At 39.4% G+C, this 144,179-nt stretch overlaps 4 protein-coding genes across 13 annotated transcripts; all 4 read right to left on the bottom strand.

The window, feature by feature from the left end:
• Nucleotides 1-742: 742 nt before the first annotated feature.
• cep350 (centrosomal protein 350) lies at nt 743-69,181 on the bottom strand. Of its 4 annotated transcripts, none has more exons than XM_069194300.1 (39): nt 68,936-69,181; nt 56,565-56,650; nt 55,154-55,197; nt 54,151-54,265; nt 53,734-53,905; nt 51,840-52,435; nt 50,603-50,716; nt 49,438-49,551; nt 45,726-45,848; nt 43,438-44,045; nt 41,818-41,942; nt 38,413-39,326; nt 36,252-36,402; nt 34,614-34,762; nt 34,053-34,224; nt 31,790-32,034; nt 30,105-30,268; nt 29,879-29,989; nt 29,327-29,467; nt 28,781-28,917; nt 28,145-28,240; nt 27,742-27,908; nt 25,398-25,588; nt 22,628-22,812; nt 22,074-22,161; nt 21,530-21,676; nt 20,913-21,070; nt 18,450-18,572; nt 16,245-16,444; nt 15,209-15,420; nt 13,845-13,989; nt 13,131-13,291; nt 12,308-12,444; nt 11,210-11,286; nt 8,440-10,502; nt 6,628-7,053; nt 5,903-6,049; nt 4,902-5,024; nt 743-4,335 (listed from the first exon to the last, which is right to left on the bottom strand). In XM_069194300.1, exons 2-39 carry the CDS (start codon nt 56,635-56,637, stop codon nt 4,171-4,173), a joined length of 9,279 nt encoding a protein of 3,092 aa, XP_069050401.1. In that variant the 5' UTR covers nt 56,638-56,650; nt 68,936-69,181; the 3' UTR covers nt 743-4,170. The 4 variants fall into 4 exon arrangements, with proteins under 4 accessions (XP_069050401.1, XP_015211809.2, XP_015211808.2 ...); XM_015356323.2 differs by having other exon boundaries at nt 28,145-28,237; nt 68,346-69,181; XM_015356322.2 differs by having other exon boundaries at nt 68,346-69,181.
• Nucleotides 69,182-73,726: 4,545 nt separating this feature from the next.
• Nucleotides 73,727-92,512, bottom strand: LOC107078448 (legumain-like). 4 transcript variants are annotated; one of them, XM_015355960.2, is made up of 14 exons: nt 92,133-92,499; nt 88,714-88,836; nt 87,755-87,852; nt 86,054-86,135; nt 83,515-83,600; nt 83,175-83,250; nt 83,023-83,085; nt 82,873-82,939; nt 81,893-82,011; nt 78,398-78,487; nt 77,407-77,607; nt 76,451-76,615; nt 75,671-75,738; nt 73,727-74,318 (listed from the first exon to the last, which is right to left on the bottom strand). In XM_015355960.2, exons 2-14 carry the CDS (start codon nt 88,786-88,788, stop codon nt 74,270-74,272), a joined length of 1,239 nt encoding a protein of 412 aa, XP_015211446.2. In that variant the 5' UTR covers nt 88,789-88,836; nt 92,133-92,499; the 3' UTR covers nt 73,727-74,269. The 4 variants fall into 4 exon arrangements, with proteins under 4 accessions (XP_015211446.2, XP_069050402.1, XP_069050403.1 ...); XM_069194301.1 differs by lacking the exon at nt 92,133-92,499 and adding an exon at nt 91,838-92,081; XM_069194302.1 differs by lacking the exon at nt 77,407-77,607 and having other exon boundaries at nt 92,133-92,512.
• A 1,757-nt stretch (nt 92,513-94,269) lies between these two features.
• On the bottom strand, nt 94,270-100,356 carry LOC107078449 (legumain-like). The gene is made up of 5 exons (XM_015355965.2): nt 100,236-100,356; nt 99,064-99,204; nt 98,186-98,359; nt 96,683-96,750; nt 94,270-95,666 (listed from the first exon to the last, which is right to left on the bottom strand). Exons 2-5 carry the CDS (start codon nt 99,196-99,198, stop codon nt 95,603-95,605), a joined length of 441 nt encoding a protein of 146 aa, XP_015211451.1. The 5' UTR covers nt 99,199-99,204; nt 100,236-100,356; the 3' UTR covers nt 94,270-95,602.
• Nucleotides 100,357-103,928: 3,572 nt separating this feature from the next.
• On the bottom strand, nt 103,929-143,610 carry spata6 (spermatogenesis associated 6). 4 transcript variants are annotated; one of them, XM_069194303.1, is made up of 14 exons: nt 143,479-143,610; nt 139,525-139,662; nt 138,343-138,391; nt 138,212-138,253; nt 137,583-137,707; nt 136,468-136,548; nt 132,114-132,374; nt 125,884-125,983; nt 125,375-125,415; nt 124,110-124,294; nt 114,651-114,750; nt 110,151-110,239; nt 106,866-107,047; nt 105,385-105,475 (listed from the first exon to the last, which is right to left on the bottom strand). In XM_069194303.1, the coding sequence occupies exons 1-13, from the start codon at nt 143,569-143,571 to the stop codon at nt 106,888-106,890; spliced, it is 1,464 nt and encodes a 487-aa protein (XP_069050404.1). In that variant the 5' UTR covers nt 143,572-143,610; the 3' UTR covers nt 105,385-105,475; nt 106,866-106,887. The 4 variants fall into 4 exon arrangements, with proteins under 4 accessions (XP_015211425.1, XP_069050407.1, XP_015211423.1 ...); XM_015355939.2 differs by having other exon boundaries at nt 103,929-107,047; nt 132,123-132,374; XM_069194306.1 differs by lacking the exon at nt 106,866-107,047 and having other exon boundaries at nt 103,929-105,475.
• Between the last annotated feature and the right edge of the window lie 569 nt (nt 143,611-144,179).

Genomic DNA, 144,179 nt, shown 5'->3' on the forward strand with positions numbered 1-144,179 from the left:
CCTTCAGACTTCCTGTACACAGATGAGCAAAGGGAACAGCAGTTCCTGTAAATTCCATCGCACTTAATTTTACCCGACACTTAAAACACTTTGTCTTCTGTTGCTAGGGAATAGGACAGATAGAAAATGGGTTGTTCAAAGGAACCAAATGCAGATTGGCTCTTAGAACCACAGCTGATACCTATGTCCTGAACATAAATGTTCTGAATAAACGTGATCAGTGATATGTACATTGTTTTGGAGGCATAAGGCTACTTCAGGTCTGTACCTGTTCTTTGTTAGATCTATTAATGGGACGAATATTAAATATCCTAAGATATAGCTATTTTCAGACAAGGGACCTTAAATATGCTATTTTTCACATGTTCAGTAAGTGAAAGCCCCCCGTTTATATTTAGTAGGGTTTTCGCACTGATCTAAAATCATTCATACGTGTAAAGTGTAAAGTTTGTTGTACAAGTACATACTGTAGACTAGAGGTAATTTCCCACTTGTTTTTCTGAAACAAATATGTATGAGACAAACACGAACACTGGCAAAAAAAAAAACAACTTACAAAAAATACACTTATAAACAGATAAAGACTATTCAAATCATTTAAAAAAACCTGTAGTCAATTAGACAACCAAAAACGCTACAATAATTGTTAGAAGTTGCATAGTGAATTTCAGATAAATGCCTTTTGTAGATGGACAAGAAACACACCACATCTTCCTTGGAATAGTAAAATAATGAAAACGAATTCTTTTTAAATTTAGAAATCATTAAACCTTTATTTACAATTTTAAAGTTCAATTTAGTTAACAAATATATATATGTATAATATATACATATTCGTATACACATAAGGGAACCAGGTTATTTTACAACAATCTTACACAAATTCATTAGTAACCGAGTCATATCAAACAGCAGATGAGAGCCTACATATTTACACCCTGTAGACAGATCATTAAGTCTTCATTTCATTTGTTTCACTCACAGTACATTATTGTCATTTAAATAGTCACAAACTCTGAATTGCAATTGCCCTACATTAAGAATTAAAAAAATGAACTGATTAGCAAATCATTTGTGCCTAGCACCACATTCTTTTGTAAAACCAGCCTTTGACTGCAGTTTATCCTAGGATGCCCTGTCTTACTAGGTGCCTCTAGTAGTCTCACACCGTTTATGGCTTCAGTTTAACCCTTATGCAAAAACACTAGCATCACTCTTCTTTGACCTAGCAGTTGTGGTCAGTATCAGATACTGACCACCGAACTTGCATAATAAGGTGTTGCAAACGGCACAGAATGAATTATTCACGTCAGCTCTCAAAGGTATCACCCTATTCGTGTTTACATGGGGACTGTACCATCAATACAAAACAGGATAGCTCCGCAAAACTGGGGTGACCCAGATGAGTCTTCAGCCACACTGCATTCACAAAACACCAATGAAGGGATGAGGGTGGGTCAAGATGCAGCTTTTAGTGACCATTTAAAAATACTTTAACCGTGGTGCAACGGAGCAGGTATAAATCACTCCCATGACATTTCAAAGAGGGAAGACGTACTTCCTCATGTCACACAGCATGAACACCGGGGACAGATTCAGAGACTGGTATCCAGGAACACCTTTGTATCAATAAACATATGGTTTTAGAACTCAGCTTCATTTACCATGGATGCTCTTGTTTTCTCTGATAGTGTGGATTACCAACACAGAACCTAAAACAATGCCAAGATGCCAAACAATGGAGATGGTTTTTGTCTCCCTTCACCGTTAAGGACACTTTAAAAAAATGCATTGACAAGCCACGGCTAGCAATCGGTGCAGTGATCAGTTATATTTAACTGGTTAGAATGTAATTAGATACTGAATCACTGATACAAACAGCCAGACAGTTGCTAAACTGCAATAAGAAACTCCTGTGGCAAGATGGAAATTGCTACACACAGCTGTCACAGTCATATACAACAATATAACCTGGACTGACATAAGACTATGATAGCCCTTGAGCTATCATTGCACCATCATTGGCAACATTTCAAAGTAAACAGCTACATATTTTCTTTCCACTACATAACTGTGGATCTAATCAATAGCCAGATGAACTGTCCCAGATTCAGAGCTTTTGAAGTACAACCTAGCCACTGAAAGTATGTGTATTTCCATTTATCTAACTATTTCTTTAAAGATGGAGGACCTAGGAATTCGAAAGTACCGTACCATTGTTGAGAAATCAGCTATGAGAACAAACAAATGATAAAAGGCAGGAGGCAAAAGGTAAAAGATAAAAACAAAAGACTGGATCCAAACAGTGACCTGTCATTTTAACATCTTAGGATTGCTACTGTGCAGAGTACTGATAACAGAATGCACCACAGGATCTTGTAACCTGAGTTTACTCATGTTTCATTTTTAAGCATTACACCTCTGTTTCTTTGCAAGGAAACCCAAGCAGTAACCTTGCTGCATCGCCTTCGGTAAAGTATTCTGTTTGGTGGGAGTTAAATAAGGCTGAATTTAGAATAATCTGAATGGAAATGAAACATGATGCCTGGATGGTAAATGTTAATGTAGCCCATTAGAATAAAACTGAGGACTTCTACAAAAGCATCAACGCCTACATAACCTATGAGGCACTTAAAACAGAATCAAGTAACAGAAAAGGCAACTCTCGCTAATGAAAATCCAGCTTTGCAGTGCTTATCTTGGTTGGAAAGCCCTCATTTTATACATTGAAAAAAAAGATCATGTTTGTTGCACAAGCAAGACTGGTCTGCAGCACAGTGTCAAGTATCCAGGATGGGATTGGTACAGATCTGTATTTTCAGTCCAGTGCTTATTTAAAGATAGGTCACCAGAAACAAAATCGCATTGCATCTTACTGCGTTTTAGAAATGTTGCTGGATTTGTGACTGTATTTTCGTGTTTTTTGGGTACAAAGGAATAATGTTTTGTCCTGAAATATAACCATTCCACCTTGTAGAATTGACCTTGATGTATTACTACGTCATTCTTCTGTGCTTGAACTTTAAATTCAGTTCTGCATTAGTGTACTAACCATTTAAATCTAAATCTTCCTAATACTCGCATTTAAAAACTCTTTTATGATGCAAGTGAACATCTTGCTCATTTCTGGGTTTAAAAAAGAAATCCCCAAGGAATTTTAAAACGTGTCAATTTATTTTAGCCTTGCACATTACTCTAAAAAGACTTATCTCCTAACATTGAATTATGTGTTCTACTTAATAAATTAGGACAATGATAAGGATACAACATTACAAAAAACTTCTCTTTTCTACTATAAATGTTTATTAATATTTCTTATAGTTTTTTTTTCCCCCCTGTGCAGAATCCACTGGCTCCTGTGCAAAACCTTAACTACCAGTGTCTGGGGACTATCTTCGTTGTCCAGCTGAAGATCCAAATCTCAGATGCAACCGAAACAATCCACAGGTGCGTGACCATTTTTCGGCTTTACTCCCACAGACTGCATGTCTCATGAGTGCCTTGTACAAATCAGAGAGTCAAGAGACCATAGATGGGAAAGTGAGCTGATGGTAAGAGCTTTGCCCCCTCTCCTCCTTATCTGGGTCTGAAAACCACCTGACACTTTCTGAATGCCAACATTGCCAATTGCTACATTTTGTGACACGCTTAAGGCAGATGAAATCTTGTGGGTACAACAGGAAAAATGAGACGGCAGATGGGTTTCCGAGATCTTTCATTAATGAGGAAAGTTCTGCATCAAGGATGCACATAAAGTGAGTCCACGTATTCAAGTGATGCAGACTGAACTGCCTTACCAGTAAATGGTGGAAAGCTGGCAAAAAGAAGAATTCACAAGCACAAATTTGCACAGATCCAAGGGGAAGAGAAGATATACAGAATTGTCTTTTTATAATAATCTTTAAGAACACGAATAAATATTGCTGAAGATAAATTCCATCATTTTTGATGATGTGAAGAGTAAAGTCTATGACCGGTCTGAGGTTCCACTGGTTGGCAAAGGTGGCATCATATGTCCAGGAAAAGGAACTAGATCTGAACAGCTGAGCTCAAAAAGGATGGCTAAAGGCATGAGGCTTTAATTGGCACGTTGGGTTCAGGTAAGGAGGCGACACAAGTTGAAAAGTGAAGGGTAACAGGCAACTTGGACCTGTAAGGCAGAAGAGGAGTTCATGATAGGACTTCCTCGGCCTTCCTGTCCTGTAACTGGTTCAGGACATCAATTGTGTCTTTAAGTAAGGCATCAAAGATCCCATCAGCAAGCTGCATCTTCACAAAGAGCTCATCTTCATCATAATTAACCCACTGTGATTCCTCCTCATGCAGCTCCTGGACCTGTTGGCAAACAGAAAGATACAGAATGAATATCATTTGAGAGCAAGACTCAATTCAGCTACATACAGACTTCAAGGTGCTGAAGAATTGCAAGAACTAACCATAGGGGACTAGCAACAAAACAACAGCATTTTTATCATCATAGTGATGTACTATTTCTGTTGACTACTAATGAAGTTTGAAGATGCAACATTATTTCAAGTAGGTAGCTCCATCAGCATATGCAGACTCTAAGGGACAAGTAAAGGTTAATTCCATGCTGAAAAAAGAAAAGAAACACAACGTGTCGGCCATAGAGCCTTCCTCTCGAGCTGAAACGTTGTGTTTCTTTTCTTCTCTTTTCAGCATGGAACACACAGATTATTTGGTTACTGCAGATATAATGAGATGTATCTTTAGATTAATTTTGAACAAATGGCTCACTCAAAGCTCCTATAAATGCAGGTGATTTCCCCTCTAATAAAGGATTTGATTGCCATTGATGTTACAAGCATAAAGATGCCTGACTATTTCTAATTTCCTCTCACAAAAACAAGGAATGAACAGAATCTGGGCGCAATACTTACCAAGATGTGATCCACTCTGTCACGCTTTTTCCTTCCAAATTTTAACATTTTTTGCCAGTCTGTTTTTTGATTCTGGTCTTTCTTTAGGCCAAACAACTTCAATACCTCTGCAGTAATAAAAGCCTAAGAGTGGAATAAAACAAATACAGTTAAGAACTGAGTCTTCAAATAATGCATACAGTCTACAGCACAAAAAAACAATCACCACTCAAAACCAATCACCAGCATAGCAAGGAAGAGGAAGGTACAATCCATTATTTTGTTGGTCCATGCATTTTTCCCCCAACTACTGCTAAGATCACAAAAGTGAATTTGAATAAAAAATGTAGACATGGGTCACTTTTGAAGAGAAGCCTGTATATAAAATATCTTATGACTGCTGAAAGAGAAACATTCCAACATTGATGTCAGTAGGTATTTTATAAAAAAAACTGGCTCCTTAATTTTTTTCTTGTAATTCAAATATTGCTGACATTTTCTGAAGTTCTATACAGTCCACAAGTAAGGTACGACTACTGCAAAAGTAATGAATGTAATAATCTGATATTAACAGATATGAAATGGATAAGTTTAAAATGTTTAAATAGGCAGCGTTCAATGAACGGCAGAGCGTGTCAATAGTTCTACTAGGCTGGGTTGTGTTTGTGAAGCAAGCAACTTGCACTGTTTACTTTTTGGTTTGTCCTGCACAGCCCAGCTTAATCAAGTCTTTGCCCACTGGCCTGATGTTAAACACACAATGAGGCTTAAAGTACACATTGATCCCTTGTTGATGACTATGTAAACATTAGAGTTCAACATTTTTCCAGGATGGTGTGGTTCAAAGGCTGCAAGGTTTTGCCATCCATGTGGCAAAGGAGATAAGGATTAACAATCACATTGCTTAAAAAACTCAGGTCCATTATTTGTCTAGCATTGTGGCCGCAGCAAAGGGTTTCGAAAATCTTACATTAAGGTCTGAGCTAGGACAGTCAAGCAGAAAATAGAAACATCTGCCTCACCTTCACTTCCGAGATGTTATTAGGATTTTTCACTCTCCTGTAGTAAGAAGAGTTCAAGCGGCGAGGTTTCCTCCATTGGGGCTGGTTGGCGTTGGGGTCTTCAGCAAAGATCTCCTGGAAGATCTCCTTCGTCAAGTCGAACACAGACTGATAAAAATAACGACAGAAACAATCAAGAGCACATCCACTATAATGTAGATAGGACTGGATAGACTTACTCTGCATTATCATAAAAGGCTGTGTTGTAGATATAAACTGTATGCAACGAAGTACAGAGGACAAAATGTCTGTACCCTGCCTAGTACTCCACTTGCAGTTGCTTGTACGAAAAGCATACATGGGGTGAGATCTGTGGAAAAACTATTTTAAAATCTGTACATCATATAACACGTGGGCCAGAACTGAAAGAGCTCCCTCTTTAGACGGCACAAAAAGTTGATTTAAATGGTCTCTGATTTTTTTAAAAACCCATTATGTTAGCTAGCACTTTGCAACATTCCTACCAAATGTAGCACTTTAACTTTCCACTCCTGAGAGCACTGCAAATTAGTGGAACTCACCCCCCATTTGGAAAATAAACGGGGAATCGTTGGGGAAACTGTTAGAGAGGAGTCAGGGTGAATAAAGAAAGGAAAGGCAAACAAATCTGTTGAACCTTAAGAGTTTAATGAAGCTGGAGGAAGCCTAACATCTCTCATATTTCAGGGGGGAAGGGTCAGACATACCTGTTTGTAGCTGTGCCTGCTGATGCTTTCGATGTCCTGTCCCTTGGTGTCGTTACCCAGATAGTGGGCGGGGGCAGAGACATTGTGGACGCTATGCCCGAGCTCCTGGAACTTCCACAGCTCATCAGTCGCCATGTGCACCAGCCTCTCAACCTGTGGCGCGACGTGCGGCACCACCATGAGGGGCTCCTCCCGGGGCTTGGCCGGAGACGGGGGCTCCGGGCGCGAGGCGGCCGCGGCCTGCTCCGCGGGGCCGCCCTGCTGCTGCTGTCTCTGCTGCTCCTTGCGGGAGCTCAGGCCGAAGTCCTCGTCGAACCAGTCCTGCTCGTCTCCTCCCAGCACGTCCAGCAGCTCGCGGCTCAGCTCCAGCTCTGCCAGTCGTTTGGCCAACTCTTCCTGGCCACTGGCTCCAAACACCGGACTCTCCTGGCCGGCAACAGCACGGAAAACAAGTTTCAGGGATCGTCAACAAACAACTGTGATGCACTTATACTGATACAACTTATTGAAACAAAGATATTTATTTTTAGCAATATGGGAAAAGAAAACATCTATCCATAAAGATATATTAGGAAATATTTGTTATTTTTTGTGACTACAAACAAGTAATAATGAATTACTTTAAGTGCTTAAAGCTAGCTATGATATCTGGTGCATTGACACATGCAAAATATGAGGTGATTCACTTTTCTTTGGAATTAAAACCCCTTTCTGAAGTCCATTTTAGCTAAACATTTTGGAACTAATACTACAAAAACCATTTTGCAGCTTACCAAATGTTCACCAAAAGAGAATATGTTCCCCAGAGAGTGGAAACCAGCTTTCATTTTGTAGTGAAGCTTATTTGAAGCATCCTCATTAAATTTAGATTTGACAAAATAAAGACCTACTGCTGGAGGATTTGCACATTCAACATTTACTATCTGGTCCAAAGTTAAACAATCTCCTGCTTTCTGCTACAAAGTGAAGGTATTCTGCTTTTCAAATTGAATTTGTGTAACTGTTCTTTAAAGCGTGAAATGTTGTAATATTCTAAAAACTTTGAATGATTACATTTTTTGAGTTTGATAGAACTGGGATTAACTATCTATTAATTATCTATAATCAACTTATACAGAAAGGGTATCTGCCAGCTGAGACAGCAACAACAGACTGCACTGAAAGCTTCACCTATTTTTATGTCTATATTTACATAAACCTGTAGGGAAAAGAATCAATACTGAATAAACAAGTCTTTGGACTCTGTTAAAATGCTTTTCGTTTTAGACAGATATCAGTATTGACAAACACTTTCAGAATATGGATGATATAAAACTACCAAGCAGGTTTATCAGTTCCAATGTATAATCATTTACCGGATTGGTATTTAGTTTGTACAGGGAAAAATACACAGCTGTTTACAGTTGGCAGATTTTATCAGATTTTATCTCTTCAACCTTTACCGGCAAGAATAGAAAAAAAAAACATTATCTTCCTCTGGACTGAGTCTGAAGAACAGCACGAGCAACTATATTCATTTTAATTGAAATGACAGTAAAACCAGTCTCTTCACATTAAAGCCTGTATTTAAGCTCTATTTCTGATCTTAGCAAATATGCTCTGACAAATACCCTAACTTTCAAATGTTCAAATTTGGTAAAGTAATAGATAAAATTGATGTATAGGGGTTCTTAAAGCTCTTAAAGAGACTGCCGTGAAGAATATTAGGGATTGACACAATCTATAAAGGAAGGAGAGAGATTTGCGTCTTGCCCACGACAAGACACATACTGGTTTGCAGATACGATACATGTAGAATGGGCATCAACTCACCGGTCTAGCACAGAGCTCTGGGGAGGAAGCTCCATCCCCCTCCTCATCCAGAAATTCAGAGGCACTGTCTTTCAGCACTTCGGAAGGTGATGTTTGCTGTGGAGGATCTCTTGGGGAAGGTTCCTCTTCAAAGTCATCCAACACTTTCTGATTTGCCAAAGCAATCTTTTCATTTCGAGCTTTCTTAATTTGTTGTATCTGCTTAACAGCATCTCTCATAAAATTGTTGAGAACCCTATCGGCAAATGTGCTAGCTTGCTGCTCTCTTTTCTTGGGCGTCTCTTCTTCCTGAACCTCAGGGGTCACATCAGGCTCGAGGGGCTTCAGCTGAACCTCCAAATGGTCCTTCTCCCGAGCCAGAAGGTCAAGCAGAGGAGTAGATGACTTCTCCTGCTCCTGTTGGTTTGAAGCTTCCTTACTAAATCTGTTAACCTCTGAATTCAAGAGATTGCACTCCTCCACCGATGAAGTTTTCATGTCCAAATCAAATTTGTGTCTTCCATTCAGAATTAGATGCTTGCCTTCATTTAATTCCTTATCAGATTCTAATTCAAGGTCATTCAGTTCAACATCCTTTTCAGCTGAATTCTGGAGAGCAGGGGGTTCTTCTGGATCATCAATGGTAGGTGTGCTGTCTCTCAAATTACCTTTAGGCTCAGTTTGCTCTCGCTTGTGGTCACGTCTGTTTTGCTCATTCCCTGCATCTTTCTTCCCGTCTTTTCCTTTATAATCACCATCACACTGGTCATCAAGAAATGAATCTTCATCTTCTGTGGTGTCCACGTACATCTCATATGTATCTGGTAGCCGGGTTATTTTGTCAGGCGGGGCAAAGATGCCATGCCCTTCTTTGCATTTGAAGTAAACAACCCCATCATATGTTCCGTTGTTACTTCCCTCGGACTTGTCCAGCTCCACTCCAGCCCAAAAGCCATTGGCAAAGATGGTTTTCCCTTTGAAACGAAGCGTGCCGGGTTGCACACTGCTTACCAAAACCCTGTCCCCAAGGTTGAAATCAGACATCAGATCCAAGTCTGAGGTAGTTGGGGAATGAGGTCTTGAATTAGGTGATGATGGTACTGGGCTAAGGACCTCATTTTGTTCCCTGTTGCTACTCTCCTTGCCTTTTAAATCATCAGCCTGAGATGTCAGCTCCAGGAGTCTTCCTGAGTGGAAGCTGCCACTAGTGGAACTGGATTTTTCACTCAGCTCTTCGCTGACTTCTTCACTGATTGAAGCAGGAGACTTGCACTGAGACCTTTCCTCCCCTTCCTTTTCAATGGAGGCTGCCTTGGATTCAAGCGAATCTTTCAGTGATGAGGATTCTGACGAAGACTCAAAATCATCCCAGTAGCATTCTACAGGGGGGTATTCTTCATTTTCTGGTGGTATCATTTCTTTTTCTGGTGACAACGCATCAATGTCAGGAGAGTAGGAACTCTGTCTTACTGCAGAAAGCATCTCTGTTAAGGGGAGGTCAATACCTTCATGCTCCTCAGCAAGAATGATGGTAGGCTTTTCTGATTTTTTAGGTTCTGATGAGATGCTAGACTTATTGCCCTCATCTTCTTCACCACCATCTACAGCAGATTCCTGCTGTTCCATTTTCTCTCCAATGGAAGCATCCTTTTCAAGATCCATTCCTTTTGCTGTTGTTAGCTCATTATGATCATGTAGTTCCTCCTTCTGAGCAGACTGATCCTGGGATTTAGTAAGCAAACCCAGATGTTTTAAGTGCAAATCTTCAGACTGGGAGTGCAAATTTTCAGAATCCGACTCTTCATCGTTCAGCTGCTCCAGTTCTTCAACAATTTCAGATCTCTGGCTCGAAACAGCACTTTCATCTCCAGAAATCTCTTCCTGTGTGTTGGCTGCTTCATTGTGAATCTGAGCGTCTGTAGAAAGGTTTCTGAAAACAGGCTCAGGTGAAGTTAGGCTCTCAGGAACATTGACAGTTTCTGGACTAGCCTGGATGGGAGATGCAGTAATAGTAGGTTCTTCATTGGAAGGTCTCTCCTTGTTTGTAGGTACAAGCTTCTCCTTGCTTGATAGGGTGTCATCATCTACAAATTAGATTACAATAATTTCAATTACATGATATGAAGCATCCTAAAAGTACTATATTGTTTAAGTAATACATACCCAAGTCAATTTAGACACAGTATGAAGGTAGAACCATTTATTTCAAACTCATGCATAAACTTGGTGAAACATGACCGGAGTTAATAATGATTTCACCTTTTACAAGAAAGAAGCATATAAACACAATTGCATACTATTGCATACTATTCCTGGTACACAATCTGTATCAAGGAGTCCTTAGAAGGAGGTATATTATAGTTCAGATGTCTGGTATGGTACCTGAGACTGACTATGCTAGTGTAGTCTGATGCACTGATTCTCTCAGTGACGGTGTTATCTTAATACTGATTAGAGGAGAGGAGTATCCATTACCAAGAACATTGCAAGTGCCAGTCATGAGCTAACCGAGCAGCTTTACTAGGAAATCTTTGTCATAGTCAGCTAGTAACGGAGACCTATGTTGAATTTCCAACATTAAATTACAGAGCTCAACCTACACTATGACTGACCGCTTTTACAGGTTGAGACACCCAGGATGCCCTACAACAACTGATCTTGTCCACACAAAATCAGATTAAGTATGGGTTGATCCATTGATCAAGCCATACATTATATAATTTGAAATATATATTTGTACCCGGCATAAAGGTTTTTTAGTACTATGTGCGCAATAAATACTAATACTTACCATGTTTTGCAGGAGAATCTGGCAAAGGAGACTTTTCCGATTCACTACCAATCTTCCAAGTCTTGTTTGTTTCACACCTAAAATATAGGGCTGGATTATAACCTTGTTGTTCCTTAACGCTATTATGTGATTTTGTAACTTAATTCTGAAACTGAATAGAAGAGTCTAATCATTTAATCTGGACCTGTGAGATGGAAGCTGTTTTCTTCCCCTTTAAGAACAGCCTGCAGCTCAGCTTTAAACTGCCTATACCTGATTTCACATGTAAACATCGAAAAATACAGAACACCTTCCTATGTATATAAAACACATATTGCTTATGTATATAAACAACCTATGTATATTAAGGTTGAAGAATAGAATAATTTGGAAACAGGGAAAGCTGAAAACAGGGAATCCAAAGTCAATTAGCAAATTCAAACTTACTAGTTTTACTCTTACAAGCCCAGCCAATAAAGTACACCTACTGTAGGTGTTTTCTATAAACCCTAGTTATAATATGATGAAGGGACCAGGACCTACAGCAAGAAGCAGTCCCTGACAGATGCACTGACTTCTAGCAGTGGAGATGGGCTTTTCTGCACCATATATACTGCACTGACAAATCTCTCTGAATTGAATGATACTTGAATTGACAAATGCCTGCTGGCGGCAATAAGATGCCAGTTTAGTATTCTGCACCACAGGCCGGCAACAGAACAATGAAAAAGTGAACAAAGTGTTACAAGGCCATGAGAATGTAAACTCTTGTACTTTAGGGGGGTCCAAACCCACCCCTGTGGACCACCTCATCTGTTTATTTCACCCCATTGATCTGGATACTTAAATAAAACCTTAATTAAATTAACACATTGCTTAATCTGAACATTTGTAAGTGTGAAAGTTTAAAGTCTCCAAACATCTGAATTTACTTAAGAAACACAACAGTTAAAAAGCTCTCAGCAGATTTAAGAACGGAAATCAGATTTCAAATTAAACCTATTGTTCAGTTTATCGAGGATTAAATTATTTACTAAGTGCTTAGGAGATCAAAAACCAGCAGGTCTGTGAGTTTCGGGGACCACAATTGGGAAACCCTGTTGTGTTTGTCTCACATACCTTTGCAGTGGTGGGGGTTTGATCTTGGGTTTCCCAGAGACAGAGGATGGTGTTTTGATCTGAGGTTTGGTTGTGGGTGAAGTGTCGGGTTCTTTATCCAGCTCAGCCTTGGTCTTGTTGATAAAGTCATTATAAGACTAGAAAGAGAAAGTTGAGAAAAAGTTTAAGGTACAAAACAAATCACCAGTTACACTAATAATACATTATAAAATGTTTTTTTTTTTTTTACTTCTTACAGGTTCCAATTACAGCATCACATTTTCTAAAAAACAATATCAAATAGTTCCCAACTTCATAGTAGCTCAAGGATATAAAAAATGTAGCTCTACGGACTGAAAATATTAAACCATTTTCTGACATTTGAGGTCTGTTATCTATGCTTGGATGGCATAAAATCCATCCTAAAAAAAGATCTTGCCCAGACATTCCTACCAGAAAACTTAATCCTTGTCGGCCACAAACCTGACAATCAGTAGTAAACTCCTTTACCTCAACAACACATCAAATGTTCTCTTTTGGGGATTTTGTTATATTACCTAAGGTGGTGCAAGTAAAGATCTTCAAACTTTTCATTTGTGTTTTTTTCCGCTGGTTAGGAAACAGACCCTTTGCCATTAAGCTCGCCTATTCACTTACAAGGGCTTACATTATTGCGAGTGGTTAATTCTGAAACTGAGCAAGAAACCGCAAGGTTCTGCAGCAGCCAAAGCGCTGTGGTTAGTGGTACAGCAATGTAAATCTCATGATTACAGCCATAGATCTGAAGAGGGCCTCCCCACATCCAAACAATGCAGGGAGGCCTTGCGATGGAGTAAACACTGACCTCCAGCTGTTTGAGCAGGCTGGCCTCCTGTGCCTTCAAACGCTCCTTGTGCCGTTTCTTCTGCTCCTTCTTCAGCTGGTACACAATGGATTTGCGTCTCCGCAGCTCTTCCTTCAGAGCACGAATCCGGCTCTCAATGTCACTCTGGTCAGATGTCGTTTCTATAAAAACCGGACACAGAGGTATGTAGGCATGAAAAGGGTTTCTGTACGTAAGTGCCAATATTATTGATTTACTAGCTCTGGGCTTACTGGATTTTCACTAACTAGAAGGCAATGCTTCATTACTGAAAGCAATAATCAAAAAGGGTGAGGAAACCTTTTTTAACAATTACACCAAACCTCTCCCCAGAATTGCTTTTTCCCCTATTTTATAATAGTAGTTATCTAATGCCTTTGGCAAATGCACATTCATGACAGTACAACATGCATCAAATATTTCATGAACGCACAGCATGAATAAATGCAGTAAGAACAGAAGATGTGGACAGGGGATCCTTAAAAAATGTACATATGAATTTGTCAAAATACATTTTTCACGTGATAAGCTAGAAAGTGTTTTCTTAGTTTTAGTGTATATCCATTACACTTAATTCCGATAGTGCCATGAAATTGTTGCACTGCAACTTTCTATGAACCCCATTTTAAATGTAGAAACTGTTAATTAGGAGTCAGAAGGTGACCTCACAAACCTTAAAATGCCATTTAAACCTACCAGTGATGGATGGAGATTCATCAGACAAAATCTCAGGAGCTTTGCAAGGCTTGGGTACTGATCTCACTTGCATCCTGCTAGTCCCGCTGCTGGATTTGGTCATGTCCTGCTTTGATTTGCTGATATTGGCTTTTGAAGACGCTGTCTGTAAAACAAGAGGACGACGGGCTCAGGAGGATTCAGGGTTTAAAAGTACATTCTTAGGTTTACAAACCCAGCCAGCGAGACACTTAAATTAAAAACGGCAAGATGCACTTCTATACCACCTCCCTAATTACACAAACAATTCCCCACTCACACTTGCGTTAATGTGAAATAAACAAATGAGAAAGGCAAAAATGTAAAAAAAAAATCCTGGTCAAATTTTAACTCTTGAAAAATATTTGCTTTCCTTGGAAAACCAAACAAGTGGATAAAAATTGCACATCACAGTCAGACAGGCACAAATATTTGAGGATTTGCTTTTGATGACTCACTCAACTCATTTTTGAGATATATATCTTCTTTAAAAGGACTGTTTTGTTTTTCCTTAATTGAATGTGTGATGATGGTTTTAAACTTGTTAAATATCTACTGCAAGAGGTCGCCATGCACTTAGTTTCACATTTTTAACTGAAATGACTGTGGCAGAAAGATTGAAGAATACTGCAATGGGCAAATGGTGAATGATTGTGGTGACAGAGCCTTGTGAGAGCTGTGCAAAGCACACCAATCAGGACCATCAACAGCCTGTCATTTACGTATGTACAAACAACAGATACAATGCAGGCAAAAAGCTTAGGTATTCTGCAGTGTTCTACTCTTTTCAGTCATTAGTTTTCCTACCTTATGTAAACAGTACTAAACAAACATTTCTATAGTAATTTTTAAGCCATTTTGGCATTTAAGCCATTTTGTTCTAAACCAACAATAATCTGGACAGCACAGGCCTTTTAGAGCTTTAATGATGTGTAGAGAAAAGGAAACAATCTTAATGACCAGGGACAGCGGACCAACTGTCAATTAGATCTGGTAATTGTGACTGATTAGCTACCACAACACTAGGGTAATAAACTAGGTTTATTCTCACCCAAACTAAGCAGTTTTAATAGCAGCTAATGTTGCTATAATAGCAGAAAACACTACCGGAGGAATATAGTAAACTGTTGATGTTCATAACATACACATATTGTAATTCGTGGTTGTCTTAAGTACAGCAGTATAGCACGCAGATATAAAAAGCTATTTATGTACAATTTTCAGAATTTTTCAATGGCAATTAAAATCTTACATGTTACAGTAAGTACTCAAACAGAAGTTTCATAATCAGGCCTGTTATAGAGTCAGAATGATGAGGAGTTCACCAGGCGGAATGATGGCCTTACTGTCTTGTCATGGGAAGAGGGACTCTCAAAGTCCTGTGAATAGGCAGAGCTGTCTTGGAGACTGGTTTCCTTATCTGGAGTGGGCAGCTCAGAAACAGGAGTCTCTGCAGGGGGGCTGCCCACCTCCTCAGGGATAGAAAGATCCGTGCGAGGACTGAAGTGGGTCTCCACAGCAGTACCCTCCTCCTCACTCCCGGGCTCTGTGATACAAACTACACACATGCACACATTAACTCATAGGAAAAGAATAACTGTGCAGAAATATTTTGCAGTAACAGTGCAAACTATTTTGTATGTTTGTTGTTTGACCACTTTACATTTACATGACCATACAGTGTTTCTAATTCTAGTTTATTGAGCAACTTCAGCCTTTTATGTAAATTGAAATAAAGATTTGTATTGAATAAATAATATTGACATATATCATGCCAAAATGCTTTGACTAATTAGAGCATACACTTAAATGTGAATCCACTAAACGTTAGAAAGATCATACGACCTTTGCACGTTATACAGTACAAATACATATTCTTGACAGGGACAAGATTAATATATTATATACAGAACATAAAAACCAGAATGGAAACAAAGCAGCAGTATATGACAGCTTGATCTGGTGCACAGTACAGAGCTTAAGCCCAGAAATTCCTGTAAAAGCATGATATTTTATGACATGGCATACAATTTAACAAGACATGCTAGTTGCATACATCTTTCCCGGAGAATCAATATATCTGCACGAGACTTATTTAGATCATTTGCAAGAGAAGATTAAATGGCCAAAAGGAGCAGTCCCTCATCATGATGCGCTGATAAAAAAGACCAGCAGTTGGGCTTTGCAATATGTTAAACAGCATTTCCTTTTCAAAATGGACAAAAAGTGCAACGTTTTAAAACGATCCCATGCTTGTTCCTATATTGTTTGCACAATTTGCGGGAGCTACTACCTACTCCCTCGCCTTCTTCTTGCTCACAAGCCTCAGGCTTCAGACCCCCCCGGTCCCACGAAGATCCGAGCTACGTCCTCGGCTCTCACCTCGGCCGCTGGGGCTGCTGTGGCCCGGCTCTCTCCGGGCCGCGCTGTCCCTCAGCAGCTGTCTGTCCCACACGGCCAGGGCCTCCTTCTCCATGCGCCTCACCTCGGCCTCCTCCTCATCCAGCCGCCGCTTCCACTCCAGCAGCTCCTCCGCGTGGCGCCGCCGCTGCACGAGCTGCTGCTCTCGCTTGGTCAGGAACCTGCCCAGGACGACACCTGTGAGGGGCCCCGCTGCTGCCGAGCTGGGCCCCACCAAAGAGAGACACCCACCACAGGGGCTCCCGGCTAGCGGAACACAGAGCCCCTCCCTCTGAACCACTGCAATCACTTAAGAAACTTCTAGCGTCCCTTGATGTCACATTCATGCACCTCTTTTGGGATGGGAAAAAAAGCACAAGGCTCCTGAACCGAAGTTGTATACACAGCATTTGGGCAACAGAAATGCCGCTGTGGATATAACTTTTGATCAAAAGGGGCTGACCAAGGTTGCGGAAACAGAGGACAATAAATTTTAATAGAATGAAATGAGAGTTTATATTTAGGTACACAGTGAAAAGGTCCAATTAGCGCAAACTAAAAGCCCTCTGATGTTCTGGATCTTTCTGCCAAATTAATATTCCAGAACGTAAATCCCCCTACAGGTCATCCCTGCTCAAGAGATGTTCTCAACATTTGTATTCCTTTTTTTTAAATTAGGACCTCTAATTAAAAAAAAAAACTTGAACAATCACGAATGTGGTATTTCAGGAAAAACAGGGAGCCTTCTTCATGTAAAACCAACCCATTTTAGAACTCCATCAAGCCCCAGCAATACATTCTTATTTTGGTGCCCTATCCTACCGATTTTCTCCTTAGTAACAATAATTAGTTAATCAGCGACATTAGCTAAGAGATTTAGTTTGATCAATGGGTATATAACGGACAAGAAAATGGCATATATTTTATCACTGGTAAATAATTCAGCAATTAGCAGAATTACCTCACTGAACAGGCACAGTACTTTCTTTTTTCTTTATATTAAAGGCCTGAAGATAGATTTTTAATGTAACCGACCATAATAAATTATCTGAGTCATTATTCAGATCATTTATTACCCTTACATTTAATATACAGAGTCCTGAAACTCTGGGGAAAAGTAAGTCAGAATCTTAAAGAATCCACTTTAGAAGACTTTAAAATCAACTAGACATAATATTCCTCAACAACCATTTTTCATAATCATAGAAGAGCCTCCTATATTTATCATCAGCTTTACATTCATAAGTTGTTGATGGTACTTTACTTTTCCAGAATGGACCACAGAGATATCTCAGAGGGTATTCTGAGACACGAGGAAAAAAGTTTCATTTTAAACTTTTAACATTAAAATAGCTCTTGTTGCATCTTACTGTATTATTACTAAAACGTATTGAGAAATCCTATTTAGGATAGTGCACCAACTCTAAAATAACAGGCTTAGGATGCTTCTCCAGTGCTTCAAACCTCACAGGGTTCTGTCCTTGTATCAGTGGTGTTTTGTTAGAGTTGGGATGAAGGTGAGGTCGGTGGCATCACTATAGTGGAGGGAGGGTGCTCTTCTGCGTTTTTCAACAGGAAAATATCCTTACAGTAAAGCCGACTGACGATGCCTCCACTGTATTGCATAATCCAGTGCTCACAGAACAACAAAACTAACCTGGACAAATTAACTCTGAATCACACTCACAAATATCAATTTATAAAACAACAAAATAAAAGTACTGTAAGATGAAAGGAGTAAAAAAATAAACCACTACTTTTGAGACCAGCACCTTTAGAGCATGAACGAATTATAACGGGACAATCATACCATTAAATTAAAAACGCATCTACCATGTTCTCGCTCTGAGTAACGACATGGTACACAGACAGGAATTCCCGAAAATTCACTCCCAGTGTGTATATCCGACTCCAAAATTCCCACCAACTCTTTTCGCTTATAGCAAAATTAACCTGTGCAAATCCGAGGGATCCCCCTCAAAAGCTTGCCCCTAAAACAACAGAGGTGTGAGAAGCCTGCCCTTAAACCCTGTGCCCAGAGCCCGTTTTCCCAGCGGCACCCCAGCTCTCCAGAAACCTTGTTCCCCAATCCCGACACCACCTCCCACCCGGCGCCCGGTGGCCGCAGCTGAACAGAGCATGCTCTATTGGAGGAGAGGAAGCAGTGAGAAAGGCTGTACACTGTACCTGACCAACTGGTTGTAGATAAACAGCTGGAATTTGGGATGGAGGTTGGGGAAACAGACACTGAGAGAGGCCCAGTGGTGAGACGTAAAGACAGAGAAGAAGTAGTGGACAGGAGAGCAGTGTCTACAAAAAATAAGGAGGAAGATTTGGTTGTTTTTTTTACAGAGGAGTTTCATTTTGAAATTCAGAAAAGAAATAGAGAGGTGGGGGGGGGGAGAGAGAGAGAGACAGAGAGTGAGTGAATAAGCATGTGTTTATTGCATTTAATGTTAATGATTAAAATAGAGATTTCTGTGCGGCTTCTTCATAATGACCCGGGTCCTGCTTCAGACAACTCTTTAAACCAGGCTCTCCTCCCTTCAAAAATGAGGTTTGATAAAGGAACCTTCAGAAGAGGTATCCACTTGTTTAAAGAACAGCGTACTAATATTGACAAATGTTTTGCAATACATCATGGAAGGCTTTTAATTCCAGATGGAAGTGGCACGTGTGCACACTCATGTGACTGATAACCACTAATCCCAAAAGGGAAAGCAGGATTTTTTCCAATTTTATGCCCCGATGGACTTCACTATTCCTAAATTAAATTTACTAGAATAAAGAATTAGGGATTTAAGAGCTAAAGGCAAATATTTTAATTTGTTAATTTTGTTAATGTATTGACTTATCACTAAAAACAGCTTAAGTCTAGCCCACATTCAAGTAACTAATGGCTTAACTGAAAGTGGACCTGAATCATCATGTAATAAAAATAGTTGTAACAATTAAAATAAAAAATGTTAGGAAAACAAAAAAAACATTTCAGAAATATTGTTCATGCTCCATTTAGAGTGTTAGTTGAAGAAAAATCTATAAGGAAAAATATGAGCAGAAGTTAATAGATGAGTTACATACTTATGTATTGAAATGTTAGGTTTAAAAAATACTTTCCCTTGAGGTTAGGATAGCGACAGTTTGGTTACAATAGCAACAGGACAGTAAACTGGCATAGAGCATGCTCATATTCACAGGCACACCACAGACAGAAAGGGAACAGGAGGGTTAAGCAGGTGTCCTGCACTATAATCTGTATCCTATCATTTATAAGTCCCCACAATACATGCGCTACCACAAAACTAGGGTCAGGAGAACATAATTGTCTCGCCAATACTGCAATCACATACTGTAGGAAGAACAATCATTTTAAAAGTCAATGGTGAGAGTTAAAAGTACAACATGAGCACTTTGTAGCTAATGAAATGTTTTTACTTAAAAGGAAAACAAAACAACCTTCCTCTTAAGTCATTCCTTTCGCAGTCATGTATTCATGCTATGCATTGCAATTCATCTCTAAAGCACGTCTGCGTTAGAGTATAAGAATAAAACTGTAAAATGCATGCCTGTGTAATGACAGGCAAAACTCTCCATTAATAACTATACAATTAATTTAAGCCTCCAAATATCTATTCTTTTCATAAGTAGAGTTTTTTTTATCAGGAAATCATATTTCCCTACAACCTCTGCAGTGGTCCTGCAACACACATCACCTTCAGCTTCTTATCAACCTTTTCACATTGGTCACAGACCCGACGAGGACTTTACTGACAGGGTTGAGCGTCGGTCGTGGTCACAGTGTTAACCAGTGGTACGCGAGCCATGGATCCTCAAGTCACCTCAACTGCCCACAGGGGGTTAGTCCCAGATAAGGTATAGCTAGAGCTTTGACATTCATTAATATATTTGCTGTACTTTTATCATGTGTTGAGCAAAAAAAATACTTAGCAATGACTACTACCCCTGCACCTGAGAGGGAACCACACTTGCCATTTTGAGTGTCTATCCACCCAATGGTCCTTTCTCCGAAGGCCAATCCAAAGCAGAACACTATCAATAACAAGTTCTTCCAAATTATACTTAGTAGGGAGAATGATAAAAAAGCAGCTACAAGACAATGCCATATGAACCAGTAGGCTCACGGCCTGAGAAGTACACATGGGTGTAGCTCCAGAAAGCATCAACAACATAAACACTCTTCTCAAATACAGGAAGTGCTTTTTTCAGTACGTCTGAAATTCAGTTTTGGTTTTAAAATTCACAATAACCCAAATGTTCAACTTAGAAATGTACTTTCAACAGTGCCTTTGTTGCACAAGGTACAGTATGTAGTTCACTAATGATTCAGCACAGAACTGCAAATCGGTAACCTCTGAAAACCATCTGAGGTAAATAGGTACAAATCTACCACAAAAGGAGGAAAAACGTCCAAATGAAAGATTCCTTTAAATACAGCATGAATAATGTTGGCAGAATAGCTTAAATGAGAAAGTTGTGGAGGAAAGATTTCAAGTGTAAAGGGTGAAGTACAGGAGTACACCCAGGATGAAAGTACTAAACAGAGGTTTAATAGCTCAACAGTGTAATTTCAATTTTCAATGTAAACGTATGAAGTGAAGTTCAAGAGAACTGTTAGAAAAAAGTCATTACTTTTCATCCATGTGGCTGCGCATCTTCTTGAGCTTCTGCATGATGCTGCTGGTCTCGCTGCCGGAGACGGAGAGAGGTGAGGGGCTGCGCGTTTCTAGGTCCGTCTGGGCAGGGCTGGGCTTCAGCTCTTCTTCCAGAGTGTCCGAATTGGCCGCCTCCTGGACAAGCAGTACTAGTTAAAGGCATGGTTCAAAACCGCAGCAAAACGGACACAATGAACAAGGCAGCGTTTCTCTCAGGCAGCACCGCTAGCAAGTACCTGTTCTTAAAAATACTGCAACTGTGCAACTCCTGTTACACAAATGGCCTATAGGAATCATATTTATGTATGCCAAATTTGTCTAAAAATACAAGCTGATTTAATTAGATAGGTAGCTGCACTGGATAACAGAAAGGCATATATACAGATATTAAAAACAGAATAACAGAATTGTCCAAAGAAGTAGTTACCACTTCACTCTGACTTAATTAATTTCACGCAGTAGTTTATTTAATAAAATTGTCATAATATTGTCTCCCGTGTAGACCGATATAAAAATATATCCACCTTGTAGAAGGATTTATGTATTGGTAGCAGGACAAGAAGAGCAAGTGAGTGGGAGTTGCTATGCACTGACCACATTTATGTCCCCTGCTGACTTCAGCTTCTCCTGCAGTTTCATGGTGGTGTGACGCATTCTTGCGATCTCCTCCTGCTGCTTGAGGAGCAGCTGCCTCTCCCTCCGGGCAGCCTTGTTGGCCTCCTGAAGTCGCTTGATCTCCGCCTGTACCAGAGAGATGCCAGAGCTGCTGTAACTGAGCAGAAACCATGCTACCACTCCAGAACAATAGGGCGGGTTTCACCATAGGCACTGGAATAAAACCATAACTGTCCATCTGGCTGATCATCCGTTCTTAAAAACAATTCACAGTTAAACACTGCCAGCTTTATCATTAGTAACTGAAGTGAACTGCACTTCTGGATCTACACAAAGGTCTTGAGTTCATAAAGGTTCAAGGAACAGCTTTGGTGCTTAAATCACCTGCTTAATAACTCTCAGGTTATATCAGATTGCCTCTTAAGACACACTATCTTTCTGAATCAGTACAGCACGTGCTGATAAAAAGACATTTCCATACATGCTCCAGAGCTCTCTTGATGGCACTGTGGTCTGCTTTTACCTGCTCTTGCTGGAGTTTCAGCAGCAGCCCTCGCTGCCTCTTACGTATGGGTGGCATTTTGTCATCCTCCCCTTTGTCCCTCAGCCGCCTGGGAGTCAAATCAAAGAGCCCTGTTACAAATGTGCTTCGAGAGCATTTCAAAGAAACCACAAGCTTTAAAACGCACGAAAATCCTTCTCCTTCTAAAGAGGCCTATGCGTTTCAAACAAGGGCTTCAAAAGTTTTAACTTCCCACAGAAGGAAATAAAGGAAAATGTCCAAAAACAAACAGTGGAAAACTGGAAGTTTTTGCCATCGTTATAATGTGCATGTATGTGTGTGAGGGCGGAGGGAAAAACATGAGGCTGAGTAAATCATTTTGCTTACAAATCCTTTCAATTTTGTAACTGGTTTAATTTAATTCATTTATGCATGCAAACAGTCCTTTCATTTTTGTCTGTCCTTATATTCCTTCTAATTTACCACTTGTCATTAGCCTGATGAGCTTGGCGAGTGTGTTTTATTACTATGAAATGAAACATCGTTTCTTTGGGGAGACTTGGGGCACTTCTTGCCTCTTCTGGTGCTCCAGCCAGGCCAGCTCGGCCTTGGTCTTCTCTTTGAGGGCCTTCTCGCGGAGCCGCAGCAGAGAGGACTGGTGCTGGGCCCGGACCTCCTCCTCCTTCATGTACTGACGCACCATGTCCATGGTAAACTTGGAGAAGCTATCCTGACCGCTGGAGAATGGCATTCGTCCCTCCTGCGGCGGGGAAAAATACACCAAAAATAAAACCTGCAGTATTCCGCCATAACGAATTGCAGCTATGAGTGAAATAAAGACTCTAAAGTGTTAAAGGCCTTGCCTCACACGTTTTAGTTTTTTACTTTTATAATGGGGATTAATTAGAACACAATGATGTTAGCTCAAGACTGCCAGAACTATTAATAACTGAAAAATTCAGACCAAGCAGTGGAAGATCTCATGGATTCAGTCAGTCACAGGGATCGTTCCAATGTTTCCAGTGTTTTAAGCAATCATAACAATACCGAGGTTTTATTAGTGACAGGGAGGGACAAGTAGTAATTGGAGGAGGTCCAAATCCCCACAGATCTAAACACTCCGTAAAAAAATAACCAGACTTATGATGTTTCCTAAATTACAGTGGCAGTACTGCATACAGCTCTTTTCTAATTAGTCTGAGCCAGATACATAAACGATTTTATAAAACACATGACCAATGTTACAAACATAAGACAGATACTGCTATCATTATTAACTGCAATCTCGTCATGCTTCTATATAAATAATGCATATTAAAGATAATACTGCAACTATGTACTGGAATAAAATTTAGAAATATCAAAACTGCAAATCCATTAACCATAATCCAAAAAAGAGAGATAAAAGTGAAGCAAATATCACTCTACAAATTACAAGAAACCTCATTACATATTTCAAAGAAAAAAAAAATGTCATTTCAGCTGAATGCCTCTGGTTTTAAAGATAAATTCAAGGGTAATTGAATTTATAAAGGGAGTGTTGCACCATATTTCTTTTCTATAATTTTTTAACGGCACATCAGTGGAATACAATCTTGTATTTCACTCTTAATAAGGATATATTACAGGAACCATTTAAATACAAAATGCACAACTGTCAAAGGACTCATCAGATGTTGCACAGGTTTAAATTAAAAACAATGTCACTCTAAACGTGAAATCTATCAGTTGGTTAACTGCTGTTACAAAACAACACTGACTGAACTGAGAACTATAGATTTCACCTCTAGATTAAACATGAACAGAAATTTATCTATAGAAAAATATTATTAAAATAAACGGATTCAATAAAAACTATTCAGTTGCTTTCTTAGAACAATAGTGGGATGGATGACATTATTAAAAATATATTGCTATATATTGTAACCCATATAAACTAGTAAATTAAAAACATAAGAATGGTAACAAACAGAGTATTATCATTCGGTCCTTATGTCTCCTTTTTAGCAGCAATTTGAGAAAAGGACCTAATCAAGCTGTTTGATGATGGAAGGCAGGGCATCAGCTTTAATAAGATAGCCAGGCATCTTCTTTAACCAAAGAAAATGTCAATGTGATGCAGTGGTTAAGGCAAAAAATTTTACCCAAGGGTTCCCAGGTTAAGCCAAAAGTCACCAAGTCACAGTGTTAAGCTGGGCAAATAATGTGTGTCATACCTAACTGAGACATAATGATGGGTTTCTACTTTAGTGACTCAGTATTAACAATTAGTTAACGAGGGAAAATCTAAGCATCAAATCATCTTAAAGATGTTTCATTAAGAATTTGTTGTGTAAAAAGCAGTTTATTTAAGCCAGAAATGTAATCTACCTTAATAACCCTCAACTTCATAGGCCACTAAAGCAGGGCCACAATTACATTTAACTGTACATTTAATGTTAAGGTCTCTGCATTTCTAATGGGTTTTCCCCTCTCTTGGCAAAAGCTGTTTTTTGTTAGATGTGCTGCAATGGTTTCAGGCTTCTCTAAGGAGCCATTAAATCTGAGCACACAGCACTTTTATTATAGAAAAGGATTTAGTATGTTCAGCAGAACTTTGCACTTCGCTTGCCAACACCAACTCCACAATCACAAGGGATAAAGCATTGTTTATATGTTAGGGGAAGTGATGAAGTATGTGTGAATTTTTTCCATATTTCCTCTAAAGGGTTTTATTTAAAACAGGCATTCAAGAATCCTATTTCTCAAAAGCCTAATAGTTGATCAATTATCTGTATCCCGCAACTAGGGAAGGACTACATACAGTATAGACATCAGGAGCTGCAGTACGAAGATAGTGACTGGCTTAGAACTGCAAATTCAGGTTTCACAGGTTTTAGCAAGTTAACAATCAGTAACACAATACAGCAAAGCCAAATAGTAGTACAGAACAAAGTCAATGCATAGAAGATAAAGATCAAAATAATCGTAAGATAAAATGATTAAGCTAAAACCACTCAATACAGCCTAGCCATCCATCTTCTAACCCCATACAGGTCACAGGAGTGCCAGAGTCTATCTTTGCAAGCAACAGGTGCAAAACATGATCCTAGACAGGATTCCAGCCCATCACAGGGCACTGCAGCCTATCATATCGAAAGATGATTTTAACAACTGTAGCCGATCACCATTTAGAATTTCTAAAACATTGAACGCATAACTTCGGTTCCTTTGCCAACACAGTAGTGAAAGGGGATAAAAATAACAAAAGCATAACTTGGCACTGAACTAGGACAGGGTGAGCTGCAGCTAGTATTGTTCTTGCAAACAAGGACACACTGAGATCTCCAAAAAGGAGTTACTGACTGCGTAAAGTGTGGCTTTGTCCTGGGAGGGCTCGTCATCCGAGTCTTCATGAGGGTCACGCTTCTTCTCAAGGGTGAACCGGCGGTGGGACTCGGACGGCAGGAGGGATCGGAAGGATTTCTCCTCGATCTCATCTTCCGTCATTGACTCGTCGAACTTCAGAGAGTACTCGGTGGCAACAGAGATGGTATCTGCAAAAAAAAAAGATTCCCATAGGAACCTACTGAGAAAGTCCTGGACTGATAGTTGACCGTTACCAACACACAGAAGAGTATTTCAAAGTCCTGTTGTCCCCCAACGGAACTGCCTGGCCAAAATAAAAATTCAAAGTAGCCTAGTACTGCATTTGATCATGATAAACGAGCACTTCAGCGCCTCGGATTTCACCCAACATTTTTTCTTCTCATCAAAAATTGAGCTCATACATACAGTGCCTTGCGAAAGTATTCGGCCCCCTTGAACTTTTCAACCTTTTGCCACATTTCAGGCTTCAAACATAAAGATATACATTTTTTATTTTATGTGAAGAATCACCAACAAGTGGGACACAATTGTGAAGTGGAACGAAATCTATTGGATTTTTGAAACTTTTTTAACTAATAAAAAAATGAAAAGTGGGGCGTGCAAAATTATTCGGCCCCTTTACTTTCAGTGCAGCAAACTCACTCCAGAAGTTCAGCGAGGATCTCTGAATGATCCAATGTTGTCCTAAATGACTGATGGTGATAAATAGAATCCACCTGTGTGTAATCAAGTCTCTGTATAAATGCACCTGCTCTGTGATAGTCTCAAGGTTCTGTTGAAAGCGCAGAGAGCATCATGAAGACCAAGGAACACACCAGGCAGGTCCGTAATACTGTTGTGGAGAAGTTTAAAGCCGGATTTGGATACAAAAAGATTTCCCAAGCTTCAAACATCCCAAGGAGCACTGTGCAAGCGATCATCTTGAAATGGAAGGAGTATCAGACCACTGCAAATCTACCAAGACCTGGCCGTCCCTCTAAACTTTCAGCTCAGACAAGGAGAAGACTGATCAGAGATGCAGCCAAGAGGCCCATGATCACTCTGGATGAACTGCAGAGAACTACAGCTGAGGTGGGAGAGTCTGTCCATAGGACAACAATCAGTCTTACACTGCACAAATCTGGCCTTTATGGAAGAGTGGCAAGAAGAAAGCCATTTCTCAAAGATATCCATAAAAAGTCTCGTCTAAAGTTTGCCACAAGCCACCTGGGAGACACCCCAAACATGTGGAAGAAGGTGCTCTGGTCAGATGAAACCAAAATCGAACTTTTTGGCCACAATGCAAAACGATATGTTTGGCGTAAAAGCAACACAGCTCATCACCCTCAACACACCATCCCCACTGTCAAACATGGTGGTGGCAGCATCATGGTTTGGGCCTGCTTTTCTTCAGCAGGGACAGGGAAGATGGTTAAAATTGAGGGGAAGATGGATGCAGCCAAATACAGGACCATTCTGGATGAAAACCTGTTGGAGTCTGCAAAAGACCTGAAACTGGGACGGAGATTTATCTTCCAACAAGACAATGATCCCAAACATACAGCAAAATCTACAAAGGAATGGTTCACAAATAAACGTATCCAGGTGTTTGAATGGCCAAGTCAAAGTCCAGACCTGAATCCAATCGAGAATCTGTGGAAAGAGCTGAAAACTGCTGTTCACAAACGCTCTCCATCCAACCTCACTAAGCTCGAGCTGTTTTGCAAGGAAGAATGGACAAGAATTTCAGTCTCTCGATGTGCAAAACTGATAGAGACATACCCCAAGCGACTTGCAGCTGTAATCGCAGCAAAAGGTGGCTCTACAAAGTATTAACGCAAGGGGGCCGAATAATTTTGCACGCCCCACTTTTCATTTTTTTATTAGTTAAAAAAGTTTCAAAAATCCAATAGATTTCGTTCCACTTCACAATGGCGTCCCACTTGTTGGTGATTCTTCACATAAAATAAAAAATTTATATCTTTATGTTTGAAGCCTGAAATGTGGCAAAAGGTTGAAAAGTTCAAGGGGGCCGAATACTTTCGCAAGGCACTGTACATAATATACTTGTGTATCACAATTACAACTGAGAAACATGTTAATCCAGGTTTGATTCCCTGCTTACAAAGGTCTAGGCTGTTTGATGATTTTACCAAGCAGTTTTAATTACGAAGAGAAATCCTAATTTCACAATCATTCTCCGAAGTAGCTGAAGTAAATGAGCAACGGTGGAGGGGCCTGAAAATCCGGAGCTCTAAACACAAACCACATCATTATACATATTGGCAAGATCCCACCAGGAAGAGCCCACGGAGACTAAAAGCGAAGGCAAAGCTCTCACCTTTCTCATCAGGCAAGGAGGGAACACTATCACTGTGAACTGAATCATCAGCTGCTGCTTGGATCTCCTCTTCCACAGAGCTGCCCCTCTCATCCTTTACAGGTGATGCCTTCTCTTTCCTCTCCATAGAAGGCACAGACAAGCTCGCTGGTTGACTGCTGCTGTTACTGTAAAGGGACAACCAAAAACCACCTGTGAGTTCCATAAACCGCACACTGGATGCCACCACTGCTGCAGGAAGTGAATGCAGGGCATGGCTTTAAGATACATTTTGAAAGCAGTAGATGCCAGCTAACAATAAAAAGAGAACAAAGGGCATCAAATCACACAAAAATATCCTGTAGCTTCCAGGTGCATTTTATGATTTAAGGTGAAAAGTAATCCCTTAAGGAAAAGACCTCACCTGGGGGTCTTAGAGTGAGAGGACTCTGAATAGCTGTCCAATGATGAATGATTCTCCTCTGTCTTCATTCTCAAAGGAGACCCATCACTGTTGCTGCTAGAGGAGGTGAAAGGGGGAAGGGATGGGTACACAACGCCAATTAATGCCTTACACAAGTACTAATTAATAGACGTTCAAAGCACGGCACTAATTAACCCACCCAGGCCAGTCTGAAGACTCAGACCTCCTCCCCCACAGAGAAGTAAGAAGTAGCCATTCACCTCTTTACTAATGAGAAGCTGCCATTATGTATTTGTTAAGCCATATCCCCCTAAGAAGCAAACCATTTGAAATCGTCCCGGAAAGGTACATTTTAGAGAAGCCTTAATATTCACGTCTGGGAGCTGGGAGGAAACAGGAACATGCAAACGCTGGCAGCAAAAGCCAACTCCACACACAGCCAGCACCAGATATAATTCAATGCAGGACCTGGAGGTGTGAGGCTGTGGTGTTAAGTATAATGCCACCAAAAACCTGGGAAAACTGTCATTTGAACCAGTTGTGTAATTAGAAAAGGCCTATAATTAATCCCATAAGTGACTACTGCCACACTAAGTGCATAACCCAAAGTCACTAGATGTTCTGTTTTCATGTTACCTGTCCAGGTCACTGAGGGAGCGAAGCTGCTTCATGAAGCTCGAGTGGTGTTGACGCTGCTGGTCGTACAGGGCTGTGATGGGGGCAGCGGGCACACTCATTGCACTGGCAATCTGAGAGCGTGCCAGCTCTGTCATCTGGGGAGGAACGACCAACAAGAGAATCCTCAGTCCTGACTCAATCGTTAAACTTATCTACAGGAATACATGGACTAAGCTCTCAACACTTTGGGCTCACAAACTGGATTCACGGAAATGCTATAATTTATAAAGCCCATATTTGGGGAAAAACAGCTACAGTTGAAGGGCTTTGAAAACACCTTACAAATAACAGCTTACACCCAACAACAGGACTATCTATGTAACATATACTACAGACCTAACGATGTATAAAACAAACTGTGAAGTGTTACTAAATTAATTAAAGATTAAATAAAACTTTCTATGGAAGTACATTTATGTATAGAACCCCCATTCTATCTTTGAATTTTTCTATCTTTGAACCCATTTTTCTACCATTTTAGAAAAGCAAAGGCAGTGTTTGTACCTCCTTGATGTGCCAAGCAGCATCTGCAGTGTAACGCACAGCCTCAGCCTGCTGGGCGATCATCCTGCTGGTGGCATCCTGAAGGCCTCCCAGTGCCTCCTGCTGAGACTGAGCCAGCATCTGCTGGGACTCCGCGTGAGCCTGGCAAATTCCAAATACAGGAGCAATATCTTGAGGACGCAAATCAATACACAGCTCCGCCTTTCCAAGATAGCTCACGGCAGTGGCCACAAACATGAAGGTGACCACAGGGCCTCAGTCATGGCCTGCCTCGTCTTTGAAATGCTGCAGCGCGTGCTTTTAAAGAGCCACTCAACAATATAGTGAGTGCAGAAAAATGTAAATACACAGCAATAGAAGTATCACTCAAACTAATCACTAAAGCAGAAAATGCATAACGTTACATGTCAACGCGTTTTATAGACTTGGAACACACCGGCCCTGCTTATCTGAAGCAAAGAGAACACGCACCTTCAGACCCAGGTTTGGATCCAGGGAAATTTATTATTATAATTATTATGGCCGCCTGCAGCCTATGCCCCCTCCGTATACCTGTGCGGCCTTCTGCCTGGTCTCCTCCAGCTGCCGCTGACTGTCAAGAGCTTCCTGCTCGGCTTTCAGCTTCAGCAGATACAGGTCGCGCTCGTGCCTCTGCTGCTGGGCCTGGGAGTTCACAAGGTCAAGGCATTAGCTACTGCTCTGGCGGGTCAAGATGAGCCTTCTCAGTAACCAGCCCAAGCGCTGGGACAGTCGATAGGGTTATTCGCCTGCTGCTCACCTTGAGGATCTGGGCCAGAGAGACGCTCTCCTGCTGTGCCAGGGAGATTCCCCGCACGCGTTCCACGTCCGAGAGCTGCCGTACAGACTCTTCCATGGCATCGAGGTAGCTCAGCTCTGCTGTCATGCGCTGCTGGAGCGCACTGGGCGAGAACTGCAGAGAGCCTGTAAAGAGAGAGCCCAGAGAGTTGAACGACGCACACCATAATCAAACAAAATTCAGAACAAAAATTCTCAACATAAACCCCAACTTGAACATAATATTCTTTCTTTCGAAAGGTTTTATCCTGCTATTATAACATATATACGCAGTAATAAAGGAACAGCTTAATAATTGTATTAATCGACTGCTTTTCATTTGTATCTCTAGATGGTATGTGCTAAATGGATGGAGAAAGACAACAATTATAAAGAACCAATGGCTTATTTTCAAGTCACAAACAAAGTTAGTGGAAATCAGTCAGGTGATCCTGGCAGGTCCTAGGGAGGCTATGATATGCCACCTTCTATGATCTCTACCTATCACCTAAATACTTCTATATTATTTAAGCTTAAATACACATTTTGTATTAACTACATATTATTATAAACTATTAATGAATATGGACAATAAATGCAGAAAAACAGATGCCCCGAAATCGTTTTTACTGTTTTTTATATTTTGTATAACAATGTAAAATAGGTAACTTTCACGCACTGTTTCTTTTTACACGACTGAAATTGTTCTGACTTGGATAAAGAAGCCACCTAAGAGATCTAACTAATTACACAATGTTTATTAACTTACCACACTTTCCGCACGTTGACATACCAGATCTTTCCTACTATATTCAAACTTTTCTTCTATAACTTTAAGGAGTATGTAACACTACCATACAGTTTCAAAATAGATCAAATAATAACAGTAAAAGCTATGTTTCTCAAAACATTGCCATATCCATGGTAACAACATACACAGAATATCAAGAGGTGATGTCACAATGCAACATTCCACGTGATGTCATAAAGCTACAACCTTATATGGAAACTATTAGGAGAATGTGGTCAAATCCAACTTCTAGTGTAATAGGTCTAAAAACCCAAAATATATTTAAATGGGTGACTGAAAACCACTTTCAAGTTCAGAAACTTTTTGTAACATCTTAAGCAATATTATCTGTGAGAACACATGTAATTTTTTAAAAAGTCTGCCAAGGATTCAGGATTACTCCAGCGTTAGCACATATTCAAAACTGATATATTCATATTCAAAACATATAAATCAGCATAGAAAGACACAAGAAATACACAATATAAAAGAAATGCTACACTAATTACACACATGAACAAGTGCAATTTTACAGATACTAGAAGAACTCATCTAAAAATATAAGCAGGCCTTGATTTTGGGGCATATTTAATTTACTAGGTCATTCTTCCTGGTTTTACAATTTTAATGCCTAGTTAACACGACTGAAAAATACTAGTCATTGTGTAAAAAAAACCCAAAACGAGTGTTTAGATGAATTCTAGTACACATTTTGCACTGCAACTTTCTTCCAAATGCTCCAAGTCAAACTTTTCAATCTTTCTTTTCCATCCATCCAGCTGGATCTTTTGAATCCAGACATTTGTCTGGCACAAGCCTGCGGTCACAGCATGGAGACGCTCTCGAAACGGACACACCCACAAGCTCTTGCTTTGTACCTGCAGCACTGGGCTCCGCGTCAGTGCCAACACTGATCTCTGTGAAAGCGCTGGCAGCAGCAGTGGGCTTGAATCTCACGGACGATGAAGGCAGAGAATTCGGGACAGGAGGGGCAGTCTTCATCCGGTCAGCCCCGACTGAGGATGCTTCAGCTGGTGGGGTCTTCTGAGCAGCAGAAATTGTGGGAGAACCCGAGGGAGATGAGGCAGGATATCTAGGGGATCTCTTACCATCGGCTCCCAGGCTGAAAAACAGCGAGAAGAAATTCAGGAAGAGTGGACCGGGAAAAACACAGTAAACACTGGTGGTTTATAATCCAGAGGCCCGAAAAATTGATCTACCACTCTGCTGATCAAAATTCTTCATTAAGAACTTCTATAAAAACGTCCAGTATTTGCAGTGTGCTACACGACCACAGGAAGGAGGTCATAGGAAGCCACTCTTTTAATTTATTAGTTCCCTTCTCTCACCAATAGAAAAAGTCGACGTATTTTTTTTGGAGAAGTTGAAAAATAACATGACAAAAAGGGTAGATCTGCAACTGGATTAAAGAGATTTTTGATCACGCTGAACAGTTTTAGCGTATACAAAAATCAGAAAAACTTACAGTATACAAAAATCTCATTGTCAGATGCAAAATCAGTTCTAAAAATAACCTGTTACTGTTATTTTATTTACTTTTGGTAAATGACATTGTGTTCGATCCTTGTTACAATATAACAAATATTGTAACTGTAAATTGATTTTACAGTTTACTGGTAGAAAAAAAACGTTTTGAAAGGTCCAGCTGAAGTGCATGCGAGAGGATTCCACTGAGGAATTCCACTGTCATACAACTACTGTAGCATCCCCCTCTGGTAATACTTCAGATTTACACATTTTTCAGTTTCATTTCATCCCTTTGAAGTGTACTCTCATTTTAAAGCAGGAAAAGGCAGCTGTGAAAACACTACTTGGCAAGAACATAACGGATGCCCAGCATGTTTCTTATGAAGTGACTGAAGTTAATCCAAAACCAGCCGATTACTGAAAAATGATCAAAACTCCATAATTTATTAATCAGAATTAATACAGAAACTTAAAACACTCTAGACGACTACAGAAGACTTCACGCAAGGAAAATACATTCACATATCAGAAATATGGAGAAACACATAGAAAGATGATAATGTTTGATAGAATCTTTGAAAAAAATGTCTCGATATATTTAGTTCACTCATTACACATTGACTTTTGCAGATCTGCTTTCCAGAAGTAATGGTTGCGTTTAAAACAACCTTGGTTGAATGGTGTTGGAAAGACAGAGAAAAATCTACACACAAGCTTTAGTTTTCTCCTGGAACCGAAAGCAAAAGGTTCGATTGTGACAAAAATCTCCAACTGGCTGAGCGCCAAGGTTGTGCCAGTAGGGATCAGACCACCACCCTTCTGAACAAAGGGCCCAGTGTCTGCCCACAGCCACCCCCGCTATGCCGGACACAGACCCTCTGACCAGACAGATCTGTGGTTACAGTAATATTTTAACTGGCAGCTTTTGAAACGGCTCAAGTTGACTTTAATTACTTGTATTATGTTTTGTGTGTTTTGTTTTTATCCAGATACCACTCTTGCAATGTAAGCAGCTCTTGATTTATTTATGTCTGCTTTTGTTTTGAGAGAGCAGATTCATAACGACCAGTTGCAATTTCACAAACGCATACTAAAGAGCATAGCTCTTTGAAACCATAAATGAAAAATACTTGGTACACTAACTTTTAATAAGTAGTTGTAAAACATGCAATCATATGACAAAAAAGTCGCTACTGGCATATGAAGTCTATGGTATTCTATTTAAAATTCACTAATGGAACAGCCCTTTAACTCAAATTAAAGCCGCAATTTGGCAGTTTTAGTGTATTCCAGTACTGTGACTTTCATCACTCTGTTATTATTGACGTCTGTTGGCAAGACATGCAGGGCTGCTCTAAATGTGTTATGGGATATAAATGGGAAAAGGATCTTTAACCAATGAAATTTAAGGTTAAATGACTGATGAAACTGAAAGATTACATATTTCTAAGATTCATATATCAGCATGTAAGTTTTAATTTAAAATGATCAATCCACAGAAAAGACCATCAACTACAATAGATATCAAGAAAGAGGGCTATCTTTTCTGACCCATAACTGATTTTTTCGGACAGAACTCCATGTAGTAAGCTCAGGTGATCTGTTGCTACTAAACCCAGAGAGGCCAAGTGTGCGAGCCCAGCCGTGTGTCACCTGTCCTCTGCACATCCGTTTGTTTCGGGGCTCAGCTCTGTGTTCCGAGGAGACATCTTTCCTGGGGATGCCCTCCTGTCCTGGCACACTGGCTCTGAGCCCTGCGAGGAAGGACTGTTATCTTCATCCAACAGGGTTTGTCGAGGAGTGCTCTCCTCCGTCACGTCGCCACCTGCCAGAACAGATTTAGTTAATCCAGTGATTTTGCAGTGCAACTCCTTTCATCTTTCTACTCTGAAACAGCACAAACATGACATTCTTCCCTCTAAGCAAGCAATACAAAGCTTGTAACTTAGTAGACAAACAAGTTTATTAATAAATTCATGCCATTTGAATTTACACAAAATGCAGAAATATAACATTCTAAGCCCAAAAGAAAGAAAGAATTCGACACATTCTAACTACATTTTAATTCTTCCCTTAAATAAACTGACAAAACTTAATGCAATAGATAATTCCGGATTTTAAGTAGGGGTAGTCTATCAACCACATATATGCACAATTTGAGACAACTGAGATTAGATGACATGTTATTAGTTAATTTGTTTTAATATTTCTCACCTCTCTTGCGACTGGAACTTGATGACTGTGGGGATGATGTCAGAGTGGACACGGATGAATGATGGGATATGTGTTCAGGTGCCTGAGAGTCACAGGGTGACTGATGACTGGGAAATTCCTCCTGAGGACTGCTAGCACTGCTTCCATTGCTGTTGATACAAAGCATGCATTTTATTATCAACAGTAAGCAGGGAATAAACAAGGTTTATATGATCTCAGTATTAAGTCCCATTACTAGATGGCCTGACTTTCATAGGCTGCTGCTACCCCATTATTTAACTGGCAGGTCTATCCAAAGTGACTTAAAGGATTACATACAATGATATACAGTACATTGCAATAAGATACAATTCCTAAAACAAATGTCACCTATTAATACCATGTTATTCAATAACATATTCAACAGATTAAGATATAAATTCAAATATAAGTGATTACAGCCTATTGACATTACTTAACTGCAACAGTTAGTCGTAACGATTCTAGTTGAAATGAAAAGTTCATAAAACAGTTCCCATTGCTCTTGTCTGGACAGGACACAAGAACCTACACTGTGGATAGCTAAAATATATAATTTGATGTGATAAAAAGTCAGAATTCCATTTTAATGGAGAACCAGATATTTAAAGCCTAAAATCGACTTTTAAATGAGACAGGTGGGTAGCTGCGTCAGCATGCGTAGGCTGCAAAGGAACAAGTAATAGGTTTACTGTTCTTTTAAATTTTCTTCATTCATTGGAAGTTTCATTTCACACCTCTCTGCACCCACTCTGACTTCACACCTCTTGATTGGCCTCTCTTTCTGTCCCCTGCTCCCGCCTCTCACTCCTTCTCCCTCCCAACCTTTGTTCTCCCGCTACTTTACCTTTGCCTACTGCCCTGTCTCTCTCACACCGGAAGAAGGCTCCACGGCCGAAACGTTGTTTCTTCTCTCTTTTTTTTCAGCATGGAATAAACCTATTACTTGTTCTTTTAAATGAGACGTCAGGGAACAGATTGTGAAAAAAAGAACGTGATGTGCAGCACGAGCTCCCCCTGGTGGGCACAACGTACATATTTCAATTTATATCCAGCTTGATGAGAACTTAGATTCTAAGACACTACTTTATTATTGTTAAATCAATATAAAAATGCATAACTAAATGTACTAAACTGATTCAAAATAATGTAAAAGGATCAGGTTTAGAAAGTGGTTGTTTTTTCATCTTGTCATGAATAACCAACTTTTCACTGGTGTGTAAGGAGAATTATTTATAAAGTCATGGCACAGATAAAACTGTAGTCTGGTGCTTGATGGAAGGAGAATTTGGGGGATGGTGGGGTTCTACTAAAAATTAAATGCAGTGTCACCCCAGTTTGTGGCTGTGACAAAGCCACCTTAGATATTTCTAACATCGACACTCCACAATTTACTGCGGTGTGCAGTGTGGCTTATAGTCTTTACTGACACCATCGTGGAGCTTGTTTTCCTGTCAGATTAACGCAAAGTAACCACCTTAGAAGAAACCCACTTTTTAAAATCCTTGTTTTCAATTTCCCCAGTGTTTCAGAACCTCTGAGCTCTTAATTCTTTCGAACCTTGAAAACACCCAGGCTTTCATCTTGTATGCCATGGCAGAACACTCTCCCGACACGCACCTGAGCCTGGCAAGGCCTCGCCTGCGGGAGTGGCTGCCGCTGCTCTGAGACGAGACGAAGTCGTCCTCGTACGAGGCCGATTCCGGAGAACTGGTGACCCGCGGGAGGGGCTGCAGGGCTGGAGAGCTCCTCTCCAGCTTCTCTTCCAGCACTGGGGGAAGAAACAACCATCAGCCAATACATCCCACACAGGGCTGCAAAGGTGTGATGCATGCACCTCTGCTTCCTTCGTTCATCACCGATGAATGAAATTGATTAACTCAGTAGTTCTCAAACGTTTAGGGTCCAAGCCCTAAACCCTAAACCCCTGATCAAACCAAAGCATCCAACTACCACCTACAAGTCATCTTCTGTTAGAAACCACAGAAAACCTCAATGACCAACATGAGCATGCGCACACACATTTTACTGAGCACTTATTTAATTTGGATCGTACCACCTTGTTCTGACGCTTGCTAACACCAGCAGTGCGGTCCGTGTCAGGTTCCGCAACAGAGCTAGTGTCGGTGGCCGATAGGGTTACCATACGTCCGGATTTTCCCTGACACGTCCTCTATTTTGATCCTTATATCTCCGTCCGGAAGGAATTTCAAATATCCAAAAATGTCCGGGATTTCGACCGCATTCTTTTCACCATGAAGAATAATGAACAAAAGTTTTAAAGATATCAGATGAGGAGGTTAGAAAGATAGCAAGAGAATTTATTGACTTCTCTAGTTCGCTCCGCGACCCACAGTACGTTGTTGTTCAGTTTTCCTCCCGTACGTGTATGATTATGTCACAAAAGAGCAAAATCGGGTGCCGATATCAGTGTCTTTACTCAGTCTGTGCAGTGCAGAAGCATTCCCTCGAAAGGCTCCCTATTCTGTTTCTCATTTTCCTACCCTCAAGCAATGCCAAAGCGAAAGTGTCAATTCACAGCAGAACTAAAAAATACACTTCCGTGTTTTCGAAGTGGCAGAAAAGACAGGGAAGCTGAATGTTTGGTGTGTAAGCCTGGTACTTTTGTCTCCGTGGCAAATAAGGGTGTACTTGACTTGCAAGCTCATGTTGACTCAAACACAAAAAGGCAATTTGAGGAGAGAGTTCGCCAACCAAATTAACAGATTTAGTAAAATCTGGCATTAAAACAGAGGATACTGTTATTCCAGATGAGGGGACTTATGCATTTCACACAGTTAAACATCACAGTTACATTACCAATGAAAATAAAAGTGGGATATTTTGAAAACCCTCTCCATCCCGACCCCCTTCCCAGACAAGGCAATAGGAAAGTTCCTCAGGGTGTCCTCTTTTTTTGATGTTCAAATATGGTAACCCTAGTGGCCGCTGTATAATCCTCCTCGTTCTCAACGGGTGTGCGTGCTCTATCAGAGCTGACGCCAGTACTCTCGGTGTCTATTTCTTTCAGCCAAGACATAATACTTGATTTTTGCGAGGAATTCACACTTGTTCTGTTGGCGAATGTGTCGCTAAGCTGTGTCTCGGAAAGTTCGAGAGGAGTATGAGCACTCAAGTATTTGCGCGCGCTGTATCAACGTACCTAAGTATGTAGGCTGTGTATTTCACAAATTAATTAAGTAAATCACAGATGAAAAATGTACATCATTTTTAATTATTCAATTCCCAAATTTTCAGTGCACACAACAAATTTCCAGGGTCACCTGGCATACCACCTAGGGGCGCTCCAGGTACCATATCACAGTTTGAGAGCCACTGGTCTAAAGAACGGACAAGATTTTTTGTGTGAGTAACATCTACAAAAATCTCATCCATATTTATTTACATAAGTATTTAAAATCAATATTTTAAACTACACAAAAAACTGAAAAGAAAGAAGTGTTTCTGATTCTTCTTAAAAAGAAATGAGCAATAAATAAGGAATAAACAAACGACTTGCTTTTGAACCCAACTTTCAGTAGGAAAGCTATGATTCCTTGATTAAACTCATTTGGAAAATTTTGTGCAAAAATGTTGTGCTCTGTTTTTTAAAAAAAACACACCAGCTTGCAGTCATATAAACAATTTCACATATTCACTGGTTAAATTAAACTCAGTTGGAGACTATAACAATGTTTTCTACAATGTCTTTTCTAGTAAAAGGCCACTAATGGCCTACAATACGCAAATACTTCATTTTACTTCTCTGGCAAATACTGACCCTTTCCATAGGTCTGGAGGCTCTTGGTGAAGATGTTGATGACACTGTGGGGGCTGCCCTTTGCAAGCTCCTCCCAGGGGCCACGATCCACGGTTTCAGAGACAGAGCTGAAAGCAGGATAGTTCTCTGCCTCTTTCTGGAAGTGAGAGATGGGCCGGAAGGTGTTCTTCTCTGCCACACAGAACTCTCTGCTCTTCAGATGGTCAGCTGGTCTGGGGACACCTTTCAGATGGGAAGTCTCCATGTCCGAGAGGCTGCCCTCGCTCAGGAGAGGCCCCTCACTGATGGAGTCAGCACTGGAGTCCTGAATGCTGCCCTTCTCCTCCTCCTCCTCTGAGGCTCTGGCCACCTGGCCAGTGGAGACGGACTGAGGCCTAGCTGGGTCTCGGAGCCTTTTGAAGTCATGGAGGTTACCTACTCCTGGCAAGGCACCATCAAAGGCAGTGTGGCCAGCACTCAGAAGTCTCTGGATTCTGACGGACAAGTCACCTGGATCACTGCTCTCCCGGACTGGGGGACTCACTGACTTTGCCCAGCGCCCGTTGTCGTGCTGACCGGCAGGCAGCACATCCGTGTCCAAGTCTCTCACTGAGCCGTAATTAATGCCCGCTCCAGCCAGTTTCCGTGCCTCGCTCTCTATCCGAGTGGAGAGGGATGCGGCAGTGGCTTTCAGGGCTTCTATGCGGTTTATTTTGCTCTTGTTTTGAACACTGACTTTAGATAGATGGCCGGGAACTGAAAAGGGGGCGGCCTGGCCTCTGGTTTGGCCTTCCTTCTGCATCGACGACAAACCAGACTCCAGGCCCAGCAGCTGTGTGAAAAGACCTCCTGCAGAGGAACCCAGAGGGACAGGTCCCCTGCCTGCTGGGCTCAGGCGGTCTGGCTGCATCCAAGACGCTCCTGCCAGATCACTCCTGGAGAGACAAGAGATATTAAAACTAAAGATGGGCATTAAATTTAAACATGGTACTGTTTTACCCTAGACAATCTTAAAATAAACCCCCATCACTCTCGAAAAAAAGTGTTTTATGTCTATTTCCTAAACCAAACAAATTATTTGCTTAAACCAATGACCTAAGCAGTTAAGTCCTAAAACATTTGTCATTTTACAAACACTCCTGAAAACATTCAATCTAGTATGTAGTTGTACGTAACAAAATGACTTGAATTGGTTTAGCTACAGAATGTATTAGGGATGTATCATTTCAGAAACGCTATTGCAAGATACATTCCATAGACAATTTTTACATGTACACTTTCTAATCACTGAAATACAAACCTGATTAGGGAGCAGACCTTTCTCCTCCCAGTGATAATCACAGAACAGAAAAAAACACCACGAAGAAGCTCTCTGAATATCAGAATTCCAGTACCTATGGTTCAGCGCACAACACCCAAATTGGGGTGACAAACACCTAAAGATATTTTACATACCTATTCATGTTAATCTTCATCTTTTCATGGAAAACAAATACCGTTTATCAATCAGACACTGTTCTTCAATAAAATGGGTTTAAAATTACACAGTATTTTCAATGCCTTATGTGTAGCTCACTGTACCGTACCCTATTGCTATGTGTTTAGTGTCCATGGAAAAACTGTAAACACAGAGCATAGATACAACCTGCATTTGCCTTGTAGATACCTCAACACATTCAATCTGCTAATGCAGCAATGCACATTTTAGAAGAAGGCTCATTTATTTTAAAACCTATGAGTGACCATGTTAGTTACTTGATATAAAAGCATGTTGAAAACATAAAAGCATAGATTTCAACAGTGCAACTTTTCACATCTGCTGTAATTAAGGAGTGATTTCAGTCACTAATACTTTTAGCTGCTTACAGTCACAGCACCAGAAAGATAGTCATGAAAAGAACCTGATCAGATGACTGAAACGGATCTATATCATAGGAGAGTCATGAGTCAGCACATGAAGAGGCAGAATGATGAGGAGAGAGAACATGACACAAATAAAAAAGTTTCCTCATTAACACTATTGATGTTTGGTTTCCTGGTATATTCTTTTTACTGACCCAACAGCAAGAAAAACCCTTATAGACAAGCTCTGGAAATTGGCGTTACCTCAGAGATCCACCCAAAAAGAAAGGACAGAAAAGGAGAATAATAAAGATAAAAATATCTGCATGTTATTTTTATTTTCTTAAAACCATTAATATTGCCAGTGTCTGCTTTAGTTGTTATTTTTTGTTAAAGTGCAGGTGCAGTGGTTTAGGCTACTTGTTTACTGTACTTCTGACTCTGGGGAACTCACACATACTGCTGAAAGAGGCATATAAAATATCTGATGTAAGAGCTAATACTGCCTATCGCAGACTTATCAGCACACAACATAGAAAGTCAGCAATTAATACAATAAGCCTTGCTTTTTTCCCCAATGTTAATCACATCACCATGAGATCTGAAACCATTCATGCTCAAAGTACTTTTTGATCAAATACTTTAACATTGTAAAGTACAGATCTGTTAACAGCAGTATGACTCATACTTTTGAATTTCCCTTGTTTTTCTTTTCCAGCAATAATCTACTGTTTTAACATCTCCATTACTTCAAAATCAGATTAGGATTTTTTGTTCTATTAAATGTAAATCCACTATAAAGAAAATAAAAGCTTTCAGATGATAAAAAATATTATTTAAATAATTTCCCTAAATTCAAATGATTTTGTTTCCACTAAAACATGTTAATGTATGCAGCCTCAACCTTCACTAGCTTGACTATTCTTCGACAATAGCCATCACATTTAAGTGTAGAATATCAAAAAAGTCATTAGAAATGTTTGACAAAGGCACTGTCAATCCAGCATTTTTTTTTAACTTTAATTGGAATGTTTCCAAGTACATCAAACAAACTGATTAACTACATCTAAATTACCTCATTTTAAGGAAGAATTAAATTACATCTAAGCCGAAGTTTATGTATAATACAACCTTTCCTTGGTAATCATTGATATACAGTATGCAGCAAGTAGAAATTTGTTCATTTGGAATTCATCCTTAAAGAAGATAACAACCATGAAACCAAACCAGGTCAATACAAACAGGCTTTACTTCACTTGCACGCAAGGTTATGGACAAATTATAATTAGAATTAAACTAGAGGCAAAATGAGAGTAGGGGATAGTCAACACAGATATAGAAGAAGTAGTCTTGCTTAACTTATCTGAACAAGCAACAACAGTAAAGGACAAACAGTACATGACATGCATATTCAGATTGTGAGAAGACTTCCTTATACAAGACTTAGAACACTTATTTACTAGCAACCAAAGGCAAAGAGCCCATGGCCTCCTCTCATTGTAGGCATTTTGAAGTAATTGGTTTTCCTATCTAAGAATGACTTAATTGAATGGGTATATACAGTAAGGTATCATTTAGAGTTACCTGTCCAGAGGAGGGGGCCGTGGCTCAGACAGTGACAAATCGCTGCTTGAAGAAGCACTCTGAGGTCGATCTTGGCCCTTGTTCTCCTTATCCGACTCTCCTGAAGGCTGGTATAGGGGTTTTGGCTGGAGTAATAAAGCAAGAACGTAAGTACGAGAAAGTGGGTTTCTCATCTGAGCTACTACAAACAGAAGGCAGGCTGAACCAATCCAGCAACTTTGAAGTTTTCAAAGTTTTCCTTTCACTTGACCAGTACAGCAATGCTGCTGTAGGCAAGTAGATTCAATTCAATTATATATGTATCTATCTTTAATATAAATTAATACAGTAACAGCTACATTTATAAAACAGAAATATCTTCAACATTTTTATACTAGGCTTTACTTATAATGTTATATAAATCTCTTCAAGAGGTATGCAGTAGAAAACAAGTCATTTCACATTACCACAATACAGAATATAATACATTGTTCCTTATGGTACACACTTGGTAATCAGTGATATGCCTGGTCTTGGACAACCAAATGAGAATGTTTATCAATGAAAAATATTTACAGTAGTAACATTTACTTAATATATGGCCAGCAGCCTTATTACCCTGCAACTCACAACTGGCAACCCACTGAAGCTAAGCAGGTGTGAGCCTGGTCAGTACCTGGATGGGAGACCACCTGGGAAAAACCACCTGGGAAAAACTAAGGTTGCTGCTGGAAGAGGTGTTAGTGGGGCCAGCAGGGGGCGCTAATGCCCCAGTATAGTGACGGGGACACTGTACTGTAAAAAGGTGCCGTCCTTTGGATGAGACGTAAAACCGAGGTCCTGACTCTCTGTGGTCATTAAAAATCCTAGGGCGTTCCTCGAAAAGAGTAGGGGTGTAAATTTTCCATTGGCCCTTTACAATCATGGCCTCCTAATAATCCCGCTCTCTGAATTGGCTTCATTACTCTGCTCTCCTCCCCACTAATAGTTGGTGTGGTGAGCGTTCTGGTGCACTATGGCCAGGTGGATGCTGCACATTGGTGGTGGTGGAGGGGAGTCCCCATTACCTGTAAAGCGCTTTGAGTGGAGTGTCCAGAAAAGTGCTATATAAGTGTAAGGAATTATTATAATTAATTATTAATATTATAATTTACAACTACTTAATATTTATTAAATAGTAATAAAGTGACAAATATGATAACTATCCTCTGTTGCATATGTTGCATATTCCTGAAAATAGCTTGAACCATACCCCTAACCCTAAGACCAATCCTGGAAGTAACACTGTAACTTATACACCATTAGTAACCTGTTAAATAACTGTTAACAGTCATAATGGAAAGAATGGAAATGGAATAATGGAAACCTAACTAAAGCAGATTTAAAAAAAATATTTATAACATAAAACAGATTTTACAAAAATGTATAACATCACTAACATTTCAAGACGCCTGTATACATGTTATTAACATGCACCAAAAACTACACATTACTAGTTCAGCAGCATGGTCAGACCAGAAGTGAACTATCTTTCAATTAAAAGTGTATTATAATATGTACATAGACTAAAGAAAAAGAAAACAATCTTTCCATAAGGATTCATCCACAGCTTAGCCCATCCATCCGCTGTCACTCTCTCACCTGCAGGCTGTTAACCACTGGTAGCGACTGAGGCAGCCCCTCTAGCCTGTCATGCTCCGCCAGGAGTTTGGAGTAGGTATCCTGGAGCCGTTTCTGCGCAGGGCCCTCGGGAGCCAGCCTAGCCTTGGCGAAGCTTTCCTTCTGCTTCCTGTAGAGCTCCTGAAGCCTCTTGTTCTTGCGCTCGGCCTCCTCCTTCTGCGCCCGCTTCTCCTCCACCTGCCTCTTCCTGCGCTCCTCCTGCTGTCGCGCGATGTACTGCCGCACCGAGTCGGCGTCGTAGTGCCGTTTCTTCGGGCCCTCCTGTTTGCGCTTCGCGGGGCTGGCGCTGCGGGAGAGCCGCGAGGAGGCCCCCGCCCCCGGGCCCCTGCTCCCTGGCCGGTGCTCGGACTGGCCGACCCGGCTCTCCAGCTGCAGGTCGTCGAGGATGCCCTGGATTTCCGCCGACAGGAAGTCGTTTTTGCGTGGCAGTTTGTCCTCAGCCACTTTTGGCTGGGAGCTCCTCAGCTGGCCCTCAGACTGCGCCCGACTTCTGGGGCGCTCGGCACTGCTGGCTCTCAACCTGCGTCTTGATTCCAGGCGAGTCTCGGAGGTCGTCCTTGCGGGGAGTCCTGGAACAGGACATCGGTTCAGGTGAGGAACACCAATCAACAGAGCCGAAATGAGAAAATAAATTCCTGAAATGACCCAGAGCTAAAGACAAAGTAAAATCTTTTTTAAAAGTGGAAGGCCAGATCTGACGTGGTGCACTGGCGACAACGTTTATCATCTTTTTTTTTTACATTTTTGTCAGAATCAGGTCGCAAGAAACTGTCAGAAAACGGCAAGATTTTTTCGATTCAGTCTTGGGTCTCCAGGTCCATGAACAACTAACAATCATCAAGAATGACGCAAAATTTCAACCTAAACCAATACCTTTAGGACAGAAATCAGTTTAAAACAAATGTCTTATGTAGTCAAGTTTAAGATACTCTACAATGATCTAAGCAACCAAGAGTTCTGCTGGAATGTTAGCAAAGACACAGGGGATCCAGAGGTTTAGAAATGAGGAAATACAATCACAGCCCCTCTTACCAACACCCAGACCTTTATGTTTTTTACTTGTGCTGTCCCTTAGTATCCCACATTCCATGTAAGATGCCATTTTAATCTAGAACAAGGTCAACCCCAGGGAAGCAGGTCACACAATTGTGCAGCCAGTTAGAAAAATCAAGTCTATCCGCATTTGTTCCAGTCACTGCCAATAGCAACCCATTTCTCTAAACTACACAGCCTCCACTACAGACAAATGTTTTTCACTTAGCATTTTTTCCCCTTTGAAATGCTTATGTTCAAAATAGCTGGCCTATTTTGATGTTTTTAGCTTAAATTGTATCTCCGTTTAGAAACGCTGCATCTATAAGTCACACAAAGACATCTGGAAAATAAAACATGTTATGGAATTCATACAGAAAATCGTGATGGCTGTATTTCACAACCTGCACAAAAACTTAAAAAGAAAAGCCTTCTGCAAAAGCCTAGTATTATTTTAGCACGATTCTCCTACTAACACATCCCAAAAGGAACTGGTGATATTGTTGTTCTTTCATTATTAATCATTACATATTGAAATTATATGATATAATATGAAATTGATATTTTCTGGGTTTTCTAAAACTATAAATAATTTTTATAGAGTTCATTAAAATTAATTACTCGTATTTACATCATATAAAACAGTAACTATCTTCATTCCATTCTCTGATTGTACTATCTGCAACTGTTTCTTAATTCATTTTCTACTGGGATCTCTTCCATATAAAATACTTTATGAAACGAGTCTAAATTAACATCCCAATCAAGTGCCTCAGAATTGAAAAACACTTCTGTGATAAACATTTAGAAATTTGAATGACAGGAAAAGCATTAGAGGCTACAAGCACAGCAAACCATGCTTTTCATACGGTTTGCACAGCAACAAATGTCTGAATGAGTGAATGTTCTTCAGACCAAGTATATGACATTAATGCAGGAATGAGTAAACTGCTTCCTAAAGCTAATCCAGCTCGATTTATAAATTGCTTTCAATCATTTCTATTACTAGTTTTATCACAGTGATCAATGTCAAATGCACAGAAAAATAAAAGATTCGGTATGGCAGAACTATAGATATATCTGAGACAATTTTCTGTCATTTGATCAAGATTTTTAGAAGCACAGGTTAATGTCTGTGTATTAACTAGTGACCTGTCACTGCAGAATGATTGCACACAGCATCTAAGTATCCTATGGGATACTGGCTTCGTGCCCACCTGTTCTGCCGGATCTGTCAGCGGATTCAGCCCTCTGCTCCTGCATTGTCTTGGGTGCTGGCCCTAACACCATTTTTACCAGCTTCTGTCCTTCCCGCCACGATGCTGTGCTGATGATGTGTCCTGTTCAGATGACACAAACGAGGAACAATCCTGTTAAAGCTGAATCTAATCACACATTTCTCCTTACCGCAATATCTCACATTTGCCGAAAACTTCAAATGGATAATTTTGTGGTGAATGATATCACATTCAACAACCCAGCCCCATGGAGTCTGCACTGGCTGTGAGCTGTTTTACTTTAAAGGATTCTTCTGTTGTCTGAAGGTGACATTTAAAAACAATGATGCATTAAACGGCCATCACCTTGAGTTATTAACTTTGTGTATCAACAGTCACCCTGGAATTGCCCTAATGGAGATCTGCCTTTACTTGCAAAATGAATAATAAATACAAATGCAAATGCAAAACTGAAGTTTATCATAACATACCAATCAATCATAATTCAACTGACAACAAATTCCTACTTACAATAATAGCATGACAAGAGACCAAGTGTTATATAAAATACCGTGATGTTTATAATTTTTTTAGTTGTCGTGTCACTTATGTCTTTTTTAAGGCAAAGCACTCCACTGGCTAGATGCACTATAAATCTTGCTCTCCAGAATATTTCATAAGCTGTGCATGTAATTTTAATGGTTATGTTAGGGTCGATTTACTTACACACCATTTAGTAAATTAAATTTGAATACATAAAACAACTCATGCAGGGAAAATATGCCAATGAGTTGTGGATTGATTAGTATGGAAAGACTTTGAATGAAATGATGAATAATATCCAGCATTTAGCATAATACTTAAGATTATGAGACAGTATTGCATACATGCAACTGTATAACCGAAGTACTGCAACTAGTTTCTAGGTCTTTTCACACAAACGTCATATCAATAGTTTTTTAGAAGATCTGCACCAGAAAAATAAAGGATGACATACAGCTGACATTTGTCCCTGTTACATAACTTTAAGAAAATCATGGATAAAGCATTTAATTTATATTAATAAGGTAAACCCTTGTTTTAGCAGACATCACTTTAACAGGCTTAGGATTTAACACAATCTTGGGTTTTGGCCGCAAACGTGATATTCATGGTGTGATCTGTAGTCAATCTAGCTAAACACATGACACTGAATTTCAAATGCAGTAACAAATGGCACTGACGACTGAATGAATAATTCAAGACGAAGGCATCATAATTTCCCAACTGTACAATGGCCTCTTCCGGCGTTAGCTCAGCAAGGAAAGTATCTCAGCATTGTGTGTACACGCTGACGGCTTACAGATTGACACCTGTAGTTGTCAGCAAGTGACGGAGACCTAGGGTTCTCAAGGATATAATGACCGACCGTAGTTTACCTCTGACAATTTTTTGTTCATAAACATGGACATAGACAGCAATACTGGACACACTTGTCCCCTATTAGTCTGGTAAAGAAAGGGTAAACTGTGCAGTAAGAAACTACAGGGTATTTAGATAAACTGTACAGTAAATATATGTGTACAACTGCACTGCATATTAATACTGTACCTCATAACAGTGCCATCATCATTAATTATTAAATCATCACTAAACATCGTTCGTGATATTCAGCAATAACAGAGACCCCTTCCCCCCATTAGTCCTTTAAACTGAGTATTTAGACAAAAGTGCTTTACCAAACCAAAATGCTTCTCTGAATGTGGGTTACAATTGGTCTAACTTCATCTTATGAATACTGGATGGTTTTATCTATATTCCTGGAGCTGCAAAAAGTTTCAAGAGAAGATAACAGGGTAGCAAAGAGGGTCTTGTGAATGTATTTAAATGAGTGAAATTAATCACAACTGTGATTAACAGCACATGCAAAATTAATTATAGTCATATCCACAGCACAACACTATTTAATACACCATTCTTATAGATCTAGAAAAAATGAACTGAAATCTTCTCGATAATTGGGAGAGTGAAAATCAGTGCAAAGCAGTGAAAAAGCCACATCTCAGGAAACTGTGGACCAGAAATAAAAATCAAATACAGAGCACACCTAAATGTAAATTATTGTTAGTCTTTAGTACTTATCACCTCTATGTAAACCAAAGAACGTGCACAGGCAGTAGCGGAGCAGCTGTTTGGTCTGAAAAGCAGCTAACAAAGCTGAACTTGATAGCAAGACTTTGGCATCCTATTTTTAGCAGGCGGTGCTGAGCAATTGCTTACTGCAGACGGCAGTGCTATGGGAGGATCCTGGAAAGAAGGGCTCTAACCACGCGGCACGCCACATTCCCCAGAGGATCGGGGCAGGGGCTCTGTCAAACAGCTGGGAGAACTGGTATGTGCATAAGCCCAGGGCTTCTCCCACACAACACCCAGACAACTGGATCATTCCAGTGACTCCATGGGGCCCTAAGCCATAATCCAAACACTATCCATTTCTCCATTGGCGAAGGTATGACAAACATGCCGAGCCCCGCTTGTACCACGTGCAAAGTTATCATAGCACAGTCCAACATGGTACAAGCTTCAAATACCTTCCTTTGCCTCTTATCCTAGACTGGCATAGAGTTTAAATGGAAGATATCAACGCAGCTAATGAAAATGGATGAAATGTACAAAACATAGAAGACCTGTTAGTTCTAGTTCACATTCAGATTTTTATTATGGTAGAGACTACTGTAAATTACATTTTGAAAGACAAATCTGTATTATATAAGTAACTTAAAAATAGAAGAGCAGAAGTCAACATCTTTAGCCTGAAATTCAGGTACCCAGTATTCTGAAGGGAAATGACCAAATCAATACAACACAGGGTATATCCTAAGCGCATTTATCCACGCAATGTTTGACACAATGCATAGAAGTTTATAACTCACAAAGCTGCGGTACATGATGCATGTAAAAGCTTTAGAAATGTTTCAATACAGTATCGAAAACAAACTGAAGACGTTTCTCGCATTTATAAATTCTCAATTTGCTAAGTTCTCACTTGAGATGCGTGAATGTAGATAGCATTATTGAAAGATTGATTAATTCAAAGAATTTAGTGTGGATTTCCCAAAAATTGATTGATGTTCATTTGTAAAGTTTCCCATGATCAAGTGCAGCAGCATATTACTGAAAAACAGTGATTTTCATGTATGAGGATAATGAATAAAGGGGTGTCAGGTAAGATTTCTCAAATTCAGGGAGGTAGCTTCTCCAAAAACACATCTTGATCTACTCCTCAGTCACCCATTTGGCCTTATCTCAAAGAGTAACCAATTGATTATTTTTATTTCTGAGATCAGAAAGGTATCTGTAATATTCAAAAGAGACAAACCCAGTGGCTCACCTTATTGTTTCCACACCTCAACTAACAGCTCAGTGCTGACTTTTTAGGAATGGGTTGAAATGATACACAACTATAGTAAATCAGTTTAAATTAGGACCGCAAAAAAGAAAAATGACCTAAAAAACTACCTAAAGGTTTCCCGTCAACCATGAAAGGACAAAAGTTTTTATTCAGGTGCACATGTAAACGCTAAGAAGAAGCACTGAGACTTCTTCAGGATGAGCAGACTGGCAACATGAATTAATAGATGAAAACTAATGTTGTACTCCTCACTTTATTTATTATGCTTCAACAAATAGTCTCATACAAAGAATAAAAAATAGATTCTTTAAAAGATCAAACCTGGCTTGGCATCGGGACTAGGTGATCGAGCAGCTTTGTGTATTTTTCTCACAGGTTTCAAAGACTTCTTGTCTTTCCCTTTCTCTGCAGGCTTATCCTTTGATTTTGCACAATCTAAGAGACAAAACAATGGTTAACAAAGAGTAAACTTGTTTATGAAGTTCAGATTATAAATTTTAAGCACCTGCTTTGTCAGTAACAAAATGTGCATCTTATGGTTCTTTGCAAAGCAGATGAACTGTTCATTTCCTTTTACCTGATCAAGTATTTGTAAATACGGTAAGAAATTACACGGTAATTTCCTATCAATAGCAAAAAATCAACTATGGGGCTTATGAATCTCTACTACACCACACTGTGCAATTGGATTTCTTTGACAATATGAAATTGAGGTTTTCAGTCTCAGAACCAGAACAAAAATGACTAAATGCTAATCAAAGACTTGCTCAAGTGGTGACTTGGCAGTTATAGGAAAATGTAAGAGCATGGTTTAGGAATCTAAACAGACAGCTGGAGGTTTACGGAATGAGAATCCATTGAAAAAACACAGAATACCTAATTTGGAAGCTTCTTGAAATGCTGCCTGGCAATAGCTTTGCATGGTAGCACGCCAAGAAAGACTGAATGATTTGAAACTTTAAAACTACGCAGGTTTTTTTTTTTACATGTCTGTCAGTTTTTGAAATATTCAAATACCTCCACTGATGGATGGGTTTTATGTTCAATATGAAAAAAACTGCTTTCCGAAAAACCATTTAAGCTTTTGCATAAATATCCTTCACTTTTCAAGAGCTTGAATTAAGCAGCTGCATGTTATTCTGTTAAGACCTAAATGTAACGCACTTAACAAATGCTTTGTTTAAACATACACTGAATAACTAAAAACACTTTAGATCTTGAAATTAGGCAACTTTAATAGGCGTATTTTTGAACTGTAATGCAATTTTAAAAACTGCTTAGGATAGATTTAATATTTTAGCATTTTGATTAAAAATTTAGATGCTGCCAATCAGAAGGTTAACAACAAGAAACATTCTGCTCTTACAAGCGAATCAGGGCTACATGAGCTGTCAATTTGCTTTTTAGTAAAAACACATGATGACCTCAACTGCCTCTTCACCAGAGATATTTGAGGCATTTTAAGATGCAAACTCAAGACTCTCACCTGTCAGCTGCAAAGATAAATCTCTGTAGATCTCCCTACTAAGATTCTGGAAGTCCTCTTCACGCCACACTTTGCCATCTGCGGTGCGAATCTTGGTCTCCGAAGGATTGAAACCTGAAGGATTAAACAGTGGCAGAACACTTATATCAGAAAGGACCAACTTTACCCACTAATGAAGTGAATCAACAAACTGTGTTACATGCAGCAGGCCTACTCAGATCGGTGAAGTTATTAATGTAAAACAGCATGAAAGGCTTTTAAAACAGTTTTTTTTTAAACCAAATGTATTCCTTCCCGCTATTATCCTCAAGAACAGCAGCACTCCCATACCACAGCAGTGGTCTGAAATCCTGGATGGGTTACAAATAGGACCACAAGATCCATTCAGCGTGAGGAAAAGTAAAAAACATTACTGCTACTAAACACACTGAATTTCAAGGAAACGGGTCAAAATTATAAAGTCAGAGAATATATTAAACACAGTTCCAAGGAACACAACACAATAACACAGTGCGTGAATACAGTTATAATGTTAAAAGAATATAAATCTACCAACGTAATTAAAAAAAAGAAATAACACTTATCTGGATTTCAAATGCTCCTGTGAAAATTCACCTGCTATAATAATAGACTACAAGCCCATTTTGTGCAACTCAAAAAAACAAAGTCTAAACATTCCTCATGTTGCCTCGGCAGCCATATCACCCTGCAACTCACAGCTGGCAGCCCACTGAAGCTCAGCAGGTGTGAGCCTGGTCAGTACCTGGATGGGAGACCTCCTGGGAAAAACTAAGGTTGCTGCTGGAAGAGGTGTTAGTGGGGCCAGCAGGGGGCGCCCTGTAACAGGGACACTGTACTGTAAAAAGGTGCCGTCCTTCGGATGAAACGCAAAACCGAGATCCTGACTCTCTGTGGTCATTAAAAATCCCAGGGTGTCTCTCGAAAAGAGTAGGGGTGTAACCCCGGCGTCCTGGCCGAATTTCCCATTGGCCTTTACCAATCATGGCCTAATAATCCCCATCTATGAATTGGCTTCATTACTCTGCTCTCCTCCCCACTGATAGCTGATGTGTGGTGAGCGTTCTGGCGCACTATGGCTGCCGTCGCATCATCCAGGTGGATGCTGCACATTGGTGGTGGTGGAGGGGAGTCCCCATTACCTGTAAAGCACTTTGAGTGGAGTGTCCAGAAAAGCGCTATATAAGCGTCAGCAATTATTATTATTATAAGGCTGTACCTTTATATGTAGGTGCAGGAGGTGCTGTGGCCACCTTGCGGATTTTGGCTGTTGGTGCTGCAGTCTCTGTGCTGCTGACCTCCACAGGCTGGTCCAAGTGGCCCAGAAGCCGCTCCCTCTCGGCCGCCTCCTCCGAATGCTCGCGCTGCTTGCGGATTCGCTCCTTCAGTTTCTCCAGCTTGTTGTCGTGCTGCCGCCGCCGAAGGTTCTCCAGCCGCTGGGAAGCGGAGCCAGGGCTGGATGACTGTGACGACTCCACCGCCTGAGCCCCATCCTGGCCTTTACCACTGGAGGGACAGGGCCCTTCGTCTTTCGGCTCCCCCGTGACCCCACCACTGCAGTCCCTGTACCCATGGTGCTCGGTGGCATTGGACGGCATTTCGGAGGTGTGCAGGGCCTCCAGGGCCGTCAGGTCGTTGAGGTAACGCACTACGGTGCTGTCAACCGCAGAAGAGCGCGTACTGTCGAAGTCTCGGCACTGGAGGTCACGGGTGTCACTCTGGTAGATCAGGCGGCTGAGCCGGTCATCTCTTGCCTGTGTGCTTGAGGGGAGCTCTGACAGCAGACTCTGTGTCACATGAGGCGGAATGGGGTCTCTGCAAAAGAGAAATGGAAAACCTTGAACTGTTACTGCAGAAGCCAATATTATCCCACTGAAAACAAGACCCTCTTTCCCCAAGAGTATGAGGCTGTAATATGCTTGATTGATATAGGAGTCGGAGAAGGAAAAGTAATACATATGGCAAGCCAAAAATGTAATTAGCGATCACAGATTCATTTAGCCGTCCAGTTTCACATAAACGGGTTCAATAAACAATGAATGAAATAACAGATTATCTTAGCTTTAACTGGATGTATTTGCTTTAATATTTTTGGATTGAACAAGGCTAACATGCACATTTTATTTTAAGCTTGAAAGCTATTGATAAGGACACATCAAAACCATATGAGATGGAGACAATCTGTCCTTTACCTAACACCTGTGTGTCTGTTTTTAAAACCTGTTTGATGACTGACCTGAATTTTTGCAGATTGCAGGTAGATATCTATAAATCTTAAATGATTCTATTAAAGAATGATGTGCTCTCCCACTTAACCAAACCTAAGTTTTAAGGCTATCCAATCCATATTTAAATAACACTGAATGCACAACATTACAATCTACTTCAGATTTTCAGGTGGGTAGCTGCGTCAGCATGCGTAGGCTGCAAAGGAACAAGTAATAGGTTTATTCCATGCTGAAAAAAAGAAGAAAGAGAACACAACGTTTCGGCCGTGGAGCCTTCTTCTCACACCTGAAGAAGGCTCCACGGCCGAAACGTTGTGTTCTCTTTCTTCTTTTTTTCAGCATGGAATAAACCTATTACTTGTTCCTACTTCAGATTTTGCAGACTTTAAGCTCTCAAATAAATCAAAACCAGCGGAATGGTATTTACAGTCTATAATTCACATTGCACGGATAGAGATCAAACAGGAATAAAGCCAAAAAAACATTGCATTTAAAAATACATTCTGACAAGAACATGCATTGCGCAAAACCTGCAATGTTTTGAGTATATTGAATATCAAATGGTCAAGATGACCTCCTCTTGTTTGCAACCATTCTTATTTATCAGGAACAAGTAATAGGTTTATTCCATGCTGAAAAGAGAAGAAGGAAAACACAACGTTTCGGCCGTGGAGCCTTCTTCAGGTGTCAAGGCTCCACGGCCGAAACGTCGTGTTTTCTTTCTTCTCTTTTCAGCATTGAATAAACCTTTAACTTGTTCCTTTGCAGCCTACGCATGCTGACGCAGCTACTTGAACTACTATGGAATGGGCAATGAACACCTTAAGGGACGTGCATCAGCAGAGCACTCCCCGGGTGAGACTGTAACAGACAGAATCCGCTGACCTGTATGTGACCAAGGGGTCCCTGAACTCCACGCCGCTGGCCTTCTTGACATTACTCTCCAGGGTGGTGGCTCTCAGGGGGCTGCGAGAGCCCCTCTCCCTGCGGGCACGGCCGCGACTGCCCGCTTTCAGAGAGGGGGCCGAGTGGGAGGAGTCTTCCAGGTGCCGTCCGTCTGACGGAACAGGAGGTGGTCTGGTTAATGTGCTCACATTTACTTAAGCAAGGCATTCATCAGGCATTCAGCAGCACAGCAGAGCTCAATCCAGCAACTTGTGCATTACAGAAATCAGGTTTTACTCCTTACCTACTGATTAACTCATGGAATTCAACAGGAATGTGTTAAATATTAAAAACAAAACACAAAACAAGTATAGGAGCTAAAAGCAGGCTTTCTGCTGACCTGCGTTTACTACCCACCTTTGCGGCTGATTTTCCTGGTGGCACTACTGGACGTTTTCTTGGTGTCCATCACAGAATCCAGCAGCACTGATGTACTGGGGGCAGCTTCCAGACGATTTTCAATGTGTCGTAGCTGAACATACAAGGCAAAAGACTTAAACTGGTTCAGGAAACACATTAAAATGGTCATCAGTATTTTCCACAATGTAACAGGCTCTGAAAGCAGCTACAATTACTGCATTGGTCAGAGCAAAGATTTTGTATGGTATTTTAGAGCTTTGGAGAATACGTTTTTTTTTTCAGACACAAATGTCATTTGTGTGTTTTTTTTAATACCCTACATATAATTGCAAAGATCTGTTTCAGTCTGAAGGCTGAATGTTTCCATCAATTAATGTCAAACACTTGCTCTCCAAGGCAAAAGGCATAAATGTACAGAACACAAGGAAACAAAACACCTAACACAAAATGAAGCAGACAAATTTAAATTAGGTAGATTTGTTACTGTAGAGTATTTTTATGTGTTCTGACCATGGTGTTACTGCCAAATCTAGACTTTTAGAGAGTGCAAATAATGCAGATTTAAACTAAGTCCAATAATTATTTTCACTTAGCACAACATCCAGGCCAGACTTAACATAACATAGCCAGAATAATAGCATAGGGATTCCCTAAGTGGCTACAGGGAACCAGATGTACTTCACCAGACGTAGGGCTGGGATAAGCCAAACAGGACTCAAACACAGAAAGCACCACCTGTGACTAGCCAGGTGTTGCAGGCTTTCGCTTACATCATTAAGTGATGTGCCACTCCTTCAAGTGTTCAAGCACCATTGAGCTTACAATGTTGTCCAATGACAAAAGGCTTTCCAGATGGGCAGGAGGCAAACTCTCTCCTGAGCAGCACAGGAGGGTCACTCCCAGCTTTGAAGCCAAGTTTGAAAAAACAACCTTAGCTTTTAATTTTTTTTTTAATTTTAATTAAATGCAAGAAAAGTGCAGATACAGTAGATGTACTTACAGCAGCTTTGGTCTGGCTGAGACTGTCCCATGCTGTTGACAGCTCTGAAATATATAAAAGAAGCACATATCAAGCAACCCGATTTTCAAAGAGGCCCAATTTTCAAGCAGCACAACTTTCAAAACTTTATCTAGTGTAAATAAATTCACGGTATCAGTTACTCACCTTCACCTGCCCTGCAATACCATGCTAAGAAAGATATTTTGGTATAATTAGTTTAAATGAAAATGATAAACAAATGCACTGAAAATGTTTTATGAAACAAAAATCTTTGGGATCACCAGTAAAACATTAAGAAAAACCTTCTCTTAAACAGCATTATCGTAGAATCCATTAACCAGAATCCAATATGAATTTAAAAACTAAGTATTCAGAGGCCCTTACACAACAGTTGTCATCGGCAGCTGTGTTTGACCCTGAACAGTCTAAGCTTCTATCTTTGCCTCCTGTGGTGCTTTAAAAATTATCGTTTTTTTCTTTTACACAACATTCTGAACCTGTTCTCCAGATCATGGAAAATGAATAAAACACCTTCTGACACATTAAATGTTTATTTAATAACAAGATTTCACCACACTGTGAAAATTACACCTGAGTGGCAAAAGCCCATACCTTGTGCTTTACTGTAAAAGCATTAAAGGTAGATAATGTATTAGACACTTTGCATTTAACTAAGTTAATAAGCTTCTGAGTACACAAGTTTCATTTCAGTACTTTTCTATTTAATTTAAAGTAATCATACAAAAATCATGCACATAAAGCATTTGCATGAAACATGTTCTTTTTTTGTACAAAATTCAATGTGATTTATATTTTTTTCCAACAAGTGCCTACAGAACCTTGCCTAGGGTTAAACAATTCATAGTTTTCGTACAAGTTTTAAATAATTATACTCTAGAAACTTTCTAGTTGCCACGTAACTAGTATAGTAGTATGTTAAGAGCCATGTCATTTTTGGAGCCTGGTTTTGTCAGACTCCAGAAGTCTAGACCTCATCAGTACTTGGACAGAACTCCTACAAACATCACCCTGTACCACTGAAAGGTACTAGCAGACAAAAGCGATATTATTAATCTGCATTCTTACGACTTGTATTCGTTAATAATCCTATGGCACTGATCATAAGAAAACGAATGCAAATTTTCCTTACCTAACCGTATTGATCAACCAAATTATCTCCTATGTAGTAAATGACTGTACTTCTGTAATGGATGCAGGCCGTTCTCTTCTTAATTAAGCACATTAGAACCCTTCTGGATGAAAAGTGAGTGTAATATTGTAAATAACTAAGAGGACTAGGAGGATGAATCTGGTCATATAAAACCATGCTATTTTCGAGAGGTCTGATCTATTTATTCAGCTCTGTCCTTCAGCAGACTCGAACATGAAATGACAACAGGTAAGTGCTCACCTCTGCCAGCGTCCCGCTCGGCGGGGTGCACAGGGGCCGTCAACTTCGCCTCACTCTGCTTGCTGCTCCGCATCCCTCTCGTATGCCTGCAGTGGACAAACAGCTCTGTGTCAGACTGCTCCATAGACGGCAGTTATTGAAACCTCAACTGCATTCAATGACTGACACATAGGCAAAGAAGTGGGGTTTTTTTTGCCATCTTTAGAATACAGCTCCAGGAAAAGCCCCTAAACAGTTGCACACAATTTGGCGTAGTCCTTAAAATGTGATTTGACATGGTCCTAAATCTAAATTACAGCTTGACTGATCTGTTCCTGAAAAGGGGCAAAATTAATGCAGGGTAGTAGCAGGACGGATCATATTTGATTTTCTATTAGAATAACTTACAATTCTACAGAATTAATAATGCACACAAACCAAATGCACAAAACTATTTTAAGGACAGCAGATAAAGCCCAGTTTTTCTGGTCACCTCCATAGATAAGGTTGCACAGCTAGCCACATTAGTCAGTGGTACACATGGAAAAGCTGGAGATCTAAGCTTGTTTGACTCGATATTTGAAATGTTGTTTGAAGGTCTGAACCAACCCTTAATTAAAGGCAAAAGCAAAATATCTATTTAATGTCTATTTGTTATACAAAGTTCCAATAAATACAGAAAAAAAGGTGTCATTCATGTTCACATTTTTCTCTAGTAGGATAATACAAACACTTATTGTCAATTATCAGGTTTTATGTAAACTTTAATTACTATTTTGAGTTCTAAACAAAGGCATATATATCCCATAACGTATTTCTAAAACAAGAATTAAAAACAGCATTGATATACACGTTGGATAAGATCGAACTGCAGAAGTAGAGTGAGAATATGAATACATGCTGAAGAAGCAGCTGAGGTAGCTTGTACCTGCAGTGAAAGTGAAATTGTTATAGTTACAGATATTCTTATTACTTGAAAACACGACTACTCACCCCCATATTATGTTAACAATAACTGTCCAAGTCAAACAATGCAGCTTAGCTATGATGAACTGGAACATGTCATTTGGCCTCTCAGCCAAATATATTCAATTTCAGCAAAGCCACCAGCTGCTTTCAGAGATCAGATGGCAATGTATATCTCATCACTCTTGTTAGTTTTAGTTTTATTTTATATTTGCAAGAGATGAGCACAGGCCTGCACAGTTTTAACGACATATCATGAGGACTTCTTTCAGAAGCTTTGCTGCTCACGGTCAGTTTTCTCAGAAATCCCTCTTGCTTGAGAATCATTTCATCTGATTCTGTGACAAAGCTCAGACAGGTAAACAGGAGACTACCTTCTAAACGGACCAGACATTGTTACAACAATAGGACCCGAAGCAGCTATATTTTTTTATAAGTATCTTTGACAAAACGTGTAAAAATAGTTCTGATACACTGTACACCTTTTTTTAAAACTATAAACGTAGAAAAAGAAAAAAAGGAAAAATGTAAGAATCTGTAAAAAAAAAAACCTTGAATTAACCAGCTAATAACCACCTTTCTGAATGGCCTTTCTGAACTCACGCAGATGTATAAATACATCTCCTTTTTCTTTCAGCTCTCTGGGCTGAACACCAGTGTTGTGCAGACAAAGCTTCTTTCCCAGATTTCATTAACCACTGCCATTTTCAAAACGGGCCAACAATGCTTAGTAAGACTAAGCAGTTTTTGCTCTTCTACACGCCTGGATGGGAAAAAGCGTAGCTGGACGGGAAACGAACATTAAATCACATTGAGCTGATTTACACATGCAATCAAGGATCTCCCTGCACTCCAAATACCGGAAGCCCTGAGACAAAACGCACTGAAGTCACAGATTCTGAAAGAATATTCAGGCAGCTTTGCTTTATGAGAAGTTAAAAAGGTATCTGCATGTATTCTTTTTAACCAGCAGGCCACTGAGGCTGGACTGTGACCCTGTTTATGTTATACTGGCAACCAAGAAGCTCTGTAGAATACTGGGAGTAGCTCCAGTTGTGACAGTTCTTAAATTAATTAGAGCAGCTCATGCCAAACATAGGATGATAAATTGCAAGGCTGTACAGTATGTGGTTTTTTTTATACCTCACATTTGAGATTCAAGGAAACACGATCATCTTTTGCAGCACTGATATGTTGCTTTTCAACACAGAAAAACATAAGACATTTTGCACTTGCAGAACTATCCTACACATAAATGGTATTTCCTTCATAGTAATATGCAAATTGTGCGACTTGTTTACTAAAGGCACTTTGAACTCTAGGAATTTGTCTTACAATGAAAAGGCTAAAGGTCAACAGTACATTTTTAACCTTGGACAACTGATACATGCACACGCATAGCCAACATGACTAAATCACCACGAACCTGCATGCACTGTTGAGTTTTTAAGCTTTGGTATTAAATAGCTAGTTTTGCAATGGTCTCACTTGCCTTTTTATAAAAAGGAAAGCCTGTTCAGTTTCAAGACCTGAAACTATTTGGAGCTTTGTAGATCTCTAATATATAAACCAGCAGGCAACTGAGAAAAGAATTTATAAAAGGTGGGCAGACCATTCTGCCTATCAAAGGGCTTATCAAATCACTTATTTATCTTTTAGATAAACATTTTTGGTGTCTAGAGAAGAAGATATTTTGACTTCCTGCACTAGAAATATTAACAATAGGGAGGCTATGTTTTCATGTCTGAAAGTTTTCCTAAAAAATATTTTTATAAATATAATAGAAGGTTCTGGTCACTGTATTACAGAGGATCAATTCATGTTTCCATACTCCCTTTTCTCAGAATGCAACTTAACCGGCACTGTAGAAACTAAAAATAGCCCCGACTCTCTACAAAACAGGCCAATAGTGGTCACAGCACCAAGTAGTGTCTCCAAGAGATTTCTGTTTCGAAGGGAATTTTTTTCCATTTTGTTTTGCTCATATGACATTTTTATAAAGCTGCGTACCCTACTACAGCCCACCACAAGTGCTTTAGCAAACCTTTCCACCTTAACCTCTCTACTGGTTTTTAGGAACCAGGACTTGGAACACAGCTACAGAATGTCTGTGCAAATATTTGGATTACAAAAAGTATTACACTTAATTGAAAGTAACTTGAAGGACAAAACCCAAAAACATGAGTAAGAGCAAAGAATTAATTGTCTCTCCTATAAAGGAAAGCAAATGAAATCAAACTCTTTCCTGTTATGAACGTTAACCATTTAATTAAATTCCCTGAAAATTACACTTTAGCACAGCGATTCATTAAAAATTGTAACAGTTTGCTTCTTAACTATGTATACTACCTTTTTACTGTGAATGGGGAACAGAATATGTAATTCGACAGGAATTCAGTCACAGTGCTGCAGACACCATTGGTAACTTCTGATCCAGAGACTCGCACCTAGTTACAGGAATGAGGATATTGTACATAGATCTACAAGGAGTTCCAACAATTTTTTAAAGGCTTCTCAGTCTAGCAAGTGTTTGTGCTGAATAATATATCTGAGAAAGAGGTGACTGCCATTACTGTGTCAGAAGTGCATGTTCAAAACGGTGCTATGTGCTACAGAGTGACAAGAATCAAATATTGGCTTCTTCCCATTCGGTTAACAAGTTAAAATATCAAATGGGAGCTCCTCAGTGGATCAACAAGTAAAGGCTCTTGTTCAGAATAGAAATTGAACACCACTGTCCAGACCGGAGGCCTCCATCTCAATTCCCAGAGGTCCTACTGTCTTCTGCACTTCGCTCCAACCTGAACATTTAATGAAATCAATTAACCTATTTTCTTAGCTAAAAATAAAGCGATCAGTCTTAAAATCTTATCGCAGCTGATAATATCATAACATTTACTTTGTATAGGTACACAAAACACATAAGCAACTTAGAATTACTACAATTACTAACTTAAATTAGACCAGCTGTGTAACTCAAAAGCCTGGGTGCAAGACGCACTTCAAGCCTGTACTCTGTCATCAGTTCAATACGAGTGGAATTCTGCAACTGGCCAAGCCCATCAGGGTTCGAGCGAATAAGAGTCAGCGCAGAAAATCAAGGGTTTTCGACAGGTAGCCGCAAACTTGCTCTCACTGTCACTAGGAGTCACTTCTCCACTTCCCTGGAAGTTACTTGGAAGGCTTCATCAAAACCACGAATTACCACATTATTCGAAAGACTTTGACATCCTGCATTCATTAAAAAGAAGGTGGTGGCGGGGGGGGAATCCTTTCTACTCCAGCTTCTAATGTGCTCATTTATTAAAGAAAAAAATCCTTCTTTCGTGTGTTCAAGAGTTAACCTCCACACTCAGTGTTAATCTCAACTCCGCCTTGAAAACTGAATCATCCCCCCCCCAGGTGGAAGCCCCCTAATTGTTATTCATGGAGGGGTCACACTACAACCCACAACAGCCTCGACGCGTTTCAAGCATCACAGAAACCATCACACGCCCGTTGCTGTTTGCACAGAGACACTCTCCGTTCTCTGGCCCACATGCAGCCTGCTTTGCCAGCTCCCCTGCAAGGCCAGCAGACTGTGCCGAGAACACTGCATGGGCGTTTAGCTGTTAATGCAATGTGACAGCCAGAAATCATTCTGTTCAATAATAGATGGGATCTAGTCTCAATATCCTGGAAAGAAGATGATTAACCCCTTTAATCTAACAGAGAGTTTAGGTTTCATTACAACCTGGATGTTTTGTACGGGACAATCACGGATTTTTATCATGTTACCAATTTCTCACAAAACAAGCACTGAAGATCAAAATTAGAGCACATTCCAAACTATTCTGGCTCATCACCCGAAGCAGCACAGTGGTGTGGTGGCTGGCAGCTTTAGACACTTGGGATCTGACACTGGGTGTCTATGTGGGGTTTGCATGATCCTCAGTGTTTTCTTTGGGATTTTTACTGAAGGCTGATTTTCTCTGACCGCACAGAGAGACGCAGCCCAGGTTAAGCTAGGCTAAAAATCCTCAATGTCTCTGTGTGGCCTGAAGAGCCAGGAGGAGGCAGTTGTATAGTTTTCATACTGCCTTTCTGTGATCCCCTCAAAACTACAACCTAAACCCAGGGACGTGCTCTTACTGGCACACGAAGGGATTTTTAACAGCATGGGCAACGTGCAATAAAAATCCACAAAACATAAGTTAACAAAAAATAAATCTATGTTCTTCTACAATTCTCTTAAACATGCTACCCAATGAAAGGTCTTCAGTGTAGAAAGAACAATCGCTTAGCTAATTTATTGCATTGTTTTTAAGTCTGCCTATAAAGATGTAACTGTGGTGAAAATCACAATTCACGGTACAGTCAAATGGGTATAATCTTTTTTCCTATTGTAACTTTATGACAGTTTAAACTTCACTCACTAAACTAGATAAGAGTTCACTTCCATAGTATTTCACAAGTTCAAGCTTTGAGAAAAACGAACCATCATAGAGTAGGAAAAATAAACCAAGCCAATCATAAAAGACATCCTGAATTCAAAAGAAAGGCTGAAAATATTATTTATACCCCAAAGAGAAAATTTCATGTATTTACACAAAAGATAACTTTTTAGTTATATATTCTCTTAGATAGGGTACACCTATCTTACAAACAGACGTTAAACAGACATTTAAATTTCAAAATTTAAATGAAATATTAGTTTTAATTAAAAACTTTGTGTTAGATGGACAAACCGCTGCCAACTGATTAGTCACTGGCAGAAAATACCTGAACTCTAATATTTGGAAAAGATGTTTAAAGGATTCACCTTCCAAGCGCAATTCGAAAGAAGACAGAAAGTATTATACAAACTATATAGATCAGTAAATCACACACACACACACCGCATTAAAACTACACCAGTGTCAAACTGAAGGCAATGGGTATGTAAAACAGAAACAGTGGAGAAAAGGGTTCAAAAGAAGCCATTTTAATTTATTATATATTACCTTTTTCCAACTCTCTCATGGCACAACATCAAACTTGCTATTATTTATATTTAACAGCAAGGAAATTAATAATTTTTTTGGCATTTATCATTCCATGTTCCAAGCACAGATGACTTTAACAAGGATTTTGGTTAGTTTTGTAAAATGTGGGAAAACTACATTCAAGATGTATTCACTGAAACAAACAAACATACACTAATGGACAATAACCGTTTCTATTCACTAATGGGCTAATTACTGTGCACTTTTAAAATGCTAGACAACTGCAGGTTACATTATTTTTCCCCCAGAGGCGTTGCCAAAGAAAGTATGAACCCCACTTTGTCAGAATGTCAGAAAAATAACGTCCCTCTGATGCATGCAAGGTCAATCAATGACCAACTACAAAGGCCCTCTGCTTGTCTATAATCAGCAAAGTATCACCACATTTCTTCTTGTCAGAAAAGAGAAACAATGGATTCACCTGAAAATCAAGGCTAAGTTCCTTTTTAAAATAAAAAAGCTTTGTCAGATTTAAAAAAATGAAAAGGATAATATCTGGAATTGATTATAAGGTCTTTAGGTTTCAGGTCAGCTCTTACACCAAACTGGGAGAATAAGACAGAGCAGGCTTTTCCTCTGACCCATCAGACCACTCAGCATTTTACATCAGAAGCTCTGCAGAGTTAGTGCTGAATAGACATCACAGGCAACCTGCAGGCAACCAGGCAACTTCTTATACTGTACGTTGTGACACACTTCTGGCATTTTGGAAGCAATGACAGTTGTGTGTATGCATCTACCTGGATGGTTCTGCGAAACAGTTATACTCCTACATATAACTTTTGACAAGAATGAATTAAAAGCTTTATCAGATTTATTGAAGACATAATCTAAATTTCTGAAAATAATCACAGACAGTGGCTTTAAAGGACTTTGGGGCCATCCTGTGATTTACTTTTAACATTGCGGCTTCAATGCCTAATCAGCTGAGCATCTTTTCAATCTGTTTCAGTAAAGGGTTATATATGAAGTAAACCTACATTGAAACCTATAATCAACATGGTCACTGACAGTCAGGAGTGAAAAGTTTGGTGTCACTTGTGCTGAAGTATCTATTGCATTACTCAGTACCAAACAGGAATTTCTGGAATGACATGCGTTCACAACGTCAACGAAAGTTACATCAGATAATCTCTAACATTTGTTAGGAAAACATGTTTAACAGAATGTTGTCATGGGTTCCCTCATATCGCCATTTCATTAAAGATTATACAAAGCCTTTCCTACCTTAAAGGATCTATATCAGAGGTCTGAAGCTTAATTCCTACAGGGCCTGGTGTCTTCTGGTTTGTGTTCTGCCACATGCTCAGTCATACAGGTGGTCTAATTATTTAAGTAGCTGCACACAATTATAATACTTCACAAAAGTGATTTCAAATTAACTGTGCCTTTAAGTAAATGCTCTATGCAAAAAACTGTAAAACCGAATTGCACAGAACGCTAAAACAACTACTAGAATGTTTGGACATTTAGAAATTAGGTTGGCTAATTTACACTCAGTTTGGATCAAAGACACAAGGCCTTCTAGGAATTAGTTTGACACCCCTGATCTAAATAAACATTTTTCCCCCACTCAGCTTCTTTTTTTGGTCCTACAAAGACAAGGAAACCTTCACAGATCTGTCAACAGCTCCCCGCTGTCTGTCCTTGCACACTTGCAGGAGTAAACAGGCAGTGCAGTCTAACCGGCTGATGGCAGATTAGGAGTTGCCTGACTGTCAAGATTCCTGCTCATCTTACCAGAGTGACAGATTGGGGGGAAAAAAAAACAGAAGTAGAAGGAAAGCCGATATCTTCGGCTGGGACTGAAACCCAAACGGCAGAACGTGTTCGTGCAGCTCTGGTGTGTGACGTGTGAGGGCATCGCCGGAGTCATTCCTTCTGTCCGCGGTCATGACAACACCGGAGGTCTGTCACACCCCTACTGATTGTTCAAGCTGTCTGGGTGCAGGCTAACGCCCTTCATGGTCAACAGCAGGAATTTAATAACTGCTCCATGTTATGGGAAAACGAGCCACAATGGGCATGTGCAAGCTCTCCTCTGCAGTCCCTAAAAAAAACATGCCTGTCGAGCTGGGATGGGGAACCTACAGCCCCCAGATCTGGCCCGCACCCATGGGGAGTATTTTAAAAAGTACACAGACTACAACCTTTTTCCATAAAAAGTGCCGGAGTATGCATCACTAATGGAGATGAGGGCAATGCTGGTAATGGCAGATACCATCTCAATCTTGAGCATATTCTTGGCTACTGTATGGTGATGGTATAGTTGGCAGGAACATAAAAGCAGGTCTAAATATACGCTACATTTTAAAAAGTATCCTGTAAGCAAAAGAAGAAAATAGAAATCACATGTTGTATTTTTAATGGAAAATGCACCCAGTTTTTCTGAAGGTGAAAGCGCAGATGGAGGTCTAGGGGTCACGTCGGTAGCCAACTATGACTCTGCACTGCCACTTGGTGAGATCCAGTGAGTGTTAAGCTGGCTATGGGTACTCGAGGCTCTGAGCGAAAGGACAACTTGCAATTTCCCAGCCACCTGCTGATTTTCATCTTCTCCGAGTCAGCGGTGTTTCTGCCAATTCCACTGTAACAGTTTGATCAATGGGCAGGTCTGAGGATCCTGGGAATTTCCACATTCACTCGGGGTAGTGTAGAAGCTTTTACTTTGTACTGAAACATAAAACAACCCACTGGAGATTCCCAGCTGGGTATCTATAAAACAAAACAAACATTTTGAACAATGCTTTCAAGTTCTAAATATATATCCAAAACGTTTGCTTTTTCCTCTCCTGTGGCAAAGTGGTAATTATATTACCTGACAACAAATCAGCAAACAGTCTGAACTCTATACAGTTCATCAGTCATTCATTTACATGTGGCTCTTCCTTTGGTAATCCGTAGTTCAAATACAGTTACATGCAGCCTGTCAATCTTAATTTTCAACAATGTTACTAATTCATTCGATGATTTTAATTTGCAACTAAACTGCATTTGTGGCACTTATTTCTTCTGCATATTTTGCCATTCAGAATGTCTATTTCTGCAATGTACCCACCCAGTTTGGCAATACCGGTTTGGTATATCCCACATCTCAGCTCATGCAAAGCGGAGCCCTCCAGCTGCACACAGGTAAGAACAAGAGAGGGTTCCTCTGGCCACTCTGGAGTCAGTCAGTGGTTAACACGGCACAGGCTATGCAGCCCAGTGAACTCCCAGGTGGTGACATGAGCAACGTTCGGACCCATGTGATCGAGGATCACAGTGCCTTGGCTTGAAAGACCTCATCCCTTTACAAACTTAGGACTCATTCATCCTAACAAGTAGGGCTTCCAGATTGATACAAAAACCTTGAATCTGACCATGACAGGGTTGAGTAGGGAGCTGTCTGAACCTGCTTAGGCTGCAAAGGACCAGATAAAGGTTCATGCTGTGTTGAAAGGTAAAGAAAAGAAGGAGAAGAAACTTTGTGTTTTTAAAGTGTTTACCTCTAAGCATGGAATGGCCCTTTATCGGTTCATTAACAACCTGGGAAATTGCAAGTTGTCCTTTCACTCAGAGCCTTGAGCACCCATAGCCAGCTAACCCAAACCCTAACACTCACTGGATCTCACCAAGTGGCAGTGTAGAGTCACAGTCGGCTAGTGACGCGACCCCTAGACCTCCACCTGCGCTTCCAACTTCAAAAACTGGGTGCGTTTTCCATTAAAAATACAACACTTAATATCTATTTTCTTCATTTGCTTACAGGATACTTTTTTTAAAAAGGAGCGTATATCTGGACCTGCTTTTATATTCATGCCAACTATAACATCGCACAGTAGCCAAAAACAGGATATGAACAAGATTGAAAAGGTATCTGTTCAGAGCAAGCTGGGGTATACAAAAAGACAAATTCTTAATGCAAGAAATTGTATATGGCTAATAAAGTGATCTTATCTATTTATTATAGATAAATATAAATATATCAAATATATATATATTTTCACAGACTTTCATAGACATATATTTTTATAGGCCTCTGTAAGTTGACTAATCTTAAAAACACTTCCACATTTTCCCCTCTTTTTTTCAGTACAGATTTTTGACTCAAGTAGAACAATTCCAAGTGCACCAAGGATTCAGCACTACGAATGAACTCCTATTAATACACTCATCACAGGCAATGAAACTGCCCGCAGTAGAATTCCTCACTACAGAGCTGGTGGTGTTGCACTGAATGTTGTTCAATATTCCTCTGGGCTGACTGGTAACTTCAACGATGTGTTATTAAAGCACGAGATACTTTAAAAGCAAGGCATGCATTGTTAAAGCTGCTCAGTACACATCAGCATCAAACGTAGATTAAAGAACATCAACAGAATTAGGCTACAGAGATATTACCTTACAGAGGGTCTTGTTTTTAATTTAATTTAAATTCTTAAATGTATATACACATGCATACTGCAGTATTTTAGGTGTAGTGATCTGTAGGTTCATCTTAGGTCGGACGTCAGAATCAGTCAGCAGTCATCCTACTTGTAAGAAGTATTGTAACGTATAATGTTATCGAACAACTGTGGAAACTATTAAACTGCATCAGAAGAAGGATGATTGAAGATTTTTGTTCTTCTCAGCAGGCGCGATGGGGTGTTGGTATAAGAATGTGAAAAATAACCACATAAAACCAATTACTGTGTTTCAGACTCGAGACTCAAAGCCATAGTACAGCAGTGCCCCAGTCACCAAGCTTCTGGAACAGCGTGGGGGGAGCTCGAGCCTACTGCCGCAAGCAGTGGACGCAAGGCTGGGTACACCCTGGATGAGATACCAGTACATCGCAGGGCACACGCTCAAGCCTGCAACAGTTCCCCCAGAAGTCAATTAACCCACGAGTATGTCTTCGGACTGTGGGCGGAAACCAGAGCACCTAGAACAAACCCACGTGGACACGGAGAGAGAACATGCAAACTCCACACAGACAGCATGCCAAATCTGGAACTGTACCCAGTGCCAGGCAGCCACGCCAACCACAATCTTCTGGAAAAAGGCAAATTAATGTGCCACCCCGTTCTCTTTTAATATAAACAATGCGCATGACCTCAGAGATAATCTAAAAGATTTCTACACCTGTCTCTGTAGTCATCTGACATCAAAAAGACCTCTCTCAGACACGGTGGAGAAAAGCTTTAGGATTTGATTAGTTGCACAGAAGGGAAATCCCCTTTCTATCTCAATCACTTTAGTGCTCGATACCACAGATATCCCACCAATTCAAGTGCATTTGATAAAAGTCTTTTAAATCTTCAAAAAGCAAACGATTTTTCCGAGCTCTCGGCAAGATGAGTCGTGGACCAAAGAAGACCCTCAAGACGAGGTCGAGGTGGAGTGGGAAGCAAAATCAGTTTTACCGACGCGATTAAACATTCCTTAAAATCGTAAATAATGCGAACGACTTTCAGTTTTTAAATGACACGTCCTACAAAACGAAACACCCGGCTTCTATTAATGTTTGTCTGACGCACAGCTTACACTGTCAGCTAAGTTATGGGTTACAAAATTTTCCACGCAGATCGCACAAGAGAATAAGCTAGTGTATATGCCAGGAGGAACACAAATTAACGGGAAGTTTCGCTTCCCACTGTGAACTACTTACAGTTTCACGATAACGAACTTAACTAATATAAACAGGAATAATCTATCCCCTGGCGTCCGTGCCAACAATCCAGGGAAATTTCTGTAAAACACCTACCCCTGTGGACTAGGACAGGATTTGATTAAACGGAATAAGCCTATATCGTCAAAAACCAGTGGCCAGGACAGGTGGACTAACCTTCAGCGCCGCATCGATCTCTGTGGTCCGGTGTCCCGGGACATCAGCCGGGGCCCTACAGAGGCTCCGACCCTGACCCCTCGGAGGAAGATCGCAAAACAGCGAAAACCGATCCTTTCAGTCGCTCCTCCTGCCACCTTTCAAAACAACAGTTCCCAGCTGAAACTCTCGGTACAGCCGCAGTCCGCGATTCCTCGAAATCCGCGGCTCGGTCTTCCCCCGGGACAAGTACGCTGTGGCAGAGACTACACCCCTGAAAGGGTGACTCACAAACCGGCCGATCCCGGCGCCTCCGCCGCTCAACCGTCCTCTCACCAAACACGGGACACGGAGCCGATGATCGGAACACCCGGGTGAAGGTGGAAAAACCACGATGACAAGCGGGCAACACGGGCACTTGGGCTGCTGGATTCAACACCCAGCATCCAGAATACCGGCTGGCGAGTCTCAACAGCAGTCCTCCGGCAGGCTCCCGTGCAGAAGACACGGCGGCATTTCGGCTATATCGGGTGAGCCTCCGGTGCCCACTCTCTGAGGAGTTTGGAAGTTGCTAGCACGTCGATTTCCCTGCTCTCAATTCTCTAACCTACCGATAAAAATTCCAGCCCCGGGGTCTTCAGGCCGCTGAATATTGCACAGTATCTCCAATGTCCCCTTTCACTTTTCTTCCCAGCGACAGCTCAACCCTTCATCGTTCCGTTTCTGAGTCCGCACTTCGGATCCGCACAAGTGATCGCATGTGTCAGTTTATCCTTACCCGCCCCCTGTGCTTTGTTTTCCCGGTTTACAAGCCGCACTAAACCAGCCGTTACTCCAACCCATCCGCCATTAACCAAACAACTGGGGAGACAGGAAACCAGTGAGCCTAGTCAGGCGCGTTGGCTCGCGGGAATCATGAAATACCGCGAGAGCAAGGATGTGCGAGACTGACCTTACTAAGATGGCTTCGGAGACTCACCAACTTTCAAAACAAAGAGGGCTGAAATGTTGAGTTTGTCGCCCTGGTTTCCCGAAAGAATATGGCTTTATTACAGTTTTTAAGTTGATTTTACATGTGACGCATAATAGAAACAAGATACGACAAGTCTCAGAGTAAAGAAACAGTACTTATTCACAAAAATGCAATGAAACAGAGAATTAAAATAGGTTATATACTGCATACGTGAACGGGAGCTCATACTAGTCTAAGATTGGTTATGTTGATTACGATTGAGTCTTAAGAAACGGATAGAATAATAACCGATGTAGTCTCTCCATTAAAGGTAAGAGGGTGGAGAAGTGGAGCTACAGTCATGTGAAAAATAAAGTACATCCTCTTTCAATTTACTGGTTTTACATATCGGGGCATAACTAACAATCGTCTGGTCCTCACCAACTTCTATAATTAGACAAATCTAGCCTCAGATAATACACAGCACATACCATTTCACTATGTCATTATTTATTCAACAAAAAGTCAAAATGCAGAAACCATGTGGGAAAAATAAAATAAGTACACCCTTACTGCTTCCATAGGAATTAAGAAGGTAATTAGCACCCAGGTGCTGCTAATCAAATGCACTTGACTGGTTGATCATCAGGAAATGTGACCACCTCTATAAAAGCAGAACTTTTGGCAGTTTGGTGGTCTGGATCATTCATGTGTGTGTTAATATCATGTCAAGGAGAAAAGACATCAGCAATGAACTCAGAGAAGCAATTGTTGCTGCTCATCAGTCTGGGAAGGGTTATAAGGTCATTTCCAAACAATTTGAAATCCACCCTTCTACATTGAGAAGTATTTACAAATGGAGAACATTCAAGACAGTTGCCAATCTTCCCAGGAGTGGGCATCCCAGCAAACTCATCCCAAGGTTGGGCCGTATAATGCTCAGAGAAATTGCAAAGAAATGAAGAGCTATATCTAGGGATCTGGAGGCCTTGGTTAATGTTAAATGTTAAAGTTCATGACTATGATCAGAAAAAGACTGAACAAGTATGGCTTTCACGGAAGGACAGCTAGGAGAAAGCCCCTTCTCCCCAAAAAGAACATGGCAGCACAGCTTACGTTTGCAAATTTGCATCTGAACAAACCACAAGATTTCTGGAACAATGTCTTTTGGACAGACAAGACCAAAGGGGAGATGTCTGGTCATTATGCACGACGCCATGTTTGGTGAAAACCAAACGCAGCGTATAGCCACAAACACCTCATACCAACCGTCAAGCACGGTGGTGGAGGGGTGATGATTTGGGCTTGTTTTGCAGCCACAGGACTTGGGCACCTTGCAGTCATCGAGTCGACCATGAACTCCTCTTTATACCAAAGTATTCTAGAGACAAATGAGGCCATCTGTCTGACCACTAAACCTTGGCTGAAATTGGGTCATGCAACAGGACAAAGTTCCCAAGCACACTAGCAAATCTACAACTGAATGGCTGAAAAAGAAAAGAATCAAGGTGTTGGAATGGCCAAGTCAAAGTCCAGATCTCAACCCCATTGAGATGCTGTGGCAGGACCTTAAGAGAGCTGTGCATGGATGAATGCCCTCAAGCATCAGTGAACTGAAGCAATGTTGTAAAGAAGAGTGAGCCAAAAATCTTCAAATGGTGTGAGAGACTGATAAATGCATACAGGAAATGATTACTTCAAGTTATTTCTGATAAAGGTGGTTCTACAAGCTACTGAATCATGGGGTGTACTTAGTTTTTCACACATGGCTTCTGCATGTTGGCTTATTTTTTTGTTAAATAATGACATTGTGGAATCTATTGTGTGATTATCATCTGAGGTTAGATTTACCTAATTTTTGGACCTGGTAAGGACCAGATGATTGTCGTAATGTATATAAAATCATAGAATTGAAAGAGGGTGAACCTTCTTTTCATATGGCTGTATGTTTTCCAATTACTCCTTCTCAGATTGTATTTCTTTTCAAAACCATTTATACAGAGATTATACAGTGTCACCTTTTCTTTATAATACTTAATTATCTCTCATTTGATGACTAGACTTTCTTAGAGTCTTAATGAAATAACTACTACATATATTAGTAGGGTGGGTGCTGGCAAAGGTCTTTATATATTTTTTTTTCTACATACATAAATGCAAAAATGGCAACATCAATAACTATCTACTTCTTGTTTACCCATTTGCTGCTTGCAGTTTTACTGAAAACCATTCAAGCATTAACTTGATCCTTAGAGAGAATTAACTTGCATGGTTCTTGTAGCAACAGTGTGAAAATATAATTAATTTCCCCAAATGCAGCTCTTCTCTGATCCTGTCAAAAGACTGCTCTGCTTTAGGTCATGATGGTGATGACTCCCATAACAAAAAGGCAGTTCTTTTATCAAGAAAAGTGGAAAAGGAGAATATTTTGTCTAGTAAAAACACAATTATCAGACTAGTGCAAGCAGTGTATGTAAAAACATACATGTCATATAAAATGGTGTTTCACCAAAACAGCTTTCAAATACAATACAGTGCTAATGGTGGTATCTGGGCTGTTAAAACAACTGTATTGAGAAAACTAAATTTGACACGCATGTAAATGAGACATGAAGGGACACATACTGTAGATCACAATAATAGACATACATCTGCTCCATATCATTGTGTTTTCGTCATGTTTTGGACACATAGAAGAGCACCATCACACTCCCTCCATTTTCTAACTGATTCATCCAATCTAGGGTTTTGGGGGAGTTGGAGCCACAGCAAGCAACAGCTGCAAGGCAGGGTACACCATGGATGGGATGCCAGTCCATCACAGAGCACACACAGCCACATACTGTACTGTATACTCTTATACCAAAGCCAATTTCTGAGAAGTCAATTAACCTACCAGTATTACCAGTGTGTGGGTGGCGTGTTGGTGCAGTGGTTTTGGTACATGCCTCTCAGACCACAGAGGTCTGGGTTTGATTCCTGCTTAGGGCACAAGTTTTTCTTCTAACAATCAAAGATGCTTTTTCCCAGGTGAACGTGAAGCTGGGTCTGTGGAAAACATGGGTCGCTGTCCCTCATGGGGAAAGTGATGGTGTTGAAAGCAGACATCCTGCTGACTTTGGTTTACCTGGCAGTGCTGCCCAGACTCAGATGAGCTCTGCAAGGGATGGTCTTCAAGTTTGTCTTCAAGTTCGTCTGGGGGGGGCAGTAAGAGTACGAGTACAGCATGAGGAACCGGACGTGCCAGCCAGTTGAGGAACGGGGAAGAGACATGCCGCATTTCTGGGCTCATCGGGATGGAGAGCCACAGCCATAGACTGGGCCCAGACAAGGACACAGCCAAGGACACAAAGACACAGCCAAAGGAATTGGACAACAAGCTGAAGGATCTTCCCTGGATGGCAGGGCACCAGAGGCTGGCAACCACAGAGGTCCTATACAGACACTCGCTCGCAAGAAATCCACATTGCCCCTGGGAGACGTGCTTCATAGAAGAGACACAGTAGCATGTTTTCTGGAGCTGGCCCTTCGCCAAAGCGGTGTGGGGCAGAATGGACAACACTATGCAACTCCTGGGAGCAGGAACAGTGCTCAGTTACAGTAACTGCTGGGGCTGACACTGACCGGACTGGACAAGGGGACACAGTACTTGCTTTGGCTACTGGTGTCCTTAACAAAACAAGGGCTCTGGAACGCGAGGAGCACTCTCATTCAGCACAACACAGAGTGGGGAGCGAGGGAGATGGAGGAGAAGGTCCTTGCGGATTCGGAGGAAGGGTGAAGCACAACATCGCCAAATGGGGCTTCTCCAATGGTGAGGGAGCGCTGGAAGTGGCTCTGGGCCCTGTACAGGGGCTAAAACAGAAACCCCTGTGCCCTGAGCTCCTACGGAGGACTGGACGACCGTGGTTTCAGAGCCGGGACAGGGAAATGGCGTGGATAACGGTGTGGTAGGGCTTGGAGGAACTCTTTCATTGTGCAAATCTGGCCCCACAACCCACTGGAACTGATTGATAATGGACAATCACCTGATTTGGAACGTTCTTAATTGATGTGAGCTTGATAAGTTGTTAGAGTGTGTACTTATTATGAAATGTTTTTTTGTGAAATAAAGTTTATCTTTTAATTGGAAAAAAATGACCAGTGTGGGAGGCTTTTTAATAGTGAAGGAGCATAGGAAGGGACTGTGGGCCCTGAACAGGGACTAAAGAGGAAATCCCTGTTCCCTGGAACTCCTGCGGAGGACTGGACAACCGCAGTTTCAGAGCCAGGACAGGGAAAAGGCATGGATAAAGTGGTAGGGCTTGGAGGGACTCTTTTCATCGTACAAATCCAGTCCCAGCATCCACTTGCTCTGATTATTTGGTAAAGGACATTCACCTTTTTTAGAACATTTGTAATATAGTAGAGATCACATGACTTTGCATGAGTATATATTTATTCTGAGATGTTTATTGTGAAATACAGTTTATTTTGATAGAAAAAGTACCAGTGTGGGAGGAAGCCCATACAAACACAGGGAGAACATATTGTACAAACTCTACAAAGATAGCACCTTAGGTCCAGAACTGAACCCAGGGCACCTATGTTGTGAGGCAGCAATGTTAACTATTGCACCACCACACTGCTCCATGCATGATCACCTTCCAAAGAAATCAAGTCCCACTTTAACCCTTTAACCCAAGATTCAGGGATTTTTAGACCATTGACAATAACCATTTTTAAAGTAGTGACTATTTTAAAAAGATTACATAAGCTATATGTAATATTCAATTCATAAGATTCAGTGTATCTGAGCGAATGTCTTCAAATACTATCTTTGCAAATTTCAACACAGAAACCTTTTAATGCTATGTTCTGAGTATATGAAATAAATACAGGAATATATAAAGAAAACGCATGCATTTCAAAAACATCACTAAAACAGATGGGTATAAACGGAAAACAAATCACGCTTCAGAACAGGTTTTTAAAAACAGGTTCTTTAAAATATTCAATGCTTTTGCTGGGTTCTGCTCACTTGAGTTATAGCAGCCATAATTCTGTAGGAAAAAAAAGGTTACAATTATTTTATTTTAACATAGGTCTAATATATATTGTAATTATACTTCCCACCACCACAAATATTACACTCCCGGAGCCAAGCACTGTTCACGATAAATAAATCTAATAAATAGAAAATAGGCTTTTAAATGTTTTTGTACGTGTAATTTATGTGTACCAGAACACACAAGCATCTGCACCACAAATTAATGTACTTATGTGAATTATTTTGATTGAAAACTGGGTTTATGAAAATGAAAATGTATGTGCCTACTTGATAATCCCAATTCTATTCCAATCTGATCCTATTGTAAAATTTGCAATGTACCCTACAGTCTACCTACAAACACAGTTAGCTTGGAAACAAATACAGGAAGAGGAAATGTATGAATGAACTATGCTGATGGGTTTCTCTATTATCCAATGGTACACATACGTACAATCTAGAAAAGATGTACCAAAGACAAACACGACTATGTATCGAGTTTTTGTAGAATAGCTGGAAAATAAACACATACCAAATGCAGCACACTATGGTTTATGTGTAGATTTCACTTTGGAAAATGAAACACAATTGCACTATATTATATAGAGACAGGACAAGATAGAACTCTTTCCTGCAGCCAGCACAATGGAATCCCAGAGTATTGGCTGTTTTAGGCTTGGTGAAAAGTTTTTGTAAATTAAAAAAATAATTCTCTAAATTATTCTTCTATGCTCAACGTGGTAGCATCTTATATTTGTCTCTTGCTAAATTACATAATCTATTGAATCAATTCACACTGAAATCTATTTTATATAAAATACTTTTTATATTGTACAGGTACCTCAAAACCTGTCAGTATCAGTAACCCCCTAAGTAATATTATTGTTATAGAGGTGGGTAGCTGTGTCAGCATGTGTAGGCTGCAAAGGAACAAGTAATAGTTTTATTCCATGCTGAAAAGAGAAGAAAGAAAACAACATTTCGGCCATGGAGCCTTCTTCAGGTGCGAGCACCTCACACCTGAAGAAGGCTCCACGGCCGAAATATTGTGTTTTGTTCTCTTTTCAGCATGGAATAAAACTATTACTTGTTCCTTATCTTTATACAGAACACCCTCTTTGTAATTTCAAGGTTGTGGATGCATATTTTCAAGAAATAGTGAATTGCACTGATTTAAGGTTCTAATATACTACATGCATGTCTTTTGTGTTTGTCTGTTCTGCACTAATGCATGCAATGAAAATGAAAAAGAAAAGGATCTCACACTATGGAATCATTTCCACTTACTATTAACAATAATATTGTAAATCTGTACATATGTATTCCTGTATATACTGTACTGATCGTACAAAAAAGAAAACCAACCTTTCAACTGGTGTTCCTGATTCACACAAATTAACAAAGACATGCATGTGTGAGATAGCATATTTGTACTGTAAAGAAAAAGACAACAGTTATTATTTAACCAATACCACCCCCAAATTAATTAAAGAAGGAAACAAAAATTACTGGACTGAGAAAGACAATTCACTAGGAATAACACCCAAGAGCAAAGTGTGATGAACTATTATGGTGCAGATAGTTACCTGTACCTGGATCTGAGACCTCCTGGGAAAGCTAGGGTTGCTGCTGGAAGAGGTGATAGTGGGGCCACCCTGTGGTCTGTGTGGGTCCTAATGCCCCAGGGTGTTTCTTGAAAAGAGTAGGGGTGTATCCCCAGTGTCCTGGCCACATTTCTTCCTGGCCTTTACCAATCATGGCCTCCTAATAATCCCCTCTATGATTTGCTTTCATCACTCTGTTCTCCTCCCCACTGATAGCTGATGTGTGGTGAGAGTACTGGAGCACTATGGCTGCTGTTGCATCATCCAGGTGCTGCTACACATTGGTGGTGGTGGAGGGGAGTCCCCATTACTTAAAGCATAAAGTGCTTTGAGTGGAGTGTCCAGAAAAGTGCTATATAAATGTAAGGAATTATTAATTATTATTAATTTTGTTCTTAATCTACCATCTCACCAGCCTTTCTGGTGAAAAACCAGAGAGTGAACTAATTGCAAGTTTGTGGAAGTGGCAGCCCATTGAAAACTAGAGTCACAGATCTTCTTTTGGCATTTATGACTAATAACCTTTCAAATGCCATCTCACCTTTGTGTCATTCCAGTCATAACAGCAGGTTCTGAAGTGCTGTGTGATGATCTTCAGCTCACGGACTTGGGTTGGATCTCTTCTCTCTCTCAGAGCTCTCTCAGCTCCGGATGGACAAGCATGTTTTGCGATGGCACACACTGCCTTGTCAATTTCCTTTCTTGTCTGAAAAAACAAATTGTTAGCTCCCTGACTGATGAGGGCATCTGTTCTCAAGTCATAGGAAAATCCAAAATTTAATTTCACAGCATAAGTCAAGAAATAGGTCTTACATAAAGTGAGGAGAAAATATTATCTGTCTGTGTTCCTAAGCTTTCAACCAGTTCTACTGTACATTCAGGTGCGTAGCTGCATCAGCATGCGTAGTCTGTAAAGGAACAAGTAATAGGTTTATTCCATGCTGAAAAGAAGAGAGAAAACACAACGTTTTGGCTGTGAGGCCTTCTTCAGGTGTGAAGAAGGCTCTTTACCTGAAGAAGGCTTCACAGCCGAAACGTTGTGTTTTCTCTCTTCTCTTTTCAACAGGGAATAAACCTATTACTTGTTCCTTTACTGTACGTACAGTACATACCTGTAGCTGTTTTGGGCTAAGCACGCTACTTGGATGAACACCTGTTCTTATGTTACAGCCTGTCTTTGTGTTTCTGCCTGCTTTGATCAACATTTAAACCCTCATACCATTTTGTTTCTGTGGTAACAATAGGATATACAGAGCTTAGCAATATATAATGGACTTATTACTTATTAATATCTTTTTCATGATCAGTAGAATAGCACAGATCACGGGACAACAAATCATGAAAAGACTACAATGTATAAGCAAATTTAGTTATACAATTATCTCTCAACAGTTTACACAACACCAACAGAGGATTGTGAGAATGATTTGATATAAGTAAAGATGAATACATGTCTCTGAAAGAAAAATGCAAATAAAAAATTAAATGCCTGTTTACCCGGAGCATATTTTTGTACTCTCTTTCATGTATTGCTTTTTGTGCTGAGTCACGTGCTCTTTGGATTCTGTTAGCTTGGATTTCCAGTGGGACATTGTAACTGGGTGCAATATCTGTTGGCTTTAATGCCCAAGACCTCCTTTGGATATGTGGAACTGCTGATTTCCCTAAAAACTCAGTAATTGTTTTCCTTGCAATGTCCTGCAAAATAAAAAAGAACCTAAGTGCCACAAAAAATTGCACCCTAAAAACCAACCTTACACATACTGTACATTGCAATGTTTGTTTATTTGGAAATATGACAAAATAAACATATTTGAAATCCAATGAAAACCATTTGACTGATATACCAATTTTAACATAATTTAAGCATATTTTTAAATTTCACACATGTAAGCATGTATCAAGGTCCATATATAAACATACAGTATAAGAGGTAATCCAAGTCATGTACTGTATGTATACAAGAAGATATTTTCTTTTCACTTTTCATTATAACCCCAATTAATCACAAAACACAGGAATACAATAATAATATAATTAAATATAGTACATACAGTGTGAGTGGAAAACTGTCTTAACATCCAGCTTCAAAAGGAATAGAGATTAAGTCCACAAAAAGTTGGAAAGAATGCAACAATTTGACTGTAGAGCCTTCTGCAGGTATCTTCTTTAAAGCTCACACCCTTCTTTCTACTTTTCAGTATTAACTCATACTTGTTCCCTATTCACAAACTATATAGATGCAGGGTGACAATACTAATGTCCTGTAATAACATTTACCGTTTGTGACCTCAGCTTTATTTGTTCCATCAACTGTTGTAAATTATGTATTTAAAGAAAATGTTATTTGATATTCAGAATACTATACACATTAATAAATAATTTGCTGAACATACTGTATTGTACATTTTTTACAATAAAGCTATAGGACAAAATAAACAAAGTTTAAAGAGAAAACAGATTTGTTTGAGTTGTGTTGAGAACATACCCGGTTTCCATACTGGCAAGGGAAGGAATGTTTCATATTCTTCTTTACATAATTAAACTGGTCTTGGAGAGTCTCCCCTTCTAAGTCAGACTTTAAAAGAGAGAGCGGAGACAATCTTTAACAAGCTGGTTAGCCATTAAACACTATCATATAATAGAAGAAATAGCAGACAAATTTCAAACTTGCATTCAACACATAATACAGGGCAGAGACTTATACTTGAGCATGACAGTATTACCGTCCCAGTGTTGAGAGATCCAACAATCCATTCGTTTTCTAACCTCTTTATCCTACACAGGGTCGCAGGGGAGCTGGAGTCTATCATGGCAAGCAACAGGCTCAGGGCAAAATACACCCTGGACCAGTCAATCGCAGAACACATACTGACACAAACACACACACACACCTGGGCCAGTTTTCCCAGAAGACAATTAACCCATCAGTATGGCTTTGGACTGAGGGAAATTGTGCTGGGTCATACAGAAAGAAGAGTACTTCTGTACTACCTCTTCTGGAAAGACAGTGAGGAAGCCCATTCCCCTTCCCCCTGCCTTTAGAAAGCATCTGAGGTAAAGGGGAATGCTAATATACAGTATACTCATATGGTATACATTGACTACCTCAGAAATGTACTAGTCACCCCCTAGCAGAATAACCTGGTGCTGGCCCCGTTGTGACATTTCTGGAAGAAGCTAAAATTGCAATGGACAAACAGTGACATGAATAAAATCAGAGGTGAACATGAAAATCCTTTTCCAGACCCCCAAAGAACTTGAGGACAGCCTTCCTGGAGCATTTGGATCAGTAAAGCTCTCAGGTTAAAACTCTGTGGAATTACCAAGAGTAACTGGAACTTCCTCTCTTCTCAATTCATTTCTTTCTCAGACCCATCTTATTATTCCTGGAGTACACCTTTGTTTTAAGTTTCCAATTGTTTCTTCCATTAAGACTCCACGTAACAAAGCACAATCATCCAGGCTGCAAAGATGCAGGGTGACAATTCTCATTTCTTTCATCTTTAATCATACAGTATCTACTGTACTGTATGTGACCTCAGCTTTATTTGTTCCATCAACTGTTGGTGATAAACGTACAAAAAGAACCAATACATAGGAAAACTACACAAGACAATCACCCACAATAGTATTATATGAGGTGAAAAATCTTTAGCTGCAATTAAGAATCTCAGGTGACTCAGGTGGTTCGCAATGTTGTCAAGTGTGTTGAAAAAAGCTGTGGCAGACAATTTGAGGGAAATGATCATGATTGCACCCATACGGCGTCTCTCAGCTAGCAGTTACCCTAGATAACCATCACATTCTCACGAGGGCTCATGGTTTTCCAGGGCTTGCTGCATAAGCCAGTCTGCTCAGACTCTGTTTCCAGGACACTTAGCTACACTACTTCCTCCGGAATTGGACTACTTGACGACCCCAGATCTCCGCCCTTGGAATCTGGGACTCTTCCCTGCTGGTCTCCCATCCCCGTGGTTCTGTCCCACTTTCAGAAGGCAGCTTCTGTCATCCAAGACCCCAGGGCTCTCTCAGTGCAGCCCTGCTGGTCTCCATCCTGGGAACCCTGGACCTTTTCTCTGCTGGCCTCCCATCCCCATGCTTCCATTTCACATCCATAAGGCAGCTCCCGCTGTCCAGGACCACAGGGCTCTCCCTGTGTAGCTCTCTGTACAAGTTCCTGACTGCACGGCCCTGACCTCTGCCCTGGGAACACTGGATTATTCTCTGCTGGCCTCCTTCCTCGCAGTTCAGTCCTGAATCCAGCTGGGAGCTTCTGTCACCCAGGACCCCAGGGCTCTGTCCTTGCAGCCCCTTCACCTCCTGTCCATGCAGTCCCCTCACCTCTTTTCCCGCAGCCCAGTTTTGTTTCCTGTCCTTTGTACTTTTTCTCTTCTGTCTTCTTTCTGGCTGCCCTTCTACCTTCTTTTTGGGGGAGGCTTCCTCTTTTAGTTCAGGGCTGATTTCTATTCCTCTCCCTCCTGTTTCCCAGGCTGTCTGGGTTCTATTCTTTCTCCCTTTTCCCCAGTCTCCTTCAAGTGTCCCAAAGGAGCCTTCTGCTCCTTCCTGAGGCTTTCTGCAGCTGTGTTAACAGCTCTGAGAGTTGAGAGGGATCTTAGGATGGGTCTTTGCCTCCTGTCCTTCAAGATGTCGCCCGCAGTTGGTCCAGAGGACACCTGGGTATCCGATTCTGCTCGCACCCAGGAGCCGTGGTCAGAGAGTGAAACCTGGAGACCGTGCTTTGACAGTGCACGCCTGGCCTGGGCTTGGAGGAGACCTGGTTCCTGGGCCTCTGACTGCACCACTGTGTGGGGATTTCCTGCCTTGCCAGTTTGATGAGACCCCTCCTCTCAGTAAAGCCCCTGGGACAAAGCACAGCTGCACCCTGAGGAGACTCCTTTTCTTGTCCTGCACATCGGCCTGTGGGTTTGCCAGCCTGCACTCCTGGCTACCTGGAAAGCCGCTTCCCAGATCTGTGTCGCCCCTTTTCCTTGTGGAGGCTCGGTAGCTGGTTCCATCCCAGAGTCGAAGGTCCCAGTTTCCGGTTGGCGGCCTGGGATGAGCAGCCCTAATTTGGGACTGGTGCTTAGGTTGCCAGGGGTGCAGACAGCCAGCATCTTAGGGGTCATCATCCCTCACTAGGTTTTTTATCTTGCTGTCCGGCTGGTGCTTTACTTACTCTGTCGGCCATTTCTGTCTGACTTTTTCCAGTTTCTCTTCTTGTTACTGTCTGTCCTGGGCTGTTTTAGCCCTGCTGGCCAGTAATTATTCTATCATCACCCTTTCTGTTTTCACTTTCTTTCTCCTGGAGCATCCTGGACCTCAATCAGCTGGGTCTCTTTGAGTGTTCCACCACTCTCTGGTCACTTGTGCTTGGGCTCTGATGCATCACCACCCTTGCGGCTGTAACCGGCCTTGGCATTTCAGCAATACTATGACCTGCCAGATATCTTCATTGATCCCGATCTTCCTAATGTCTTTGTGTAGCTTCAATGTGGTTGTTGCTGGGATTGAAGTCTTTGATTGTTTCCTTCCTTCAAGGCAGATGTAGCATAAACAGCATTGTGTGCCTTCCCACAAACAATTAATCCCAGACACAGTGGCACTTTATACTTGTTAACACCTTCCAAACTGTTTTAAGCACTTGAAGACACTCCTTGTGACCTAATCCTCTCATGAATCCCACTTAATTTTGCTGAGATTAATATTATATAGAATAGCAAGTAGCAAGGACCACACCTGCTGGGTTTTGTTCCAGCCGAGCTCTTGGTTACACAATTGAACCAGGATCAGGAACCCCTGTCTTCAGGAAGTTACATTGCCATGACAGGCTCACACAGAACAAGCCCTGTTACAGAAACTGTCATCAGCTCTCAATCAGTAAATATTTGTATATTTTTTCATGGAGTTTGTTGCATTGTTTCAGAAAAGTACATGCAAGCAAAAACAAAAAATGCAATGATTAAAAAAGAAAATTACAAACCGTTTCAATGTGGTGCATCCAGAGTGCACTAAATTCATCTGACAGATAAGCATTCCTGTCTCTGTCCAAATAACAGGCAAAGGTGGCCTGGTCTGAGCGGGCTGAAGAAACTCCATAGACTACAAATGCAAACACAATATGACAATAATTAATAATAATAATTGCTTACACTTATATAGCGCTTTTCTGGACACTCCACTCAAAGCGCTTTACAGGTAATGGGGACTCCCTTCCACCACCACCAATGTGCAGCATCCACCTGGATGATGCGACGGCAGCCATAGTGCGCCAGAACAATCACCACACACCAGCGATCAGTGGGGAGGAGAGCAGAGTAATGAAGCCAATTTATAGAGGGGGATTGTTAGGAGGACATGATTCATAAAGGCCGATGGGGAAATTTGGCCAGGATGCCGGGGTTACACCCCTACTCTTTTCGAGAAACACCCTGGGCTTTTTAATGACCACAGAGAGTCAGGACCTTGGTTTTACGTCTCATCCGAAGGATGGTGCCTGTTTACAGTATAGTGTCCCCGTCACTACACTGGAGCATTAGGACCCACATGAGCCGCAGGGTGAGCACCCCCTGCTGGCCCCACTAACACCTCTTCCAGCAGCAACCTTAGTTTTTCCCAGGAGGTCTCACACCTGCTTAGCTTCAGTGGGTTGCCAGTTGTGAGTTGCAGGGTGATATGGCTGCTGGCAATAATATGAGCAAACATAATGCTGCTGCTAAAACATTAACATGCTAATAGTAAATAAGCAGAAATGAGAAGTGGTTTTATATTCTTTTAAACTAGGTGTACTTGCAGTTGAGTTTTGTAGCAAAAACTTCTAGCTTCGACTATGACTATAACTGTGGCATATGCTGACTGATTCAATGTATGTTTCCTTTTGCTGCAATAATTTAAGTTAAACCTGCTTTTTATTCTCTGAAAATCATGTACATTGATACAATAAAAAATTCAAAGAAAACTTACCATTGACATCCTTTGGGAGGTCGTTGATCATTGATCCAGAGTGGCAGCTTTCAATATAAATCACCATCTAAAATGTTTTAAAGACCATTTATTAGATTTAAACTTGTAGAATTTGGTCAATTTTATTTTTTCATTTTCTTTCACACTTACCTTGGAAAACTGACTATTTCTGGACATTTGTGTAACAGTTTCTACTAATTCCAGGGCCAATAACTGCAACAGAAATAATTCCACAAATTAAAAGTAATTACAATTTAAAGTAAAAACAATACTAAATGAATTCAAATAGCAAAATATCTTACTTCAGAACCTGGGAATGTAAATATCCCACTGTTGCCATGGTCGGTTAGATACACAAAAATGGTATCATAGGATCCGCTGTATAAAAGCAAACAATAGAACGTCATTATTTCAAGGGGATAATAAATTGCAATTATGTAAACCTTTACAACAAGCTGAACTAAGGATGTTTTCCACTATTATGGAATATTTAAGAAAAATATAATAAATGATCAGATTTAAGGGTGAATATAAATTTGTTTAATTTGCAATAATTTAAGGTTTTAACCAAATCATTAACACCCATTTGTAGTTTTAGCAACATTCAGATTGTCACAACAGAAAGAGGCAGAACAGACTCACCTCCTTATCACTTTTTTGGGTCCCCACTTTCTTACTCCTGACACATCTCCTTTGAGGACTGCAAGAAAGTTTTCAGCGGACACCTCCTGCAGGAGAGCAGGGATTAGGAAAAGCAATGTCATGATGTCAAACTGAATGGTTCTGAGCAATCCATAATTTAGAATGAAAGGAGAGAGAAAGCAACTATTACAAAGACCACTTAAATATCTATCCATCCATCCATTTTCTAACCACTTCATCCAATTCAGGGTCACGGGGGAGCAGGAGCCTATCCCAGCAAGCAATGGGCCCTTAAATAGACGAGAGGTAATTTACTCTGATAATCAAATCACTTCAAATCTAACTTCTCCAATTAGTCTTACTTGTGCACACAAAAGCAGTAGTAATGGAAGAAAGTGTAACTAAAAATGATAAAGATAAAAAACTACAGGATTATTAAAGGAGCAGCACAAAAATTAGATAAGCATCCAGATGCTTTCTGAACATGAAACGAGACCACATCAGTGTTTTGGAGTGTTTCGGAGACTTTTTTGGTCTCATGGACAAGCTCTGTAAGACTCTTCACCTTTGAGGACCTCTTACTGCACAAAGCATTCCATAGCAAGAATACAATTGAGATGGTAACACTACTAAAGTGCAGGGCAGGGACTTGTGTCAGTCTGCTGACAAAGGGTTGAAACATGGCCCTACAGCCCTTCAAATGTTTTTACAACCACTATAACATCATCATGCCCCCCCTCTACTGTCCAGCTAGGGATTTTCACAATGACAAGGATTAAAAAATCACTTTTCCTCTTTTTCTTAACTGAGCATTGATACAGTACTTTGCTGGGTATTGCAAGATACATTTGTTCTTTTTCTTTCCCTGTTTAAAACCGTTTTTGTGCAATATATGTTAGGGACCTGTGCAATACATTTATATCTATAGTCATATTGTGCAAAATGACTTTTTTGTGTATGTTTCTGATCTGGTTTGTTCTTTGTGTGTTCTGGACTGTGAGTAACTCTTCTTAGTGCACTTCTCACTGTACTGATTGTATTGTATGTATTGTATTATTATTATTGTATCATTCATTACACTGTGTCTGTGTTGTCTGTGTTAAGCTGCTGTTGCACTGCAATTTCCTTCACTGGATCAATAAAGTATCTATCTAAGATTTTAAGTCGTTTTGCAACGTAATATTCTGGGAACAAATCAAATTTCAATGTGTACACAAATTTGGATCTTGAATATATCCATTACCTTTGACATAATAATGTAACCCTTCATCCACCCATCTTTAATAAGCACATTATTTCAACACACAGGCTGCTGAAAATTATTTTTATTTAGCAAATAATACCATCACTGAAATACTTTAAAGGTGGATTATTATAAAATCCCAAAGCTGGTGTAGTCAGTACAGTCCAGTGTTTCTCAGCAATATTCAGCTGAAACATTAAAAATCCAGTAAACAGACAAGATTATGGCATAATGTACCATACTTTTCAAGTTATTGTACAGTATGTTTTTGGTAACATTGGTACAACTCTTCCCTCTAGTGCCAGGAAGATGCAGCTCACCTTATTCTGTATTATTCCTCACATTTAGCAAGGAAGATAGCTATTTTATAGAATAGGTGCCCCTTGTTCATTGTGTTTTAATCAGAGAAATCCCTTTTTGTGTGATGTATGATAAGTGTTACCTAGACCTTTATTTAAATTGCTTTTTTTTCTGACAGCCTGTTGATCCTCTGTTTAATGTCCTCAATGTGGAGACGTAATCCTATACAGTTTCTTTTTTACTACTATCACTTTCTTTGTTACTACTGTCAGTTTCCTTTTTACAAAGAGTCACTTTCTGACAGAGGCCTTCTTATTCTTTGAGACACCTGGGAGGAATACAGGAATAAATAGTATTATCACTTTAGAATCTGAAAACATCCATTGAACTAAGCGAACCCACTTATTCAAAGATGAAGCATGTTTAAGTCCATCCTGTCAGAGAACTTCAAGAAAACATTGCTCTTAAATATTAACCTAGATCACCCTTAACCTGAAAACCTACTGCCCTCTCATTTTCCTAAGCACGTGTGCATACAGTGTATTTTAAAAATACACAATATCACTACATTACTTCAGAATATACTGTACAGCACAGGGCTACTCAAAGAACAGCACACCTAGTGAAAGACTTAAGTAGCTCTCTAAGCCAAGCAAAGCCATAAGTATTGTTTATACCTGGCTCACTATAACGAGAATGCTTGCAGTTCTCATGAAAAACATACTGTGCAAATCCATCCACCCATCCATCACTTTTCTCACCACTTCTCCCTATCGAGGGTCACAGGGGAGCCAGAGCCTACCCTATCAACCAACAGGCACAAGAGAGAAAACACCCTGGATGGGTCGCCAGACTGTGCAAATCATTCAGTCCAAAACACACTTTTGATAAAGGAGTGTGGGCAAGTAAATCAAACTAAGAAGAGATGTGTTTTTAACTGTGACCCAAAGGGAGCAGCTATTGTAAACAGAAAGACAGAAGGAAAGGGTTACCTACAGCTCCAGTATAATCCTTAGGAACTCCTACGTACACGTTTTCTCCTTTAGGAACATTAATGATATTCCCTTTGTATGGATTTCTGTGGGAGGAAATAAATATAAATTACAAATTTTATTATTGCTTGCAACTTGGTTATTATTACGATGGCATCCAATTGACAGTGATCAATTAACAATTTTAATTCATGCTAAAAAATCCCATCTGAATGAACTCCAGTACTCGCTTTCTTGTTTTCTCACAATGTCATTGATGACTAAGCTCCAAGATACAGTACATCACATTTGTGCTCAGTAAAGATATGGGATTGTCATGCAGTCTTGCAGGTAATGCAAGCTTTAAAAACAACATTAACCCAAGGCTATGTTCGGTCCTACAGCAGTGCTCCATAATCCCGCTTTTTTTACAAAGTTTCTTTAACTTTTTCAGTCTTCCCCACAAAATTTCATCCCTCTAAGTTTAAGCAGGTCAAGTCATTTTTGTCCACTCTTGCCTGCAATACCAGAGGAAGCTGGAAGTGAGCCCTCTTCAAGCTGTAAATCACCTATACTTTTGGACCTTTCAGAATGAAAAGTATTGTATAAATACAATATATATTTAAAATGACTTTGTGCTGTTCAACATCCATCGACATCGAACATCACCTTAGGTGAAGCACAAGCACCTCCTAATCCAGGATTGCCCAAGGATTAGATCAAGCCATGGGCTGGTGGGGACTGGGAAGAGCTTGAAGTTGGACAGAGTTTCCTTGGCTTGCCATGCAAAACTGTTATCTGCGAGCCAGGTCAGTCCTATGTCCAGTGCCTTACCTCGGCTGTTGGCTTAGAGCATGAGAAGAAGAAAATGGCCAGGCAGAGTAAATTTTGGAAGACTGGCATATTCTGCTCTTCTGCTTCTTTTACTGAATTGGCAAGAGCCTGGAGCCTAGAATGGATCTGCTATGCAACGGGAGCTTTGTCACACTCCTTGCAAAGAGCTGCTGTTGTCAGAGAAGGCATTGGGAGCACCAGGTTGGACCCTATGCGGCACTGAGACTGAAGGTTATTGCTACAGATTGACATCCGAATCCCAAAGGCAAACGGCAAAAGTCGTAGTCGAGGCAAAATAACTAGTTCATGTAGCCAAAAGAGTCAGGTCGAGTGAATCCAAATCCAAAATGAGCAGCAAGGAGAAGTCAAACCAGGAGGAAACAAGGTATAGCCAAAAATCAAATCAAGACTTGTAGCGCGCACCAGAGAAAGCCAAGGGTAATAGCGAGTGGGGACCGAGTGGAGTGAGAGGGTATAAATAGGGAAGAGTATGAGCAATGACAATTGATTAATTAGTGCGCGGGTGTTGGCGGTGAGAGGTGCTCGTAGGAATGCGGTTCGTGACAGCTGTTTCAAATTCTGGTAGCAAAAAATCTTGCAACACCTCAGCTTTGTCTGGGAGTGCAACTGGGGCCAGACAAAGGTGTTCCAGGTTAGAACCACACTATGAAAGGGTTCCACACTATGACAAAATATTAAAAACTTGGGATTTTAGGACATATTTTCCACACTTTGTTTTGGGTCCTGATAGATTAGGGAGGAGAGATTGAGGGATGAGCTCTGTCGAAGGGTAGGCAATACCATGTGGGGTGCCAAACCAGCATGTAGCGTGTAAAGGACTAAAACACTTTTCACTGTGTACACATGATCTGAGAATGTTTTCAAAACTTACTCTTCATTATAGGCGATGTCATCATACATCATAACCACTATCTGCTCATCTGGAATCCCGTTTCTCTTCGCAATCTGATATGCATGGCACACATTGGCCTGTGGTAGACAGTAGAATACGACGGAGAAACACTTGGCAATTAAAAAAATCTAAGTTCCTCTAGATGTCCAAATTCAAGTTACAAGGTCAACAACATTAAAAAAGTGGAATTGTACATTTACAACATTTGTGTGTGATCTCACCACTATTGATGATATTAATGCAGAGTAACATACATGAATTAGGTAACAAAAGGTTAAATGACAGCGATGACCACTTCTCAGTCTTCTGCATAATGTGTAAAGCAGTAGTCCCAATATACTAACAGTATCTAAAGACACGTTCAAACATTAGTTTATCTGTTTGTATGGATAGAAGAGGCATCGGCCTCCTGGCAAATGAGGAGAGAAAGGTCTCATAAAATATAATCTGAGCATTTGTAGGTACTGTATTTGATGTACTGTGTCAGGAAAATCCTTGCTCTTTATATTGTTGTAACCGACTATTTCTGAAAAAGAATGACACAAATACACTTTTACATATTTTATTGGAAACACATATCTCCTTAAAACCTCCCTATAAATGTCTGTACAATTTCTTTTTTTGCTCATCTGACAGAGTTCACTAATCCTTTGATAGTCTGTATAGAAAAGCACGCACCACTTAAACAATACTCTATTACCTCACATCTCCAAAAAAGTTACGTAGGCCTCAATTAAGACTAAGGTTTGCAGTATGAATGCCAACATGCTATGATGAATACAACTACCATATCTAGGCACGATGTTAAATTAAATATGCCTTTTTAAATTTAAAGAAGACAGTTTGCTCTACAAAATGTCACATTTCACTATGACATGTTCCGTTTCATAAAAATTAGGATTTACAAAAAAGCACGTCTATACAGATGAGACACCTACCTGATGCCTGTAGTTTTCCCAGCCTTTAGATCCTGCTGCAAGCAGAACCCACTGTTTAGAGCTGTTTTCACCCATTGTCCTTTCTTTAGGTCAGTTCAAGTGCAATGGACTGTAAAACAAGACCTGGAAATAAGAAAATAATTAAATTGTGTCTGGGTTCAGAATGCCCAGAGGGTGTTGGGTACAGCAGAATTCAGAAAGAGCAAAATCTTACCAATAACAAAATAAATTAAAATAAAGGTAACACAGGTGAAAAGCAGCACTCTTAATAATAATAATAATAATAATAATAATAATAATAATAATAATAATAATAATAATAATAATAATTGCTTACTCTTATATAGCGCTTTTCCAGACACTCTACTTTACAGGTAATGGGGACTCCCCTCCAGCACCACCAATGTGCAGCATCCACCTGGATGATGCGACAGCAGCCATAGTGCACCAGAACACTCACCACACATCAGCTATCAGTTGGGAGGAGAGCAGAGTAACAAAGCCAATTCATACTGTAGATGGGGATTATTAAGAGGCCATGACTGATAAGGGCCAATGGGAAATTTGGCCAGGCATCTCTGATGCTCCGGGCTTTATTCTGTGAAGCTGCCCCTCCCAGAGCCCCTGCAAGTCCTCCACCCTCTTTCTCATCTTCCTGTAACCCTCTTTCATTCTACTCCTTTTGATCTGCTGTCTGTTTTAAAAGTCACCCCCTGTTTTCTGGCCAGCTACCTGACAGGCCAGCTTCTGTTTCAGACTCTGTAATTGGTGGGTGGTTCCTCAATACCTTCTGTAACTATCTTACACTTTTGCAATAGGAGTCAAGATTTTTAAGAGGAGCCTGGTACCCCCAAGGCTTCTAACTCATCTACAATCTGGATACCACCCAGGTACTGTAGCTCTAGTCCAGCACACTTCATACTTCAGGGATGTTTGATGTGTTGAAGTCTGGCTGGTAGTTTAATATTGGCAGTGTCCTCAGTGTTTTGTTTTAATCTGTTTGGGCAGTCACGGTGTTACTGCACGCAATACATATGCCAATGTGTAGTCCCTGGCACCATGTACCAGAAAGATCTCTTAAGAACAACCAGGTTCCATACTAGAAATCAACCCCCTTTCTGAACAGGGCTATGTATACAGAAACCACATTCCATACGGACATTTAAAGAAACATCTTTCAGATGAGAAAAAACATTGCTTATATTGTTTAGAATTTGTAGGTTTCTCAAGCCCTTGAAATTCTGTGCATGTGAAACCAGACAGTCACCTGTTGTGTGAAACATAACAGAAAAAGTACCATTGTCCCACATATAGTAATCTGTGCATCTGAAAGGTTAATATAAAATGATATTAATATGATTATAAATCATATAAACTAAATATATCCTGATGGAAAAAGAAATGCAACATTTTCTGGAATGAGAATACTATAGTTATAGCTTATGTACTTTCACAACAAGTTGTCAATTTGTTTTAAGCCCTCTGACCAGCAATACAGCTTGTGCAGTGAGGAATTACAACTTGCCAATCACACGAAAGCTCGTTAGGTGCACTTTTACCCAACGAGGTTCAGGCAGAACAATGCCTGATCAGGTCATCTTTAAAAAGGCCTTAATTCAAAGCTGCAAGAAAAAGGCCACACTTTGTCAGTTTTCTGTGCATTCCATAATGCCTCAAATGTCACCAGAAGCAAGGGAGAGGGCCATTGACATGCTGCAGGTAGGCATGTCATGTGCCAGCATTGCCAGACACTATGGAGTAAGCCGCTCCACTGTGTCCCGACTGCAGAGAAGGTTTCAGCAGACCAGCAGGACAGATGACTGTCCAAGATCCACACCAAAGGACCAACACATCAGACTGGTCCATCTGAGAGATTGTTTTAGATCTGCCACCTGTACTGCTGCTGAAACTGCCAGCAGACACAATGCCCGCATCAGTGACAGGACAATGAGGCACCATGCTGCTGGCTTTAGAGCAAGGCGACCTGTCAGAGGCCCTCTGCTCACACCTCCTAGATGCCACACCCGACTGGCTTGGGCCAGACAGAGGCATCGATGGACTCGTCAGCAGTGGCATCAGGTCCTCTTCACGGATGAGTCACTCTTCAGCCTGTTCCACGCAGACTGGAGGGCCAGAGTGTGGAGGAGGAGGTGTTGCGGTTCTTTTTTTCATAAGTATATATTGGTTCTAAAATACATGCTACTCTAAAATTGACAATTTTTGTAACTGAAAGCAATGATGTACAGTATAAGGTCATCAACTCACAACTGGCAAATTGTTGAAGCTCAGCAGGTGTGAACCTGGCCACTACCTGGATGGGAGACCTCCTGAGAAAGCTAAGGTTGCTGCTGGAAGAGGTTAGTGGGAGACTGTGCTGTAAAAAAAGCACTATCCTAAATCATAAATCTGTGGTCCTCATGTTCTGTGCCCATTAAAAATCCCAGAGCATCTCTTGAAAATAATAGGGGTGAGCTGACTGAATGTCTCATTGGCCTTTACCGATCATGGCCTCCTAATAATTCTTAATCATTGTGTTCTCCTCCCCACTGATAGCTGGTGTTTGGTGAGTGATGCACTACAATAGGGAGTCCCCATTACCTCTAAAGTTCTTTGAGTGGAGTGTACAGAAAATTATTATTATTATAAAATATAGAAGCTTCTTGTAAATGAGTGCAGAGCATTACAGGAACATGATTTTTTTACTGCACATGTCCCTGTTTGATCTCTCTCTGTTCTTTTTTTAAAACAAATTAAGACTCATTTCAAACCTTTGCTAGCCTTGAAACCCCTCAATTCCTACTCTTATTAGATTTGCTGACCTCAGGGGTGATATGATGGTAATTTATCATTATTTCTTAACATAATATCTATGATGCATTTGTTGTCCTCCAACTTTTTCTAAGCTTCTTATTTTATTTCTATTGTATTTACCCAAGGTGCATATCAAACCTTAGGAGGATAATTCATTGCAAAGCCCAAATACACGTCTTTGAATACCCAATCCCAAATCCTTGCACAGCTTTTATGAAAGCGCCTTCAAGGCGTTTGAAGTTTGAATTTTCACAGATTCTTGATTATGACATAAAAAAAATTATTAGAACAAAAGGTCGTCCCATTTTCTTACCATCCTTCACAACAGTAAAACTGTTGCAACAATCATTCCATTGCCTTACAGTGCTTTGTCATAACCTTGTCAGACAACAGTTTTCCAACAGTTCATTTTTTTCTTTGAATTAAGCCTAAAACATTAAATGGGCCATTTGGCTTCCAATCATGCGTATCCTTTCTTATTTAATTAGAATATTACATTTTACACGTTGTGTTACTTATTATAAACCTTCCACTATGCTTCTTATGCTGTTAGTTTATGATTTCTGGGATCACTCTAGTAAATGAAAAGAATTACATCTTGGTCTTACCTTTCTGTACTGTCCTTTGGTTAGGTGAACAGCAATATGAGGCAAGTTAAGGAAATGCATGCCTTATAACTTTTTTAAGTTTCATTTTCTCAGAAAGGGTTTGAACCAGTTTCAGTCTGAAAAATAAACTGTTCCAATAACAGCAGCATTTTATCCCACCAACAATCTGAATGGGGGACAAGGCTGTGTTGCCTTTACCATCTGAATCCTGTAACTGTATAAAATTCTGTTGTGTATAATGCAGTTTTAATTTCAGCTTCAAGGAAAGAAAACTGAAACTACAATCTGAATCATAACCGCAATACAGTGTTCACTTGACCTTTTGTTACCATCAGTTTCTGGATTTCAAATTAAGCACATACTGAAGCATCATAAGCTATTACCAATATTTTAAAATAAAATGTATATTAACTTCTGTCAAAGATGATCTTGCATGACGAAACGTATTTGTTTTTCCAGTTTCGCTGGAATTTTTATAAACTGTTTTCACGTTTTTTAAATTTAGACTATTACTTGTTAGCTATGAAATGTACTGTATTACTGAACTATGTTGAATTGTAAGTGAAATAAGATAAAAAAATCAGTAGTTCAATGAAGTTACTTGAGAGCTTGGTTGGGAGACAGAGGCACTCAAGCAGTAGTATTAGGAAACCCTGAGATCCATTACCATACAAGTCCCTGGTACAAACAGCTGCTTTGTTATACATTATAAAGTTGATCAATTCATTGATTCTCACAATGGAATTGATTAGGGGAGTCAGGATTTGACTGCAAGGTTAGATACTAAGGGTGTTCAGCTACAATCCTGGAGGGCTGCTATGTCTGGATGTGTTTTTTCCCAGTGTAATGATTGGCTTAAATTGCTGAAATTAAAGTATTTTTAATTGAATTAAAATTAAAATAATCAGTTGAACACCAGTTCTTTATGGACCGAAGACAGAAGTATTAAAAATCCTCAAAAGCATGCCCAGAGGATTTCTTCAGAAACTAACAGTAAAACACAAGCCAGAGGACACAAGTGGAAAGTGCAGAACTGCATTTAAAACTTAGAACAGAAGGCACTTCTTTACGCAAAAAGGTGCCGGAGTATGGAACACTCTACCCAGTCTATTAAAGCCAATTTCCTGGCTGGATGGGGCTCATTGATCAATTAGCTACTAAGTAGCAAACAGGCTAGATGGGCCACTTGGCTTTCTTGTTTATAACTGATCTCAAATTCTTATGATATGAAAAGACCTATACCACATTAAAAAACCTTAAGAACTGAAGTTGTGGAGTCCTATTAAGATATTAACATCGAATATCCCTAACCTGCCTCCAGCAATTTTCTTCATTTTCTGTTTTACACTGCAACTGAACTTAATTAAAACCTAAATTGAGCTCATAATTTGCTTGATTGAATCTTTTGATTTCCAGCTCTCAGTAAAGTGGCACATTTGCAGCTAGTTTTAAAACTTTATCAGCAGCTTAAAATGTCCAACTGTTTTACAGCTGAAAACAATTTAAAAAGGTCTAATTAAGCAACTGTTAGTCCAATTAAAGCTTCAGTTAAGCTCAGCGGGAACAAGAAAACCAGAAGGTTTTCCCTGAGGATTTTTTAAAGTTACATCACCACCACATATAACTTCAAAATAAGAATAAAAAATAGCTGGTATTAATTTATATATGTTTAACTTCTTATCCAAAGGCTTACATTTTAAAAACGTATTTTTTCAAGGAATATACGCACAGAGGAAAGAACATCTGGCACTTCCATAAGCCTTCTGAGTATCTTCATAAATTGTGTAATTGTACTGTTATTCTGAGTTCATAATAAGATTAATACAAATGAACAGTTTCAAGCTTGGGGTATGTATTGTATTATTTAGATCATTAGACCAGATCATATTATTTTAAAAGAGTTGGAAAGGGATCTCAGATAGCACACTACAACAAACCATTAAAATAGGAACATAACCAGTACACATAATGTTCTGTTTAATATAAAATATTAAAACTGCAGGTATCATTATGGTTAGAAATTTTAAATGTACAATTCTTTAAGAACTCAAAAATGTTCACAGATTTATTTTTAACTGTTTAGATAAAAAAAAAAGATTTAGGTTAAAAGAAAATAAGATTTCACTTGAAAATAAAGTATGAGCATTATTTTTTTATTTTATTTTAGAAGAACCACAATCACCACACCACCACATACAAACCCTGGTTTGGGCTTTTTGGGCTGTGAGCTAACACGGAAAATTTTTCTGCAAACGTTGGAAGCTGGATGTAGGCGAGGCAGTGGGTGGCACTCTTCCAGGGATTTGCAAGCCAGTAATGGTCATAAGGCTCACCGTCCAGTGGAAAATGCCAGAATTACACCTTTGCAGCACAAAGTAAGATCTCTTTATTAGCCCTTTACAATTTCTTGCACTAGGAAATTGTCTTTTTGCATATCCCAGCTTACTGTCACGAATGCACTCCTCCTCTTAAGGGCGCTCCAGCCCTTCCTCGTTCTACCTCATTCCCCACACCTGTCCCTTATTCCAGCCCCTCCTTAGTTCCACCTTAAAAGCCAGACGCAGACGTCACCCGAGATTCCTCATTGAATCGTGTTTCATGAGAGCCCAGGGTCCTGCTACTGTACATCTGGCTCCGTTATGCTTTTAATTTTCTGTTCCTGATTTCCCCTCGCCGGTTCTGACATGGTTTCTGCTCCTATTCCCCCCGGATGGATCGCCTGGCCATGGAGTTCTGCCTTTGTTTCTGATTACCCGTTTGGATTTCCTATATGGATTGTTCGCCCTAGACTCACTCCCCCTGGACACCTGCACTCCTTGGACACGCCCCCTGTCTCCATCCCTTCCCCTGCATGATTTTATTCCTACTGTGTCTTCACCAACCGGATTGTGTCGTCTGCATAGGGCCCGGAAAGAACTGCTACATGACACTTGCTCTCCATGAGACACACAGACAGGGAGTGAAGCTTGGGGTCAGAGCGCAGGGTCAGCCATTTATACAGCACCCCTCGAGCAGTTGGGGTTCAGGGCCTTGCTCAGGTAACCGGTAACCTTCCAGCCACAGGCACAGATCCTTAGCCACAGAGCCACCGCTCCACCGCTCAAGAGCCCACTTCGAGCAAGAGAAAAGGTATAAGCTACTTTATCCAAAATACAGCTAGGTAGGTAGGTACTTTATTAATCCCATGCAGGGAATTCAAGTGCTACGGCAGCCAGGCACAATCAACACAGTGCAGTAAAAATCTAGTTGAAATAATACAATACAGTAAATACATTAAAAAGGAAAAAAAAGGAATAAAAAATTACAGTAAAACAAAACAGAAAAAACACACACACAACAGAATAACACTGTTTCCTGTTTCCCAGGCCTCTCTAGAATGAAAATATACAGTGTCTGCCCTGTTAGTGTTAGTTCAGCTGTGGCTCTGTAGTAAAAGAAGATGCTCCATTAGGGTCCGTTCTGGCCGTTGCTCAACATCCAGCTGCATCTCCTTTCTTCAGGTTTTCACTTACGACATCAATGGCTGTTTTAATGCTGTAAGAACAGACAAGTAACTTACTGTCCATATCTCTTCTGCGCTAATCCTGTTTCTACATCAAGATTAGTAGAAACATGTCGTATCACCGAACCCTCAAAGTAAAGGATGCTGGGTGAAGGTTGTAATTACTGCAGCATTAGGGCAGCAGAAATAAACATATATACAGTATGAGATCATTCATGCACTGGCTTTTACTCAAAAAGTCAAGAAAAAACGAGCCGAATTCCATTAATCACAATGTTTGCCTTTTCTAACAAAAAAAATACATTGAGACGTTACAGGAAATTCCAGATGGAAAAACTTGAAACTGGAAATCTTGTCATTTATATAGCAATGCATGTCATTTGTTTTTCCACATCAGGCGAAATATGTTAATAAGAAGAAATTACTGTCACTTATTTTTTGTTGTGTTATTATTAATTTGGCTGTGACCTTCATTTAAAACAACCTGCAAAGATTCCTATCAGAAATACAATGCAATTAAACAAAAACATTTTAGGACTATTCAACCGTAACAGAAAGCTCAGCACTTTACATAAGGTAGGTAATGGCAAAGGAGTGTCAGAGTCATGTGACAAGCACTGTATAGTAAGGTACAGGTACATTATATGTGCCATGCAGCAGGATGGCAGCAATGCAGAAGGAAACATCACTCACTGGGTGTGGGGAAGGAGGAGCTTGTAGAATCTACTGGTCCAACCAGATGGGCTGGAAGGTGCAGAGTGCAAGATTGATTTGGTGGTGGAATGATAGTGTTTGGTACAAATAATGGCAAAGTCAGATCTGAACTCGCTGCTCTACATTTTAGTCTCCCTGCACAGTGCTGACTGAATCCCATCTTACCACCAGTCCTGCTTTTATTGTAAGTGCAACATGTCAAATACACAGCTCAGTTTCCCCAGCTGCCAATGGCCCACCCCTGCACAGCCAGGTCAACACTGTTCTAAGTAACTCTAATAGATGTCTAGATGTTCTAGACATCTATTAGAGTCAATAACAGAGAAAGACCTACCGCTCCATGGGCACGTTCGCCTCACACAGATTTGAGAACAGGTGCAGCTGATGAAGGGCATATGCATACTGTGAAAGGTAATTAAAATGACAAAGATTAGAACATGTTTAAATCACTTCAATGATTTAGAGATAAGGTCTACACCTTCTGATTCCCACAGGAAGGTATACAGTAGGTGCAAAATTCTAAAGTTCATTTAATATGTTCTTACTAAATTCTTACATACACTCATTAATATACTATAACACAAGTGATTAATTCCAGATAATGTATATGACAGTTCAACATAGTTCAGCAAAAGAGGCTTGAGGGATGAAAGAAAGCGAAGGTCAACGCTCCAGAGAATGAAGGAGCTCTTTTGGCATTCTCACAAGGAAAACTCCAGGACACCAGGGTAGAGCCTGATTTCCCAGTATATAAACAGAGTAAAGGCAGACCAGCTCCATCAATGACCTTAGCTTCACCAGTGACTGGTAAAGTCGTGGGTCAGAAACCAGTTTTAGTAGGGCAATCTTATGAATTTCAAACCAGGAAACTTAGTGGTAACGAAATTAATCGGTTATTGTGTCAGATTGTCAGAGAAAACAGGCAACTTTTTATTCCCGATCTCTGGCCAAATAGTATCTGCTTATGTCTGAACACCTGGGTGCGACTAAGTGTACATAAGGACCTCAAGGGAAAATGGAAAATAATGGATAAATCAGTTCCTTACACTTATATAGCACTTTTCTGGACACTCCACTCAAAGTGCTTTACAGGTAATGGGAATGATGCGACGGCAGCCATAGTGCGCACAGTACACTCACACACATCAGCTGTCATAGTGAGGGAGGAGCGCATAATGACGAAGCTAATTCAGAGATGGGGGATTATTTGGAGGCCATGATTGCTAAAGGCCAGGGGGAAATTTGGCCAGGAAACCAGGGTAACACTCCTACTCTTTTCAAGAAACTCCCTGGGATTTTCAGGACCTCATTTTTGTCTCATCCGAAGGACAGCACATTTTTACAGTATAGTATCCCCATCACTATACTGGGGGATTAGGACCCACACAGACAGCAAGTTAAGCACCCACTGCTGGCCCCACTAACACCAGCAGCAGCCTGAGCTTTTCCCAGGAGGTCTCCCATTCAGGTACTGACCAGGCTCACAGCTGCCTAGCTTCAGTGGGTTGTCAGATGTGAGTTGCTGGGTGATATGGCTACTGGCCAATATGAAATGGCAGGCAGATATCATTTCAAAACTGAAGCTTGTAGTAAGCTTGGCAGTCGAGGGATTTACATCACACATACAAGCATAAAAACACACATGGAAAAACTGAATGTTTTGGGGACAGTCTTTTATCATTCTTCCATGAAGACTGCCTTTATGATTGTGTCACATTAGGCTGTATGCAACATATATTTAATAAAAAAGTGATGTATGTACTGCTGTTAGCCAAAATGTTAATCACTTTCTCAAGAGGAGCAGCAGCACGTGAATGTGATTCGAGTCATTACAAACCTTTGGGTTGTGCCAGTTAAAACATTTCTGCTTGTAATACTCTATGACCTCCCGGTACACCTTGTAGTTGGTGATGTCGGCTTGTCCCGAGGTTTGGATTGACTGTGCTTGCTCTTTGGAGTCGGTGGATTTTTCAATGATCTGTATTACCGATGCCCGGATTAGCTCTCTTGTCTGTGGAAAAAAATGTGCTGTTTGTTTTTGGTTTCAAAAGTTTTTACTGTAGATATATATACAATCTGCATGGTTTTTAAATAAGCCTCATCTGCCTATTTACATAATCATTTTTGCTCACAGAACTTCTTTAGTAAATGTTGATCTGGCACAAAAATCTTTTAACCTCTTTACCATTTGTTGAATATGTAAATGTCTTTAATTTGTGTAAATTAAAGAATTTATTTTTTCAACATTGTCATCCACATGTCAAAATAGACAGCACCTGTATATCCTGATAATCACGAGTAGAATCTTTAGCGAGGGAAGGGTTTCACGAAATACAATAATAGATACTGCTCTTTTGTGCAGCACATTCCAGGTTTATTATTGAAGGAATTATTATGTTTTGCATTCATGTGTAGAACAGATGGCTGATTTTTCTTTTCAGGAGCCATTATGTAAATGCATTTGTAACATGTTTCAGAAGTTCTTTTTGAAAACCGACATCAAATGTCAATGATATTTGATACTGACGAGCTGGAACATTGGAACACATTATTATTAAAACAAAACAGACTCTAACACACCTGGGACAACCTCCTTCCTCATGGTCAGAGTGCCACACCTATAATTTACACAACCTCTATCTGGAAATCGTGGCCTATGTTTCTTTCTTTAGCATGACACTTTAGCCAATGTTAAGTCTAATTAGCTACAGGTACCTGCATCAGGTCATCTAGGTCTTTCTTGAGCTTTTCTTTTTCTTCTGGGGTTTTGGCAGATTGTATTTTATTCTGCAGAGTCACTACAGGAACATCAGAGCTTTTCACGACTGGATCAACCGCTGGGCTTGTCATTATAACCTGCATGACATATGGAAAGCATGGTTCAGATTAGATTCCTTTTGATTTCAAAACATCATCTCAGGCCTTAGATAATGTCAGTGGATATACTGAAATATAGTATCAGACAGAGTCATAGCATGTGCCTTGGCACTGTCATGGCTTTGGGCTCCAAAACATTCTGTCCCCCAAAATACAGAAACAAGTCAAATACTGAAAGCTGTTAAGACACCACAAACTTTTAGACAAAGAATGACCGAAATACAATCACAAGCCTTTTATGTAATTTAATTTTTAAATTACCCTGAATTAATCCAGTTACAGTAAGTGTACAGGGTGCAATATAGACATTGCATCTTAAATACTGTACATTACTACAAAAACGGCGTATTTCTTTGAATGCTTCTTTTTTTTTAATGGCTTTTTATATGGGAGAAAAAATCAGTTGTCCCATCAGGTCACATATCACATAATCTGTTCCTTTTTAGAATCTTTATAGGCTGAACATTTATAATTAAAGACTGAATAGGAATTTGGACACGTACTGTATCAACAGAGTTGGCACAGTTTTTGCCAATTCTGCAATTTCTGCAAATTCATAAACTTTTATTCCCAGTCCGTTTCTGGTTTGCTTCCCAGCACTGTGGTGGTCTAGCCCAGGAGAGCGTCACTTTAAATTCAATTGTCTCTTCGCTGCTAAATTCATGACGCAACTGCTGTGAAAATGATGTCCAACCACGTGCAAGCAGAAGTAATTCATTGTAAAATGAATAATAGTGACCCAAGAAAACATCCGTATCAGCATTCATTACAACAAGCATAAATATTACCGTAGTTTTAGAGACACAGGACTACGCGGACTGGAAGAATGTAATTGTAAAGCTCTGTCATGCGTCATACTGTATCTCTCAAATGATACAAAAACAACCTTCACCACAGCAGCTTAATATAAGACAGGGATGTGATGTACAGTATGTTTCATTTCAACCTGACTTCATACTAATCGAGTAGAAAATTGAAATAATGTCACAACTCTAACAAAAACAGCTTACCTCTTGCTAAACCTGTATAGCAACAATGACGAACTGAAACACGAATTAAGTCCTCGGTAGAGAGACCTCTGCTGCCTTGTCACTGGTTCCAAGTTGTGATGTGGGATACTTACTGCCCGCCCTGCCGTAGGAAAATGAAAGTGAAAGTGTAGAGAAGCAAACAGTGCTGCCACTCAGCGGCGAACATTCGTCAAATAACAACAGCATGTATAAACAAGTCAAGCAAGACTGCTTTTTAGAAATGGACGAACTAACGCGCCGCAAACAGCAAAGGCGTTTACTCTCCACACCGACTGTCATTCCTTTAACACAGTGGTGCTTAACGCTAGTCCCGGAATACCGCTCCAAATTTCGGCTTTCAACTATGATGCTCATTATCGATACGAAAAACTCCCTTTACTAGAGCTACAGTACTTGCATTATTGATTATAAAACACTCGGTCGGCTCGTTTAGCATGTTTGTTCGCTAGTGGCTAATTAATCCAGGCCTTTTACTCGAACGTTTCTTGAAAATGGCAGGGCATCAGCTGCAACAGCACTTCTTGCTCAAGACCCCTTCAACTTTCTGTGTAAAAAAAGTGGCTTCTATTCTCAGTTTTAAATGCACTTCTCTATATGAGTTTTTCCTTGTACCCTCTAGTTTGTGTTTCACTTTAGATTCTCAAGATGTCCACTCAACTGTTGGTTGCCGGGTGATTCAGTAGGTGCAATGTAGAGTATATATAGTGCAGATATGAATATGGTATATTTGCAAGCACTGTGTCACAGATTATTCGGAAAATATCTTGATGAATCGTTATATAATATAAATATTTTTTAGCTGTACTTGAGCAGCTCTAATTGTAGGTGGAAAATAAGTTATGGATATTTAACCATTCACAAGCAAATACGTTTTGTCTGTGTTGAACAAATAAAACATTGCAAAGACATATAACGTCTGTATGCATTAAACCCCACAGCACACAGTAATACCAGTACCTTCACAGCCGGCACGGAGAGTGGAACTGCAATCGACAGCTCTCAAAGTGCCTCCCCTCTTCCATAATGACCATCCCTCTCCCTTCTCTCCCCTCCCAACAAGACTGGAATCAACATTCAGGAAAGACCAAAAGACAAACAAAATTATACATTTTTTATTCTTACACGAAATACTGCAATTTACACTTTTCAGTTTAGAAAACTGCTATCACTGTACTTGACAGTTTTCACTTGAGTTTTCAGAAGCCACTATTTGTCTCCATTTCTGACAAAATGCAAAAGGAACTGCAGCTAGTTGGAAGACAGCAGATAAAATTCACACCTAAACTCACATTTACAGGACTTTCCACTAAATATACCTTAGCAGAATACATTAATATTGGTAGTGTCAAAAGCAGAATACGCTGAGAACTAGTAAAAACTTAGTTGCATGAATGAAATAGCTTAATATATATTCCATGTATAGGAGGTTCATTCATTAATCATTTGGTTCAGATTATCAATGCACAAAGCAGAGATAACGATCACCATATTAAGTAGGTGATCTGACAGATATAATAATATTGTGTAGGAGTAACTGATGCCCAAACAAATCTTACCGTCTTGTGCCCTGCTTAATGAGGCATTGTTCAACACAAGCATATCACAAGTCATTGTGGAAGAGCTGTCCACACCTGCTGCAGGAGTCGCAAAAAATATTTAGTATTTTGTATTGTGATATTTTGTATTCGGATTGGATATTTTTGTATTGCGATATTTTGTGGCTAAAAAAGTTGCTGTTGGTGTTCGATGGGGCTTCAATACTTGGATATTTTAAGCATGAAGAAATCCATGCGTAACCATGGATGTGTGCAGGCCTGTTGAAAAAAAGGTACCCATGTCCACCAGGATGCAGGTGTGTCTGAGGACTGGTCACTCATAGCAATGTCTTCTATGACCATCTGAGAGAAATGTTTCCTAATGCATGCAATTGCTGCTTAGCTATGAATGTTTAACATTTAATTTTTCAGGTAGTCTAAACACTGGTGAAGGGACCAGCCCTCACCTCCAAAACAGCAGTTATGAGCAAGACACCAGTGGGGAAGACAAGGCAAGAACTGCCTGTAACCACTTTTTAACAGGAGTGTAATAGCAATACAAGCCTCATTCTCTATGTACATTTATTCTTATACCAGACTACTGTTTCTGTTTGAACCAATAACAGCAGTAATTTTAACCAGCAGCCATGTCACTCTGCAACTCACAACTGGGAACCACTAAAGCTCAGCAGGTGTGAGCCTGGTCAGTACCTGGATGGGAGACCTCCTGGGAAAAACTAAAGTTGCTGCTGGACGAGGTGTAGCACCTAATGCCCCAGTATAGTGATGGGGACACTATACTGTAAACAGGCGCCGTCCTTCGGATGCGAAAAACTGAGGTTCTGACTCTCTGTGGTCATTAAAAATCCCAGGGCGTTTCTCGAAAAGAGTAGGGGTGGAACCCCGGCGTCCTGACCAAGTTCCCATTGGCCCTTACCAATCATGGCCTCCTAATAAATCCCCATCTATGAATTGGCTTCATTGCTCTGCTCTTCTCCCCACTAATGCTGATGTGTGGTGAGCGTTCTGGTGCACTATTGCTGCTGTTGCATCATCCAGGTGGATGCTAGACATTGGTGATGTTGGAGGGAAGTCCCCATTACCTGTAAAGCACTTTGAGTGGAGTGTCCAGAAAAGCACTATATAAGTGTAATTATTATTATTATTATAACAGATGAATAAATCAATAAATAAACATATGTTAACTGAGAACTAGAGCAAACATGTTGGCTGATCTCATGTTAGCTCGCAGATCTGGCAATTTTCAGAGGCTCTTGGCAGTGAAAAGGCTGACGCTGTATAAGCAGTGAGCTCTAGAGAGCACTGAGTCGAGTTCCAGCACCAGGTGTTTGATTCACAAATGGAAATAGGTCAGAGAGGTGGTGGAGCTCGTAAGTGCCTGTGGGTCTCCAGACTGCCTTGGGAACTGTGAAGCACTACATGCTTGGTCAGCCTTTTCTGATACAAGCCAAGGAAAATCTTTACTGCCTGTTCATGTGCAGAAATGACAAATTTAATAGGAACTGCTTCAGGAGTGGGCACTAATACAATGTTCTCTGGAAATGAAAAATAAAACTGGAAATGCTCACAGAAATATTGATAGAAATATGAGCATATATCTATAAACAGAACGCAACTTATTCTATTGGGAATTGCAGGTATTTGAAGAAATGTTTTTATGCTTATCTACCTATTATTTCAAACTAAAATGCTACTAAGGAACAAGTAATACTGTAGGTTTATTCCATGCTGAAATGAGAAGAAAGAAAACACAACGTTTCGGCCGTGGAGCCTTCTTCAGGTGTGAGGTAAAATGCTACTGTATTGGTGCTTTTATTTTGTGATTAGGATTAAATAATGCCCATTTTTGAAGAAGCCAGCCATCGAAAGGAACATGCATTATGAATCAGGATAGTACGGAATCAGGATAGTTTGAAGTAGGACACATATTGTTTATACTAAATAAATGTGCTTTTCACTCTACTGTCTGTTCATTGGCACACCCACCATTGGAGCAGTCCATTAAAAGAAAACTTCCACCCGGTGTGCTCCATACTGTGTCAGTATGCATATTTTGAAGTGATCAGTAAACATGGTCAAGGAGGATACATGAAGCTTATTATTTAAAGCACCCATTTATTATTCTTCCATAATCAAAATAACATTAGCAGTAAATGAATTGTTTAAAAAAATAGGCATTAAAATACATAGATCCTTTGGTAAAGTATTAGCATTAACATTTGATGAAATAATCCTGTAAAAAGAATAACGTACAGTATGAGGGAGATCAAATGTAACAGAATTGATATACAGTATATTCTGTAATTCATATAAAAACTTTTTTCAACCTGCATACTTTTCTGCATTTGACCTGGAATTATTTCCTCAGTTCGATTAAAAAATATTATATAGTATAATCACACATTAAGACTCATTATTTCTGAAAGATTTAAAACACTTAAATGAAATTACAATTTACCACAGTAGACAAAAGTGGAAAATTGAGTGGGTCCTGACCTCACAATCTAGCTGTGATTACCCATTGTTTAGAGATCACTTCTGCTGTTTTCAGGAGAGCACACATTCCATTAACGCAACACTTAACATTAAATACTCATTGTCCAGTTAAAACTAGCTCTAACGTGTGTTATTTATGTTTATGTCTGGACTGGTCTGGATTTTAATGTGAAAACTTTAAAAGATGAAAGCTTTTGTAGATTGTCTTTATAGTGTTAATCTGTTAAATATGTAAAAAAGAGGGGTAAATGACTAAATCTAATTTTTGCCTTTTGTGAATATATTTACCTGAGCCTTTACCCAGTACAGGGATGCTGACAGCTTTCATAAATACAAAAAATGATAAGCACCAAGATGTGGTGGATAGTGAAAGGGATGAAACACATTCCTTATGGCAATTGCTATATACTATATCTAAAATAAAAGGGAGACCTGATTATACACCCAACAATTTCATCCACCAATCAAGTCAGATTCTCCAGTCCCGGAGAGTTAATTAACCTAGAGTACATCTACAAAGATAACAGCTGTTGTCAAGTTGCTTTGTTGTTAATAATGAAGTATGAGGTTGGTAAGTGATCTGCTTTTTCTTCGGTTAATAAAAAAGCCAAATGAGCTGCTTCTAACCATGTAAATAAAATGGTGTTTCAGGTTATTCACCATGTTTCCAATTTTTTAAATTTGGATGCACCAGTCGATTTCTATTATGTATTCAGTCATTCTGAAATTGCCACTTGTTCATTAGCTCAGGTAAACTGCTATGATCTCAGTATTACCTGCGGTCACACATGCCCTATTGTCAGAAATATTTCTCATTCTTAATGCTGCCTCTCAAGGGAGTTAGCACCACTTGGAGGAGCACCAGGAGACCCACTGATGTCATTCCAAGCTTGCAGGTGTCATGAATGAGCAGTAGACCAATGGGGAGGATGAACCCTGTGCAGTACCTCAGTGGTCAAGAGACAAAGGAAAAAGACTCAGTAGCTTCCAATGCAAGAGAGGGCTAGGTGAGCGACGCGGTCAAGGGCGAGTACCGTAGTTCGTATCCAAAAGGGTGCAGAGAAGGCTTCCGATCCAGGAGAGGGCTAGGCGAGACACGTGGTCAAGGGCAGGTTCTGTAGTTCGTATCCAAAAGGGCGTAGAAGAGGCTTCTGATCCAGGAGAGGGCTAGGCGAGACACATGGTCAAGGGCAAGTTCCGTAGTTCGTATCCAAAGAAGATTTTCTAGAAGATTTAGAAATGACGGCAAGGTAGGATCTCTGAAGGGATGACCAATAGCGGGCAAAGAACAGAGGGTTTTAGAGGGTTTAAATATTGTGAGAGGAGGGAGGTGCGCTGACAGGGGGAGTGTCGTGGTTGGTTGATTGACAGGAACAGTATCGTTTGGAAGAAGCGCTCCGGCTGAAGTGTAATTAGTATGAGGGCGCTTCCATGTGGGAATCTGGTTGGATGAGGGCATGACAGCAGGCTGATGGGGGTGCATGCCACACAGAACAAATCCTGGCAGTGTCAAGCCCACCCAGTGGTAGTGATTCTCAAAAAAGCTCCCCCTGTTCAGGATCCTGGACACAGTTGGCTAAAATCCGAACACTAGACATGTGCCAGACAAACAATGCAGTTATAAAGGCTGGCAAACAGGCTGTAACCAAATCAGCTGTACAGTATTGGAGGCTAGGAATACTCTCTGGGCCTTTTAAAGACCAAACTAATGCTAATATTTGTCACACGTCCTGCATTCCACAACAAAATTGGAAATAGACAAATAGAGAAAACTATTTTGCAGACACACGGCAACCTTTAAATAATTTAAAGTTATCTCCATACATCATATAGAAAGGCTTGAAAAGGATGTTGATTGGTAATTAGCTTGGACATTCGAAGCTAAGTGATCTTATCCAGTTCTTTCTTGAAAGATCAAGATGTTAAATTTAACCCTTTACCTTTCAGCAAAAACAACCACGATTCATCAGGACCAGCTCTTACACAAAACAGTGTAATGAAACATTTTAGAGGAAACTTAAGCTTGGAAGGCTTGTGTAACTCTTATTATAATTTTTAAAATAGGGGGTTTTAGACTGGTCAAGCTGATATTGAGTAAATAAAACATTCAATTGTTATTTCATTGTATTAAGTTACTTGGGTAAAAATCCAAATCACTGTGAAGCAACATTCTAGAAACATAGCATATACAGTACAAGATTACCTGGATAAATTATCCATAATTAAGATAATAAATACAAGTTTTAACAGCAACCATCCTGTAACTGCTATATGATGGCCTTGCTGTAAGATGTTTATCCAAATTGTGTGGACCAGAAACAACTTAACATGTTGATTTTTGTTTTTTCACCACCAGGGTGTTTGCTGCTATACATTGTGTGCTTCTTGTTCCTCAGAGACTGAAATACATGGATCACAAAATAATGTTTTTTAAAGCAAACACAAACCCCAAATCCTTCGAGTGTTCTGTGGCCTCTCTTTTACACATGGATCTTTTAGAATAAAGAAAATAATACTTTTTGACAGTTCCTTTCCCTGTGTCGGTGGGTAAACTCACAGGGCTGATCACAGATCCCGCTCTAGGTGGTGCTAGAAGCCTTCTTGAAGAGGTTTCTGTAGATCTTCCCCAGACTGTCCTCAAACACAGCCCTGTGTGGCTTCCCTGTGTACTGGGCAGCCTGATTTGACCAGAATGTCCCATTGTCTAAATGGACTGTGGCCTCACCAAGACCTCTAGAACTGGAGGGTAAAGATACTACTGTCAACAGATGTGCATTGTAGCAGGGAAAACGCAATTACATTCTGAGACATCTTCCAGAATTCAGCATTTCAACAAAAACACAAGGAACACTGCAGTACTTCTGTAAATCTAGTTTAGTTTCATGTTTTAAGACATTTACAATATCTTTGAATTTTCTTTTATTCACGTAAGATAATTGTGTGATTGATCAATTGATCTGACGTCATGTTTCATCCAGCCATTTCTTGAAAAAAAAAACTTCAACAGTCTCTCTAGGTAGCTTGTTTCATACAGTACTCCCACAACCTTTTGTGTAAAGAACCTCCTGTTTCCAGATTTACACCCCACGTACTTCCATGTAGTTTCCATGTACTTGTGACCTCTAATTCGTGTTTCACCTCTGACGCTGAAGAAGCCTTGTGTGTTGAATTTAATCACGTGAATTAAGTCCCCTTGTAGTCTTCTCCTTTCAAGACTAAACTAGTTAAGCCCATTTCAATTTATTGGCGTAGGACATTCCTTTAACCCTAGGAATACATCTGATAGTTATTCTCCAGAGCAGCAATAATTTTTTAACATGGTAACCAAAACAGTACACAGTATTCTAAATGTGGTCTTTCTAATGAGTTGCAAATTTTAACATAACGCAACATCCCTTAAATTCTAGCTTTTTAACTTCTATATTGTAAAATGAAAACTACCCATACAGCATATTGTTTGTGCTGTGTGTGTCCATTATTGTTGTTCCTTGTTCAAAGAACTCATTTTTAATTTAAGCAAGACCTAACTTTTGTGAAACAATGTTAATTATCTTCTAGGATCTTATTTACAAATACGGAAGGTGATCCTCTAGTTTAATTATAATTATTATTTCCATTACATGTAAGATCTAATTGGTCTGTACTTAGCAGGTTCAGTTTTGTGAATGTGTTTTTGGATGGGTATAACATCAGCAATGCTCTGGTCTATCAGTACAACCCCTGCCTTGAGCGACTGATGAAACAGTTGCATCAATAGCTTCTGAACAACATCTCTTTTCTTCTTAAGTATATTTGGTAGGATACTGTGGAGTTTTATTGATCTTGAGTGATTCTAGTACCCTAAACACCCCTCCAGCTTCTATAGCATTATGTCTACCAACAGCCTATACTATAAATCTAACTGAAAAATAAAAGTTTTTCCATTGTATGCAAGATTTAAATAAATAACAAATTGCTTTGAAATTAAGAAGCATACTGCAATATGGTTACATTTCTTTGTAAGGGTCGGAAGATTTAAATCCTTTATAACTTCAGTTTCCTTTTTCTTCTTCAGTCACTAACTATCATTATTATTCAATTGTCTCCACAGGGTTGCTTGAAGGCTTGTGTACCCCTCTAGTTCTTTAAACTTTCCAGTTTTACTATGAAATCCTTGTTTAATCAAAAATAAAGGGTCAATATCCCCATATTCTATGTAATGTTTAGAGAAATCTATGTATGTAACAGAAAAAGAAAAAGTAAATAAGAAAATAAGAAGGTAAATAAGAATTAGTGTATGTGTAAAAATGACTTTCAAACAGCACTGTACTGTATATTCCTTACTGCGCTTACCAAGTTATCAGAAACAATAAAAACAACAGCTTTTGTCCATTCTAGAGATTTCTATGTTATGCAGACAAGGTCTGTCATCACCCACTCTTTGACTAATTGAGTACATATTAAATCCACACATATCATGTGTTTATGGTAAATACAGGAGTTGTCTGGCTATTATTACCATTTCATGCCGTATCATAATGTACACTAATTATCATAATATTCTGTACTCTGATAATTTTTTAATTTAAAAATAATTTGAAGCATTCTTGGTTGTCAGAATTGGGATTAGTAAAACTTTAACTAAGAATAATCCTATTATGGTACAAACAAATTAGGATTGCCAGACAATTGTTAGATCTGCTTTGTTGTATCAAACATCTGCATAACTCCAAACCTTAGATCATACTTAATCTGCTAATTAAATAAATTACAAAATAAATTGAATTATGCACATTTAATACAATAAGAGAATAGCAGATTACATATACTACATGAACCTGTAGAACATGATAGGTAGTATGCATGAAAATCACAGAAAGAAAGACTCTGAATTTCCAACTAGTGTGGTTCTGTGCATTTTTGAAAGACCTGTCAATACAGATCCACTGAATTTCATGAAAAAGTGCTGGTTTTTGCTTGAATATGTCTTTATACTGTAGGTTTATTACATGATAAAAGTTTGCCTGTGTATTTTGTTATGACAGTGTAGGCCTGCAGAGAGAATTTAAAGGTACAGTGCTATCATACCACATGGAGAGGCATGTTAGTTTGTTAGAATAGCTGGAAATTGATACTTGACTTTTTCTTAAAGAATCCTTTGACACTATCCTGATAAAATGAGTGGATCCCTGTCCACAGGTACGGAACAGTTATTTCCTTTTTTATTTAGCATGCACTTCCCACAATGAGAAATAGCATTTAAAATGTCTTTCTCATAGGCGCTTCTTTACTCAAAGGGTTGTGGGTGTATGGAGCATGCTACTCAGCCATGACGTTGAAGCTTATACACTGGCTTCTTTCAAGAAAAGGATGTATGTGATCCTAGGTTCAATTAGCTAACTACCAAGAGAGCTGGATGGGCTGAACAGCCTCCCCTTAACTGTTAATGTTGTTATGGTTAGTTCTTTCCTGTCCTACACCCTGATACTGTGATAGAATAAAGCACGACCTTAGTTTTACAGCACTTGTCTGCCTCAGTTACACTCTTATTCTCTGTTTTCCCATTTGCTCTTCTATTTTTTTTCTCTATATAGTTGGATATACTTAAGTTTTTTTCATTCCTATGGGAGAAAAAAATGATCACAAGAAACAAACAAAAAATAAATACAGGAGTGCAATTTAAATGTAATGGAAGCAGTAAAAGCTCTTGTCACAGCGGTGGTGATTGTCTGAGATTGGGCTATTAAGATAATCACCAGAAAATGTTCATTTCGTCAGATGTCAGGGATTAATATTCTAGCAGTTCAGCAATTTAGCATAGGGGAGAGCTTTGTAATCTAACGTCTCATGACAGGATGTTTACCTGTCCTCTTGGACCTGGCTGTCACATAGAGAGTCGTTACAGGATGTGGAGGTCTTCTGATGCACAGAATCTGTAAGGCTCCCCCAAACCTGTGAAAACAATGACAGAATCATTATCTGATGGACAGGGGCAGGGGAGGTGTGAAATATTAACATGCAAATCCTGGTTTGTACTCCCTAAAAATATAAAAGAAAATACAAGAAGGCATTCCTTTTGCCTAAACCCGCAGCTTGAATGTTCCAAGATATGCTTTTGACAGCTTTGAGTGCCTGTCTATGGGGAGTCTGCATGTTTGCTTGGCATTTCACAGGTTTTCACATGGTGTTTCCATTTACTCCCACCTCCCAAAGGATTGCAGGATCGGCCTGACTGCCTGTCTCAGGGTGCCCATTCCTTGTTACCCACGAGAAAGGAAGTTCAAGATTAAAATGAGCACTTTGAAAGAAAGTGGAATTGTGTGTTCTTTCTCCACAAAAGTTTCTGTGTGGTGGTAAAAATAACACTTATCTTCATTTGAGCCTGTGTTTGCCCCGGCATGACATGACAGAGATACCAGGTACTCCTGTGCATGTGTCTACTTTGCTTTGTGCTTTGGATACTGGAACATGATATTGACTTATGCTTGGTGACTGATGAACCTGAGTATTGAATTACACTATTAGCTGAGAAGTTTAATGCAGTGTTAGCATGTAATAACAAATGATTATATTGTTTCTTTTTTTCTCATACCCAAATTCATTTTTAAGAAAAAAAATATTTTAAAGATAAAATGTTTCCATGTAGACTTAACCAGCCGTATTCATTTTTGTAATCACAGGGCACATGTTGGTATTTATGAACTGGGATTTGGTTTTCGCAATTACGACAGTCTAAAAACACAGCTTCGTATGGGCGGAATAAAAGCAACCTAAAATAAACTGAAATTGTCTTATGTACACCACCGATCAGCCAAATATTACTGCAGGTGTAATTTAGGATCCCTCTATGTGCTCACACATTAAAGCACTGAAAGGCTTACAGCAGCCCATGTTTTTGTTGCTAACCAGGACTTTTGAAACCTCTAATGTATTGCTGAATTTTGGATGAATCAAAACATTTTGCATTTGAACAGCAATAAGACTGAGGCCATTCTACTGGGTGATATGTCTACTCTTAGGTCTTCAATTCATACCGAGTTTGTCGGTTTGTTTCTTTCAGAATTTCACAGCCTTTAAAGAAATCCCATAAGCTGTTCTTTTTTTATTATGTGAGGATTATGATTTATTCCCTTAACCCATTATAAAACTCATGCCATGTTGTCCTGGCACTTGCTGAGATGCCACTGTTATCTACTTCCTTTTCTTTGCCGTGAAGATGAGGTTTAGTGCCAGCTTTCCGTGAGAAGTTCCTCCTCCCAGAGCATTGCCTTACAGAAAGGATTTCAAGCTTTAGAGTAATTAGTTAGATGTCATTTGCGTTTCACCATAAGGATTCAAGCACAGAGCGTGGGAGGTGATGCATTTTATACAACACCTGCCAATTCCAAAGCTTTATGTTTCCTCTAAGGCTTTCAGCTTTCGAAGTTCTAAAGAAATTCAATTGATTTCAAGTGAAAGAAAAATACAGTAATGACTCCACTTACTAGGCCTCGGACACAAATCTGTTGAAGAGATATTTCCAATTGAAACAAACCCAGACTGAACTCTATGTCTTGATGTTTTACTGCAAGGCAGCTAAATCTGATCCACTTCTTGTAGATCATGTTCAGAAAACAGGTAAATAGAATAAAAAATAGAAAGCAGAAATGTTGCCCAAATCACAAAAGTCCACCACATCTGTTGTGATGGCAGTTTTGGCTGAACACTTTTATTTATATGCATTCTGTGTTAATACGCCCAGTAAAATGCAGGAAAACTCATGACCTTACGAATGAATCCAAGAGTGGGTTCTAATGTGTAACTCACACATGTATATGGATGAATGCTTTTAGAAATTCAGGATAAAACCCTGAATCTCTGCACGATCATGGTGGATGTTTTGACTGACACCACTTGACACATAGTGACACACTCCTTATAAGTATTGCTTTCCTTTGCATTTGTTCACTTGAATCCTAACCACAGATATTAAATAGCAGCATTTCTAGTGTGGGAACATTCTGTTGGTAATCACTATATCTACATGAGACAAATCACTGATAGATTGTCTTTTATGAAATGGTCACATTTTATTAGAGGATTCCTTATTTCACTTCCATTCCCTATTTCAATGTTTTCAATTAGTATTCTTATCTACATCTACTGGAACACATTGAAAACATTCACTTGTTTGATTTCAATGCAGTCACTATTTTTTCTGCTTGCACAACTGGCCAGCAAAAGTTCTTAAGATGGAGCTCAGAGTCTTATGGCATCCATATGGCCTAAAGAGTTGTGAAAACACCATTTTATAAGACTTTTCTTAAACATGGGATACACTGCCCAGTTTCATCAATGTTTTTTTGAGAGGTGATTTTACAGGGCTGAGAGATTGATAAAAAAAGGCTTGCAAAGCTTAAACATATAGAATTATTTGTAAACTGATTCCCTCACATTCAGTAAGGCTATTATATTATTTTCCCTTGCAAATCTTTCAACCAGAACATTCATGGGTTATGGCTTATGCCTGCCCTCCCACCAAATGTCAAATTTTGGAGCCATGATAAGTACTGCATGAGGACCTGCTGGTCCACACTGTGCCAGAAGTGTCTCTACCTTAGCTTCACTTCAAAATTCTACTGTAACAAGGCAATAACAGCTGAAGTGTACGATGACTTGCAGACAGTCCTGAAAATGTGCAATTGGACTGTAATTACATATCTCTTTTCCGTAACTGTCATTGCTAACACCACACATGTCAACAGTGGTGCCCAAAAGTGTAATTTAATAGTATTCATAAATCCAGTATCTTACCCCGTCACCACTGTACAAGTAAAAACTATACAATGTTTACCGGGACCTTGGTTTATGTTTTATACCAGAATAAAATCAGAATATGTCCCACTTCCCTTGATTTCTTTTAACTGTGTGTGATGCCAGCTATTAAAGTTTTTTTAATCCCCCCCCAGAGAAATTTACGATTATGAGGGAGACCATATTCACAAAGTGAATATTTCTCATGAAGATGCATACAATGGAAATCATTAGCATACCATTAGCCTAGTAAAATGCATTTTAAGAAGACACGGCTCTTACCGCAAGACGTGCAGGGTGCACCTGAAGACAGGTGTGCCTTAGGGAAATGCTGACATTCTTATGGACCAATTGACATAAATGAAGGAGGACTTAGGGTGTATGGGAAAACATAGGACAGTGGTGCTCAGACCTCTAGTATGCTGCCCCCTTCTGAAAATATTTTTTTATGCCCCACCCCACACACACACACAAAATGTGAAACATTTAATGCCTAGAGTAGAAAAGCTTGTCCCAAGTTGAGGTTTACCCATCAGAAAACATAATGAGTATATATACATTTCATTTTTCAATCTTCTTTAAAAATACTAGATATTTTTGCTAATTATATATGCCTGGTAACGGTGGAAACATTTGTTTTAAAGTGCACTGTCAGATGTCATTTATATGCTGTGTGCCTCTCCTACTGCTTTTTTATGTCCCTGGGGTATTTGGAAGGAATTGGTTTTTGGACATTTAAAAAAACACTAAAAAAAAGCCGCAGATAATTGTGCCATAAAATATACTACTCATAAAATACATGCACTGTACATTAAAAGAAAAAGCATAAACATTTGCTGTTACAGAAATGTACTTTGCCATTAGTGAAATTATGTTGCCTCAAAAAAAAAATCCTGTTTTACAGCATTCTGAAATGACAGAATCTGACGAGTCTTCACGGGCAAGAAGACAGCAGAGAAGTTCGGAAATGAAACGTAAATATATACGGTATATACAGTATATATTACTTGTATAGAATTTTATGTTCTAATCTGAATCTGGTGAGAATGGCGTCTTCTGAAGGGCCTAGTAAAGTAACACCTTCTAGTTGTCTCTGCTTTTGGGTTCTGGAACTTCCTTCCCTTGCTCCCTTTTGATATTGACACCTCTCTGTGGTGGCAGGGACTGCCTCTACGATAAGACAAACTGAACGGTACCTTTTAATGAGATGGGGAGCAGCTCATGTCACCTGCTTCCCATCAGTGTTACTAGCACAGCCAGTTTAAATACTGTATATCTTATGGTTAAGAAGTTGCTGTGAATACTATGTGCATAGAACTCCCCTCATTAATGCTCTTTTTCTATGACATTGGCATATTCAACACATTAATGAACCCATCATCTTGACTTTAAGAAGTGCATGCTGTCATACTGTATGTCCTTTCTTGTTAGACATGCCTCGTTAGTTTGTGAATATGGGTTAACATGCCATTTTCTAAACTTTTAGCACTATTGCATCAGAATGATTTGTGAAAGAGGACCACAGAATCTAACTGCCTTTTGGAAAAACGAAACTTGGAGTGTTACTTACAGGTGTCATTCCATGCCGGCTGCGGTGGGTTTTGAGGATCTTCTGAACCCTCTCATGGATCTCTTCCCAGTGTGTTGGAGTGGAAGGACTGGTCTGGAACCTTTAAAACAAAGACTTCAAATGAAGTCTTGAAATGCGGAGGAAATAGCTAAAAATGCACAAGTAGAAGATGACATGCTCTGACTGTCATTCATGAAATTTCATTTAGAACACGTCTGAGCTCTCACACTCGTCAACCATAGCATAATACCCTATTTTAATATCCTCTAAATGTTCTAAATTCTCTGTCCCAAATGCACATGCAATGCAAATCAGTGTCTTCTTTAATCTGTACATGAGATGTTTATTTTTGCATGTCTGTTTCCTTGTTTCAGTCTTGAGCTTCAATCCTTGCCTGGGGTTAATTTAGTCAATAACATTGAGTATTAAATACCTGAATCTACTATTGGAAGGAATGATGCGAAGGACAACTAATATAAGAGTTAATTATAATGGATACTGTTTTAAGACACATGCCCACACAATAAGCTAGTTTTAATGACTATTACCACCAGGTGTTGCAAAGGCATTATACAGCTAATTTCAAAGAAATATCAGTAAAGGTATGAAAACTTTTCATTCTCCTCTGTCGAGGAATTAAAAGCAGGGCCTTATAAAAAAGGAAATCAGCAATGCAAGCACACTTGGCTCTGACCGAGGTGGGTGCATGGATGACTAGACAATATTTGTGCAATGTGACATAAAAATTTTTAAAATTCAGGGCAATAATAAAACCCAATCGAATTCCCTTTAAATAAATTACACGGGCAATGCCAACAAAATTGTAAGAGTAGTGCCCCCATGTTTGAGCCAACAGTAAAGTGCTCTTACTAACGTGAGAAAGGTACTGTAGCTCAACATTACAAATATATCCTTTCTAATAGGTGTTATTTCATCTTTATTATCTAGAAGTAGAGTTTCAATTTGGACTTGTTTAAGAATGGTTACAATCTTCCTATAAACAGACTGATAAAATGAACTAATAATAAATCAGCATTCATTCTAACTTTTAAAGTATTGTACAAGTTAACAGATTTAGCCTAACTGATTGCTAATATATCTTAGTGGGTGGATTTCAATGAAAAGAATTCTTGCATCAAACATAGGAAATTATGCTTAATCGCCACTAGTCTGTGCTCAGGCACCAAGAATAGCACAAGTAGAGAAAGAGGTAGAACTGTTGGAGAGACTGCTGTCTTTATTTCATCTCAGGTTATTGAAGGCAGGGTGGAGAGGATATACTGTATAAGACAATGTAGATTTGTATACAGTGTTTTCTTCAATTTTTTAGACAAGGTTTACATTTGATTATTTTAAAATTCAGCAATATAATTTACATTTATGCCTGTAGCAATTATTGCAGTCTTTATTTGATCACCGACTTGCCTTACATGTTTCTGACCTCTCCTTTTTATCCAGTACAAAAAGCTGTATGTGATATTATTTGAAATTAACCCCACTAAGAAACTCATGAAAAAGTGTTATTTGCATTTTTGAATCAGCACTCCAGACAGGCCGGGACGAGCCAGAACACTGCCCCTTTTGCTTTGTTCAATCAACACACCCCTGAGCAATTGTTGGTTCCAGTTAAACATTTAACACAGCTTTTACAAACACCAAGCCACCTTCCCCACTCCAACAAATATGAATAGATTTAATGGCAGAGTCATCTGCAGTTGGTACAGAACATACTTAAAAACACTTGAATTCTTCAAAGGAGTAGCATACAGTCACAAATGTCTTTTGGCACAGCATTTCTAGGACAGCTTTAAATTAGGCTCTTGGAGATTCATGTTTATTATTCATTCTTACTTATTAAGAACGTGGGGTTCATCCTAAATTTACTCTTGCAGAGAAACAGACATCAGTTGTATGTGCCATTTTGGGAATAAATGAAAGGCGGGGAGCCTTGTCAAAAACAGCCAGTGTGCTGGATGTGGAAAACCCTTGTATAGGTTCTAATGCATACGGCAGTACTGGAAAATGACTGGGGCTGTGCTCAGATTACACAACCTTCCTGATAACGCTTGAATTCAGATCACTGAGAAAGACGCAGTGTGTTCCAGAAGTTTGCCTTTTCGTAATTAAATTAAAACTCATTTCAACCTTCGCTGCAGCGGGCTGTGACTTCATACCTCCTCTATACTTGCAAGCACCATAAAGAGCTTTATAGGAAACCCACATGATACTACATTCCGGAGATTGACAACGCCAAATTTACCGGAATGAAAACTTTTAATCTTAAGAATTAACCTGGGCCCCACATTGGCATGGCACCTGCTGCCGTATAGTGCTTGGGCCTGGGGTTTGATTCTGGACTTGTGCATCTGTATTTGAGAAGGAACAAGTAATAGGTTTATTCCATGCTGAAAAAAAGAAGAAAGAAAACACAACGTTTCGGCCGTGGAGCTCTCTTCTTCTTACCTCACACTTGAAGGCGGCTCCACGGCCGAAACGTTGTTTTCTTTCTTTTCTTTTCAGCATGAAATAAACCTATTACTTGTTCCTTTGCAGTCTACGCAGGCTGACGCAGCTACCCACCTGTATTTGAGAAGTTTGCACGTTCCCTTGTGATAACGTTTTCATTTCCTCTCACCTTTCAAAGACATGCTAGCTATGTTTCAGTCTACGGCAGCCCAGCGATGGACTAGCATGCTGTTCAAGGGGGCAGTCATGTGTACCGACTTTCCTCTGTATGCTTTTGGGAAAGGGTCTTGCTGTGAAGCAATCCTTATCAGGATAATAACTGACGGAGGAGAATTAACCTTGGAAAGCCTTGTTTTAATGAGAGCATGTTTCAGAGTGTAATACAACCCCTGCAACTTAATGTGAACTTGCACCTGGGCCTATTAAGATGTTTTGATGTAAACAGCTCAGTCATTCCTTCTTAAGGTCAATAAAATGCTGTTCTCACTGCATGGACCAAATCGTGGCTATGGTCATCCTAGTTTTTTAAAAAAAGCCAAACAGACAGGCTAATTAAACCACATGTGAAGAACTTGGAATTATAATGTAGCAAATTTCCTTTTTAATTAGTAACAATGTCCTGGGTCATGCAATCTCAATACTTATACTGGCAAGATAAATGCATGTAACCTAGCACAGGTTACACATACACAGGTATTCAAGCAGAGACATTTTATTTTAGCATTGAGAAGAAAAAGCTTTAACATCTATGTTTTAATATATATTTTCAGGCATGTCATGCATGCACGTTTTCTACTGTAATAAATGCTCTCAATCATCCAGGCAGTCTTGAAACAATTAGTCTGACAGAGGTATATCATCAAGTACATTTCTAACAAATAGTTTTACCAGGTGTAATTCAAATTATGCAAATAAAAAGTACATGGGTTAGAAGACTGAGTATTTGTCACAAGCTGTATGGTAGAAAAACAGCTCATTGCAACACAGACAGTAAGTCTGAAAAACCCTTAAAAAAGGAAGAACTAAACAATGTGGTCCTGCTATAGACTCTGTACTGCTGCTTTACAAGCACCTGTGCAAAAACATGATCTCTCTGCTCTCGATTTACCCTTCAGAATCCAGAGCCAGAGATTCATTTTGAGTATTTGAAGTGCATATCACCATTAACAGAGGTGGAACAAACAATGCCTGCATGCTGAGTAATTAAAGCAAGATCTCGGCACCAAGACACAAAACATTCTTTAAAAGCATTTCTTCCATTATCACCACTGTCCCTAAGTCTCCAAATGCACTATAGAAGCAATTAGACCATTTTTAGGTCACCTAACATACATACAGACTCACTTCCTTACCAAACACACATGTATACATACAGTGACTACTCACAATTAATGTGCCGCCAGGAAATCATACTGCCACTACAACTATGAAATGAAGATGCAAAAATAATTGCTTTTTAATTGCAAGCTGTTCTCATCAAAACATCTTTGCAATCACTGATTGCCATTTAAGCACTATTGATTAATATTGATTTATTGATTTGTCTCAGTATCATCAGTGGAAATAAATAATATGAAAGAAAATAATGAAATAATAAAAAACACTACTTTAAACAAAGTAAACTCCTGCATACTTATGTATTCTACTGTACATAAATAAATTCAACCTTAAAGGTACCAGTTTTCCAGTTCTTCAATTACCATTATAAGATGAACCGAGACAGAAAAAAGGTGATTAGCATCTTTTTTAGCTGAGAAAAAGACATATATTCTTTTTGGTGCAGAAATTCTGCACAGCTCTAATGGTCAGAGTATTGAAGTATTGAAGTGTATACCCAAACTGTTTGAGTTTTAACAATAAAATGTTGATAATGAAACCAAAAGAAAAAATACATTGCATGTTTTTACTACATTAATGTTCAAGTCAAAATATCAGTTTGATATGGACAAACAGTTTAAATGTTAAGAAATCATTTTACACATTTACTTCACAATTAAGCATGATACTCAACACGTAATCATAAATGCATCATTGAAAAAGTATTACTAAGATCTGTTGTCTTGTTTAAATAAGATTTAGACAAATTACAGTCATTTAAAAGCCTTTAATTGTGGAAATAAATGCCACACAGCATAAAGGTGCCGTAGATATGTACTTAATATCTTAAAAATGTAATGCGCATACATTTAACACAAAAAAAATTGCTATGAGTCAAGGAATGGAATGTAACATAAATCTCCCTTGCTTTTCGTCAGAGTGGCATGCTGGAATTAGTGTGTTATTTTATTTAGAAATATATGCCCTGTTTATTTTAACTTCTACCACAGGGTGATACATTTACATGGGCCTGCATTTTTAAATTCACTTGAAGTTTGAAAAAGCAATTTGACGTAGTTCCTTCTTGTGCTTTTCTCTTTAGCTGTGTTTTTGAAATTGGTATTGTACTGTACTTCTTTAAGTGCCTAGATTAAATAAATACTTTTAGCCATGTAACATATTAGACTGTAAGATAAAAAAATCTTCAAATATAACAAGAAGGTAAATTTGGAGATTTATTTATTTCCTCAGATGCTTTGAAACATTCCCGCAAATTGTTTGATTGCAGGCTTTGGTATCATGTCAAACTTTGTCACTACCAGTACCAAACTGATGCATCTCATCTGCAAAGCGCCTCTTAAAATTATTATGCAGAAAGCTGTCGGTGTCTTCCAGCTTTGTATAATAAGCATAGTCTTACAGACAATTTGGAACAGATACCACAAAGCTAGCAGATAGTACACATTGTTGCTACGTACTCCAATCTGGGCAGTGGGAGATAAAAGAGCACGTGAAAGAAGTCAGAGAGAACGCTGGGTAATTCAAATAGAATTTTCTTAACTGAGTGTCCCAACAAAAAGGTCCTCTTTACTCATACATTAGGAACAGCTGTTGTAGATATTGTGTTCTACAGTTTTGGGTCTCCAATTTTCACATTAGAAAAACACTTTCCTGAGGGTACAGTATTATTTTGAATCAATTGATATTTTATAAACAGTATTTGTTTATGTTTGTAATATATTGTACAAAGCTGACTCTTGTATCCAAGCATCACAAGGTTCCCTTTACCTATATTTTTCTTTTCACAGACTCATTTCGGTATTAATTTAAACTGCCTGAGCAGTCTGGGTAAAGCATCTTGCTCAAGGGTACAGCAGTGGTGTCCCCCTGGGTTTTGAACCCACAAACCCTCCAGTCAGGATTCTAGCCTCTTTATCTTCCATTTACACACTGTTCAATAACACGGTACATACTCACTCCCTTGATTAAGTTTTATGGTTTTGCACCTATTCTGTTAGCACCATTGTTTTGAGTGGCAGCACTGTGTAATACACTGTTTTCTTTTATACATGTATAAAAGAGGATGTTTTTCAAACTGAAGCTTGCAGCTACCTGATTAGCTGGTTAGGAAAAAATCAACCATGGACAAAAAATCTTCTCTTGTAGCTGTTTTCCTTCTTTTGCTGGAAACCTTTTTAAAATGTTTATGTTGACCATAAAGTGTTAATCTTTGTACTGTGTTACTCATATCATTTCATTATAAAAATGGCTTAATGTAACCACAGCATGAGTTAAAATAATGGAGAAAAAAAGCACCACAACTCAATGAGGGTAACACGTTTCTGTCATTTCCTCTTCCATCAGAGATTTCCAAAATCGTGCTTTACTGTAGCCAGAATATGATAAACTTGCTTTAATCTCCAGGTTTATGACTTTTGTCGCGTTTTCAATTTATGGAAGGAAGATCATAGATTTCTCAGTTTTTATCAGTTTAAAATTGTCTATTGATTTTAATGTTTACAATGAAGTGAAAAAAACATGCAGTTTTAGCTTGCAGAGCTCAGATCAATTGCAAGGTATCTCAGAATTTATTAAACCGCTTGTTGGGTCAAATGCATTCACACCAATCTTGCTGAAACACAATCAATACTATTTTAGTTTGTTTTCTCTCTGTCCTTTTTTAAAAAAAAAGTGATGAACAAACATGACAAGACATCAGATCCTGTAATTTCAAGAAAGGGGAAACACATTTCAGTAGCCTATTGTGATCGAAATAAAGATCTGACTTATACAACCTCTTTTATTTGTTTGTGTGTTTTCATAAGGTTGAGATTGAGCCAATAATTCATTATTGGAAATTCAAATGGGATAAGGTATGAGCTCCCCTCCCTGCCTTCCATCTGTTAACAAAATGGAAATCGTTTCAGTCTGAGAATGACAAATTTCAGAAGCACATAAAAACTGGTTGTGTGATTTGACCCAGGCAGCAAAAGTATTATATTTTTTTAAGGCTACTATGCTTTTTTAAGGCTATTATAATTTTTTAAAAAGCCTACACCCCTCATAGTCTCCTCAACAGAGACTGTAATCACTAAATCCAGCAGTGTAAGAGGAAAGCATAAAGAAAAAAAATTAAAAATACGAAATCTAATTGATGTTTTTAATTACGCATCATTAAGCCACTTATATGTAATTGCATTATTCCCAGAGGACAGCTGTAAAAGTCAGGGAAATGTTGATGCACTCAAACTAGAATTATTCCTATATGAGATAAAAGCAAATAGCAACAGAGCGATTAAAGAATTTGTCACACCCTGATCCATTGATTCTGATGGAGATAAAATAGTAACCCATTTATCTAAAGGAGCTAGGGAAACAAAGGGTATGCAGAGATGTGACATATGTGAAAAATGGCCTGTAGTTGAATATGACCAAGAAGACAGGGATACTGAAATACCATAACTTCCAAGCTGATAAAAGAACTGGAACTTTGGCATAACCAGCAAATTAACATACATTTGAAATTTAGTTTAATTACTTACTTCGGTTGCCTGTAAAAGTGACCAAACCAGAACAGACTGAATGGTCTGGAGTTGGACTGCAGATACGTAACTGCTTTTATAGTTTATGCTGTTTTAGAAATTGCGATGTACTGTTAACGTTTTTCTCCAATGTCTACGTTCCTTTAGAGGAACCTATATTTTCTGACTGGATGCAAACAAATTTATCTTTAGAGAATCAGGAGTGTTTTTCAAGCCGATTTGATTTGGAAAGGACAGGTTTTTGTCCTTACATTCTCAGTACCCGCACAGCAGTGATAAAGCCACAGAACTGCCAAGGCCTATTGCCAATTCTCTTGTTGTGGGCCATGGTATGAAAAGCAGAACTACAGTACATGAAACATCTGATTCAACTGAAAACACAAGGTGACAGGTGTGGGGGTATCTTTAATATACACTGAGCTTAGGAAACCACAGTTAACTACAGTAATGCTCAGACCATTGTGAACCACTACACCAGTGGTTCTCAAACTGTGGTACGTGTACCTGCAGTGGTACGCGGCGTGCCGCCAGATGGTACGCCAAATGACCCTGGAACTGTGTTGTGTGCGCTGAAAAATCGGGACGGGTTTTCATATTTTGTATTTTTATACGTGTCGAATACACGACACGACACGTACTACGTACTACGATACAGTGCGCGCTAATACTTCAGTGGACACAAGAGATACTCTGGAATTCTATACCACTCTATAGGAATGCGTGCTACGGATGCAAGTGACCAATTGTATTTTAAAAAAGCTACTGTATCTCTAGCAAATAGGGAGGTAGGAGAATGTGTGTGATTTTGGAACAATGCCAACGTTGTAAACACAGGAATTCATAGAAATGCGTGCTACGAACGCTGGTAATCTTGTGAGCACAGGAAAGCGTGAAAAATAACAGAAAAATATTTAAGAACTGTTCTAAGTTAATTCGAGGAAAATACACCGAGCTTCTCTGTGTTTCTCTCCCATGCGCATGAAATAAAAACTTAAAATAAACACTGAAATAAAAATGGAAACGTGGAAAAATGCAAGCTTGCGTATTGCTAAAGCAGGTAAGCCCCACACTATTATGTGTGGAGAAAAAGCTGCTGAACAGCTCGACCTGCTGCCCCCCCCCGAAAGACACAGTCATTCACAGAATTATTGAAATGAAGGCTTATATCAAAAGTACGCTGACAGAGCACGTTAAGATGAGCAGATGTTTTTTACTGCAATTAGATGAGTCTGTAGTCGATTTGGCCAATTTGCTCGTTTACGTTAGATACGAGTTTGAGGGTACGTCCCGTGAGGACTTTCTGTATTGTAAGCCGCTACCCACAGGAACTACAGGAGAGCACGTATTTCAGCTTCTGAATGAATTTATCGAAGAGAATGGGATAGACTAGATAAGATGTGTCAGAGTTTGTACAGACGGTGCTAGAGCAATGACAAGCCGACACAGCGGTGTAGTTGCACGAATTAGAGAGGTTGCTCCAGAAATTAATGGATGCATTGCAACATCCACCGGGAGACCTTTGCCATCAAGAAAATGCCTGACGATTTAAAATCTGTTAGACTGTTGTGAATTGTAGCAAGGCTCGAAAAATTAATTCACATCTGCTTTGCTCGACTAAACAGGCTCACCCCTCTCACTGAAATGGTGCTTTTTTATTTTTATTTGTTGTTGTTTTTTTTCTGTAAAACACTTTGAGAAGTCATATTTTTTTATATCAAACAAAGTTTATTATTATAATATTTATTATATGTATGTGTGAGTGTGTGTGCAAACGCACTCATGTTGGTCATTGAGAATTTCTGGGGTTCCTATGAGATGATGACTTGTAGGTGGTACTTGGATGCTTTGGTTGGATTAGGGGTGGTACTTGGTCCAAAAAGTTTGAAAACCACTGCACTACACAGTCAACTACTGGCACAACTGAAATCAAGACCAGTGATCTCTAGACAATAGCACTGAAGGCACAAATCACTACTTGTTGAAGCAATTCTCAAAACACCAAAAGGATATTTTGAATAGCTTTTAAAGCTATATAGCCAGAAATCACTTAACCTGAGGTCTGGATTGCAGACGAGAGTAAGGGTATCATGGGACACGGGGGGATGTTTTATTGACTAGTGAAGCATTACTGTACCTCTCTCTCAGGGAAGATCGATTCAGCAGAGGGCTCGGGGGACTCTTCACAGTGGACAAGGGAGTGGAATGTGCTTTCAGTTGCCTCCTGGGTCTACGGCATATACCTGCAGTCTCAAGGCTGGTGTCTTCAGACATGCCCCTGGAGGGCCTGAGCCTGTATCCCTCCTGGGGCTCTGCGATAACCTGGAAAGAGTCAGGGCTGAGCCGCAGAGCAAGGAGGGAGATCTCAAAGGCCCACAGAAAATTAGACGATTTCCCTGCTATGGGATCAAGAACAAAATGGAAGTGCATAGGTCGGCCTTGTGAAATACAGCCATAATACACTGGATTAAAAAAAGGCGTGCTGGTCCAGTAGACAATGTTGATGTATGTGAGGCTACTGGTACAAATACCATTACAATGATGTCAGGCAATTGTAACACATACAAGCTTTCGCTTGTATTCCAGTAGGCAGGCAAACAATTTGCAGGAATTCTTTGACCAAATCCCTGGTTGGCTATGAAACAATTGTGTGACCAAGAGGATAAGATCCTTCTCACTAGTATGAAAGTGATGGCAGAATCATGAATTGGAGGCTGTCTTGTCCTTTACTTTCTATTGGGGGTGCTACCTGTGTAAGCAGTATTGTATCTAGTGCATGTACTGTACACTGTCATTATAGGGCAACACTACCTTGTAATATTTTATGCTTTGGTAAATTAGTTAGGTTAAAATAAGCCAATCAGGTGCTCATGCACATAGCGTTTTTGTGACTGAATCTGTCACATTTATTTCCACTTTTTCCATTCAAAATATTTGCATTTTCACTTGCCCTCATATTATATTTTGCCAATATAGATTTACAAAACTTTTCAGGTTTATGGAGAGTTTAAACAGCATGCAGTAGCTATGTATTATGTGACTGCATATTAATTAGCTCATTGTGCCGCCATCTTTTGAGTACATGCTGTTAAAATGCACCATAAAACTGAAACATGCTTCTTGCAAGACACCTGTATACTACATGTCTTTTTCACCGGTGATATTTAGTAATGACATGCTGATGCCCCAACATGGGCGAAACAGCTGTCCATGGCTGTTGATTTTGATTTTATATATGCCGAAGGCGGAACCATACGTTGTTTTAAACAGTTACACCTTTTTCAGCACTGTGAAATGGTAAGAGTTTATTAATACCCATTTACATCATTCATGCGCATGAACAAGTTTTCCTTCTGAAATCCTGGTTACCAACTAAAACCGAAAGCATACTGGAAAACTCACTCTAGTAGTCTTTGGTCTGTAGCTGCCAAGGAGAGAGGGATCTGTAGAAAGAAAAAATATATAAGGTGTTTTAAAAAAAGAGTACCTTCTGAAAGCTAATCAAAACACTGTTTTGTTAAGTTTGGAATTTCAAGCATGTAGTATCCTTCTCCTTGAATTATCATAAATTAGGAATGGAACTGAGTGTACAGTACACAACTTCACATACAAAGGAAAAAGTAGAGGTTAATTTTACATTGAAAAGCAAAAAGAAAAAATGTTTTAGTAGTATGTTTTAGGAAATTGGAACACTTTAATCAAATTAAATATCAGATTTCTCAATATTGTGCAACCAAGCCTGTTTTGCAAGCAATGTTTATATGCTTCATTTTCACATTCATTGACAGTGGATGCTCTCGATTTAGAATGCAGAAGTGACAATAAAATGATAGGTGCAGTAATTAACGATATCCACATTCACTTGTGAGTGGAGACAGTCAATAAATGTTTTACTTTAAACACAGACACACCTTCACAAACATTCAGTCCTGGTGTTCGCAGGGATTTCTTTGTGGATGGGGTGCGGTAAGACAGAGAGTCGTTCATCGAGGATGTCTGCTTACTACTAACCTGGAACAAGAAAAAAAAAATCAGCACCTTAGTAGTGGTGCAAGGAAAAGAACCTTTAGTTTAAGCAATATTTACCAATATAATTACAGGAAAATTATTTTGATTCCTTTAACCAATTGCTACAGGAAATATGTCAGAAGAATAAAAAACTTTTATACCTATCAATTCTGAAACCTGAGTATTAATCATCTCCCAGTAATGCTCATGTAGAAGGAATCTTGAGGATAGTGCATGCTTCACTCTAAATCCTGCTATGTGAAGCCTTTTGTCATTCCTTACACTACACGCAGAACAGCAAAAGAAAGTGTGATGCAGCTTCCACTAATAATACTACAATCTCACGGGCTTCCAGACGATTGGCAACCAAAAACGAAGGGTACTCTGGCTAGCTCATAGCCTGGCCCATTGTTTTGCACAAATGCTTATGTCCTGGTCATTATCAGCTCATGATCGTAGCCCGAGCTTGAAGTAATATATGGACTACAAGCATCATTACCTGATGTCCATTGACATCTGCTAATTTTTGACAGCTGACTTCAAAGACTGGTCATGCACAGCACACATTCTGTGTTTCTTCAAGCAGGCATGGTTCTGCAGACAAAAGTTTGCCAAAGATGCAGAATATGACTGCAAACATTGCTTCAGACTTAACTGTCAGATCAGTGTCTTTTTAGGTTTTTGTGAACTTGGATGTTCCTTTGCTCGCAGCAAATATCTTTTTAGATGTTTAACATCCATTGGACATTTACTGCTTGTCTTAAAATATCCATATGCCAGAATGAAATGTTCATCTGGGTGTGACACTGGAATTGGGTATACCTGGACATTTATACTGACATGCAACTAAACCATAAAAAACAGAGCAATTTACTAAATCAAATAATAACTTTCTGCAAAGAAAATGAATAATAGGAAAGGTTTTATGGGTATTTATCAGCAAAAATATTTTAACAAAATCTCCAGTATTACACCTGGTCACATCCTGATCTTTGTCTTTTCAGCATTAGATGTTCATTAATATAATATTAGTACAGCGCGTGATCTCTGAAGAAATATTCATTCCTGCATGCACTTTGTTCTTCTCCCATTAAGCACACCCTACGGCATTTCAAGATATTTAATTGTGAGCTGCATCAATACATTGCATACATTTTAAAAATGCATTTCTTCCTGATGTTCCTCCTGATGATTCTTCCTGATGTTCAGTTCAGTTCATTTGTCATATGCACGAGAGCAATGAAATGCTAAGGTAGCAGGTACAGTAGCTAGAAATGCAGGCAGCTTAGCCTAAGCTTTGCTCTTTGTTAAGGATCACTAGAAAGTTAGTTATCTTCCTATAGGTAATCTTGCATAATCTTGTGCTGGTGTAACCAGCCCGGGTACATTAAATTGGTGGTCAAATTAATTTAATATTAATCAGTACAAAAGGGAACACAATCGACATTTATGTACAAATGTATAATTCTAGTGCACTGGACTCAAGGAGGACGTAGTATAGAAGCTTCACCTTAATTGATGCTCCAGTCCACCCAATCAACACTGCTGGTGGTTAACCTGTGAAACACTAATGTCCAGTAGTCTTGGACTCAATTAATGCAACAAAAATTGATAAATTCCAGCCTTTTTGGATTTACTACTGCAAAGGACTTTATCATAACTCCCAGTATATCAACAATTTTACAAAGCACTGAAGACTATGTTTAACGAACCCTCATTATCAATCTTTCATTAAAAAAATTAATACCTGTTATCTTTCTGAAAGAACTTAAAGGGTAATAGGAGACAACGTTTTTTGAAAAGCAGCTCAGTTTTCCCACTGAATACAGGTGCTTATATAACTGCCACTGGCTTCAATTAAAAAGGCAGCACACCAATTAAACGGCAATATTATCACTCTCAGTAATGAAATGAGCTATTTGCTTGCTCATAAACAAGTGCACACACTTTAAACACACATCGATAATGCATTCGCTCGGCTAAGCTTCTTCATTAATGAACTGTTTTGTTAATTAGGGTTTGACTTCTAATTACCTAGGTTAATTGCAGCCCTGAGATTTATTTTAAAACGTTCATTTTTAAAGGCTATATTTTATAAAATGCCATTCTAAAATATCTCTCTAACACATTCAAATCTTTTTAATAACATGGACTGTTTGATATTTACACCCAAGGACTTTCTCATTTAATTCCAGACCAGATATTAAAAAAAAGAGAGTCATAGGCCTAAATTAAAATTAATCCAAACAATATGGGGTAAAAGTAATTTCACTCTTTTAAGTGTTTAAGAAGAACAATAAAGTGGAAAGTTTACTGAAGCAACCTCCAAGTTAATTTGACTTCCACTACTGTATTCAGTACAAGGTAAATAAATAATATATAATAAAAAGATAACCTACTGTTCCAAATTTGTAACAACCCAATTGGGAATTGCCAATTGGTTTCAAGACTAATTTCTCTGGCATCAACTTCTGTGTGGCTAGGGAGAGAATGACAGATGTAGACGCTCTTCCAAAGTGCCCAAGTCCAGGATTATCCATCGTTTGACACGCTGTAACTCCACAGTGCCTGATTTTGTTCATATCCCACGGATGTCTTTGCATGATTGTGGGCTCCTGGTAGGGTGCAGTTTTCTGGAAAGCTGAGAGTAATCCCAACTTTACCCTGGTGCTGCTCTAACAACAGTGCCACTGCTTGGTACATTCTGGTCACAGTCACGATAATGACATGAACCAGGCCCAAACTCACAACTCCAGGATTCAGAGTTCAACAGGAGCTCCAGACAAGAGTCTTTGATGTCTGAACCACTGTGTAGCCTCTTTTAACTTTTAACTGAATTATTGAAGTGTTCGACATTATATTAGAATCTTGCATGAAGGATAACAATATGTGAAAATTTAAATACGAAATAATTTGCATTGTGATAAAAAGGAAAGAAGGTGCTGTGCTATAAGGAAGAAATAAATAAAGGGTTTACTACACCTAATTATAAGCAAAACAACACACAACTTCATAGTTTATGAGGTTTCTGAAACTACATAATGAGTGTGCAGTGTATGAAGAATATACCCAATGTCCTGAGCCTAATATAGAAGGATACCACAGAGATAATTTCTGTCGCTGCTATTTACAGTTCATGATCAATGCACACACAAAGCATCTCACCGCTGTGCTCCTTATTTATCTTTGCAGACAAGGAATCAAGCATCCTATCTCTGAACCAAACAAAATTTATGAAGGTTGGCTGGAAGTGTTCTCTAGCTTAATAAATTGACAGCAAAATGTTTTTTTTTATTTTCAACATCCAATATGATCTTCTTGTAATACACAAAGCAATGAACAAAGCAATGCAGAAATGTGTGGCTTGCTTGTACAAGTACACTCTATACACAAACTAAAGGTAAGTGTGACAGAAATGGGCTCTGTCTTCCTTTAAAATCAAGCACAGATCGCTCCAAATCATCCTGCTATCTATACACTAGATATGAAGTTTGCAATAAATATGGAGCAGATCCATTGGTTATATAATCTGCATTCTTTTATTACTTGATGTGTGTCACTTATATGGAGCACTGCCTACTACCCTCTTAAATTCAACTTAAGTTACTGCACACACCACCACCTTGGTAGGGGTGGAGTTTATTCTAGACATTTGCCATTAAAGCTTACAAAAATTAAAAATGGCCCTAACAATATAATCTATATCTGCAAATGTAGGAAATAGATCTGGCTTTCTGCACCAAAGAGTATGTAGTCAAATCCTTAGACACCAACAGCCTTGTTTTTTAGGAACTAGTGCCAAACCAACTAGTTTAAGACTGAAAAGTTTTGTTATTGTGGCTTCTTTAAAGTGACTGACTAATCTTAAAACTCATGGATGTCTGAGTAATGCAGATATGGAGAAGAGGGGTAATTATCTTGAAATAAGACTTAGAAATCGAAGTGGTATGATCCAGGGAGATAAAATAAAATCTCATAAATAACGGTGTATTTATTTCCTTTCAGTTTTAGGCCAAAAGGTTCCGCTGATATGTCAGTAAATATCATGCTGTTAAATTTGGCCCAGACTGAAGCAGCAAACAATGTAAACTGATTTTTGAGATAAATCTGCTTAAGTGTAGATTGATCTTACACTTGAAAAATAAAGAAATACTTGCTTAAGAGTTATTAGTTGTATTCACTCTTGTTTGATTTATTACTCCTTAATTGCCAAGCATGCTCCCAAGTTTTCTCATTAAAACAAGTGAAATAACCATCTTTTCAGTCCACATTCCTCACCCCCAAAGATTTTAAAAAGACATGCATCTTTTCATAAAAGCAAGGAAATGCTCCTTAATAAAGGATTTTGCTTTGCTCTTTTCAATTCCTGTTCTGTCACTAGCAATACTTCCACCACAGCAGAATTCTATTCATGCATCTATTATTCCTATCCATCTGAAAGATGAGAAATGGTCGGAGACCGGTTGTGGAATTACAAACCATTCATGAAACATCTACATCACTCTTATTTCAAGGGTGAGTGAAGTAAGGTATAAGACCAACTGATAAAGACCAGCGGCCATCCAGCAGACTTCTCTTTCCCAAAAGATTTAAGGAGGCATGGGTTCGTTCGTGCCCTTCTATATGAAAACTGTTGGCAATTTTTTAAGTCTTCAAAAATGGATAATGAGATACAGCATTGTTTTTAGAATCCAATGTACAACTCTCCTGTGTTATTTTAAAAGTCCTTTAATTTGTATCGGTTTTACAGGTCAATTGACCACACCAAGGTCTGTGCTCCATGTCATTCTTTGTCAATTTATGCAGCCATTACTATTGACATGCTAAATGAATATAAAGAAAACTAATAATTTCAGATTAGACGGGTAAAATGAGAACACACTGATGACCTCCATGCATAGCCACTTAGTGATGCAACCCTACTGGTGTAATGTCTCACCTGAGATTTGAAACCACAGTTTCTCCAGCCCTAACTGTTACCTAACACAGTTGGCCAATTAATTTAGATCTGCATCAAAGCAGAAAAAGTTATTTTGTGTTAAGTTTTGTTTTAAATTGTACAACCATTTATGAATGTAAAATTTATAATCAAAATCACTGCTTCTCTACAAAGTACAAATGTAGAAAATGTATTTAAGGAAAGGAAATGATTGCCTTATTTTAATTCCCAGGGTTAAGAATGAATATGAGACAGCAATAGTCTCTTTCACCCCTACCTTGCCCAAAGATGCATTTTAACTTTTAAGAACTGGTTCTAACTCATTTTGGAATAAGGTTCCCTAAATTGTAATTCTTTATAACATTATCAACAGTATAAACATTTCCTAAGAAAAAGTCCTACATTCTAAATTACCTCACATGGTAGTTATTGTTCGTAGCAAGCAGATGATGGGCCATGGGCCAGTGGTAGATGAATTTGCCACTTGGTGTGAACAAAACTTTGAAGTTTCAAAGATAAAAGACATGGCAATTGATTTAAGGAGGAACGCTCAGACCCCCCACTCAAACCTGCATCAGGGTTGAATCACTAAAGAGATGGCAGAAAGGGGGAACAGCTTATAGTTTCATTAAAGGAAGCTTAAACATTTTAAGGTTGATAATTCATTTGTTGTTCATGTTTTATCAGTTTAAATCAGTCTTTTATTGCATCCACTTTAATTACCCTGATTTGTTGATTTGAGAATCTTAATCAAGGACTAGTAAGGACAAATTGGGGAGTATAGTCAAACTATGTCAGATTTGTGTACAGCATTGTGAAAGGAAAAGTTTTGTGTACAGCATTTCCTTTCTAGAGGGCCCCTCATGGCCTTTGTTTAATTAATTCCAATTAGTCCCCTCAGAATGCAGACACAGATTTCCCAAATTAAAAATAGATAGGTTACAGTTCTCATTATACCTCTTGTTATATCCTAGTTTAACAAACGATTCTTTTGTGTACAGTATGTACAAGTGCATAGTTTGTTTTTGGGTCTCTTCATATTGTTTGCTGCTGCCCCCTTTCAGATAATAAAGAGCCTTGATTTTAAATCACTTTTCTTCCTGGAACAACTCAATAACACCTGTGCCGTGTCAGAGGCAGCAGATCATGCTAAGCAGACTGACCAAGACGAAGGACTAAAGAGTTAAGACCCACGTTTCGCACCACGAAGGGAGGCTGGCTGTCCGTTTCTTTCTTGAACCTGTAGGGCCCGAGGTTTAGGTGACTGAGTCGCTGGCTGGCCTCCTCTGACAGCTCGCACATACGTCTGTTCGTGTACGGAGAGGGGGACCGTGACTGGGAAGCCACTGTCGGCTGCTTGTACCGACAGACTGAAGGGCTCTGCTGGTCCGCCGAGCAAGGGCTCTTCTTTATTCCCCTGCCAGAGCGGGGTTTCAATGGCGTGGAACGACAGGGCTGAAGAAAAAAAAAAGTAGGGTTTTAGACACCTGTGAAGAGGACGAGGTTAGATTTTTTTCTTGCAGCTGTTTGATGGGATTATAGAAATGCATACAATATTTTCATATAGTACACTCCCTCAAGCACATGCCTTGCAGTACAAAATTCAAGCAGGGTCCTGTCACTTATTCTAGCTCAGAATACATCAAAGAACTCTATTCCCAAATTATATTTAAAAGACTCAGATGTGATAGCACTCCTAATGTGATTATCTTCGGAACACCAGAACAGATGTTACAACTCAAGACACTTTATTTCCAGATTTTGCTGACTTCAAGAATCCATTGATCTCTCAGCAAACAAAAGATGTGATCAGGGCCTTACAAAATCAGTAACTTCTGAGAGTACTAAGGCCCCAAACCACAAGCTTTTGTTTTTATTGCCAGTTTATCTAACATATCTTGGATTATCAACCTTTATACAACCTGTATCCTTACTACAGTGATGTAGTGGCACTTTAAAAAAAATACTTTCACCACAGGAGACAACTGATTTGAAGGCAAGCAAAAAATGGTTATCATAGTTTTCTAAAAACACTTAAAAAATAAACAAATGCACAATAAATTAAGATGGATATTCATTCCCTTTTTGATCAGATGTCAACTACCGTAAGTGTGTCGTACATGATCATATACAGTAAGTTATAAAAAAGATCAGTGTGCCATATAAGAATTCTGAAGTACTTTATCAACATTAAGGTTAACAGTGGCTACAGTAAATCTAAGCAGAGAAATCCCAGCTCATTCTTCAAAGGATATTCTCCAAATACCGGTACCGTTGTTTTTTCTTTAGAGAAACAGCATCAGATTACCTTAGTTGAAATGAATGGTCACACTGTTTTGCTTTTCAACCCAAAAACAATTGTATATACAAATAATAATAATAATAATAATAATAATAATAATAATAATAATAATAATAATAATAATAATAATTTCCTTACACTTATATAGCACGTTTCATGACACTCCACTCAAAGCCCTTTACCGGTAATGGGGACTCTCCGCCACCACCACCAATGTGTAGCACCCACCTGGCTGATGCGACAGCAGCCAAAGTACACCAGTACGCTCACCACACATCAGCTGTTAGTGGGGCCAGGGGAAAGTTTTGCCACGGCACTGGGGTATCACCCCTACTCTTTTAGAGAAATGCCCTAGGGATTTAAAGTCAGAAGTCTGTGCTGTATATGGCTTTTTTGAATCAATCAGAAAATGGTGCCCACCTACAAGGTGTTCAGCCTTGTAAACTTTAAGTGCTTATTACATGATCACAAAACAGTGCTCTGGCACTGAAAAACATTACTACTACACCACAGGTGGGGGCAGGTTTTTAGACCTGCCAACTGCACTAATGTTATTATTTCCTTGATCCTGGAGTAAGTTTGAAAAGTAATTCTGAACAACTGGAAAAATGGGCTATTTGAAGGAAGACAGATCAAACGATATTATATTATGTTCAAGTGGGGAGCCACTTCAGCATGTTTGGACTGCAAAATAAAAAGTAAAATTAATTCCACACTGAAAAATAGAAAGGAGAAACAACATTTATGCTGTGGAGTCTCCTTATACACTCCTGAAATACGTTTTCTGAAAGACTTTTCGTTGTGTTTTTCAGGGTGGAATTAACCTTTACTTATTTGGATAATATTTGATAAAATATTCCGTAAAAGGATAAGACTAAAAGCAAAAATGCTGGCTAGAAATGTTGTAAACTGTTTTTCTATACAGTAAGGCAGCAAAAAAAAACCTTTGTGTTTATGCTTACTAAACAATACCTTTGGATCTTACTCAGAGATGTTTGATGCCTCAGGAATATTTTAGCTGCATTTTTGGTTTGTGTTTTGTGGCGCTAAGTATGGAAAGGCTAATTAAATTTGTCTTAAACATTAGACTTGTGCTCCAAACAAAACACAATAAACAACAACTATGACTATGATATTAGTTTTGATAGGGGGGGTCTGGCTTTGTTCCTTTCCACATCTTTGGGTCTCCAAGTGCTGGGCTCCTTTCCAGATATTCTTCTTATATCTTAGTCAAAAGCTGTAATCTCCCAGAGGTTTAAAAGCTTATGGCACAACATATAATTTCTATACCCACACTTCTTTAAAAGTTTGCTTTACAATAGCAGCTATTACTAAGAAATGTGTCTCACCTGAATTAGTTTATGCCACAAGGTGTTGAACAGAAAGTTTTAGCCCTGCTAACTCTGAGCAATCTCCCTCCCCCCAGCTCTACTGAGTACTAATATTCCTTTCTTGGCAAATGACTCCAATAATTCCAATAGCCAGCTAACATAATTTTGAGTCGCAATAACTGTTTTCCTGCAGGCGATGAAGGATAAATAAGTTTTTTAAAAAATGTTAATTGCATTTGATGGCCGGCTCCAGCATAATATGATAATGACATTACATGGCTATAAAAATAAAGATAATTTAAATGCTAATTGGAACATCCCAGCATATTAACTCATTTTAAAAAGTGGAATAAATAAATCCTGATTGAGATTGCTATTTGAAGTAGACAGATTTAATAAAATTAAACTTTAAGTAGTTTTTTTTTTCCTTCTGCTTTTCATTCTTTTTTTTCTTCTGGTTAGAAGACAAAGAGCCCTTTTATACCCACAGCCTTTTTATACCCTGAGCCTTGGTGCTCTGATGAGATTAGCTCGTGTACTGGTATTGGTAATGGGTGATAAAGCTGGTTGTCCTTGAAACAACAAAGCACAGAGCCACAAGTAGCTTATTAAACGAGACATGAAGCCCTGTTCAAACACATGCAAATGCACTGCAAAAACAGTTTTAAATGAATAGTCTGTGTAGTCAAAAGATTTGGCAAAAGAAAAATAAAACATCAAAAGATGGAAACATACAGTACAAGGCAAAACTCTAGTATACAGAATATCACCCGGATAAATGCTTACATGTGAAACTATTAAACTATCAGAAATACTGTTCATCAGAAAATGCATTTATTATTTTTTTTAGGTAGAGGAATTGTCATTGTGTATCATATTAGGGATTTCTTTAAAAAAAAAGGAAAACAGTCCTCACTTTTGTAAAACCTGCTGGTTAAATGTCAGTCCCAGGTATCTTTTAGTACTTTTGGTGCTGGTGATGCCACAATTCTGTATCTTTTGATTTCTGCACTCATTCAGGTCTCTTTGGGGGTCATTACAGGCTATCCCTTCTCTTCATAGTGTTCAAGTATCATCATTCAGCTCTAATAATGAGCCCTGCAGTCTGACCCAAGATTGCACAGTGCAGATTTGAATCGAGTCTCTAAATTTAAAAAACAATACACAACAACAACGTCTTTAGCTGTAGCAAAGCTTTAATTCCTGAAAGATCACTGCCATATTCTGTAATATGTTCTCTTCCATTTTAAAGTTTTGAAGAAAGATAACTACCGCAGTTAAAGAAGACTGTAGTAAAAAAATCAAGTCTACTGCACATACCTACCACAGGCTTGATTAAAATATCAAGGATATTTTGTTACAAAGCATTTTAATTTCAGCACTCACCTTGAAACTTCAGGTATGCCAGCAATACCCCATACTTCAATGCTGTAAGTGCGTTTCTTCCAAAGAGTGTATCATTGTTTTTCTACATTCACTGATTTCCCACTCACTGCCATTAGTCTGCATGGACTGCAGTACATAAACCTGCACCAATTATCCCTCAGTTTGTTCACTTTAAGTAGGAATTCAGAAAAGAAGCATGCATGTTTGTCTTCTTCTCAAGCTAACTTTCTGGGTAAAACATGTATCATGTATAGAGCACATTGGTATTCAGCTACATTTCATTGTTACCTAGACCCAGCTTCATAAAATTATAAACTGAAAGCATAGAATTAAATATTGAAAGAGCAGTAGGTGAACTGGCATTTAACGTTATGCACAAAGATTTTTAAGGTTGCTAAGCAGTGGACAGCTGCGTTTAATATTCTATTATCCCGATTCCTGTCTGACACAGCGCTGAATAAAGAATCTTTCCAGTGATTCCACAACAATAAAAGGTTTGAGCAGTGATTAGAAAAACACATTTACTTACAGAGGGTGTTTGCATGGTCTCTTTCAAATCACATTCCTTAATGACAGATACTGTTGAGAATTCCACCTTGGGAGCGATTCCCTTTGGGAAAGACAAGTAATTAAACTGATGCACAAATAAAAAATGCACAACATAAATGCAAACAGAGACAAGCAAAAAATGTGTTTTAGTGGCATCTTTAAAATCAACTATGGCCTATTTGTAGAGTTCAAGCTCTGACTCCTATTGCAGCTTTGTTAACAAAATTACATGTCTGCTCGGCAAGACTGCCATTAAACGCCTTGCTCTTCAAAGTCAAAACAGCTGTATTTGTGCATTGAGGCATTTTATCTCTTTTTGGGGGTAAAGGCTCAGCTACATTTCAACATATTCCTATGAATGTCAGTTTTTTCTTCTTCTTCTATCATCAATCCTTTTCCTAGCCTCTTTATCCAATAGAGGGGGCGTTCGCGGAGGAGCTGAAGCCTCCTGGCAAGTAATGGGGAAAAGGCAAGATACCCCCTGGATGGGATACCAGTCCAGTGTAGAGCAATCTATCATACATATTTACCAAAAAATACACATATTTTATTGTGCTCGTCATGCTCTTGCCTTTTTAGCTATTAGTTACCATGCTTTTTGAAAGACTACTCTGTAAGTGATAAGAATGCCTCTTCTTTGAAATACACAGTCGGATTTTCTAGTTTTTTTAAATTCTGTCTTTATCGTTGTGGATTAACCCTTTCATAACACACATCCTGCTTCTTCTTGTTTCAAAACTGATGCATATTCTATTGGCTGTGCTCTGCAGAAATTGTGCTATGATAATATAGCTGTTCTGGTGATATATTTGAAAGCAATTCCTGAAAACTACTAAGATGTATGTATACAAATCAGTATATTTGAAATTTGTAGGTGAAGTCTTCAGACCTTTTTTTTACTGTTTTTTTTATTCCACGTGCAGTAAGCTTCTTCATTTCACTTTCTCTCTTTCTTCATTCTATCAGATTCTCATTCTTATTTCTAACAGATACTAACAGGACAGTCAAGACTGTCAAGAGAAACTACACACAGGGTGTTCGTTAGCTAAATTAAAGCGCATTCAATAGTTCAAACAGTCCCAGATATAGACTTACAGGAAAAGATATAGATCTTTTCATTAGCATCTCCCTCTCAGAACCTGGGTATCTGGGGGTCAGCCTTGGGCCAGGATACAGGAATTCCCGTGTATTTTCCACAAGCGTTGCTAAGGTTTCCCCTACTACAAAAACAAGAGTACTCAGCATGAATATAAGGACAGATCCACAGAAAAGATCAAGAATGGAGGTGTCAGATTATGGGTTTCATCAGGGGAGAGCATAAAGTCATTAAATAAATAAAAAATGTCCAGATTTTTCACAGTATGTAGATCAAACTATGGTAACTCTGTGAGCACATACTATTTTGGAGGGAGCACCTGCAGAAATAATGGAAATGCACAAAATGTTCTCATCAGAACAGAGTCTGATCATTTTGTTTCATAAGGATTAAAAAGATTCACCTGCACTGGCAACGTATCTAAGCTATATGGACATCTCTCCTGTGTTTGACAAAAATAATATTAAAAAAATTGTAAAATAACATCCAATTTAACATTCAAGACACTAAAGGCAGAACGTGCCATGAATTAATCAATACATATTTGAGCAGAAGTGACAGCAACAAAAGAAGATTTATATAGGTCCAGTCTAAATTTAGTTACAAAAATGAAAACATAGTGGGGTACCTGGTGGAACAAGTTGAATGAGTTCAAATGAGGTTGTATCCACTGCGAGAAGAGGAAAGAAGAATTTGGATTAATAATGCTTAAGTATTACAAAGTTCAAAATTGAAAATGCTGTTTAGGAGATAACTCACATTCCAGGAGCTCAGCAATGTCCCCTGGGTCTACTGCATCTGCAAAGACCTTTGAAAAAACAATAACATGTACAGTATGGAGATTTTTCTAATAAAAAAAAAGTTTAAGGGTACTTCTATTAAGACCAACAAGTAAGGTACCAAAAACAATACAGAATAATAATGTGTTTTAGGCATCTGTATAGTAATTGTTTTGTTTTGTGTTACCATTAATCTCCCCACTTTTTAAACTTACGATGTAAAGCCCAAGGCACTCACTTCACAAGCTACAGATAAACACACAGTTCAGAGGAGCTGTGTTCTTGAAACTGCAGTATTCTGTAAATGTCACTCACAATCATTATCATTTAGCGGACATTTTTATGCACAGTTGCTTACCACTGACTATTTTTGTACCACTTTATACACTTGGCATAGCTGGAGAAAATGTAGGTGAGGTACAGTAGTAATATCTAACCCGGGGGATCGAAACTCTCTGTTTGCACTCTGTGTGTATGCAACCTTCTCTCCATAAACCACAAAGACTTGGACAAGTTTAATACTGTCCACTTTATAATGCAAGACAAGATAACATTGGCTCTAAACTATTTAACAGGACATGCTGTTGATGTGATGGGGGAGCATGATACAGTGGATGGTATGAGGAAGAGACTTATTTTATATTCCTCTTTCATGGTGTTTATTTCCTGTTTTTGTTTAAATGTATCTGTGTGAACAGTCTTCACATCAGGAGTTTTAAAACGTTTGTGACTGGAGGTCCTCTTTTCGGGAAACATGACTCAAAAAGGATCTCCAATTTCAATGTAAAACCAAATGGAGGCCTATAATTATTACAAAACATTTACTATGAAGTATTAAAATATTAAAAGCAGAACAAAAGATAACCATCCACTAGCTCATCATCAGAAAATCAACATTGAGAATAATGTTTCTGGGGAACCCCTGGATAGGCTTTGAGGACTCCCAGATGTCTCCCTGCTGAAAGGGATATCTATTAATGGTTTTTAAATAAATGCCTGAGCATACTGTATATATGAGGACGTAAACCAAAGAAACTGAACAATTTAAATTCGTAAAATGAAAGGGTGACAGGTTTTTCACTCATTAATGACTCAGAAGCCTGCCTGAATGTGAAAGGCACTCTATAAAACTAAGGCAATGCAACATAAAAAGTACTCTTACCTTCTCAAAGTTTAACTTTTCATGGAATAGTAAAGGAAAGATGGGAGGGAGACACTTTGTCTTTTGGTATTTCCCCATGATACAGACACTGAGGTATATATCCTCTTGATCTGTGAGTACCACTCCTGGACAGGTTACCTGTACCATATAAAGAAAAGATGTTGTAGAGCAAAGATGATTCAACATTTCCCAGGAAACACAAACAAAATTGTCTAAAAGATGTGAGTGCCCCTCAGGTGGACCTTGAAATGAAAGGGCGATAGGTTTTTCACTCATTACTGATTCTAAAAGCCTGGCTGTACCTTTCCATTTGCAATGGGTCTGCTTTGGCCTTAAGCAAGTCCAAAGAGAGAGTGAATTCACTGAGACTATCTGGTATATTTGTTTTGTTACACAGGCTTGAGTTTGAGGTTGGCTTATCTGGAACCGTCCTGAAGTGGTTTACTTCATATTTAAGTGATCGTTTTCGTTATGTTCAAATATCTAATAATTGAACTGCTTCATCAATGTCACCAGTTCAATTTGGGATACCACAGGGATCAGTGCTGGGACCAATATTGTTCTATCTACATGCTGTCGCTAGGTAGGATAATACGAAAACATAATATTAACTTTCATTCATATGCTGATAAGAGGCAAATATACATTTTGTTTACGCCAAATGACGACTCTTCTATTATCACTTAATTGCATTAATGAAGTAAAGACTTGGATGTGTGAAAACGTTTTGTTACTTAAGTCTGATAAAACTAAGGTTCTTTTGTTTGGAGGAAACAATACTGATAGGACTACTAAAACTTCAGCACTTACTGTAACTCAGTGACTCAGCACGTAACGTAGGCGTCATATTAGACACAAGGCTCACATTTAACTCTCATGTTAAAACAGTATCTAAAACATACTTCCTACAGTTATGTCCTGGCCAAATTTCCAATTGGCCCTTACCAATCATGGCCTTCTAATAATCCCCCTCTATGAATTGGCTACATTACTCTGCTCTCCTCCCCACTGATAGCTGATATGTGGTGAGCATTCTGGCGCACTATGGCTGCCGTCGCATCATCCAGGTGGATGCTGCACATTGGTGGTGGTGGAAGGGAGTCCCCATTACCTGTAAAGTGCTTTGAGTGGAGTGTCCAGAAAAGCACTATATAAGTGTAAGCAATTATTATTATTATTATTATTAAGAAATATTGCAAAACTACAGCAGTTTTTCTCCACTCAAGACACAGAGAAATTAACACACGCTCTTGTACAGTATAAAGCAGGTTAGGCTAATGCAATGCCCTATTATCAGGAAGCACCCACCACTCTTTCAACAACTTACAGCGAATTTAAATTCCAGAAGCTAGAATTGTAAGTACGACCATATAACCCCCATACAGCTCTCTTCATTGGCTTCCTGTCAGGTACAGGGCGGACTTCAAAATGCTTCTACTTACTTACAAGGCTCTCAGAGGTCAGACACCTGTCTATCTAATGGAACTTATTAATATATACCATCCAAGTCGCCTGCTTAGATCACAGAATGCAGTTCTTCTTCATATTCCACAAATTAATAAAAACACAGTTGGCGGTAAAGCCTTTAGTTACAGGGCCCCTAGCTTATGGACCAGTCTCCCACCCCATATTTGGGATGCTGACTCAACCTCAGTATTCAAATCCAGACAAAAGACCTATTACTTCAACCTAGCCTACTCACACCTTTCATTATAGCCTGCTGCAACCATTGCTGCTGGTGCTGCTGTACATGCCATTGTGTGTCTCTATGTTGGCCCACCGGGTAGATACATCTGTTCTGACCAGACTATCCTATTCTCCTCCCCACACGTCCGGATGGTGCCCAGGCTGGGTACCATCTGAGTTGGATGCTGCATCACTGCCATGGATCCAAGAGGGACATCATGGATATACAGTAGCTATTGTTTGGGAGGAATTTACTGGTCTACAGAGATCTGCATGGAGTACTAACACACAGAAGACATGATGGATGGATGGATGGATGGATTAATACCCTCAATGTTTCCTTTTTTAAATTATATAATGTTAGCATGCCCAAAGTGGTTGGGCAACCAGTTGACCTTGGACCTTTTTCTCTCCTTACTAAGGAGTTTTTGGTTCCTCTCCTCTGTTGTCTTCTGTTCTGTATTGACAAAATGTATCGTCAATTGTATTGTTAAGGTTGTATTGGGGCAACCTTGTTGTGAAAGGCGCTATATAAAAATAAATTGAATTGAATTGTATATTTCTAGAGACTGACATGAGAGGCCTGGATTTTAGTCATATTTTACATATTACAACAGTTAATGTTGACATTTGTATTGCAAATATGAATCTCTTGTGCTAACATTATATATAAGATGGTGGCCACTGTGGTCGCCACAAGACTGAAGTATAGCAACCACCTGGGTAAGACACAGTAGACATGGTGCGTCTGCAGGAGCAGAACAGGTAGAGGAGTGAGAAATGACTACACCGACTGAATTAAAGGGACCTGAAAAAAGACAGGTTACACAAATCCGGGGCTGAATTTAGCCATGGCACTGTGAACACTCCTGCTCTAACAAATAGTGCCATGGGATATTTAATAACTAAGTTACTCATGATCTTAAATTAATGTCTCACTCAAAGCATGTCACATCCTACAGCATACTTTCCCCAGTAAGTACTCTAGGACAGTGGTATGGAAATATGTTCCAGAGGGTAAGGCTGCTATTTAATGGTCCACCAACAATTCACAGCAGCGACTTGGTTTTCCTTAAAGGTGTTCCATCTCAGTACTGCCCATGCCCAGCCTTGTATAGTTCACGAGATCTGATGTGATCTGACTAGAAGGTATCCATTAAAATTAAAACAACACAGTGTATTTACAAAGTCCCATATAACTGGCAGTTTGTAATGTCTATTAAATATTTAGCATCTAAGCCTAACCGGAGGACTTTTTCTTCCTTTTTTTACACAAACGTATGTTTAGGTGTGTAAACACTGTTATACTTTTGGTTTTGTGATAATGTGAGTTTACCTTTATTTACACAAAAATCAGTTTGATTATTAAGTACACAAAAGCAGGGTGGCATAGCAGTTAGCATTGCTGCCTCACAGCGCTGGGGCCCTGGGTTCAATTTAGGACCTGAGGTGCTATCTGTGTGGAGTTTGTATGTTCTCCCCGTGTTCACATGGGTTTCCTCTCACAGTTTAAAGATGTGCTGGCAGGTTATTTTCTAGAAGACTGACCCTGGTGTGAGCGTATGTTTGTGGACTGCGGGGAGAACATAAAAACACCACAAAGACAGCACCCCAGTGCTGCAAGCCTGTGCTAACCACGCTCCCACCCCTTAAGGCACGTCTCCTCTTTAAATGACTTCTGAGATTGACTGCTGCAGTCAGTTACATACATACTGTAGCACCAGCCTCTGCCTTTAGTCCGTCTGCTGCGCTCCTAGCACACCCACTCTTCTTCCACGAATTCAAATCCATTACTTGCGTACAAACGCACAAAACCACGCCTCACTTAGGCGAGCATTGGCTAAAGGAAATTCCGTCCAGCTACTCGATTGGCCACATCAGTAAGGTCCTTTGTGGCGATTTGTGAAGCTCAAGCCACTCAAATTCATTGTTATCCGTTCTCATCCTCTGTATTCAAGAAGAAGTTACGCCATGATGGGCAGCCTCTTCGATTCACTTAAAGAACTTCATACGGAAAATGCCTACACAAAGATGCACCCTCAAAGAAATTAAAAAAAAAAACACGAACAACTTACTCACAGATTTACCGATTTAACGTAATTCACATTTAATGTACAAAAACGACTACAGCCTCCTGTTTACGTTTCTACTGTATTTTACACTCGACGAACAATTTCCATCATTACAGTAAAAAGAATGACTGAGAAATTCTTCTTTCTGGTCACAACAAATGAGAATATAAGTAACATATCTTTAATATCAACTTACAGCTTGAATTTCTAATTCGATGATGCATTTCAGAACTTTATGTGGCATTTTGCAACTTCGGTAAATCCTGTTTTGTGCAGTCAGTCCACCCATGTTTCCACTCCCGTTGTCATAGCTGCTAGTCTGTTTCGGAGGACGCTGCAGTTGGAAACAGGAAATGAAGCTTCAGCATCGGTCATGTGACACTTGCTTAGCAAAGCTAAGTTCCCCACTTCTTATAAAAACGGTTAGTATAGTGGTTGGTTTCAAAACTCACATATAAATTGTTAATAATTTTGTAAGTACATTGCGAGACGAAGTGCGTTTTAATGAGTAACAGTAAATGTAATATATACAGTAGTAGATGCATGCCGTTAGATGTTTGGTCTGTGTGAGATTACATCGCAAAAGAAAAAAGTACAGGGCAAACTCCTGACTTGAGCTTGTTTTATTTCACTTATCTGACACATCCATAAGTATTAAATTGCTTTTTAAGTGCCCTTTTCAAAGACGTTTGTGAAGTTTAAGGAGTTCAAAGAGGTTGCCAGTGCTCTGTAGACTGCTCTGTAGACAAATACAGTAGCACCTTCTCAATTCAGATAATTACTGCTACTCTCTTGGGAGAGATAGATGATCAATGTATTGTATCCCACTGTGCTTCAGATTTCAGAATTATGAGTATAATACTATATTTGTAGAATAGCAGAGTGCAGTAGTACCTA

The sequence above is a fragment of the Lepisosteus oculatus genome, chromosome 9, assembly GCF_040954835.1.
Source record: "Lepisosteus oculatus isolate fLepOcu1 chromosome 9, fLepOcu1.hap2, whole genome shotgun sequence".
NCBI lineage: Eukaryota > Metazoa > Chordata > Actinopteri > Semionotiformes > Lepisosteidae > Lepisosteus > Lepisosteus oculatus.

What these genes read in the sequence shown, in the direction of transcription:
- cep350 (XM_069194300.1), bottom strand. Translation starts at nt 56,637, where the DNA reads ATGCGGAGCAGCAAGCAGAGTGAGGCGAAGTTGACGGCCCCTGTGCAC. An exon ending in TGACAGATCCGGCAGAACAG is followed by an intron (nt 44,046 to 45,725) that starts GTGGGCACGAAG and finishes GTCCTGTTCCAG; the next exon opens with GACTCCCCGCAAGGACGACC. An exon ending in CTCCTTGCCTGATGAGAAAG is followed by an intron (nt 25,589 to 27,741) that starts GTGAGAGCTTTG and finishes TTTTTTTTGCAG; the next exon opens with ATACCATCTCTGTTGCCACC.
- LOC107078448 (XM_015355960.2), bottom strand. Translation starts at nt 88,788, where the DNA reads ATGGGTGAAAACAGCTCTAAACAGTGGGTTCTGCTTGCAGCAGGATCT. An exon ending in GGGAAAACTACAGGCATCAG is followed by an intron (nt 87,853 to 88,713) that starts GTAGGTGTCTCA and finishes TGTCTACCACAG; the next exon opens with GCCAATGTGTGCCATGCATA. An exon ending in TTACATTCCCAGGTTCTGAA is followed by an intron (nt 83,086 to 83,174) that starts GTAAGATATTTT and finishes TTTCTGTTGCAG; the next exon opens with TTATTGGCCCTGGAATTAGT.
- LOC107078449 (XM_015355965.2), bottom strand. Translation starts at nt 99,198, where the DNA reads ATGACAAGCCCAGCGGTTGATCCAGTCGTGAAAAGCTCTGATGTTCCT. An exon ending in ACCTAGATGACCTGATGCAG is followed by an intron (nt 98,360 to 99,063) that starts GTACCTGTAGCT and finishes TTTTTTCCACAG; the next exon opens with ACAAGAGAGCTAATCCGGGC. An exon ending in GCGAACGTGCCCATGGAGCG is followed by an intron (nt 95,667 to 96,682) that starts GTAGGTCTTTCT and finishes CTGTTCTTACAG; the next exon opens with CATTAAAACAGCCATTGATG.
- spata6 (XM_015355937.2), bottom strand. Translation starts at nt 143,571, where the DNA reads ATGGGTGGACTGACTGCACAAAACAGGATTTACCGAAGTTGCAAAATG. An exon ending in CATTCAACTTGTTCCACCAG is followed by an intron (nt 137,708 to 138,211) that starts GTACCCCACTAT and finishes TTGTTTTTGTAG; the next exon opens with TAGGGGAAACCTTAGCAACG. An exon ending in AGACCATGCAAACACCCTCT is followed by an intron (nt 132,375 to 136,467) that starts GTAAGTAAATGT and finishes TTTTTTCTTCAG; the next exon opens with CCCTGTCGTTCCACGCCATT.